The sequence below is a fragment of the Pleurodeles waltl genome, chromosome 3_1 (assembly GCF_031143425.1).
Source record: "Pleurodeles waltl isolate 20211129_DDA chromosome 3_1, aPleWal1.hap1.20221129, whole genome shotgun sequence".
Lineage (NCBI taxonomy): Eukaryota > Metazoa > Chordata > Amphibia > Caudata > Salamandridae > Pleurodeles > Pleurodeles waltl.
The window spans coordinates 985,274,708-985,418,886 of record NC_090440.1 but is presented as its reverse complement, the minus strand read 5'-3'; positions in this window follow the sequence as shown (position 1 = coordinate 985,418,886).

The following is a 144,179-nucleotide window of genomic DNA, read 5'->3' as shown; positions in this document are numbered from 1 at the left end:
GTCAGACAGTGCAGAGGGACAGGGTTTGCCAATGAGTTAGTGAGAGACAATCACAGGGCAGGTTGAAAAGATAAACAGTGGGTTGAAGAACAGTGCTTGAGTACAGTTGTTGCAAGACTGGCATGTTACAAAGCACAGGACCTTGGTAATAGGTGGCCATGTGGCAGGGCCTAGTGCTACCGGGTACTCTTACGGGTGAAGGTGATCTGTTCCACGTCTTCATCTTCTGATGTGTGTGTTGTCTCCTCTGCCCTTGGTGGTAGTGGTTGTGAAGGGGCAACACACACCTCAGTGTTTGAAGACGTGGAGTCAGACATCCCAGTAGCTGCCAACTGTGGGGCTCTTAAGGGCAGTACTGCAGCAAGGAGGAGCTGCTGGTTCTTAAGAATAGCAGCCACATCACGGTGGTAGGCAGCCAGGTCGGCCCTGAGGGGTGCAATATTGCATTTTTGCACGCGTGACAGGATTGTTGTTGTAGGTGTTGGGTCAACTCTATTACAGCTGTGCTGATTTCCTTCAACCTTTTTTCAAGTTCCTGCAAGATTGTTGTTCGCCCTTGCATAGCTGCTGCCTGTTTTTCAGTTGACATCATGCACGAACGCACCCCCTCTAGGCTGGCTGCCATAGTTTGCATCCCCACCCGCACCTCATTGGCCAGCTCCCGCTGTACTCCAACTACAGTTCTCTCAGAGCTGGTGCCAGGGTCATCAGAGACCTCAGCTGTTTTGGAGGTGGCAGGTCGTACAATTGGGGTAGTGGGTGGGTCCTCTGTGATGGCTGCTAGTTCTGTGCTCCTCCTTGTGACTGAAGGTGGGGTCTGGAGGGTTCCAAGGACATCTTGGAGGGTCTGCTGGCTGATGTTTGTCAGCTCGTCATCCATGTCATCAGAGTTGTCCTGGACAGGCATATCCGCAGGAGAGCCATCGTCCTCTGCAATGAGATATGGTACAATTATTGTGTCTGTGTTGTGGGCTTTGTAATGTGACATGCCTACCTTCCGATTATTTTCACATTGTGATCTTGGTTCCTGTTCATTGTTCACGTCTATAATTTAAGCATTCTCCCAGGCCTATGCCCCACCTGCATGTCACATGTATTGTGGTCAGTTTGTGGACTTGTCAGCATCACATCCTCTAGGTGTTGGTTCAGGCCAAATTGTGAATTGCCACCTTCTTGTCCTACTCAACCCTACGTCTACTTCCATTCTCATGGTGAGGCCTTTCACTGGCTGTGGATACTCTGATAGCACTAGCACCACACTTAACAATCTGGACCTGCACCAGTCTCTGATCTTTCACATCCACCTTTAGGTAGTTAAGATCTAGCATATACTATATATATCTTTGTTATGGCACAATATGGATGTCAGCATTGGTAATGTGTACTGCTGATGTTGGGGAATGTGTGGTACATTGGATTGCACTGATGGTCCTAGCAGTGTTCCATTTCATCCTCTGACTGTGCAGGTGTATTTCTGTTACCAGTTACATGTGTCCTCCACCTCAATGCTGTTGTCTGAGCAGTATGACATTTGGGGTGTTGCATGGTGTCATTGGAGCTATTGTGACCCAGGCACAGGGTGGACCCTGACATATGCAGCATGGCTATGGCATTAGTGCTGTGTACCTCCTAAAATTTATGACAATGGCTAATGTTTGTAGCAACTTTGGACAATCACATTTGACTGGATTGGAACATTTGTCTTGATTTCAGGGGATTGATAACGTTGTCATCTGAACCCTCTAATTTGGGTGTGTTTGATCCACGGGAACGTTACTGCCATTAGCTACATAACCTGCACACACAGCAGAGGTGATAGTGGCAACTGTTGTCAATGTTACATTCACTTTCAGGTATGGCCAGAGGTTGTTAATTGGGCCCTAGTTACTGTATGGAGAATACTGGCTGACGTGTGATGGGCTGCCAGTTTTACGTTGTACCCTGCCCTCCTGGCCTGGCTTTACCTTTGCAACATCCTTGGCATGGCAGCATACCCCCATGCAAAGGTTGTTGGTGTTGTGTAGTAGTGTGCCCCAGGTTTCCTCTGAACGGGCCATGCCCCGTGTCGTGCCCCTTTACCCATTCCACTCCCTGAATATCATGACTTACATGCATTGTGTAGTAGGTATGTCCACCCCCCTGCTTACAGTTAACTTTTATGCAATTTAATTCCCCATGCGACTTACCCTGCATGTGTGTTGTCTCCTGGTAGTCTGTGCAGTCCTGTCCTGTCCCTGAATCACTGTGACGATCTCCTCAGGGATGACGGCTGCGACCATCTCTTCCATGTGGTCCAGGGCCTACTGCGGTGCTGGACTCTCACCTCCAGTCTGCAGTGCTGCCTTCCTGTTCCTGGCCATCTTTTCCTTGGTCCTACACTTGCAGTCATGCCAGCGTTTCTTGCACTAGATGACTGTTCTCCGTACTTCTGCCACACTGTTGATCTTGTCAACGATTTGTTTCAAATTGCCTCTCTCCTACTGATTGACAACTTTGAGGTGACAGTTGGTGCTGGTGTTCCGTCACCTCTTTAACCAGAATTTCCTGCTCCTCTGCACTGAAGCGACACTGTCTTTTCTTCTTCTCCCTGTCCTGGGTCTTCTGTGGGTCCTCCTGGCTGGTTCCTGGTCTGTTGACATCTTCCTGGGGTCTGTGCAAGCATGTGGGATCCATTTTGGCTCTCCTATGCACATTTTGCAGTGTTTTTGCTGCTTTTTGACGCAATTGCGTCAAAAAAGGGCACGTATCCGGTTTGCGACGTCGTAAACCGCCTCACAGTCATTTTCGCTGCCTTAACGTTGTTTTCCTTTACGACGTGACGCATTGGTTCGAGTCAATAAAATAACTCACACCTGTGGTTTGCACCGCCGTGCGTCAAAGTATAAATTTGACAACCATACGGCGCAAAGAAATGGCGTTAGCCGGCAGTAATATTTTGGACGCGTCTGCGCAGTTTTGCATCAAAAAGTATAAATATGGCCCTAAGCACACTTTTTTCATGCACAGTTAAAGAGGGTTTCACCTCTACCCACTTAAGCTTAATTAGAACATTGGAATGTTGGTAGCTCCATTAAAAACAATGGAGTGCTCCAGGCTTTTACAGGCCGGTAAAAGCCCGCAGCGCCAACATTCCAATGTTCGCTTTGTTCACAGCAACAGCTGTGAACAAAGCCTCACGGAGCCGAGGGGATTTTAATCCCCTCGGGCTCCGTGAACATTTTTTTTTTTAATAGAACATTCTGCCCTGAGTGGCAGAATGTTCTAATAGCCTTAGAACCTGCCGTAGCGGGCTCTACCGGCTATTAAAGTCCCTCTCCCTTGTTAAATGCCCGAGCCGAAACGCGGGGAGCGGGCCTTTAATAGCCGGTAGAGCCCGCTACGGCGGGTTCTAAGGCTATAAAAATACTTACTCACCCTTACCCCTAATTACCCGTGCCCCATAAACTTTTTCACAAGCATCGACATTTTAAAAATGTTCTCCTTCCAGCACATATTATTTACAGGTAAATCGGAAGGAATCCTCCATGCTCCATTCATGTCACCTATCAAGACAACCTCGCATCCCCTTTCACAGTTTTTAGATTTGTGTCATAAAACCGACATGTTCAACCTGAACTCAAACTCAATCAAACGGGTTTTTATTTTTAGACCAATGAATTAGAGAAGCCACAAACAGTTAAGTCTGAGCTATAAACGTGATATTCTTGTGTGTACATGGTCTACAGTTCCAAGAGCCTAGGTTATATCGCAGATGCAGTTCTGTTGTGGTTGATGTCCTGCCTAATGGCGTTCGAACAGATTTTGATTAGCGTGAAATGCCTGTTGTGAGACTTTACATCTACTGATTGATTCCAATGGTTCTTGCATGGGCGCGAGCAAGGAAAAGGGTACCTATAAGAACAAGGAGCCCTGTAGGACGCTGCATCCCATGGTGCAGTGGCGCGAGTTGCAATTGTTTGTGCTGTGTTGCTCTGAATGTGTGTGTGTGTGTTTTTTTTAAATAAAAGAAGCAAACTCTGAGATGGTTATGCTGCAGAGGGATGTGGGCTCCTTAAGGGGCATCAGCGCCGTGGTCATCAGACACTGCAAACCGAACAATAATTAACACCATTTGTCTTGGGGAACATTCACTGTTATAAGGTTTTCTTGTCACATGCCAACCATCTTTTGTTCCAGAACATTAGGAAGAAAAGCTATTTTGGTCAGTGTTTAATTTGTAAATATAAACGTGCCTGTGTCCGAAGCTTTCTGCTTTCTATAATGTGACGCTTTTTCGTTTTTCTTTTCCTCTGTCTTTTCCATATGTGTCTTTTGCTCGCAATAAACGCCTGAGGCAAGAAAATAAGTGCCAGCCCTAAAAAAAATAAGTGCCGGCGCGACGCACCGGAAACTACCGGCTTTAATTGAGCACTGATTTAGGTCGTTAGCAGTTTGAGGTGGGTGGAGGCCAGACCCATACCCTGGTTCTCGGCCCAGATTTGAATAACGGTCTGCGCTAGAATACTTCGAGGTCTGCCATCTCGTAAACATCAGCTGCAGAAAAAAATATCTAATGGTGTCACAGAATGTTCTGGAGTGCTGCCACAAAACAATGAGAGTTGGACCAGGTTGGGACTTGCACTTCCGTGCCAAGCTCATTCAATATTCTGCAATAACTCCCTGTGAGATGTGAAAGTGTATTGGCCTGTCATTTATAAATCTACCAATGGACAAAAAGCCGAATTTAGAAACCAGTGGAGATGAGCAGCCACTACCTTCTGCTAAAAAGAACCGCCTACCACATTTAGGGCCAGATCTACAGGAAAAAGGCACATCAGCCCTGATGTCACCATGGTAGCGCTGTGTTTACAATACAGCGCACCATGACGCATGTTAGCACAATAGCATCAGAATTTATGACGCTATTGTGGTGCTTTGCTGGGTTTGCTGAGGTATGGCGCTAGTCCAGCAAAGCACTAGGGAGGCCCATAGGTTTTTATGGGCCAGTCACTGTAACACCTGCAATGTGCAGGCATTAAAAATTATGGAAAAAATGTTGCAGTGAAATCTGTTAGAAATGGGGTCTCTGCTTGGCAGTCAGTTTGCACTCGGTCCAAGCAGGGACCCTCACTCTAGTCAGGGTAAGGGAAATACACAGCTCATCACCTTGGTAGCTTGGCACAAGCAGTCAGGCTTATCTCAGAGGCAATGTGTAAAGTAGCTGTATAAAACACACACAGTGACACAGTGAAAACACTACAAAAGGACTGTACACCAGTTTAGAAAAATTAGCCAATATTTATCTAAATTAAACAAGACTGAAACGACAAAAAATTAACATACACAAACAAAGATATGAATTTTTAAAATAAAAAGAGTCTCAATCCATAGAAATCAATGGATGCATTGTTTTAGCACAAAGTACCTTGTATGTGTCAAAAATAAAGCTGCAAAGGCGACGGTACGTCAGAAAAGCAAGCAATGCATTGATTCCTTACTCACAAGTGAGGCCGTGCGTCGATTCTTTACTTGCACTGGAGGCTGTGCGTTGATTCTTTTCTTGCAAAGGAGGCCTTGCGTCGATTCCAGGTGCACAGCCTTGGGTCCGTGCGGAGATGTTTAAGATTTTGACTCCCAAGATCCATGCGTGGAAATTTCCAACACTCTGTGCGAAGTCCGCAGTGAGATTAGGCGCTGCGTCATTTCTCCAGCAGCGAGGTAGGCTTTCCGTCAAATTTTCAGCCCCGGGGAGGGCCGTGCATCAATTTTTCTGATGCTCACACAGCTGTGCATGGATTTTCCCCCGCAGTTTAGCAGCTTCCACTTCTAAGGGCCCAGGGACCGGATTTGGCACAACTTAGCAAGTCAGGACTTCCAGCAGAAGAGCCAGGCACTGGCAGATGAAGTCTTTGATGTCCCTGAGACTTCAGAACAGGGGGCAAGCTCAGTCCAAGGCCTTGGAGAAACTTCACAAGCAGGATTTCAGAAAGCAAAGTCCAGTTCTTTCCCTCTTCTGGAAGAAGCAGCAGCAGCTGGCCAGCACAGCAAAGCAACTGTCAGAGTGGCAGGTCCTCCTCAAGCATCAAGCTCTTCTCCTTAGCAGAGGTTACTCTTGATCCAAAAGGAATCTCAAAATCTGGGGTTTTGGGTCCACTACTTATATTCATTTCTGCCTTTGAAGTAGGCAAACTTCAAAGGAAAGTCTCTGTTGTGCACAAGATCCTGCCTTGTCCATGCCTGGCCCCAGGCACACTCCAGTGGGTTGCAGTCTGCATTGTGTGAAGACGGGCACAGCCCTTTCAGGTGTAAGTGTCAGCTCCTCCCTCCCCACTCTAATCCAGGAGACTCATCAGGACATGCAGGACACTCCTCAGGTCCCTTTGTTTCACTGTCTAGTGAGAATTCACAAACAGCCCAACTGTCAGTTTGACCCAGACGTACATTCCACAGGCAGGCAGAGGCACAGAATGGATACGCAAGAAAATGCCCACTTTTTAAAAGTGCCATTTTCAAACAGGCAATATAAAAAACAACTCTACCAAAAGATGTATTTTTAAATTGTGAGTTCAGAGACCCCAAACTCCAAATCTCTATCTGCTCCCAATGGGAAACTGCACTTAAAAGATTTTAAATTAAAGGCAGTCCCCATGTTAACCTATGATAGAGATAGGCCTTGCAATAGCGAAAACCAAATTTGACAGTATTTCACTATCAGGACATGTAGAACACATCAGTACACTTCCTACCTTTTAAATACACTGCACCCTGCCCATGGGGCTACAGAGAGCCTACCTTAGGAGTGATTTACATGTAGTAAATGGAAGGTTTGGGCCTGGAAAGTGGGTGCACTTACCAAGTCAAATTGGCAGTTTAAAACTGCACACAAAGACACTGCATTGGCAGGTCTGAGACATGTTTACAGGGCTACTCATGTGGGTGGCACAATCAATGCTGCAGGCCCACTGGTAGCATTTGACTCACAGGCCCTGGGCACCTCTAGTGCACTTTAATAGGGACTTACTAGTAAATCAAATATGCCAATTATGGATAACCAATCACCAATACCATTTAGACAGGGAGCACTTGCACATTATTACTGGTTAGCAGTGGTAAAGTGCCCAGAGTATCAAAACAAGTTAAAACCAGTCCTTGTTTGTGCTTCTGGTTTCCGGTGTGGGGCACCAGCACTTACTTTTGAGGGATAGCCCTTATTTTTCTGCCTCAAGCATTTACTGTGAGAAAAAGACAGATATGGAAAAGGCACAGGAAGAGAAAAACGATAAAGTGTCACAAAGGGAGAAAATGGAAAGGTGCAAGAGCAAGCTGAAGGGGCAGGGAGTGGCTATAAATGGATTGAAGAGGCCCCAGATGGCTTCAGGATTTCCCTGCCTCAGTATTCTGTGTTCACACATTTAATTGCAGCAGCTGCCAGTTTAAGAGGGGGGCTTTGGGCACCGGAACATTTTTATTTACAAATTAAGCACTGGCTAAAACAAATTACAGCACAGGATCCAAAAACTGGAGGTCAGAAGCAAAAAGTACAGGGAAGCCATGCTAAGAGCTGCCCGGTTTAACAATTACACTGCACCATTTTTTGCAGCCTCCCTGCATGAGAAAGCCCCCCTTGCATACATTATCTGGCACAGGTATAATGTGGCGCAAGGGGTTACAAAGTGGCGTAATACTAGCATTGCTCCACTTTGTAACTATGGCGCGGAAAAATGGCCTCCACATTAGTGTAAAAGAATTACGCTACTGTGGCAGAAGGGGGCACAAGGGCCTTGTAAATCTGGCCCTTAGAAAGTGCTGCCTGACTGACGGGGTCCTCACTGTGGAAAATGCGTGTGCTGGTGCAGTATATGCACTTTACGTAAAGCAGAATGAAAGCTGCAACGTTGCTTTGGGAAGCTTGCCACTATTTTTTGATTTTCAGAGACAACCCCTCAAACTAAGGGTTGTTTCATATAAGCAAAAAAGTGTTCCTGTTTGATCTTTAGGAGCCGTGCCTAGTTCTTCCTTCCTAGAAAACAGGAATCTGATGCTGACACCAAGAACAAATCCTGGTTGGACATACACATGTACAAGTTATAACAACACTTCCCAGGTATAAAAAGGTCACCATAGCCCAAAAAAAATTGCTTTTTACAGTGTTAAAATTCTCTGCTGAGAAAAAATAATTCTGATGCTTTATTGCTTCAAAAGGTACGCTATTTATGAATGCACGTAAGAGACCCCTTCCCAATGCTCCCACTATGTGTCTGTCCAAACTGCACAAGGTTGACACTGAATAAAGTCCAAGCCCTGCAACAAATTCATAATCCTGCTTTTCCTAATCCTCATTTCCCCCAGAGAGAGGAAAATGAGGAGGATGCTGAGAATGAATTAATTAATTAAAGCCCCTGTAATGGCACCCAAGACTGGGTCGACTTTCAGCATGCTTTCCTGGAGTTTGTCCTGTCTAAAAGAAGTGAGGCACCTCTTAAATAATGACTAGGATGAGGACAAGTAAGACTAAGAGTAATGAAGATTATCATTAAGCATTCAGGACATTCACTTTATCTGAAGGTCGAACAAAGAACACATAGGCCCAATTTATACTTTTTGACGCAAAACTGTGTTTGCAAAGTTTTGCGTCAAAAAGTATGGCGCCAGCTTGCTGCATTCCAGAGCGCCAGCCAGGCACGAAATCTTTGGAATCCTCACAAGCCGGCGCAAAGGGTGGGTTAGCATCTAGGGAAATGACGTTAGCCATGTGGGGTGGCAGTACGGGGGAAGGGTTTTGATCGAAAAAAAATGATGTTAGGCTGGTTAGAGGCAAAAAAAAGCCTTTAACCAGGCTAGCATCATTTTCTGATGCAAAACCATCCATACCAAATGACTCCTGTCTTCTAAAAGACCGCCCCAATGGCCAGCACAGTGGACAAGGATCCCCTGGGCATGGTCATCGCCTCAGTGCCATGTTGGGCGGCCCATTCCAGGACCCCAAATGTCACTTAAAAAAAAATATTTAAAATACTTACCTTACTTACCCGGGATGGGGTCCCCCATCCTGTGGTGTCCCTCTGCTGTTGGTGGGGGTGCTCCTGGGGCTTGGGGGTCACCTATGGGCCATTATTTAAGGTGCTAGGGGCTTTGAGTAATTTTTTAAATGGGATACCCTACCTTGCATCTCATTGACACAAGGTGGTTTCATGCATCCAAAAAATGACTTTAATTCCGATATTTTGACGCTAGATGGGTTTAATATCAAAATATAAATATGGAGTTAAGTTTGTGCTGAATTAGCATGAAAAATGACACTAATTTAGCGCAAAGAAAGTATAAATATGCCCCTTAGACTGCCATTGACATAGTTATGAAAATGGCTGGTAACAGTGTCAAGACACTGGCTTTGCCTACAACCAGCTGAGTGTATCAAATAACAAAACCGTGTCTCAAAGAAAAGAGGATCTTGGTGATGTAAATCAGAAGGGCGTACAGTCCATACACCTGTAGGGTGAATACAAAATGAGGAGGCTATGAAACTCATCACCAATCCCCCTTTTCAACCATTGACACATCCACTGCAGAGAGGTGTTTTATCTCTGTGGTTACCAAGCAAAGTTTCTTACTTTCATGTTTCAGAATCTTATAGTATTTTACATTTCCTATTTGAGACTGCAATCACCTGAATTTCTATCATTAAATGTAATCTTGACAGACATTGATAAAGCCAATAGTTGGTACTTGCCATTAAAATGTTGTGTGTGATCAAGCACAAAGACACTGGAGGATACGTGTCAGAGAGGGCAGCCAGATGCATGGTAGAGGGAGCATTTCAGAAAACCTACGGTGAATTTGTGTTAGATGATGATGATTGGGTCTACACATTATAGTTGTGGTTAATATAAGTGCGGTATCTGAATGGGTCAACATATGTGCTGCGTGGATATTTATGTAATCTGCTAGTTACTGGCCCATATCCTAGTGGGATAGAATAATGTCTTAGTATAGTCACTGCAGAGGTTTCTGTGTAACAAGCGGGGTCAAATGCTCTAGTCCCACTGAGACCAATCAGTGGCTTAAGATATTTACTAAAGACAGTTGTATGACACTATATAATGTAAAACAATATCGACAGACTTATATTTCACCCACAAAATATCAATAGCATAAATATTCCAACACCTAAACTTCAACACTAAACCTAAAAATATTGGTGACAAAAATATTGCAGAAAACAAATTGTAAAATACAACGATATTGTAAAAATATAAAGAAATAGCAAATATCATCTATATATTAAAAATAAGGAAATAAAAATCAAAATATGGAACAAACACAAAATCAAAATAATTCTAAATAAAAACACACAATATTACATCATATATATACAACCCTCTCTATGTCTGTCTCTCTCTCTCTCTATATATATATATGTATATATATATATATATATATGTATATATATATATATATATATATATATCAAATTAAACATGTAAACAGTTAGCAAATGAAACTCTTTTCCAATTAAAAACAGAATAAAAAGGCAACATAAATGCACATCATGGTGATTCCTAAAAAGGAATTACAACAGGACAGTGTCACTCTGCCAAATTGCAAACCTACAAAAGAAGATTGCAACACTTCAACAAGTCACTAAACTCAACAAATGCATTTAGTTTGACAATAAATGACCGCTAACACAATGAATAAGTAAATGCACATAATGGTGCTTCCTAAAAAAAGAATTACAGCAGGACAGTGTCACTCTGCCAAATTGCAAACCTACAAAAGAAGATTGCAACACTTCAACAAGTCACTAAACTCAACAAAAGCATTTAGTTTGACAATAAATGACAACTAACACAATGAATAAATAACTAAAATTAGGTTACAATAAAAAAAAAATTAAACTATGCTACAAGTTTATTTCTCTAAATTACATTTGCATTTGGAAAGGAAAAGAAAATAAAGACATGAACACCAACTTACTCGAACTACAAGAAAAATCCATCTCAAAAGTAAGTATTGTATTCAAGGCACAAAACTAAAATTAAACTAAAAATAACTCTTTGACATTTAAAAAAATGAATTAAAACAAACAAACCCTTAACTAAATTTTGCATTAAAAAATAAACCAACACAGCTGACAAATGCTTACTCTCATTAGACAGCAAAGAAAGAAAACTGTTCAGGAAGCAACACCAAACAGACCTGCAAAGCAAAAATCTACAATTACAACAACTAAACATCCAAAATGTGCACCTGCAATGTAAAAAAGTTTAAATAAATATAACATCAAGTATTTTTTCAATAATTTATTTTTTCTATATTTTAGTTTTAAATACACAGATGAAGGGCCTGATTATGAGTTCGACGGACGGGATGACCTGTCCGCCGAACTTCTGACGGAGAGGTTGTCGTCATACTGGCTACTTCCCACTGGGCCCATTGCGAATTATCGGCTGGGCTGACAAGAAGAAACTAAGGTTTTGGCCCAGCGGGAAAGTGGCAGCAGCATTGTCGCTAGCCCATAATAGAGCCGGCGGCAATGCTTGCGTCTTCGGGGTGCACCAGCACCCTAGCAATGCTCACTGTCTGCACAGCAGACAGTGAGCATTACAAGGGTGTTGGACTAAGGGACCCCTGCACTGCCCATGTGCCCCCCTGCACCTGTTCTCTGCCAGCCTTTTCTGGGCAGTGAAACTGAGAATCAGGTCGTAATCAGCGCTGCCCTGGCTAATTCCATGTTCCCAGCGGAGACGGTGGTCGTTTGACGGTCTTACCGCCAAACTCTTAGTTTGGCGGTCGGACCGTCAAACTGGCCACAGCAAGGACCATCTCAAGACTGCCAGCCTCCTAACGAGGCCCAAAATGTCAAAATGTCAGTATAAAACATATTTTAGGAATGAAGATGCAATGTAAAATATTTTAAAGAAACCATCACTTTTCTACTGCCTATAAAAATATGCAAGCATATTAAAAAGTATATGTATACACAATAAATAAACAAACATATTATAAAAAATACTGCTCACTATTGACAATCACCAAAATACAAACCCAAACGTAAATTAATTAACAAAACTTCAAAACGAAACCAGGGAAAATTAGAACAGCCAAGCCCAGTATAATAATTCAATGAATCCATCCAATCCCAAAAAATACAAAACAATAAATAAATACCCCAGGAAAAACAACTCTTTTCCTTGAAAAAAACAATGAAATGCATCCAGGTTAGGAATAAAGCCCAAAATAAAAACATGTAAAAGGTAAAATCATATGACCCCACTCAAAGAACACTGTCTACTCTAGTATAAAACAAAGCAGAGTAAAAAAGCATTAAAATCAATGTTAGAAGCACTTTTATAAAATAAAAATAAATATTACGTCTTACAAGAAGGCCTACCACAATACTATAAACTGCAAATACTATACAAAGAGTACACTAAACAATACAGCCAGTGCCTTATGGTACAGTATACAGAACATTTATCTATCCTTACTGTATCCTTGTAGTACGGACTAAAGCATAAAACATATGAAACTTAGAAAAATGTGTAAAACTATTCTAGGTTGAATATAAATGTAATTTAATTGTATATATTTATTTTATAAGTGGAGCTAAACAAAAAATGCTACGTACCTATAACTAAATGTTGAATTAAAATTAAATTATTCAAAACATATGGAATTACATTTTAAATATGTTTATCAAGTTTAAATTAAAAAATAAATTCCTGCGTAAAGTTAAAATATATTTTCACTATGCCTTAATATTTAATAAATGTGATATGTAGAAATAATCACAAGTAGTTTAATTACATTTAATAAAATATTATTAAATTAGTTTCTAAATGCAAAACAGCTTTTTGAGATTGTTTATAAATAGTTTGAAAATATGTAATTGTTTTGTTTGCTTTTAACATTAAATAAAATGTATTTATATTTTTAACCATTTTAAATCATTAAATTTAATTTAACATTATTTCCTTTAGGGTCTTATTTAAAGTCCAGACCTCAATTATTTTCAATGGGAGGGCATTGTAGTATCAGTGGTTGGCTATGTGTGGTGCTCGACTTACTTAAGGTCTAAACTGGAGTAATTCACTATGGTTTGGGGCCCTTTTTTTTGGCTGTAGTAACTTAGGAAGTGAAGTGTCTGGCTAGCAATGGGCTTACTCTTTCATAGGTGGGGACATGTCCTTCCCTAAACCCTTTTCTGATCCTCTCCCTACTCCTCCATAAACCTCCCCCTTTAGTAGTAAGTCTTCCCCATGTTCCCACCTTTCCCTCTCAGATTTACATGTTCGCAGACTCTACATTCGACTTGGAGATCTCTGCAAAGAAAAAGATAGGAGCAGCAGAGACACAAACTCTACACATACATTTCTGTATAGCATTTTAAAGAACGTTTGAAGTACTGCTGTAGTTCTACAAAATGTACACAAAATTAAATTTGCGAATACACTCCATCTATGTGTAACATGGCTTGTTCGTAATGAAGGAGAAACCCAGCTCCAGCTTTTTGCAAAGGAGTCTTTTAAGGCGTGAGGGAGCATCCCACTCACAGAGATTATTTTTTCATTCATTGTTTTTCATAGGAAGTGATTCATATGCTAATTATGAGGTGCAACATAGTACTTTGTTTTCTCAAAATACTGGCAATGGCTTAGACTCAACCTAAGCTGTAATAAGAATGTTTTGGGGCTTGAAGTGTTTTATGCTCTACATGAACAATAGTTAGAATGTTTAGGAACATGCCGAGCCAACAAGTCTTTAATTTTCTAGGGTTGATCGAGTTTACATTTATAACATATCACTTTCGGCTACTATAAAACCCTTTCGACATCCCTGGACAAGCGTCACTGCTAATAACTAGTGTGGGACTTGCTTCTGGCCGCTTCGATGGTCTGGCAGAGTAGGAATCAGTTTCAAAGCCGTGGAGGCTGGTTTTGATACGGGGGACCTGCAGGCCACGTTCCTACTTGCAGTGTTCTAAATAAACAATACAAAAAGAAATGGTTTTAAAGCTTGTTTAAGGTAGAGTTTAAAGTAATTTCTTTTTTGCATTGTTTATTTAGAAGTGCTTCCAGTAGTTACGTGGCCGGCAGGGCCTCAGTAACAAAAACCTACACCTGTACAGGGAAATCGAACCCCACCCTTCCAGCCCACCCAAGCCACTGCGACCCCTGGATTTCCCTCTGCGACCCCTGGGACTATCCTTGTGACCTCTGGTTCTGAGAGGACACTGTGTAGCACAAAGGTCAGAAAGCAAACATTGCTTTCTGAAAGCAGTGTTTATATTCTGCAGCTCTCATGCCCAAGGTGTACTGGTCTCCAAATTGACACTGATTTTATCTGTTTGGAGAGTTGAGCTTTCTTTCAGAAAGAAATTGAACTATCCTGAAAGTAGATAAATGAAAACATGTTTTGCGGCCTCAAATGAGGATACAAAGATGTTTCTGCCTCATTGCAAAGTTAAACCTGATCTGTGAGAGTCGTGAATAAAGAGAAATAGCTGTATTCTGGTATGTGAGATTCCTTACTAACTGATATCAAAGGTTTAAAAAGCATCCCATACACTGGGGTCTAATTGCAGTACTATAACTCTTTCCTGACTCGGGAAACCATTGCCTAGTGACCTGGATCATACCTCATTATCTGCACCAGAGCTGTAGCTGAATCATCCCAAGAACTCATAGGAGCACTGCAGTACTAGACTACTAAACACTGGCAAGGAAAGTCAGAAGAACAGGAATTGAAGATGACACTTTTTCTACATTGTTCTGGAGCGCTCATGTTCCCTGCAAGTAGCTTGCCTAGTCTGAGTTTTAACTTTGTATCCTGGTACTTTTAGTCATTCAGTTAGTTTCGGGGAATCAGATCTACAAGCAACTGAATGCATAGATAAAACCGAAAGTGGATGAGCTTCTCCTGCCTGATGCAGTGTACACGTTTATGAGTTTCCTCATTATACACTGCATCTCTATCCCCACTAGTACTGTGCACTTCGATCCTCATACTAAGACTGTCTCTGAATTCTCACACTGCATCTGTATCCTCATTTGCACCATCTACTGTTTCTGTCCCAGTATTAATATCAGCACAGAGCCCTCACAATTGATCTCTAGCCTTTCTTCGTATTCAGAGTTCCCCAGAGTCCTCCCAGTGCATCTCTATCCTCATTTGCACCATGCACTGCTGATATTCCAGTACTAAGACTTCATTAGAGCTCTCATAGTGCATCTCTAGCCCAGCTTCCTCCACGCACTTCTATACCAGTACTAAGACTCCCTTAGAGCTCACACTGCATCTCGATCCTTACTTATTTGTGCATTGCTATGCCAGTACCATGACTCCAATAGCTAACTGAAAATGCACCTCTATCCTCACTTGCCCATGTATGTGAATAAAGTTTGACCATACCAGGGCCAAAGCACTGATTCTGGCTGGTTTCTTTGTCCCCAATACTTTCCATCAGAAGTTAAAGTTTCTAAAATGGGAAATAACAAATGCATCCGGGAATAGCAGATCCTTTCTTACACATGGAATTCTGATTCTGGGGACCTTACAGGTGACATTTTCCATACTCTATGAACAGATAGAAAATGTAAGCAGGCGTGCATTTGGTTTTACCAGGTGTGGAAATGCACCAGATAAAATTGAGCCATACACCTAGTAACTTAGGATGCAGGAACACCAGGTCACTGAGAATCCACCAGTGCAGAATCCCCCTGTGGATCCTGCTCCTGAAAAGTAAGAATGAGGACCTTAAGTTTCCACGAAGCTCTCTTGATACATCTATATTCTCATATGCACCAAGCACCACTATCCTAATACTAAGATATTCATGAAGCTCTCACAATGCATCTCTAGCCTGACTTACATTATGCACTACTCTATCAGCTTTGAGGTATCTTTATAGCCTTCACATTGCAAGTCTATAAGTATTAACAGTGTCTGATCTGTAATATGAATGATTATACTTTCTACTCAAACATCTGAATGGCATTCACATTGTACTATCCACGTTTAGGCATATCCTTTCCTTTTCACAAACTACACATCTTCTGACTTGTAGCACTCATTGGTATCTCGGTCTTGAGACAAGAACAACACTGCTAAAAATGAATTAGGTGCAATATCTTCCAATATGATAAGATAGCTTGGGGCAGCAGCTGTTAATTTCAATGTCAGGGGGAGATGCAAGCACACCCCATAATAATCTGTGCTCAACCCTCTGGTAGCTTGACAGAAAAGCAGTCAGGCAAAATTTAGAGGCAGACGGGGGGTGGGAGCACACTGCCTCACATCACAGCACAGTTTGCCCCTTTGCATTGTGGTAAATGCAGTACAAAGTTTGTGTTCACTTGAAAATTAGCTGTAGTGTTTCAGCAACGTTGGTGCAGCTAGTGCTGTATATCTCTAGAGATGTGCTTCTGGATTTTATCCTTCATCAGTAGAGATCAAAAATCGAATTTTATCAGGGGCTGCTGAGAATGCTGCCAGAGTCCTCTCAGGTCTCAGTACCACTCACTGGTGCACAGGTGCATCTCCAGAAGCTCGCCAGCTTGTTGGCTCAAGTGAGCCTTTTTAAAGAGAAGGCAAATGGGAGCACACTGCCTCACATCACAGCACACTTCTCCCCTTTGCTTTGTGATAAATGTAGTACAAGGTTTGCGCTTACTTGAATATTAGCTGTAGTTTTTCATCAGAGTTGGTGTAGATGGTGCTGTATATCTCTAGACACATTTGTTTCTGGATTTTATTTTGGCATTGTGAAAAGTATTTACGCAGCACTTCAAACAGTAATAAAATAAAAACACAACTCAGGAAATATCCCACACCAATTTGGAAAAACAGACGAAAATATATTAAATGTTTTGAGACCCAAAAAAGACAAACAATCCAATTAGTAAAACTAGAAACATGCAATTTCAACTATTTAAGGTAAGCATAGTGCCTAAAAGCACAAAAGGCCTGATTACAACCTTGGTGGATGGGATACTCTGCCACAAACATGATAGATATCCTGCCTGCCATTTTAAAAGTTCCATAGGATATAATGGAACTTGTAATACAGCGGACACGATATCTGTCACCTTTGTGATGGAGTATCCTATCCGCCAAGGTCGTAATCAGGCCCAAAGTGTTACTCACAGCTATCTGGTCGTCCAAGGCCCCATGAAAGTCACAAGTTATGGCTGACCATGATGGAGGATAGGACAGATACAGGGACCAGGTTAGTCTCGCTGAAAGAGTTAACTTAGAAAGCTTGGCATGAAGAGTTCGATTCATGGTGGAGGGGACCACGAGGAGCAGGAAGAGCATTGCGGATTGTCATTGCTGTAGCATGAAGAGAAGGCTGGGCATCACGAATGGTTTCCGCTGTAGCGTGAAGATCCTGACGGATGTCGCAGACGGTCGCTGCTGGAGATTTGCATTGATAGTCACTGCGGGCTGTCGATGCAGTAGTGCGAAGTGCAGATCTCTCATTGCCAGTCATCACTGGTAGTCATTGTGGTGTGAACAGTTAGTTTCACCTTACTATTACCCTCCAACCATGCCACTGAGCTTCATAGCCCCTCACTCACACAAATTTAATTTCATTCATAGCACTACACATACAAGTGTAGAGTGCTGGAGCACTTTACATCACACACACTTTATGCAGAGACAATTAATCATAAATGTGTAAATCAGTCTATAGAAAATGTTACATAATCAGTGAGCATTACAATGCATAGGAATCACATGTCACCCATACCAGTAGGCAGCATATTTTAGTAGTGTTTTGCCAGGAGAAGCACAACTCAGGATTTGAAACGTATTACAGTGGTTGAGAATGGCTTCACTACTAACAATGCATTTCTACACAAACAAAGCCTTTTTTATCAACATTAAAATAATGAAAGACTGGAGAAAAAAAACATAATGTTCTAACCTATACCATGATGTTTGCATGCAGCTCCTTGATGACAGTTCATTGGTCCTTGTCCTTTATTAGGATTGTAACTTATGAACTGCAAGTAAAAAAAGGATCTCTGTGACAAAAGCAGTAACCAACTGAGCTGTCCTAAAAAATACAGTTCTTTGATCTGCAAGGCACACATTCTTTCCAGCAGGCATATTAACACCCTGCACCATTTCATGATGAGTCAAAACTGCCATTAGACATAACTTTCATATTGCTCCAGCAGGAACATTAATCACAGGAGTTATCTTGACATTTTGATTGTTGCCTGAAAACTGCAGAACACCCAATGAACTCTGCAGCAGGTGCAATTAAACTCATAAGTTACTTCTAAACAAAGCGCCCCTGAGGTCAGCGCCAGGTGCACGTCACACTGCCTTGTTGGGCTGTGACCAGAAATTATTTTTGCTCATAATGTGGATATATGTCTCTGCTCATGGCCAGTGTTACAAAAATGCACTACACTCTTAGGCTGATATATTGAGACATGTTTATTATATATACAGGTCACAGATGATTCTGTAACCGCCCCCAAACGTTCTCCCACCCTCCCTTTATATCTCTCCTACCAGGGTGTGTATCTCAAGCTTTCACACTAAGCACTAGCATAGCACGAAAGCAATCTGTGCTTAAGGTGGAAGTTACCACAGACACAACCTCCATCCTGCCCCAGTAAAAATGTCTATCCTTGCATTGCAGTAAAAACACTGTAGTGGCACTCCTAGTGTTATCTCACCCAGAGGTGGTTGGTACTAGCTGTAGTCACTGATGCATGAGTGCTGACTTACCTGATCTTCTACATAACCACTGCTTGATCTTCTTATTAGAAGAGGAAAGAACCTGCCAAATGGGATTTAATGATTCTTCCTATACTTCCATTATCCAAGCTTACCTAGGCCATCGGTATAATAAGGGTTAAATGGGCATTATTATGCGTGAATATTTTAGTCGACCTGGGACGAGAGAAATAGAGAGAGAGAGGGAAATTGAAGAAGAGGGGTGTGATGGTAGGAGATAGCAAAAAAAGTGACAGGAGAGGGGAAAGATAAAAACAGGGAGATGAAAGACAGCAAACAACAACAGGAGGGATGTAAAAGTGGAAACAAGCCATGAAAGAAGAGCTAGAGAAGAGAGGAAGGAGGGAGAGAAACCACGTTGAATAGAAAAGAAAGAAATGGATCACTAAAAGATAAAGAGCCTGGCTAAAAGAGTGATGGGAAGCGAAAGTGGAGAGGGAGAAAATGGCAAAGGGAGAGAGAGTAGTGTGCATGATAATACGATTGATAGAGCGAGAATATTAGGAGTTTCCCAGTTTGTAGAAGGGAAGAACAGGTATGGATGGTTTAGCGTCAGAAAATGACAGTGGGCTGGTTAGAGGCATTTTTTGCCTCTAACCAGCCTAACATCATTTTTTGGTGCACAACCCCCTTCTTCCATACCGCCACTCCCACCCAGCTAATGTAATTTATTTTTTTCGCTAGCCCACCCTTTGCACCAGCTTGCACCATTCCATAAATATGGTGCCTGGCTGGCGCTCAGGAGTGGCGAAAGCCGGTGCTAAACTCTTTGAAACAAAACTGCGTTAGTGCAGTTTTGCATAAAAAGGTATACATATGCCCCTAAAGTTCTAGCCAATGGGTGGAATTTCCTTCACTATAGTGACATTAGGATGATGTAAATACCAACAGTAGTTTATTCTGCAACTATAGCACGCCCTCATTTTTTAATACAGGCCTTGGACACCACTGGTAGGAGCAATATAGGCCGTCTTAACTCCCTTGGTTCACCTGAGGAAGCCTGCTCACGGCACTCACAAGGAACCTAGAAAGGTAAATGGGGTGTTCAGCATCAACACAGAGGAAGTCACTCATGCTGCTGTGTGTGCCCAAATCCTTTCCCCAGCCTGGAAGCCATACACAATGGGAAGAACACTTAGGCCCTTCAGCTTCCAGGTAGTACTTGCTCTGTTCGAAAAAGCATATATAACTGACCTTTCCTATGCATTTCAGGAGCAAGGGCAGTAGTGTTAAGGCAGTTTTTTGGGTAAACCTTTTTAAGAAGGTATTTTCTGATCGTTCTATCATAACATCAGCTCGGCTGTTTTGTTGTACTCGCTATGGTGCCGCTCAAAGGGTCACATTTAATACATTGAAATGTCACGCACAAGCACGCTGAAAACATGAATGTCACACACAAGCAAACTGAAAAGTTGTACAAAAGTTGTAGGAGACGTGGACACACCAGTCATGCGTTATTCGGGCTCGTCACCAGTAAAGCTATGCAAGTGGCGCGCCACAAGGGCTCTGTTCTGCCCAGAAGACCTCCCGTCACGTCCTTCCGGCTTTTTTAACTGCCCACGTCATGGCACACACTAGGATCCTGGGGCCGATGCATAAAATTAAACCTGTTGACAGGCAAGCCTCAGTAGAGCAAATTTCGGAAAAGCACACGAAGTCAAATCTGCTCAGTCAGGAAGACTGAACACCTCCCTTTTAGCGGATACTTCGAGAACGACTTGTGTGCCTCCACAAATTTCACTGCTGCAATAAAAGTCTACATACGTGGTGTATACTTGTGATGTACATAAAAATGCCCTCTTTCCTCAGCTGGTGGTTTGACGGAGGACAGGTGGTAACATATTTGGTAACTGAGGGCGGACCGCCCACAATTCTACACCCTTGCTACAACAGTGCATTGCTCCATCACTCTAGCAGGGATCTTCCTCAACCAGGGGTTGCCAAGTGTAGCGCGATGATATTAGATATGTATACAGTGTTGATAGGAAGTGGGTGAAGGGCGACGGGAGAGAGGGGGAGCTGTCATTCCTCTAGGAAGCTCCACGTCCCATTCTGCCGGTAACTTAGCAACTGAGCACCTCTCTGTAGAAAATATAGAGTGCTACAGGACTCTCCTGGGAGGAGGAGGGACCAAGGGAAGGTAGTGGGCACCCTTAAAAGGGGGGCGGGGGGCGCGGGAGGGACAGCGGGGTATGGTGGGTGTTGCGTGCCCCTCACGAAGCCGACACTTTCCAGCAAAAGACACCCTCGTTATCTTCTTGACAGTCTCGGGCTGCATGTTGTTACCTGACTCGCCCATTCGATAAACCCTTCGCCTCCCTGGCACTGTTAGAGTTAAGCAGGATTCAAAGGATGCGGAGAGGCCGTAAACTATCCACAATTATTTCACTTAATTTGATTTTAGGTATTGTGCATCATTTTCCACCTAAATGCACTTTCAAGGCACTGAGAATAATACCGATGGACAAAAAGCAATATAAATATATAGAAGACACAACAAATCTGCTATATTAATATGCAATTGATGTTCTCTTAAGATGGGAAGGGATAATTAACCATACACTTCTGCTGACACAGTTTGTGATGTCCCACACATGGAACTGCAGGGAGCCCATGAAAGGTAATTGTGACCCTGCTTAACTTGTTGAAAATAAATGCAGGGGCCCAAGGTTTTTCATAGAAGTCCAAAGATATTGCTACCAAATCCTGCGGAATGCCAAGCCTGCCTAGACTTGGTTCCACACCATGCATCTTTCGCCCCTACATATACTTTCTCTTCATGTCGCTCTTGCATACATATTTTTATCCCTGCTTTCGCCACTTCTCACCATCTTCCTATCTTACTTTCCTCCTTCTTTCTTTCTCATGGTCAAAGTATGAAGATTGAAAACAAGTCCCAGTCCCCAAAAATTAGCACAGCCACTGGCACAAATTAATCACCGATGGGATATCAATGACTTACCACATATATATATAATAGAACACTTCCTCTAGTTTTCAGGAGAAAATGGTTTGTATGTTGATGATATTTAAAGAGAGACAATAGCTTGAATGGGTCTGATCAAGGAATGACATCCCACTTGGTCCTAATAACAATAATTCTGATCAGAATGGTACTGTGCATCTGATCATCACATACAACAGTGAGAGTCCCCAGGTGGGAAGGATCTTAAACAAAAATTGGAAATTGTTAATTTGTGATGCTGTGAGACATTTTGTTGCCTACAAGAAGAGTAAATCATTGAAAGCTACAATCATGCATAGTGATGTAACTACTGGCTGTTAAACCTATGGAGAAAATAACGGTGGAGTATCTCAAGGGATTCTTTAGGGCATATTTATACTTTTGTTGCGCCGCATTTGCGTCATTTTCTGATGCAAAAGCGGCGCAAACTCACAAAATATAACTATTTTGTGAGTTTGTGCCACTTTTGCGTCCAAAAAGGACGCAAATGCGGCGCAAAAAAATAAATAAATATGGGCCTTTGTCTGTGGGAATTGTAAAGACTGGTCCTATTCCTCGAAATGTAAAGAATTTACTACTGTTAACTCACAAAGAAAAAAAATACACAATTGTGCTTGTGCTGCCAATTATGTGGTTTACGTGCTAGAGTGTCTGCGTAGCCTCAAATACGTGCTGAGCACCATTCACCAAGTACGTAAGTGCATACTGGACAATATAAGAGCCATTAACAATGCAGATCAGCATTGGTGGCCAGATATTTTGCACAGATACATTTCTGTGGAAACTGTTGACATATTATGGAATAGAGAAAGTGTGAGCAACAGAGGAGAAGACAGGAATTACAACCGAGAATGAGAGAATCATGGTGTATTACTGAGCTAGGCATCAAGACGCAGAATAATTTGAATATTGATGAAGAGTTGTCCGTACACTTGGTTAAAGATTGAACAGCTGATTAGGTAACATTTACAATGCCCTTATTTTGTAACAAGTCATTGTTTATAATGTATTATTTTAAATGTATTTGTTCATGTATTTCTCCTCAGTGGGAGTGGAAGGAGCTCTCTGAACCTGGGGAAGAGAGGCTCTCCTGGCTGAGGCACCTTACCACCTTACCCAGCTCTTCTTCGGATCTTTAATGTACTAAGCGGTCTGTTTTCTATTGTTCCATTTTGGGCACAGTGATGTTATGGATTGAAGTTTGGTTTTGAGCAATGATTTGAGCACTTCGTTTAGAACTTTGTTTTAGCCTACTGGGGTGATACGCCAATATAATTTATAAAGGCTATACTTAAGTACCCATTGGGTACTACACCCTTGTCAACTTGGTGTGTCTGGAGAATTGAACTTGAAGTCGCTAGTTGGCCCGTGGGGAAATTTATTGTGAAAATTGATTGTGAAAACGTATTATGAAAATTAACTGCGAAAAGTCACTGGGAAAATGTATTGTTAAAATGTACTGCTATTTGGAATAGGAACATAATTTGCCCACTGGGGCATTATACACAGCAAGAGGGGAATTGGAGTTACTCTACGATATCCTACTTATATTCACCACCTTATTCCATTGCGATTACATTTGTATAGAAGTGTATGTTTCTTCATTTTAACCCCTTAGTGAGTGAATATGACAGTAATGAAAACGTGTGAAATTCCCTCTCTATTGATGTAAGGTATTTTAAATTATATTATACATTTATGTTGGTGTCCCGTCATATTGTGTTTTTTTACAATCCTCTCCTATGTGGCCAAAACAAATTGTGTTCCTGAGATTGCTTGTTTGATAGAAGTCTATTTTCTATCCTTACCACTTTATGTTTGTTTAAAAAATGGCTCAGTGATTGTGTGTACAGGCATGATCAATAGTGGTGAGCTGAACCAGGTTGCTTGTGTTGGTGCTGGGTACCTATTAAAGAACTTTGATGCAGAGCCCCGAGTGCATGTGTTTCCTTATCAAAAGAACATCAAGAACTCAAGAACTACATCAAGAACATCATCAAGATACATCAAGAACTTTGGATCTATCTATCTATCTATCTATCTATCTATCTATCTATCTATCTATCTATCTATCTATCTATCTATCTATCTTTATGTATATACACACATAAACATCCTAAAATTCCTTGTATTTACTTCCTACCTAAAATTCATAAGAACAAAATCCATCCTCCAGGTAGACCAATAGTTAGTATGAATCAATCACTACTTGAGAATACCTCACGATATTTGGACCTGTTTTTATGCACCTTTGTCACAGAATTACCTTCATATTTGCGTGACACCAATGATTTTCTGGCCAAGATACATGACATCCCATGGCATAAAGACTATTTATTGGTCACCATGGATGTAGCATCACTATACACATCCATTAAACATCAATATGGATTACAGACATGTAGGTATTTTTTACAAACACGATCCATTGAATTTTTGGAACATACCAATATGCTCCTATCGATGCTACAATTCTGTCTGACACATAACCTGTTCCTCTTTGATAATGAAAGTTTCTTACAAAAACAAGGGACAGCTATGGGAGCATCCTTTGCTCCCACCTATGCCAATCTATATATGGGCTGGTGGGAGAAGGAGGTGGCATGGTCAGAAAGCAATAACATCTATATGGATAGAGTGATATTGTGGGTGCGATATATCGACGATCTGTTCATTATCTGGGATGGCACAGAACAACTGCTGTTGGAATACATAAATGTATTAAATAATAATCAATTCAACATTTATTTAGATGCCATCTACAATAGAGATACCATCTCTTTTTTGGATGTCCTACTACAAGTAGAAAACAATCATTTAAAGACATCCATATATCGAAAGCCCACGGCTTGTAATTCTATATTACATGCCAATAGTGGACATCCCCACTCACTGAAATGGAGCATACCATATAGTCAGCTACTGCGGGCCCGCAGAATATGCTCTGATGAAAACCAATATGAGTTGGAATCTAAGGCTATGGTGAACAGGTTTTTAAGTAGAGGCTATCCTCCAAAAATCTTAAATGATGCTTTACACAGAGTACGGAATAAAAGCAGAGATGAGTTACTTTTTAATAACACAGTAACTAGTAATGATTTCCAACATTCAGCACCTAGAATATTTCTCCAGTACAATCAACAACATGAGTCACTCAGAACTATACTCCAAAAAAATTGGCATGTTTTACAGAACGATCCCATTATTAATGATCACATAGAAACCCATCCGTCCATAACATTTCGTAAAGCACGTTCTTTGGGAGACTATCTAACCAGAAGTTATTTTTCAGTAAAAACCAATACATCTTGGTTGAGCCAAAAAAGTTTGTGATTTTGGAAATGTGGCCATTGCAAGGCCTGCAAGTATGCTAAAAACACATATAAATACCAAACTTTTGATGGTCGACAATGCAAGATCAAAGATCGGATTACATGTGACACTGAATTTGTGATTTATGTCATCGAATGTGGATGCCAGAAAAAATACATTGGAAGTACCATTCATAAATTAAAAGTTAGGTTCTTACAGCATTTTAGAGCCATAAAAAATCAGGACAAAACCTATCCTCTGGCTAAACATTTTTGGGAAGTACACAAAGGGGAATGTGGCACTTTAGCTTTCTATGGCATCAAACACATTAAAAACAACTCCAGAGGTGGCAATAAAACACTCGAGCTCAGACAAATGGAATCCAAGATGATTTTATTATTGGGGTCTGAGTCCCCATTGGGGCACAATCTTGATGCTGAGCTCTATGTCCATCTTAGATGAAAATACACTGTTCATTGCTTTTTAGATGGAGACTCCCCCTGTGTTTCAATTCTTAAAAATAGTAGTGCTAATTTGGTAGTATGTTATCTATATTTCCTTTTTAGGTAGATGGGTGATAAGATCTTATTAACTTAAATGATCGTGCCATGATGTAATCTGTAAAATAGACATGACTTAATAACTTTCCCTAGTTTGAATTCATATCACAAACTGATGAAATATAGATGGAATAAGTTTGTATACAGATTTGTACTGTACCATTGATGATGATGTTTGATTCCATTTTATTCTTCTATAACTTGGCGACTGAAGAATATTAAATACCATATATAGAGGTATATATGCACATTTAGATTATAACATGGACCAAAAGATCAATAGATCTGATTGTTTTTAATTGGAGTTTTTGTAACACTTCTATGCACTTTATATGCTCTTTTGCACTTATTAGTAGTTTAGTTTTTCAGCACATTGCACTTTATGCCAAGGCCTCATTTTAATACAACATATTTATATGTATGTTTATGGAATTTCCTAGTATACAGATAAGGACAGTGAGGAACTAGATTTGATTATACGGGCATCCGATAAAAACCATGGTATTAAAACATAACTATTGTCACCACCTAAACATGATTTTAATACAAGATACTAACTAATTATTAATAATTATATGTATATATAACGAATGATAATTTAAACATTGTAAAATTGAAAAATTGATATTACCGTTTCTTCGTTTATATTTACACTATTATCGTTCTTGTTATTTAATTAATGTTTTTATATGATCAAATATTATGAATTATTGGAAGCAATTGTCCTTTTTTCTATTATATTTATTATTCAATATTTATTCCTTAGGACTGTCTAATCTTAACTTTGATGTTATCTATAAATATTGGCATCAATGTAGGTTTATTCCTCCATTAATTGTTGTATCTATAATAATTATAATTACACACTTCAAAATGGCCGCCGCGTTTGTAGTACATCACAGTGTTATAGAAATAAATGTAGGACGTAATAGCTATATGTAAATGATGCCGGCTGATTAGCCAAACTGTCCAGTAGAAGGCGTTTTGCCGAAACGCGTTGACAGACATCTCATTCGGGACTCTGAATTACCTATATAAGCTAAATAAATAAATTCATCAACTAAATACGAGCGCTTTGGACTCAATTGACTTCGACACTTGGGAGATACGTGATGGGATCGGTGCAGCCGTCAGATGGCTATCAGTCCATCTGTTGAAGAAATAATATATATATATATATATATATATATATATATATATATATATATATATATATATATATTACCTACTAGTTATACTTAGGACCTAGTTTCCATAGAAAAAGAGTTTTTTGACTCGGCTTTATCTTTGGTGCCGTTTCATGAATCTTCATGAAATTTTAGAAAAAAAAGTGTAAAGTTGGGTCTTGTTGTACATGGAAAGTTTCGGGATGATCTGTCAAGCGGGGGCTAAGAAAAAGAGGGGGGTCAAACAAAGTGTGTGTCTAATGTTAATTACAATAGAGATTTTAGACACGACTACAGCCCAAACCACTACCCAGAATTATACCAAATTTGGAGGAAAGGGAGGTCTTGGTCCAGAAGGTGACAGTTTTGTTGTTTGGTGTAAATCTGTTCAGTAGCTTTCGAGAGATTAAAAAGGAAAAGAAATATAGATATCTAGAGCCGCGAGTCCCAGAGATTTCGTTTTTAGATATGATTGGCCGACAACACTTCAACCAATAGGTGTTTGCAGCTATTTTGGGACTCAGCTTCAGGCAAGCAGCAGGCACACACAAAACAGTGCTGAGAGCACAGAGAAAGCAGTGAGAAGTAGGGATAGGCAAGCAGCAGCCAGGCACAAAATGGGGCTGAGAGCACAGAGAAAGCAGTGAGAAGTAGGGATAGGCAAGCAGCAGGCATGCACAAAATGGGTCTAAGAGCAAGGAGAAAGCAGTTAGAAGGAGAGAAAAGCAAGCAGCATTCACACACAAAACAGGGCTTGGAGCAAGGAGAAGGCAGTGAGAAGAAGGGAAAGGCAAGAGGCAGTCATGGACAAAAGAGGCCTGAGAGCAAGAAGAAAGCAGTGATTACAAGGGGAAGGCAAGCAGCAGGCACACACAAAATGGGTCTGAGAGCAAGGAGAAAGCACTGAGAATGAGGGAAAGGTGATCAGCAGATATGCACAAAATGGGGATTAGAACACAGAGAAAGCAGTGAGAATGTTGGAAAGGCTATGGACAGGCATACAGTAAAAGGTGATGAGAGCAAGGTGAGAGCAGTGAGAACGAGGGAAATGGAAGCAGCAGGCACACACAAAATGGGGCTGAGAGCAAGGAAGCAGTGAGAACCAGAGAAAGGCAAGCTACAGGCACACAAAAAAAGGGGATGAGAGCAAGGAGAAAACAGTGGGAAGGAGGGAAAGGCAAGCAGCAGGCATGCACAAATTGTGGCTGAGAGCAAGGAGAAAGCAGTGAAAAGGAGGGAAAAGCAAGCATCAAGCACACACAAAACAGGTCTGAGAGCAAGGAGAAAGCAGTGAGAACAACAGAAAGGCAAGCAGCAGTCATGGACAAAACAGGGCTGAGAGCAAGGAGAAAGCAGTGATTATGAGGGGAAGGCATCAGCAGGCACACAGAAAATGGGGCTGAGAGCAAGAAGATAGCAGTGAGAATGAGAAAAAGTCAAGCAGCAGGCATGTACAAAACAGGGATGAGGGTAAGGAGAAAGCAGTGAGGAGGGGAAGGCAATCAGCATGCATGCACAAAATTGGTCTTGGACCACGGAGAAAGTAGTGAGACTGATGTAAAGGTAAGGGGCAGGCACACAAAATGAGGCTGAGAGCAAGGTAAAAGCAGTGCGCATGAGGGAAAGGCAAGCAGCAGGCACGCACAAGACAGGGCTGAGAGGAAGGAGAAAGCAATGAGAATGAGAGAAAGGCAAGCAGCAGGCATGCACAAAAAGGGGCTGGGAGCAAGTAGAAAGCAGTGAGAATGAGAGAGAAGCAGGAATGCAGAAAATAGGGCTGAGAGCAAAGAGAAAGCAGTTAGAAGGAGAGAAAAGTAAGCAGCAAGCATGCACAAAACAGGGCTGAAAGCAAGGAGAAAGCAGTGAGAACAAGGGAAAGGCAAGCAGCAGGCGTGGACAAAACAGGACTGAGAGCAAGGAGAAAGAAGTGATTACGCGGGGAAAGCAAGCAGCAGACATGCACAAAATAGGGCTGATAGCAAGAAGAAAGCATATAGAAGGACGGAAAAGCAAGCAGCAGGCACACACAAAACAGGGATGAGAGCAGGGAGAAAGCAGTGATTATGAGGGGAAGGCAAGCAGCAGGCACACACTAAATGGGGCTGAGTGCAAGGAGAAAGCAGTGAGAACAGGGGAAAGGCAACCAGCAGGCATGCACAAAATGGGGCTTAGAACACAGAGAAAGCAGTGAGACTGATGGAAAGTAAGGGGCTGAAACACACAAAACGGGGAAAGCAGTGAGAACAAGGGAAAGGCAAGCAGCAGGCAATCACAAAATGTGGCTGAGAGCAAGGAGAAAGCATTGCGAACAGTGAAAGGCAAGCAGCAGGTATGCACAAAACAGGTCTGAGAGCAAGGAAAAAGCAGTGAGATTGAGGGAAAGGCAAGCAGTAGGCACACATAAAACAGGGCTGAGAGCAAGGAGAATGCAGCGAAAAGAGGGAAAGGCAAGCAGCAGGCACACACAATACAGGGCTGAAAGCAAGGAGAAAGCAGTGAGAACAAGGGCAAGGCAAGCAGCAGGCATGGACAAAATAGGGCTGAGAGCAAGGCAAAAGTAGAAATTATGAGTGGAAGGCAAGCAGCAGGCACACATAAAACAGGGCTGAGAGCAAGGAGAAAGCAGTGAGAAGAAGGGAAAGTCAAGGAGCAGGCATGCAAAAAACCATGGGAGAGGGACAGCAAGGAGAAAGAAGCGAGAAAAAGAGAAAGGCAAGCAGCAAGCAAACAGGCCATGAAACAGGACAGGGAGCAAGGGGAAAACAGTGAGAAGGAGGGAAAGGCAAGCAGCAGGCATGCAGAAAAAGGGGCTGAAGGCAAGGAGAAAGCAGTGAGAATGAGGGAAAGGCAAGGAGCAGGCATGCACAAAGCGGGGCTGAGAACAAAGGGAAAGTGGTGAGAGCGAGAGAAAGGCAAGCAGCAGGAATGCAGAAAATGGGACCGAGAGCAAGGAGAAAGCAGTGAGAGTGAGGGAAATGCAAGCAGCAGGCATGCACAAAACAGGGCTGAGAAGAAGGAGAAAGCTGTGAGAAGGAGGGAAAGGCAAGCAGCAGGCAGCACAAAACAGGGCTGAGAACAAGGAGAAAGCAGTGTTAAGAAGGGAAAGTCAAGGAGCAGGCACACAAAAAATGGGAGACGGGGCAGCAAGGAGAAAGGAGAAAGCAGTGAGAAAAAGATAAAGGCAAGCGTGCATGAAACAGGGCAGTGAGCAAGGAGAAAGAAGTGAGAAGGAGTAAAAGACAAAAGGCACGCAAAAAACGGGGTTGAAGGCAAGGAGAAAGCAGTGAAAATGAGGGAGCGACAAGGAGCAGGCATGCACAAAATGGGGTTGAGAGCGATGAGAAAGCAGTGAGAACGAGAGAAACACAAGCAGAAGGCACGCCCAACACCCTCGTTTTTGTCTTCTCCTTGGTTTTCCTTCGAAGCCATGCACGGCGTGTGATTGGATACACACACAGGGATCGGATGGAGGCAGGGGAGGGGGTTGGCCGCAGGCCCTGCAGTCAAAACCCTCTGTGCATTAATTTAAAAAAAATGGAAATTCACTTAAAAAAACAAAGGTTACAGGGACATTATAATTAGGAAATAGATTTTGTTTAAAACCTTACAAATTCACTAAAAAAACAAATGTTACAGGGACGTTATAGTTAGGTGCTGAATTTACTCGCACAAAACCATAGAAATTCAGCAGTTATAGTTACCAGACCTAACTATAACTTACGTCCCCACAATGCACTGCTTATGACCTCACATATTACATCACTCATGACATGGTCAATGACATCCCTAATTACATCACTGTCATCCCCAGGGCAAATACAATGTAAGGAGGTGGGCCGCACTTCTGGAGCTATTTATGGACGTGGGGACCACCATCACACCCGAAGGCCGGCTCCTGCTACCTCCCGAGGTGCCCACCATCGGACGGTAGTTGTTCGATTTTGCTTTGCAGGAGCTCACAGCTTCCAAGCAAAAACAAACACTCCACTTTCAGCAAGCGGGAGATGTCAAACTCTCCCACTTGCTAAAAGGGGGGTTTCCATCTCTTTACCTGCATGCTAACTTATCTGCCTGGAAAGAGAGGAAAACATTGCTCTTGCACACAGAGAGCTGCTATTTGCAGCAGCTCCCTGCATGCAGAAGCAATGCAGGCTCTCAAGAGAAGCGAGAAGCAGCTGGAACCGCAGGCCCTTGAGACTCCCCCTGCGATCCTGTCACTTTCCTCTGGAAGAGAGAGAGATTGTTATTGCAATGGTCTCTCCATGCAATTACTTCAAAGCATCACACTAGCAAGATGTTTGATTGGAATGTTATAGATACCTTTTGATGCACAGCAGAACAGAGCCTGGCCTACTGGTAAAGCTCTTGGACTCAATAGGTTGAAGGTTCAAATCCTGGTATCTCATGACAGTGTGTCTGGTTATTTACTCGTGTTTTGAATGTAAAACATTCCTAGTGATGGAACGTTTGCATCTTTTTCCCATCTCTATTTTTGGACTGAATGTCATAGAGATGTCTGGACTCTGCATAGTAAAGAGTCACCTGTCGCCTAATGCTTGAGCTCTTCGATCCTCACACAGAAGGTTGAGGGTTCCAGTCTAGGTGTATCAGTTGTAATTTCTAAACTTAAATTGTTTTCAACTTTAAATATTTAAGGTAAATACAGAAAAATGATCTCACTCGTACTTGTCAAATACCTGCCTCAGTAATTAAAATTGCTTTACATTAAAAAGCCCATAGAAATTCACTGAAAAAAACAAAGTTTACAGGGATATTATAGTTAGGAAATAGAATTAAAAAACATAGCAATTCACTTTAAAAAACAAAGGTTATAGGGACATTATAGTTAGGCTCACATTTTAAACGTACAAAACCATAGAAATTCACCTGTTAAAGTCAGAGTGTTTTCAAGTAACTATGACTCGTGCGCTAATATGCGCCCTCGCCATGCACTGCTAATTATCCCATGTATTACAGTACTCATAACATCTTTTATAACATGATTGATAATATCACTGCAACATTTGCTGTAAAAATGTCCATAAAAAACTGTGCATGGCGGGGGGACGAGTTATAGTTACTCGAAATAACTCTTAATATAACTGGTGAATTTCTATGGTTTTCTATGTCTAAAATGTGAGCCTAACTATAACATCCCTTTAACCTTTGGCTTTTTAAGTGAATACATACCTACATGGCCTTTTTTGAGAGGCAGTGGTGGCACACTAATTTTTTATGTGCAGTGCCACCACCCTTACATGCTAGCAGAAGGTGGCATGTCCGGGAGTGAGTGCTGCTTGTGGGATCAATAAGTTGCTGTGGGGAGGGTGCACGGTGTATGTGAAGGAAGACTGGAGTGAGGCGCACAGAGCAGCAGTTGATGCACTGCTGGGCTGAATTCCTGTACCGAGGGCCTGGCCTGCTGGACCTGCTGGGCGTCCAGGTAGCGGGCTTGGTGAGTAATTATTTATTTACTGTGTTCTACAATGCTAATATTTATTTTCAAATAGCATGTTACTCATGCTCAGAGGTGATTTAAGTTTACATAATGTTACAAATATTATATAATCCAATTTGAGTGAGTCAGGTGCTCAGCACTACCTAATTGTACTTGTAGGTGCTTGTTTGGGCAGGTTATTTAAGAAGCCATGCAGACTCCTCTGACCTGTCACTAGGACAGTGGTAGTAATAATATCATTGAGTTAGTGTTCTCTGTGTCTTTCTTTATGTAACTTGGATAGTCCCAAACAATCTCCCTATGATGTGTAGTCTTTATCTATGCATAGAAAAGGGAAAGTGAGTTGGCCCATCAAAGGGGGTTAAGAAGCAAAGATAATTTGTTGCAATGCATTAGTAGTTCCAAATGTAGTTTAGGAAATTTGGAATAGGCCTTAGGTTTAGTAAATTAGGAAGAGGTCTATTCGCCATTTCTATCACTATTAATACAGGCAATCTAATTTAGAAAAGTACAGTGTGTTACTGCATTTTCCTTTGCCTTTCAAAATATTTTCTGGGAGTTTATCTGTGCCACGAATCTTTTTTTGTTATCTTCTTTATTTCTTACATCAGCACCCAAGGGCAAGAAGAGGGCATCTGTAGAGGGTCAGGCTGAGGCCGCTGCTGCCACCATCAGTGCGGCAGTGGGTGGAAGTATCACTACTGCCACCAGTGCTGCAGTTGCAGCTGATGGCTCTGCTGGCCCCAGGAAGTCCTCCTGTTAACATTATTTCCCTAACTTTTACCTTTCCCCATTAAGAATAATATTTCCTTATTTTTTATACTGTGACTGTTTTTCTTTTCAAATCCTCTTTGCTCTAACTTATGTTTGTTCATTCTTGTTATCCCTGCATTATCCTTTTTTTCTATATTTCGTGTTTCTGTTGCTGACTATACTGTTTGTACTGGCCTCTCCCCTACCTTATATATCCTATGGACTGGTACTGTTAAGACTAAGAAAATAGATTTTAGGTACTCTACTGTGAAGATTGCACTCCCAAGCAAGCCATTCTATGCATGTTTGTTGAGAAGGCTTTGTTCTTCTTACTCATGCTCAAATAGTAAACCAAGAGAGTCACCATGGTCATGGTGACCCCCAGTGTTGTGTTGTATGTATTATTCAGTATACCAGCAGTTTCGAAGACAGTACAGCAAGGCAGGAATGTAGTAGAATGGTGTCATTGCATTTGCCAACCAAAACCATATGTCCTTCATTGACCAGTTTATTCTACTCCTTCAGTGTGCTTTAAATGACTCACACTCATCACATCTCTGTCCCATCATTGCAAAATGTTTTTGGTTGGCTTGACTACCTGGCTTATCTAACATTGTCAATGAATTAACAAAATGCCCAAAGTGATATTTTTGATAGTACAGAAGATACTGCTAACTGAATTGTGGTGATGTATTGCAGTTGCATTTTGTTAAAAAGATAGTAAGGGGAGGCGTATCTAACATATAAAATGTGTAATGTTTTTTCTTGCCACACAGACCACCAGTGCCAGGGCCAGCGCCAGTGTGCCTGAGGTAGAGGCAGTTGGAGGGGAAGTCTCACTTGTGGCAGGGACGGGCGGTGGTAAGTCTAATTTCTTGGTTATTGACAAATACTAGTATACTCACTGTATTTGTTAAGCGAGGCAGATCCCATCCATCATCTTTCATCACCTCCCTGCTTAGGGCCTTTCGTGACCCATGACCTAACTGCAGCATGGTTCAATTTGGCACTGCTGTGTTGGCTATGCAGTGTACGTCTGCTTCAGTAAATGCAGCATTTACAAAGCTTTCAATGCATTGCAAACCGAAACAAAAACAAGGTGTGTTTCCCTTTGCTCCCAGTACCCACTCAGTCACGTCCTACTACTTCACTCTTTTATTCTTTCCTACGTTCTGTTCAAGGCTACCAAAAAAATTGAAAAATCAATTCTAGGAATGTGTTGCATTTTTCTGGCCAAGCGGTTTATATATTTAATGGCTTCCATAATGGATTTACGCTTGTTCAAAATTTTCCCTTCTGACATCCATCAATTTCAGTGACTGACTAAGCCAAAGCTTAGGCACCTGATGATGATCAGTGATACGCCACTATTCTATAGCAAAACCTCTTTCTTCCCAGCCAAATCCTTCCAACTTACCCAGCAGTAGAGTAAGTTAAGTTTCCTTTCCTTACTGCCAAGCAAATGTGTTTGTTGGGAATAATTTATGTTGAAGGGAGATGCAAGGTAGTAAAGTGTGATTAAGTGAATGATTTTGTGTTTTGTGGATGGGATACTCTGTGACAAATCTGCTGGTCCACTGCCACCACTGACAGGGCAGGAGATAGCAGCACAGCTGTGGTGGCAGAGGTTGGAGGCCTCCCAGGCAGAGTATCAATGGCTGGAGGAAGAAGAGGGTGGGGCACATACCCCTGCCCCGGCCCCCATTTCCTCCAGTCAGCTGCATGTGCCTCCATCTTCTGAGCCACATCATCACCAGCACCACCAGCAGTCTTCTGCACCGGTACCACCATTGCTGCACCCCAGATAACCTGTTCCAACGTTGCATGTTGTGTGAGCTGGCGCACTTGGGCTGTCAGATGGCACAAGTTGAGACCCAGTAGCAAGAACTGTGGACCCTCATAGAAAATGCCCTCTTCTGAGCCCTTTTTTAAATTATTATTTTGGTGGGACGGTGAGAATAGGGAAGGGACTGGGACTTTTTTTAGAGTATTTTTGTTGGATGCTTTGGACTCTTTTTGGATATTGGCTGGGGACGGGGTGATTTGTTTGGGGAGAGGGTGGGCCTGTTGTGGGTGGATATGGTCTGTTTTTTTGTTGGGACTAGTTGAGCAAGGGGAAAAATATTTTTATCCTTTATGCCTGGAATAGTTTTTTTGTGTTTACTTTTACTTTCAGCTGCTGCCTTTTTATGTGTTTTAATCCGATTATCAAAGTGTTTACCAGTTAGTTATAGTTATACCTTGTCCGACTACCCCTTAAACTATATTGACCTTGGTGGGTTTGCTGCCACTGCCTATATTGCCTACAACAACCTAGGTAAACAAAACCTATTTATTTTATTTATTTGCAGTAGAAGTTAGTTACTTACTAACTAAACAAGTTCACTTCCCTCCATAGTTCTCTTACCTGAATAGATGAAGCGATGGCTGCTACCTCTATCTGCTACCGCTATCACTCTTCATTACTCTAGGGTTTACCAGAGTATCTTCTGAATGGTGGTGGTAGTGTGCTAAAACGATAGCATCACAAGCAAGGTCTGACTCCCACCTAGGTGAGCTCCAACTGTAGGACTAATCAAAAAGATTATCCATCATAGACAACTCAATTGAATGAAAAACAAAGAGTTAGCAGATATATACTTATATCATAGCTTTAGAACGACTGAGAGCAGACTACTACCACCATGACACAACACAGAATACTGGAAATTATAACAAAAACTAGCAATAGTACTAATTCTGAGCAATGGGAAGCATGGATTTTAATTAAAACTAGTTATGAAATCCTTGAGTCAGAAAAAGTGTTATGGTTAAGTGTTTACGCAACACAAGGCCTGAATGATGATGTTGACATTGATGAATGATGTTCTTCTGTATCTAAATTATGGGTTCCTTTTATGTGTGGGTGGGTAAGTGGGGCTGGTGTGGGATATTGGTCAGGTAATAGAACATCCTGCAGTGAGTTGGTTTACCATTCAACCACATCTGCCCCAGCAACTGTGTGATCCATTTATGGTATAAATTAGTCACACCTCAATAAATTACACAGCCCGGAGGAAGAGGTTTGGGGATTTGATGAATGGACAGGAAAGGGGATTTGGGGAAAGGTGTGACAAAGACAAATATTACACAACACAGCAACAATATTCATCAGCGGCGATGAGCAGCACATCATCATCAATTTTTTGTGGAAGTCAATGAAGCAATGAGTATGACACTATTCCATTAAATGTATTGCAAACAAACATTCAGCCCCAGAGACCCAAGTTATTATTAGATATCTAAATGTTCTGTCATCTAGGTTTGACAAATACACATTCTGGAGGAGTGAAGTGAACCCACCAAGTTCTAAAAATGATGATTGTTAAAAGAAAATGTATATTGTATTGCCAAATTTGACAGTACATCTGCATTCTTTTTGGAATGTCCATCACTCTTGGGTGCCTGGTTGAACCGGTCCCGTAGGTAAGCAGGAGTGTTGAGATTTCACCTTTCGTGCAGGAGAGGAGAAGACCTGCATATTTAAAAACAGAAATGGTATTGTAGAGTCAAGGTGAAGGACAGAACATAAGATTCATGAGGAGTGTACCAAATAGACTTAAAGGCAGAGCAAGAGCACAAGAATCAGCCAGCAGTGCAGCACATACACTCAGCAGCATTTCCCCAATAAATTCATATCTCTCCAGATCACAGAGCTGAGTACTAGTCCTCAGAGTCATCATCATCATCATCATGCTTTCACTTTGAAGTCAATAACTTCCTTCTTCTTGTTCTTGAGGTAGTTCTGACCTGAGTCCTTCCATCCTTCTCCTGACTCTGAGTAGCTACGTCCCAACCCCACCCCGAGCAAGCTGTAGTGCACTGCTTTTGAAGAACAAGTGGAGAAGCAGAATTGGAGTATTATTTTTTTGTAGATTTGTGTTTGTTAACTAAAGTGACTGGTTTGGTCTCTAAAGAACTAAAAAAAAGAAGTGGCTCCTGCAGGTAAATGTTGCTAAGTTTGAAAGGGCCAGTCACCGTCAGGGAAAAATGATCATCCACTAGGCCCCAAACATTGCAAACCATCAAAATCAAGTTTACAAATTAGTTGAGCATCCTCTCTCACTGTCTGCCACCACATAAATCATCAATCATCTCTCACAATCATTCAATAATAGTCAGGATGGGTGACGAATTCCACTCTGCCAGCAGAGTTCACAGAGATTTTTTTTAATCTGACCAATCCTCCTCCTCCTCCTCCTCCTGTGGTATTTCAGGAGCAGTGTAATTGTGTGGTACAAATTGTTGGTTAATTTTGAGCATGGTCAATCTCTCCATGTTTTGAGGCAAGAGACTAGTCCTTCTCACTGTGCCACCTACACTACACACACTCTCAGCAGACACACTGGCTACCGGACAAGCTAGATACTTTATTGCCAGCCTGCTGCGTTCTGGCCATTGGTGCATCTTCTTATGCCAATACGCAATGCGTTTTTATCCACATGGACCAATTTTGGCTCATCCAGATACTCCTGGAATATCCTCTGAATGGTCATTGGTGCTACTACTTGCTTAACCTTTTTTGCCTTTGCCTCTGCAGGGGACATAAGGCCTGCCACTTGAAACCAAGCCAATGCAGAGGTTGGGGCCAATTCTTCTGTTCCTGTTGTGGTTGTTGCTGGTGTTCTTGTTGCTGGTGTTGGCTGCCGTGATATAAGACTGACCTCTCTGGAAGTTGAAAACGGTACCCCAGAAATTCAGCCTGAGAATTTTCAGTCGTTCTTCTTCCAGGTCTCTGGCCTGTTCAGAAACATCCCCTTCAGAAAAAGGAATGAAACTGGTCAGAATTTGTTTGTACCATTGATCAAGTAGAATGTCAGATGTACTCTTTGGACAACATGATGTCTCTTTGCAGCCAGCCTTGTATTAACAGCCAAGCGGAGGATTAAACTCTCAAACAAGGCATGGACTTCTGCGTTTTTGTTCACAACTGCAAACCTTGCAGACACCTATTTTAATTGTTCCAGAAGCATTTGCAGCAGTGGGATAGTTTGACCCATCATACTGTCCCCCTAGCTGACTTATCGTGTGAAAACCTCAAAGGGAAGCAGCATCTGTGTCAGGCTTTTGACTAGGCTCCATTTGTGGATATCCATGGTCATGCTTTCCTCAACTGTATCCCCTTCTCTTTGAATGACATAGGCATTGATCTGTTCAAACTTCTGACCAGACGTTGCAACATGTAATAGACTGAGTTCCAATGTGTTGGCACCTCCTGTAAGAGGACTTCAACTGCTATTCTATCAACACGCAGAATGATCCTCAACTGCTTCCGGGCTTTAAAAGAATGGCTGAAATGAGTGCAGATTCTTCTGCAGATGGGCAGTATGTTGGTGACTATGTCATCTTTTTTTTTTAAAACTCCTGCACAACCAGGTTGATGGAATGCACCAAACACAGGCTCCTGAACTAGCCACTATATTCCATATCCTTGACTACATTACTGCCATTGTCTGTAGCAACAAATCCAATTCTGAGTTCTTTGGGTCACAGCCATTCACACACCGTACTGTTAAAGTCTTGCAAAATGTTTGCAGCTGTATGGGATTTCTCCATGCCAAACATAGCTACTGTTGAATGCTGCTGAAGGCCCTTAAAAGTATCTTTAGTTCTGATATCTGTTGATAGCTGTTGCCCAATCCCCACAAAGGAGATCCAGTGTGCAGTGATACACATGTAATCAGTTGGTTGGCAACTGGTCCACATGTCTGTCGTCAGGTGGAAAGTGTGAACTGCACTTTGCTGCAAAGCTTGCTCAACCTATTGTAGCACATCGTGATGGGGAGCTGGAACAGCAACTTTGGCAAAATAACTCTGAACTAAGAACATTCTATTTCAGGCAGGAGGCTGTCGCAAATTTTTAAAATCCCACTGATTCCACAAAAGAACAAGGGAGGTGGTCCAACGCTAACATTTTAAGCCAGCTTACAATTGTACAAACGTTCCGTTGGGTGGCTGTAGTTGTAGGGTCCCTCCTGCCTAAACATGTCTGTAATAGTAGCCTGATTTTTTTTTCTGGGGCCAGTGACTTAGGCGATTTCAGAGAAGTAGGAGGTGGAAGACTCAATGTGGGTCTTGGGGCAGTCACTGTCTGCTGTGATGTCTCCATCTGACTCTTGTGCCACTTCGAGATTGCTGAGAGGGCTGCTTTGCATAAAAATGTCACCCCCTTCTTCTTCATCACTTTCACCACCTGATTCCCTGCCCTCCTCACCTTCACCACCACCACCTGCAGCAATTTTTTAAGGTGCTCCTCCCACCAGATTGCATGATGTTTTTTTCATTTGGGCCATTTGCCTTCAGTACCATAGTGTGAGCAAGGCTTACCTCCACAAACACTCGTGTGGCAAATGGAGCATATTGCAATGTTATCCTCCTACTTGCTAATCGTAAAAGAATTTCAAACTGGGGAGGAGAACTTTCTTAGTGTGCCAGTGCCAATGCCTGAAGAAGAACTGGAGATAGGTGGGTGTGTCGTCAATTGTCTCTCTGCAGTACATACTTCTACTAAGGTTGGGTTGCTGCAGAATTCAATGGGGGCTTTACAAATATGCTGCTGGTAGTGGTAGCAGTGCCACACTCCTCGGAGAAGGTTGAATAGGAGGGGAAATGTTGGTTTCATCTGGGCCAGCTTCCATGACAATGACTGACTAGTCATCCTCCTCATCTCCTTCCATAATACTAAGGCTTTCAGAAACTTTTATTTTCCCTGCCTCTTCTGGCGTGTTTCAAACTCTGCCATGGTTCAATCCCTGTCAAGATGATCAGGAGGGGTGCTTGGAAAAAATGGTAGAGTACCCTTCCTTTTTCTTGCTAGAGATCTGTGAGTCAATGAATCAAAAAGAGGAGGTTCTTGCTCCGCAGGAAGCTTGACCTCCTGTTCTACCCTTACTTCAGGAACATCTACTATTGCTGGCTGCAGCTGCGGTCTACTTTGATCAGTTTCCTGCAACAATTGGGTATTACTTTGTGAAAGGGATGAATCCGATTCACCCTCACTGCTCATCAGTGTCACCATCATTGCAGTGCCTGCCTCACTGACAGACATGGGCCTAGGTTGCGGAGGTGCTGTTGATGGGGGAGTGTTTCTCCCAGCTTCCTTCTGGGAGGATGGTCCTGCAGGCACCACTTTCCACAAAAAGGTTGTTGTAAGGTGTGTTGGAAAGCTGCTTCTTCTCACTGGCCACTTTCTTGGCAGCACCTTTGTTTAAGGCCATCTTGAAGCTGTCAGTTGGAAGTGGTACTGAGCTGCACAAGCAGAAGAGATTGGAGGATTCACGTCATGTGTTTTGTGGTCATGTGTCTTTGTACATGCCTTTTGTTGGCAGTACTATGGATGATGCCTCTTTTCTTGTGCACCTAAAAGCAAGCAAGCAAGAAAAACATTGGCATTGTTGCAGTTTGAATTAATACAGACAAAAACAATATAATTTAGTGCGGTTGGTTTCTTAAGTTATTATCCTAAATAACAAACACCAATATATCCAACCATTTTAAAATCAAACCACACCACCATAACAAAAAATTACATTTCCAATCAGGATAACAACATAAAGATGTAACTCTTTGCTTTATGTGCATTTATTCTGAGAGATATACCTGTGGCAATAAGGGAGGTGCATAGGAAAATGAAATAATCATTTAAAAATGAAAGCTGGTGTGCGCCTATAGCAGGCAAAGGGTTCTAGGGGGAAGTAGTATAATCATTAAACAATGAATGATGCTAACATGTGTGCACACCTAATATGGCAGACAGGGGAACTATGGGAAAATGGAATAATACTTAAAAAAATGAATGCTGTTGTGCAGCTGTGCATCTATGGCAGTCAGGGGGTGGATGGATAGAGGCAGAACACACAAAAAAACAATTAAAAAAAATAATTAAAAAATGAAGATTAAAAAAAATCACATTAAATTATAAAATCAAAATTATAATATATATATTTTTTTTAAATCATACAAAATTAAAATTGATCGCTAATGTACTACAGGAGTATGAGAAATCCATTGGGAGGCAAGGAGGTGCAGGTGAAAAATGCAAATAAAGCATGTAATATAAAACACTGTTCATCATAATCTTATTCACAATATACAATGATCCTCAAGCATATTATTAAACAGATATCAGGGAAAAGTGAATAAATGAACAGAAACCAAAACCCATAGCCCTCTCCTATAAATCTCCCTAGAAAATGGCTTTAAAAACTGGAATAAAGGGTGGCTGCCTAAAATCGCCACCGACCGAATGGTCAACCAACAACTGCAAGCAAGGAGGCTTGGAGAACAAGGAACACATGCAAACATATGGCAAAGCACACTGGATGGTTACACAAAATGGTGGCCGGCCACATGGGCAAACAACAACACCAAGCAAGGAAACATGAAGAACAAAGAACACATGCAGGCCTATGGCAACGCACACTTTCTGGCTGTACAAAATGGCCACCGGCCACATCATCAAACAACAACAACAAGCAAGGAGGCATGGAGAACAAAGAACACATGCAAGACAATGGCTATCTATACAAAATGGCCATGGCCACATGGTCAAACAACAACAGCAAGCAAGGAGGTATGGCCACAACAAAGAATACATGCAGCCCTATTGGAGAAGCACACTGGTTGGCTATACAAAATGTCCATCAACCACATGGCCAACAAACAACACCAGCAAGCAAGGAGGCACGGCCACAACAAAGAACACATGCAAACCTTTGTCAAACCCACACAGGATGGCTATACAAAATGTCCACCAGTCACATGGTCAACAAACCACAGCAAGCAAAGTGCAAAAAAGGAGCTGTCATAGCCGAACGCCGCACTACCGGCTGCGAAATCTCACATGCACTCGCCAGTGGCCTAAAAGTATCATGGCCCCTGCCAGTATGTCCCAAACCAAGTCTTAGATATGGCAATGGAAAAAAAGTGTTGCCATGTGCCAGATAATGGAATGTATTGGAAACTGGATGTTACATGCGTAGCGCCAAGTTCCTGATTTCTGCCAACTCCACGTGCAGAGTGATTTCTTCCACCAACCCCTAATACAATGATCAAGAAGCCAATGAAAGAATACATGTAGATAAATTACAAATGCTGGAAGGAACAGAATTCATTAAAATAATTTCAGAGCTACTATTAGATAACTTTCAAAAGACAGTGCAGTTATTATACATCTATTCAAGGTCAGAAGAACCTCCTGCTACCCACCTCCGCAAGGGGCCCAAATCTGCCTCTCCTTTTCTGGTGTTCTTTCCCTTCCATTGGTATAAACTACTTTCCAAATTTCATATCGAGAGCAGCCGTGCTGGCCATTGGTGGAATGTAGGAGGAACCAGATTCAGCCATGCTGAGGCTTTACAGATATAGCCTATGCCATAGCAATAAAGAGAAAAAGCTGCCCCAGACTACCCTCTGGCTTATTATACACTTCCAGCAGTATCAGTTGGGAGGTTAAAGTCACATCCAGGTGGAGTCCCACCCTCAGAAAGCTAGTTATTTCATGATTAAGTAAATCCAGTGCTGGGCAAGTGCTGAACATGTGTTCCAGAGTTGCTTCCCATTTTTGACAATTTGGGCAGCAAATGGCTGCCCTTCTACCCCACTTAGCAATTTTTTTTGGAGTATGGTACAGAGTAAAAATTGTTTTATAATGTTGCTGCTACAGCCCTGCTGATGGGAGAAAGGTTCGCCCAGGCTCAAGTGATTCATAGAAGCTACAATCTGTAGTATCTAACCTTTTCTGCAAGTTCTCCATATGTTCCTCAAGGTCATTAGACATTAAGCCACTCACAAAGTCATAAACTTGACTTATCTCACACCTGGAGTTATTGCAATAAAGCTCCATCAATGTTTGCTTGGTGAAGCCAATTACTCTCCCGCATTTTTTTGAGAGAAAATCACAGACCTGAAGATATTTAAAGGATTCCCTCTTATCTATACCATAATCTGTTTGTAGTTCCCTGAATGAAAGTAGTTTATTTCCATTGAAGAATTCACTCAATTTTTCAAGCCCACTGGCCTCTCACCTGAGACAACAGGGATCATGGAATATCATGTGAAGGAGCGGGGATCACCAGATAGGGGTATATTGACTGTATCTTCCTATACTGATCTTCTTTCCGATTACCACCCAGATCTTAAAAGCTGGCTGTAGGGACTTGAATCGGATTTTTTTGTGGTAACTTGGGTCCACAAATTTTAAAGAGCCATTTTTAGCATCATCCCCTATTGGTACCTCATATATGGAAGAAGACCCTCCCCCAACTGGTGAACACCATGATTACCTCCAATAAGAGATTTAATATAATAGAAGGCAGCAGCCCACTGATAGAATCTGAAGTTAGGGACAGCCCACCCTCCTCTTGTCCTAGGCATCATCAAGAACCTAAGCGTTCTTCTGGCCTTAACATAAGACCAAATAAAGTTGCTGAACATATCCTCATTAGTTTAAATCATCTAGTCTTGAATTCCAGTGGAATTGCTCTAAAGAATGTTAGGCAGAAATAGCATCTAAATCACAGTACAATGTTTAATAATTGGAAGATGAAGACTGCCATCTTCCTAAAGTCCTTTCTTGCCTAATCGATTACTGGGGATAACTGTGATCCCACTAGCTGATCTGTATTGGGTGTAACATTTATTCTGTTATAAACTGCTTGATCCACTATGTGGACATCCTCTAATTGTATCTGATTATTGATAATGAGCTGGATCTTATTACGGTTTAAGGAATAGCCAGAGAATTTCCCAAATTTTAGAGCTTAATTTTCTACCTCCTTCATTGCCTCTTCTGGGTCCAGTGTCACAATTGCAATATCGTCCGCATATGCCAAGAGTTTGGTATTATAGCTAAGAGCCCTCTTTGGCCTAATTAATATATTAGATTTCAGTTTTCTAATCAAAGAACCTAGATTGAGAGAAAACAATAAGTAATTGATTTGGAACGCACGTTCAACACCGTGGACTTGACCTATAGGTTCGCAAAGCTCTTGCGGTTCGCTCTCACTATGCTTCATTCGGTTATTTTATACAAACCCCCTGGAGCAAGTTAAAATAGGGCAATTAATCTTGGCCCCAATAAAGATTAACCAAGGCACATGCCAGGGATGCCCACTGTCACCACTCCTTTTTGCATTGTCAGTGGAACCTCTCGCCCAATGACTGCGGGGAGGAGTGGGATATTCTCTTCGGGGATGAATTACATGCCATCTTCCTCTACACGGACAGTGTCCTTATCTACATATGTGATATCAGAGAGGGACTCGGAAGAATCGAGACAGCCCTCGATGAATTCCGAGTGGTTTCAGAAGTAGGTGTGAACTGGACGAAGACCTGAATGTTCCCATTGAGTCCAGATTGCCCACACACCACTAAATGGTGGGGCCCCACCTTGTGTGATGGGAGCCACGCACATTTTGTTACCTTGGTATTTGCATCTGCCATACTACCCTAGACTCAATAGATAGCAACCTCATGTGCGCCATTACCTACCTTGACCTCTGGGAATCAGAGGGGCTAGACATTGTGGGCACCCTGTTCCAGAACTCTACCCTCGTCCAGTTCGAGCAACTCTGCGCGGGTATTAATTTGCCTTTGGGCCATTTCCTAGCTTACCAAGCCTTGCTGGCCGAACTACATCACAATTGTGAAATCATAGACATGGAGACTGACATGCATGCTCTTGTACATGCGCTCCACATAATGGGTAGCATGCGTCGCCTTATCATGTGGTTCTCACGAGCACTGACAAATGCCCCTCAGGAATTACTACACCACATCAGACAATATTAGGAATGAGATATAGGCTGTGATCTCACACAGAAAAAGTGGTACAGTGTCCTCTAATACCTGCGTAAAATCTCTTGCAATGCGAAATTTCAATACATTCAACATAACATTTTACATAGAGCATGCCTCACACCTGCATGCTTGCATAGAATATTTGACACAGCACCAACCTTCCCTAGATGCGAATCCCACAACGCTGACATGGCTCACATGTTTTATACCTGCCCAGAGGCAGTGTTCCTGTGGAGGGAGGTCACAGATGTCCTTTCAAACATCATGGGAAGGGAAAACCTATGTGTTATGGAAGTGTGGTTAATGGGACTATATAGGCACAGAAAGGCAGAAAGCACCACTAACAGATTCATTGACCTGGCACTAATTCTGACAAAAAGAACCATTGCAATGATGTGGAAGGATGCCTACCACCCGGATTTGCCTTATTGATATGCGGTCAACCTGTAATGGGGCAAAACTGAATCAGTGGCGCTCTGCAGAGACGAAGTTAGAGACCTGCATAAGGTTCCCATTGCACTGGAGTGGGATACAGGGCCTTTCTGAGCTGCAGGTCCTTTCTGAGGGGCCCTGAGGTCCCGCATTGGGTAGAGGGCAGAGGAACCCAACGCACTCCCCTGCACCTTGAGAGACAGTAAGAAAACACGTGAGTCGTGGTGCTGACCCACCACGACTCACGTGTTTTCTTACTGTCTCTTGATTTGTAAAGGATATCGTCAACCAGACTATCATATTGTGGGATTTTGCTTCCCCTTAATATTCCACTTGTGTATGAGTATGAATTCTACAGAAGTCACAGAGCAGTGCCACACTGATCTTTAATATTATGTACAGTGATCGTAACCTTCTGTAATTGTTCTGACCTACTAGTTGCCCCCCAGACTACTTAATTCACTATGGGGCATATTTATACTCCGTTTGCGCCAAATTTGTGTCGTTTTTTTCGACGCAAATTCGATGCAAAACTAACTCCATATTTATACTTTGGCGTTAGACGCGTCTAGCGCCAAAGTTCATGGAGTTAGCGTCATTTTTTGGCGTGAACACCTTCCTTGCGTTAATGAGATGCAAGGTAGGCGTTCCCGTCTTAAAAAATGACTCCCAGGCATGTGCGTGGTATTTATACTCCCGGGCAAAAATGACGCCCGGGAGTGGGCGGGGCAAAAAACCCCGCATTTGCGCCTCTTTTTAACCTCTGGGTCAGGGCAGGCGTTAAGGGACCTGTGGGCTCAGAATGAGCCCAGAGGTTCCCTCCCCTGCCCCCAGGGACACCCCCGCCACCCTTGCCCACCCCAGGAGGACACCCAAGGATGGAGGGACCCATCCCAGGGAAGAAAAGGTAAGTTGTGGTAAGTATTTTTTTAATTTTTTTTTTGTGGCATAGAGGGGCCTGATTTGTGCCCCCCTACATGCCATTATGCCCAATGACCATGCCCAGGGGACATAAGTCACCTGGGCATGGCCATTGGGCAAGGGGGCATGACTCCTGTCTTTGCTAAGACAGGAGTCATGTTAATGGCGTCTGGGCGCCCAAAAAAAATGGCGCAAATCGGGTTAAGACGATTTTTTTGCCTCAGCCTGACTTGCCCCATTTTGGGACGCCCAAACGCCATTTTTCCCTACGCCGGCGCTGCCTGGTGTACGTCGTTTTTTTTCACGCACACCTGGCAGCGCCGGTCGGCTAACGCCGGCTAACGTCATTCAATAAATACGGCGCCCGCATGGCGCTTCAGAATGGCGTTAGCCGGTGCTAATTTTTTGGGCGCAAAACTGCGTTAGCGCAGTTTTGCGTCAAAAAGTATAAATATGGCCCTATATTTTTTACTTAAAAACTGAGATTGAGTCTTTTGGCAATTTAGACTGAAGCTGAGGGTTTCCCCCCATTTAACTGCCTTCAATGTGTTCCAAACAATACTAGCAGAGGTGCTACCTCTATTATTATCCACGAATTTGGGGATCTATTAGTTTACATGAGTGATTTGTTCTTCGTCAGTCAATAGTCCCCTTTCAAATGTCCAAGTCTGCACTGGCCTTTCCCCACTGATAAGTGGGATTTCAATAACCAGGGGATAGTGATCTAACATCACTCAGGGGTATTTCTCAGTTTGTATCCAATTAACCAGATTGGTTGATAGAAAAAATAGTTGAATCAAGTATGCTTTCTATGCGGGGCAGAAAAGAAAGTATAGCGTTGTTCTGGTGCCTTAATTTTCTGCCAAATGTCTGCCAGCCCATGATTATTTTTAAGGTGCTGCAAGGCATGGCAGACCTTAGGCTTCCTGCCTAGATAATGCTTTTCAACTGGCTTATCAGCCCTGCATACCAGACTTATATTTAAATCTCCACAAAATATCATTGGTGTTGGCTGTGAGCCTAGCTCAGTGTTCAAGGAATCAAGCAAATTAGATCCATAAACAGAAAAGACTGTGGCAGTTCCACTGGCAAACAGGCATTCTGCAGTCACCCATCTCTTATACATATCAGAGATGCTTCATTTGAAGCTACATATGTTCCTATGGGATAAAATTGCCACCCAATGGGTATTTGTTCCTACTGTAGTATACGCCTCTAGCGTGAAACCCAGAGACTCCAGCAGCTTTTTACTTGAACCCTCTATATGACTCTCTTGCATACACAGAATAGCAGCACGTAAAATTTTCAACACTTCTGCGACATTCCTTCTTTTCCTTTTGTCATTCAGGCCTCAGATATTAATAGTTGCAATAGATAATTTTGGTATGTGTGCCATCTACACAATCAATACTCTGATCCAACCGTATTCAACTTTACATCTCCCTCCATCCTAAAAATGTAAGTATACATTAGACAAAAAAGCCTACAAAACCCATTTAAGCTTCTCTGCTCCTCTTGTGTTATGAGCTCTCCACTCCACTCCCATCCTGTGACCTTACCTAGAAACCCTTCACTTCCATATCCTTACTGACAACCCACTCCCCCATACCAGTTTCCCCCTCCAATGACTAGAAGCAATCAGACCACCGCTGGCCTGAATGATGGCCCCCATGCTTGCCCTCTCCCCCAGTTTATGTATACACAATCAGTTGTCTTTGCCATTGCATGTGATAGTGAGTGTTAACTAACTACCCAGATTTGACTGACAAGGTCCTTGTTGCCTCATAACTGTACATGTGACTGTTCACTAATTAAGTTTGTCCAAAATATAGACCAAAAAAAAAAAACAGAAAAAGACAGCACTATTCATAGAGGCAAAACAAGAAAGCGAGAAAAAGAGGCCCTGCACTGAATGCCCCAAAAATGACAGAACAAAAAGAAAGTAGACTGAATCATGCCCCACTGCACCTCGACTATTCAGGTTGATCTTGCAACTCATCTAGGTACTCTTTGTTTTTCATTTCTGAAGTAAATACGCAAGTCTTATTTTTAAAGATAATCTTAATGCGGGCAGGATTAATTAGGTATACTTCAGCACCTTTCTCCTGGCAATGCTTAATTAGCTGTTTTAGTATCCACTTTCTTACTACAGTGACATGGAAGAAATCTGGTCTAGCATCAGGGCGTGCTTTCTGGAAGACAACTTGCCTGAGCAGAAAGTTACTGAAATTAACAATAATGACCTGGCAGTTTCTTCTCCTTGTGCTCCGCTTTGTCTTTTTAGCATAAGAAGGAAGCAATGGGCTCTCTGGACCTCTTCATCCCATTTCCAGGATGATAGTTCGGGAAAGGCCCCCTTGAGTAGATGACCCACAAACACCCTTATACCATTGCTTTCAGCTCCTTCTTCAAGGTCCAAGATCCACAAATTATTTTGTCTTTGCCTGTTCTCGAAATTCTCGAGTTTCCTTAGTATGTCTGAGATTTGAGACCCTTGAGATTCTGACTGATCTTTTAGCTCTGCAAGGTCTGCCTCCAAAACTAAGGTATAGTTTTCAAACAGAGTGATTCTCTCGCCAGTCTCATCAAATGCTTTAGAGATCTTTTGTATTGCTCCCTGTAGTATCTTTGTGGCCAGCCTGGCCTTACGACCATCAGATCAAGTTTCTTCTTGGTTTTGCTTGATGGTGCTTTATATTTACCTCAATGTAGGCTCCTATGCTTCAGCCACTGGAGCCTCATGTGGCTCCATATACAGCCGCTGAGTCACAGAATAGTCCCATTTCAGTGCAGGAGCCCATACATTATTAGTAATTTCTCCAGTTACCTTTTGATTTGGGGTTTGATTTTTAGCCCTCCGTTGGCACTTCACTCACTTTACCATGAAGCTCAGTGCATCTGAAAAGCTACTTGAGCTACCATCAGGGCAGATAAGCCAATTATCTCTTCAGGGTGCTCTATGCTGAAGACATCTGATCTATCGGCCAGTGAAAAAAATCTTTCCCCTGTGTTTAGGGATTCATTTGGCTCCTTACATACTCCAGTGTAGTCTACACGTGTCCTTATATCCTTAACACTGGCTTTAATCATTATAGGAGCACCTCTTCTCTCTCTAAATTTGGCAACTTCAGGGAGGTTGGCCATCAAGCCTCCACTTGAACCAAGTGACTGACCAATAGTGTTTACTGGCACCTTAACTGGATTTATAGAGCTCTGATTATTCTGACCCACATTAGCTTCAGCTTTAAGACCAGATACATTCATGTCATTGGAAGAGGTGAAAGGGGCCAGAGCTAATCTGACACCAGAGAGTTATCCTTTACCAAAGCTACCTCCTTGGATTGAGAAAAAAAGAGGAGCAGTAGGACGTTTGGTAACTGGCCCATCACCTCTGAGCCTTTCAACTGTGTTCCCCCTTCCAAAACACTGGCAAAAAATTCACTGACCTGGGGGCCTATCATTGCTATTGGGCTGCTAGGTTGCTGGGTCAGATACCCCTTTTGAATGACTTCTGCCCAGGCATGATGATAGCAGACAAAGTCCAGCCAGGAGGATCTGGCCTTGTTTCAACCATATTGTTGGTCCTTCGATGGCAGTCTGTTTCAGCACCGCTCCCCATGCTGATGAGCCTCCCCTTTGATACCTGTTCCTCTGGGGGCTGTTTTGTCCCTCCCACCGATGCAAAGAACTCCACAGTGGAGGGCTGCGATCCAGAACCATGGACCACATATCTCTGCAAGTGCTCTTTTTTTCTTCTTCTTTCCCCAGCTGTTGGGGCTCATTGCTTTTTGAGCCTGTTTTCATCATGCCACTGCCGCTGCCACTCCGATCTGTTTTTGAGCTATGTGGACTAAAAGTGTGTGAAGTGCATCTGACTGCTGTAAGGTATCTCCTAGCCGGTCATGAGTCAACCACAAACTCTTAGGCGGCTTACTTTTCGTCCAGGGACCTTGGTCCTTACGCCACCCGTGGAATTGCAGGCTATGTGAAAATGTCAGTTAAACCTTGTTGTTTTAAACACACAAAACCACTGGAATTTACCTCCAGAAACTATAACTCATGCTCCAAAATAACTATAACTCGAGGCCCCCACCATGCACATTGTTTTCTTCACTGATGTAATTTCGGACGTTGCAGTGATGATACCAGTGATGTCATAGATCGTCATGAGTGATTTAGTAGGTGGGGTTATTAGCAGTGCATGGCGAGCACGCAAGTTAGTTATTTTACGAGACAAGTTATAGTTCCTTGAGATAATCGTCAATATTTAGTTTCAGTCACTATTTTTAAACATTGCAATTTGTGAATTTATAAAATAAACATTATAGTTAGTGATGACTTTTGAAAAAACCAATAGGTTTGCTTTATATATGTTGATGTGCTAACCCCTTGATAAAGCCAATAGATCCCCTGCTTTTTATATTTTGGTGTTTTGAACCGTTGACAAAACCAGTGGATCTGCCTTACTTAAAATGACACTGTTTATATTGATTCAGGACAAAGCTGTGCGTGCTTGCAGGGGTTAGGTGCCCGTCGAGGGGGGTGTGGGCACAGGGCTTGGCAACGGGCTCGGCCTCGCACCCAACCCCATGCGACCCACAATAGACATGTTACTTTACGTTAGAAAAACATAAATATTCACTAAAAAAACAAAAGTTAAAGTTACAATATTGTTAGCAATTGTAATAACATTGTACTACTCATTTAAAAAGCACTGTGAAATTTACTGAAAAAAGAAAGGTTTAAAAGAACTGTATAACTACAACTATATAACTCTAAGGTGGAACCTAATAACTATAAATACAGAACTATAAAGCGCACCCTCACCATTTACTGGTAATTTACCTGCTACATTACATAATTTATGAAGTGTTCTATGACATCAATAATTACATGACTGCAACATCTGAAATGACATCATCGATGACAACACTGTGCATAGCAAGGGCATGAGTTACAGGTAACGTAGGGCATGAGTTCAAGTTACTTGAGATAAATATAACTGGGGAATTTCAGTGGTATTATCAGTTTCAAACTGTGTGTTTTAAAAGGCATTTTCACTTAATCATAAAAGTTTAAAGAGACATTGTAGTTAGGTGAAGATGTCAGTCAAAAAACGTTGCTTTGAATGTACAAAACCACAAAAATTCCTTGGCTGCAATTATCTCAAGTAACTATAACTCACGCATGGATGCACAGTTTTCTTATCAATAATTTTTTTTGTTTTGTTTGTGTAATCTTTATTGATGTAATTGTCATGGATAACTGGACCAATATCAAATACCATTTCCCTACAGGCGCAATAGTAGATACAAGCCGGTATAACTAAGCACACAAGGAAAAATAACAGTGCATTACATACCACAGAGGGACAAATAAATAGTGAAATTTGGACACAATATAGAACAATATCAACGTGGTCCAACCACTGAACAAGTATATCCCACAACAGCGTATGAAGTAGAAATAGAAAAGGAAAAACTTGTAACAAGTCTATTTACAGTTTGTAGAAGGACATGGTTAGGATGCAGTAAGCATATTTAGAAATCATCTAATAAATAATAACAAGAGGTAGTCACCCATGAGCAGTGTGGTCAGCTGCATTGGGCCCCCTAACTAGTGTACGCTTGCTAAGACGTCCCAAATGTCATTAAAGACTTGTGCCTAAACATGCAGCCTTTAGATCAAGGCCCAGATTCATCACGGTTGACACACAAGGGTGATGTAGGATGACAGAAAACCTAGAATGAGATATACCATGCAGTGCAGGGGCACCCTGGGTGGCCATTCATGGCTTACTAAATCTCGTTGAATGCAAGGCAGCGCAAGCCTCTGCACCAGGAAGATGTTACATTGGTGGAATGTGGGTGTACCCACTCATCCACCCATGCATTCTGATGCATTCCCAGATTTACCAACACTGGCAGGCCTGGGAATGTGTCAGAACTGTACACATCCAAAAGAGGTGCAACAAGGAGACATATCTTTATTTGACCTTGTTGTTTCCTCTAAGTGTTATGCATTCTGCACCAAATTTAGAAAGAGAAAATGCCTCTAAGGACTGATTTTGTGCAAGAAGGTGCACCTTCCTGCACAAAAACAATCCTGCCATAAAGCAGGCACCCTTGCACCACAGCAGAAGAGTGCCTGAATTGGTGCTAGGTTGTATTGAGTGCACCAGTGAAAGGAGAGGACAGGAATGAAACATATCTTGGCACATCTATGGTGCATTCCTGACCTCTCCCTGTCATGCAAAGCAGCATAGCAAGTTGCCTTGCTGCTTTGCGTTTCATGACATAAAGATAAATCTGGGTCCACGTTTTTGGCACTGATTTAGATCTCGGCAGATTGATAACTCCATCACAAACGTGACGGATATCCTGATCTCAATAGGATAGAATGGGATCGTAATATGGCGGATGGGATATCAGTCACATTTGTGGCAGAGTATACCCCTCCGCCAATATCTAAATCAGGCCCTTTATGTGCTGCAGTCGTTGGTATAGAGTCCATCCTCATCAATAATTTCATTGCAAATGTTGAAGTGATATTATCAATAATGTCACAGAAGATGTAATGAGTGATGTAATATATGGGGCAATTAGTAGTGAACTTCAGTGGTTTCGTATGTTTCAAGCAGCATTTTTAAAATGACATTTTCACCTAATTATGAAGTCACCTTAGCCTCTCTTATTTACAATGAATTTCTAGGGTTATTATAACGTAGAGTAATATTTTATTGCACATGACTGGCCTATAGTCAGCTGCTGCAGCCAAACTCAACTTCCTCTACTCCCTCCCTCCACCTTCCCTTACTCCATTTCTCTCCCCTTAACTGTCCCCATCCTCCCTCAGGCACCCAACCCTCTATATGTAAAGCAGATCTGTCATCCATCTCCAAATGTCACTAATAATTTTAACAAATATATACTTGAGCAATGCACACAATGCAATCTTAATTACTTCTGTGACTTTCTTTTACGTGTTTTTTTAGTTACATTTTGTGGATGAAAATGCAAAAGTTAATAGTAAGAAATATATTGTTCTTTTTAAAAAAAAGATATATATCTGAGTCTTTATTTTAACAATGCAATCATAAAAACAACCACAGGAGAGCCTTGAAGCATTTTTATACATCACATAAAAGACAGCCATAAACGCAACCCTTAATGGGTGTTGCACTCCCCACTGTCAAGAAAAATCTCCAGCTTGGGAAGTGCTTTAAAAAATATGGTAAGTTCTCCTGGGGTCATGTTTTTAAAGACCCAGGCGACTTACTGTTTTTTGTAATGTTGCTGCGGGGCTGCAGAACTCCCTTGTGGTGCCCCTGTCCCTTCTAGGGGCATCACCAAAAACAAACACCACTTAAATAGGCCTCACAGGACATTATAAAGCCCTTCATGTAGGAGAAGTGAATAACAAATGAGCGTCAGTGGCAGCTCACTTATTATTCATTCTTTGTGTGTTTTTTATATTTTATTGGGTGTCACAGTTCCACCTGGGACACCCACTAATTTCTTTGATAGGGAGACATGGAGGGAGCCCCAGGGCCCCCACTGCCCCACTGACTCACTAAAAGTGGCCCCATTTTTATAGCATTTTTTTAAATTTCATGGGTGTCCAGACCATTATTCTTGTTGTTTCCTGTCATGTGACGTTTGATGTTATTCTATTTGTTTACTATATGAGGGCTTCAATTTGGTTGAAGGGTGCATTGCACCAAAGCCTTGTTCCTTTGGTTGTTTCCTCGCTCACTCCACATGCTGATCCCAACTCCTCATTCCAGAGGAATTCCATGTCTATGTTCCCAATCCCTGGTTTCTTCAGTCCTTTGAAAACTTCATCCACCAAGAGGTTGTGTTATGCATTTGTCTTTTTCCTCCTGATATGGTGGCATACTTGCCCACCACATAATTTAGTTTGTGGTAACATTGTTGCTTCAAGAAACGGTCACCTTTACCTTGGGCAGCAAAATACCCTGATCTAGATTGCGAGTAAGAGTCCTGATTAAAACACTGATAAGTAGTTCATGGCAGGAGGGCAAGTTATAATTAGCTCAGCAAGTTGTAGCTCGTGACTTTTTTGGGTTTTAAGTACTAGTTTTTTATGCTATGTCAACACCTAACTATAATTTCACTTTAACCTTGATTTTTTCCAGTGAATATCTGGGATTTTTTTTATTGTATTCAGCAAAGATTGTATTCAGCAACCGCTGCTGCACATGGCCAGGTACAGCAGGGGTTTAGTCACAGGGCTTTTCCTCCAGCCAAGCCCTGCACCCAACCCTACTGTGAATGGACAACCCCCGGGTTTCCCCAAAACACATTTGGTTAATTGATTTATTTTTTTTAATTTTGAAGACAGCAGTACTCCTGAGGTAGGGATGCTCAAGCTTCTACCCCTGGTGAAGCTTGCTTGGTACTCCAGTAGCCTGGTGTGGAAGCTTTAGTGGGGGCTTCTGCAGGAGTACCACCGCACCTCACAGGAGTGCTGCATTGTGCCCTATCATTATGCTGCAATAACAAGCGCGCAAAAGAATGTTCTTTTTATTTTTGCCACTGTGGGGGTCCCTCCCACATATCCCTTGGGGTCATGGTACCCTATCCTGCGGTCTTATGATATTTTTTAATAAAAGTTCAGGGAAACAGGAACTTAGGGCCAGATGTAGCAAGCCGTTTGCATGTCGCAAACTGCGAAAAACGCAGTTTGCGCCATGCAAACGGCCTCCCGCAATGCTCATTCCCAAATTGCGAGTCGGTACCGTCTCGCAATTTGGGAATGCGACTCGCAAATAGGAAGGGGTGTTCCCTTCCTATTTGCGACTCGCATCGCAATTCAGACTTGCATTGTGACCGTGAATGCGGTCGCAAAGCAACTCGCAGTTACCACCAGTGTCACACTGGTGGTATCTCATTCGCAAAAGGGAAGGGGTCCCCATGGGACCCATTCCCCTTTGTGAATGTCGACAAAAATATTTTTACAGAATAGGCAGTGGTCCTATGGACCACTGCCTACTCTGAAAAAATTAAACCAAATGGTTTCGGTATTTTTTTCATTTTACAACTCATTTTCCTTTAAGGAAAACGGGCTGCAAAATTAAAAAAAACTGCTTTATTTAAAAAGCAGTCACAGACATGGAGGTCTGCTGACTTCAGCAGGCCAACATCCCTGTGAGTGCCGGGACTCGCTATGGGGTCATAAAAAGCGACCCACCTCATTAATATTAATGAGGTGGGTCTTTGCGACCCCATAGCGAGTCGCAGAAGGTGTCTGAGACACCGTTCTGCATATGCTTTTGCGAGTCTGAAATTGCGAGTCGCACCAACTCGCAATTTCAGACTCGCAAAAGCATATCTTGCTACATCTTACCCTAAGTCCCAAAGTCCTTTATACTGTAATGGCCTCCACAATATTTTCTACTAAGTTGCTACTGGACAATCAGATCATAGGGTACCCTTGACTACTATCAATCCTTCAGCACTGAAAGGTTTGACAGGAGAAAATCTCCCTCTGCCAATCAGAGGCCACTATTATTTTAATTTTCGGCACCAACAGACACTTGTGGGATTCCTGCAGGACCAATTTTCCAGATTGACCTACTTTGTAACTGCTTCATAGCCACCCCAAGCACATATTTAAATGCCAATTTCTCAAAAATGGCTGAACAGATTTACATCAATTCACAAAAAATATGCTTTTTGAGTAAAGCTCTGACTTTTGGGAAAATTTGGTTCAGCTTTTTTTTTTTGTATCTACGAGAGAAATTTTCTACAGGAATTAACTTGGGACATCAATGTTTTGGGAACCACACACTGAAATGCTACAGGAAAGAGCTGAGGTGGATCTAGTTTTGTTTGGGAAGTTTCGTACCGATTCCTCAAACTATGCAAAAGTTATTAGCAAAGCAAAATAAAAAATGCTCTTTCCAGCTATAACTACACAATATATATATTGCGTGTGTGTGTATATATATATATATTTTTTTTTTCACTGAAAAAAACAAAGGTTACAGGTATGTTATAGGTAGGTTCTGAATTTACTCACACAAATCCAGAGAAATTCACCAGTTATAGTTATTTCAAGTAACTATCATTCTTGCCCTAAGGTAACTATAATTCATGACCTTGCCTTGGTTTGAGAATGGGTGTGAGAGGGTCTACCTGGGTGTGAGAGTGTCTGATTGTGCTCCAATAGATGAAAGATGCATTCCCCTCACAATGGATTTCAGATCATTTTTCAATATGGAATCGCAGAGTAAACATACTTGCTTTGCCTTCTCCAAGCCCAGAAGTTTGGATCAGTGGGCCTTCAATTGGGACACCTGCTAGTTTATATTTGGCAGTGCTTCCTGTTGAGGTTTAGTTTCTGTGAAATGAGCATCATGGCCAGAATGGAAGCTCACCTGCTTGTTTGTCCAACAAGAGTCCACAGTTTGCACAAAGTGTTTATCCAACTGTAGCATATTCTAACAGTTAGTAAGTGCTACCTCATTGGGTTAATAGCCTATGTAGGGAAGAGGGCCTCTGAGGGCCCCTCCCCTGGCCGATTTTAGCCCCTGGGACCCCATCCCCCGGGGCCCACTACAGTTCCATCAGAGTCATGTCTCCCCCCTCTCTAGGCCGAGCTTGGCCCCAGGACTTCATCCCCCGGCACCTGGCCTTCAATAAACAGAAGAGGGGGCCACAAGCCCCCCTTCCCCAGGCTGATTTCGGACCCAGGAACCCAATCCCCTGAGGGTCCGGCCTTATAACTTTTTTATATCTTTGAGCAGGGTGGCCACGTGACCCACATCCCCAGGTCGATCTTGGCCCTGGGGACCTGTAGACGGGTCTCATCGCCCTCGTCTACGGCATCGTCGGAATGGCGCCTTTCGCGTACCTCGTCCGATTCCCTTACGCGTCTCCATGGAGACGCGTGGAGGCCGGACGAACGACCGACACCGGATTTCAGGGTCACCAAGGTCAAAGGGAGAGAGGAGAGAGCTGCGAGAGAGGAGAGAGTCGCGAGAGAGAAAGGAGCCGCGAGAGAGGAGAGAGCCGCGAGAGAGGAGAGAACCGCAAGAGAGGAGAGAGCTGCGAGAGAGGAAGGAGCCGCGAGAGAGGAGAGAGCCGCGAGAGAGGAGAGAGCCGCGAAAGAAGGAGACATGCCCCGCCACGACCCAGGAGGGTCGTGGCTTAACAAGGTACGGTCCCTGATGAAGGGACAGCTGTATACCGAGAGCAGCCACAAGGGGAACAAAAGGGAGGGGCTGGGTAGAATAGAGGCACCGGGGACGGAGCACGGAAACAGGACAGGCGGGGCAGAGCACCAGAAGCCGGGTGGCGCCACTCAACCCTAAAGCCCCTGTCACAGCTTCACAAGGGCATAGCTCTATACCTGCACCCCCTAACCCACTGGCCTCAGTATTTTTTCCATTCACCCTCCCTCACCCTTACTAACCTAACCCAAGCCCCACACACACTGCCACTTACCGGTTGTCCTGTTCATGTCTTCTTCTTTTTCCGGGATCCCCGCGAGAGAGAGAGAGAGAGAGAGAGAGACAGAGAGGAAAAGGCGTGACCAGGAGCCCACCACAACCTAGAAGAGAAGGAACAAGACAGAACATTAAATCAAGAAGACCCTACAGAAAGCAACTCCAACACTAAGGACAATTTGTACGGACAGTTCAAATATTCACACGGAACCAATTAAACAACCCCTTTTTCCACCCATAAAACGGGTTCGAGTCCTTTGTACCGCCGAGTCTTCCACAGGACCCTATCTCCTGGGGCAGGCCTCAACACAGTTTTTTTGGGGGGGACCTTGTGACCCCCCTCGCTGGGCTGATTTTGACACCAGGGAATTGGGTCCCCGGGGCCCACGACTATCAACTAGGGAAGGAGGCCACAAGGCCCTCCTCCCCGGGCCAACTTTGGCTCTGGGGACCCCATCCCCCATGGCCCCGGCATCTCTCCTGGGTGCCCTCCAGGACTCTCAGTGTGCAATTGAGCCTCAAGGCCCCTGTGGTCCCGGCCCGCTCCCCGCCTCCTGCGGGAGCTGGCAGTGCTGTCACCGAGAAAGAGTTGCTATAGATGCTGCTCCCTCTCTGAGAGCGCAATTGTTTTCTCTGTTTATCTGCCTTTATCTCTACAGACAGGAAAACAGAGAAAACCTCCACACGTAGCAAGTGAGAGCTGCTTGGCAGCTTTCACTTGCTGCGAGCGGTGTGCTTGCTCTGACTTGCCAGGAGCTGTCAAAGTTCCAACATTAGAATTTGCCCTGGAAGGTGGTGGTACATGAGGCCTGGGTCCGCAGCAGACCCTCTTCATTTCTGCATGGTAGCCCTCGGGCAGTGGCGGTCCCCAAGGATGTGGGGTAATCGTGCAACCCCGCATTTAATTTAACATTAGCCCCAGGTAGGTGGCGGTCCCCAGGACTCCAGGGGTGCCATTCTGCCCCCGCATTTCATTCAACATTTGCATCGAGGAGGTGATGGTACCCCCGGGCTGCGGGGGGCTGTGCGGCCCTCCTGCATTTAATTCAATGTTTGCCCTGGGAAGTTGGCGGTTCCCAGGGCTGCGGGGGGTGATCACCACATTTTTATCTCTGATCGCCCCAGAGAGGTGGTGGCCACCAGGGCTAATACAAGCCCATAGAAGAAGGGCCGTAGGGCCCCCCCTTTTTAAAACCTCCCACCTGGGAGCAAAAGAAAAGAAAAGGGCAGGAGACTCCCCTTTTTTTTTTTTAAATGTTAGGAAGATCCGTGGATCGAGATGTGCTGATTTTCCTGACATTTAAAAAAATATATTTCTAGCCCTTTCGGGGTCTATGAAAGACCTCTAGACCAAGGCTATGGGCTCAGGGTGACCCCTATCCCGGCCACCTTTCTTTTTTTCACTTTTTTCGTATAAATTCAGCAGTTATAGTTACCTCAGCTAGCTATAACTTGTGCCCCCATAATGCACTGCTTATGACCTCACATATTGCATCACTCATGACATGGTCAGTGACATCACTGATGACATCTGAAATTACATCACTGATGACTATATCCAGTTAGTGTTTCTTTTCACTGAATGTAGGTGCTTGTATGGATGTCTGAGTGTAAGTGGTTTTATCTAGAGAGTTTAAGTGGCTGTATGGATGTATCAGTTAGAGTATCAGTGCCTTCACAGCTCAGCCGGTGCATCTGTGAATATATCTGTGGGTGACAGAGTGTGATTGTGACTGTGTCGTAATGTAAGTGGGTGACTCAGTTACAGTCACAGGGTGCATGTGTGGTTGTATCAGTGGTTTTATACATACATTTATGGATGTACCACTAACTTTATGGAACATGAATGGAAGTGCGCGTAGCTGTTTCTACTAATGACTCGGTATGTTACTGTATTTATTCCTATATAAGTGGGTGTACAACTGGCTGCATAGGAGTGGGTGTATTAGTCCTTTCATTGTACAGATGAGTAAGTACAAAGGTTAGTGCCTTTATGATTCAGTGAGTGAGTTTATTAGAGAATTCTTAGATAAACAGAAGCTGTATAAGTGAAAGTATGCATTAGCAAAGGCAGTTGCAAGTAGCTTTTTCTGTAAGTGAATTGCTGTGTTAGTGCATGCAAGGGTGACTTTTTGGGTATGTCGCTGTATGTACAAATTAACAACTGGCTCTGGTAGTTGTTAGACAACAGAGGCATTTTTTGTGTTACTCCCAGTATCTCAGAGTAAGTAGTTGTATATTCGACTAGATAGTCTGTGTGTGAGAGTGTGGCAGTTTGTATTGGTGATTGAGTATGTATATTGGTGACTTTATGGGTATGTTATTTGTTTTTATCAATGGTTCAACAGGTGTATGATTTTATATCTGAGTGTATTTATTGGTATGTAAGTGGGTATCTGTGTAGCTACGTAACTTAATGAATAACTGTTAGTTATGTGTAGTGAGTAAATCATTATTTTAGATGTTGGTGTCATTGCATGAGGAAGTAAATGTTTGTCAGTAACGTTATGGGAGTATGATTGAGTATATTACTAATTGTGTGTGTGGATCACAATTGTTGGTTTAATGGTATCACTGGAGGAGTGAGGGTTTTATTTGGATGATGTCATCAGTGATATCATTACAGATGTCATCAGTGATGTCATCAGTATTGTCACTGACCATGTCATGAGTGATGTAATATGTGAGGTCATAAGCAGTGCCTTATGGAGCACAAGTTAGAGTTACCTGAGGTAACTAAAACCGCTGAATTTCTTTGGATTTCTACGTTTAAAATGTGAGCCTAACTATAATGTCCCTGTAACCTTTTGTTTTTTCACTAAATTTCTGTGTTTTTAAATAAAGATTTTTCCTAACTATGACGACCCTGTAACCTTTGATTTTTTCAGTGAATTTCTACATTTTTTTAAACATGAAGAAATGTTGCTGCTTTATATTAATCAAACCATTGTTGATACTAGACTGTGCACCGAAATAATATAATAAAAAGCATAGCACTCCATGCTGCTTCGTTCAGATATACACTTTAAAAAATATATATATTTGCTAACTATAATGTCGCTTGAATGATACATTTTTTTTAAATGTGTACATTTTTTAGATTTCTGTTTGAAACTAAACAACTGTATAACAAATTCTTTTGTAACTGAATTTCCTTAGTTTTTTCATTGTACTTGTAAACTGTAGTGTGCGTATAACCTTTTAATTTCTAACAACTTTTCAGATTTTTTTTTATCTGACTTTTCAATGTTATCTATTCGTTTTATTCATATAATGTAAAAAAAAAATATTCATTTTTAACTCTGAAAGATATTACATTTTTATCACAACCAAAAAAGACAAACATATCTATTAGGGGAATTTATTTTTTAATAATATTTTAGAGTTGTGTTCCCATCGCGGCTATCCACTTTGGATACATGAATCAATTGTATTTTAATCATTATTTAAATAGATGTATAACTATTGCCTGACTTCAAATTACAATCATGTAATTTTTTTTATCATGTCGAAACAGATATTTTCTTATAGTATATAGAGTTAGAGTATCATTTTAATTCTTTGTGGGGAATATCAGTACATACGCGATCCCTTCTGCGACTTATTTCTGGAGCCGCTGCAGGTACACGACTTTGCCCTTCTTTTAACATTTTGAAATTGTACATAAATGCAACCTCTGTATGTTATTTGAACACAGAGTTTTTCTTTTTACATTGTGAACGTTGTGGAAGACCACACAGATAAGTTTTAGAGTAACTTTTAATGTATTTTTTCGAAACCGTGACAGAGGTGCGGAGTGTAAGCAGTGACTTTGCAACGCCATTTTACTTACTCAAAAATGATTTGATCGGTTGACACCTTTCTATTACTTGCAGAACAGAACCTCACCCAATTTTTATTCATCCTTTGACTCAGTTAGCATAGGGCAAACCTGTGTTTTCTGCACCACTTTTCTTCTTTTCGTTTTTGTATTTAACAGAGAGAAGATCATGGCAACAGCTGCTCCTCCAAATCAAGATGATCCAAGTGACCACTCAGGAAAGGAACATCCTCCAAGAAAAAAGAAGGAGAGTATTTTATGGACCATTTTCTCAATACCAGAAGGGGAGAAGAAAGTAAATGCCAGAAAAGTCACATGCACCATCTGCGAAACAATTTTATCTTGGGGATCCAAGCGCAAATACTCATGTGGAACTTCGTTGACGTTGAAGCATCGGCAAACCATGCACAGTACACATCTTGCACGTGCCCAGCAACAAAGGGATGTAGCAGAAATAATATCTACAGATGCAGACTCACCAGCTGGACTATTCTCTCGAGTTGCGCTTCCAACTGCACCACCAGTGACTCTTCCTAAATATGCACAAGTTGGACACCACTGTACAAAATGTCAAGCCATATTACATTTTGAAAAGCAGTATATTGCTACCATTTGTCAACAGCATAAAAAACCATAAGTGTTAGTTGTTTTTTTCATTTTTGAGTTCTAGAAAGTTTAGTGCTTTTAGTCCTCAAGCAGTATGGTTTAAGTTTTCATTTTGCAAAAAATACAAAAACGCATAAAGTGTTTGAAAAATACAATTTAAAAAGAAATAGCTTTGAAAAACCCTGAAAAAGCAAATTGTTCTTTTTAGAACCACCCTATCTGGTTAAAAACAAATGTTAAATGTTTGTAGAAAATAGTGACTGGTTGCATCAGTGGTTTTATGTGTGAGTGACTGGCTGTGTCAATTGTTCCATAGGTGCATCAGTGTCTGTATAGGTAAGTGAATGGTTGTGTGAGTGACTGTATGGGTGAGTGTCTGAGTGCATGTGTGGCTGTATGGATGACTGACTGTGTGCATTATTGAGTGTATGGGTGAATGACTGGTTGTGGAAGTGGCTGTGAGGCTGAGTGACTGGATGGGTGAGTGGCTGAATGGGTGAGTGACTGGTTGCATGAGTGACGGGGTCTATAGGTGGGTGTGGGGGAGTGATTGTGTGTGTGAGTGTCTTTATGGGTGAGTGACTAGATGCACAAGTGGGTGTATGGGTGAGTGACTGGGTACGTCAATTGCTGTACGGGTGAGCTAGTGACTGTGTGAGTGGCTAAATGGATGTAATGCTATATGTATTTAACCACTGACTCCATATTGATAATTGACTTCATTTTGTGCCCAGCTTCAGTTGGCGTCACAGCGGCGCAGGGTTTTTTCACACAAAGCTTATTTTCCACACAGATTGTGTTTTTGCTTTTCTCACCAGAACAGGGTCATACAATGCTGGAACACATACAAGATAACAGTGCACATGGATGAGAATGTTTCATCAGAGGTATGTACATCTTTGTCTCAGGAAAGCACATTGGGGCCTGGAAAGTTATTTTCATGTTTTCAACATAAAACCAAGTACAGACAGCTTTTGATTTCATAACACTGGGGAGGGTGTTCTAGAATGCTCTCCTAGCTTGTTTAAGGTGTAAAAGACAGGGAGACTTGGCGCTAAGACAGGAACTCATCTGTGGAGTGGATGCGTTGCCCGGGACATTTGGATTGATCCCATCTGGAGGGTCTCCTACCTTGGCCATTTGAGGGTTCCCCAGTTGATTGATGCAGGCAAAGATGATAGACTTAACCCCCATGGAGATGCATTTAAACTTTTGATTATTTAGCATACATATATATATATATATATATATATATATATATATATATATACACATAAATATATATATTCACTGTTGATGCATTGCACACGTCTCTCTGTGATTGTTTAACTGCTATGATTATTCTTGTACATTCCTGTGTTTTACTTCTTTTGAATTAAATGCTTATTTTCATATATACATGTATTTGATATCTGGGAAGTGCCTTAATAAATTCATTACTCAGGCTAAGAGTGCTGCATTATTTGGCATTGTTTCCATTTAGTTTAAGCAAGAGCAATACAGTGGTTGAGTAACTGGGTGTGTACGTGGCTGTATGGGTGAGTGACTGGCTGCATGAGTGTCTGCACGGCTCAGTGACTGGGTGTGTGAGTTTGTATATGGGTGAGTGACTAGGTGCATGAGTGATTGTACGTTTGAGTGACTGGTTCCATGAATGGCTGCATGGGTGCGTTACTGGGTGTGCGAGAAGCTTTAAGGGTGGGTGAATGAATGGGTGTGTGAGTGGGTGTATAGGTGAGTGACTGGATGCATGAGTAGATGTATGGGTCAGTGACTGTGTGCATCAGTAGTTGAATAGTTCAGTAACTGGGTGTGTGAGTGGCTGAAGGGGTGAGTGACTGGGTACATGAGTGACTGAATGGCTGAGTGACTGGATGCATAAGTGGCTGTATGAGTGAGTGACTGGATGCATAACTGGATGTATGGCTGAGTAACCGGATGTGTGAGTGGCTGAATGGGAGAGTGACTGGCTGCATGAGTGGCTGTATGAGTGAGTGACTGGGTGTTTGAGTAAGTGCATGGGTGAGTGACTGGGTCTGTCAGTGGCTGTATGGGTAAGTGACTGGGTGCGTGTGTGGCTATATGTGTGAGTGACTGACTGCATGAATGGTTGTATCAATGAGTTACTTGGTGCATGATTGTCTGTAAAGGTGAGTGACACGGTGTGTGAGTGGCTGTCTAAGTGAGTGACTAGCTGAATGGTGAGTGACGGGTTGCATGACTGGCTGAATGGGTGAGTGACTGGGTATGTGAGTGGCTACAGAGGTGAGTGGGTGTGTAAGTAGCTGCATGTGTGAGTGACTGGATGCATCAGTGTCTGCATGGGTGAATGACTGGGAGCATGAGTGCCAGTATGGGTGAATGACTGCATGTGTGAGTGGCTGGGTATATGAGTGGCTGAATGTATGAGTGTCTGGGTGTATGAGTGGCTGTACAGATGAGTGAATGATAAGTATCTGTATGAGCAAGTGACTAACTGCATGACTGGCTGTATAGGTAACTGAATGGGTGAATAAGTGTCTTTATAAGTGACCAAGTGGGTGCATGACTGTCTTCATGGATAAGTGAGTGGGTGCATGAGTGGCGGTATTGGTGATTGAATGGGTGCATGAGTGATTTTATGGATGATTTACTGGGTGCATTTAAGTATTGATGAAACAACCAGTAATTACCTTCATTAGTTAAAAAAATGTACTTTCATCTGTATTAAAAAGAAGACAAATAATAGCTAATATTTGATATACTCATTATGGGGGTTATTACAACTTCGGAGGAGGTGTTAATCCGTCCCAAAAGTGACGGTAAAATGACGGTAAAGTGACGGATATACCACCAGCCGTATTACGAGTCCATTATATGGGACTCGTAATACGGCTGGTGGTATATCCGTCACTTTACCGTCACTTTTGGGACGGATTAACACCTCCTCCAAAGTTGTAATAACCCCCTATATGTCTTAAAACTTACTGACCTGCAATATAAAATATATCATTATTATCAAAACATAAGCATCTTTTGATTTTTAATATAGCAATTACATACATTATGTCGACATGCTATGATCCCTTATCCACTATTCTAAGGTGCTATACTTCTTTTGTACAAAAGAAGTATGTACAGCTGCTCATCACTGACCAGTGGTGGGAAACAACAGTCATATAGACTTGAAAAAACCATACACACATAGGGGGTCATTCTGACCCTGGCGGCCGGTGGCCGCCAGGGCCACCGACCACGGGAGCACCGCCAACAGGCTGGCGGTGCTCCCACGAGCATTCTGACCGCGGCGGTTCAGCCGCGGTCAGAAGCTGAAAGTCAGCGGTCTCCCGCCGACTTTCCGCTGCTCGGGGGAATCCTCCATGGCTGCGGAGCGCACTCCGCAGCCATGGGGATTCTGACACCCCCTACCACCATCCTGTTCCTGGCGGGTCTCCCGCCAGGAACAGGATGGCGGTAGGGGGTGCCACGGGGCCCCTGGGGGCCCCTGCAGTGCCCATGCCCAAGGCATGGGCACTGCAGGGGCCCCCATAAGAGGGCCCCGCAAAGTATTTCAGTGTCTGCCATGCAGACACTGAAATACGCGACGGGTGCAACAGCACCCGTCGCACCCCTGCAACTACGCCGGCTCAATTCTGAGCCGGCGTCCTCGTTGCAGGGGCATTTCCTCTGGGCCGGCGGGCGCTCTTTTGGAGAGCGCCCGCCGGCCCAGAGGAAATGTTAGAATGGCCGCCGCGGTCTTGTGACCGCGGTGCGGTCATTTGGCGGCGGAACCTTGGCGGACGGCCTCCGCCACCCGCCAAGGTTAGAATCAGGCCCCTAGTAGGTTACTTAAAATTAGCAATACTATGCCTAAGAAGTCTAACTTATCATTATGGGGGTCATTACAACATTGGCGGTAAAAGGCACTTACCGCCGTGCAGAAGACCGCCAATACACCGCCGCGACCACGGAATTCCGCCACAGCTATTATGACCCACATTTCGGAATCCGCCGAAATTCAGTCACCCACACAAGTCCGCCACACCAAAGGTCAGTGTTAAAATGGCGAAAACGAAACCTCCACCTCCACGCCAACAGAAACACGCCCATGCTATTACGACCCACAAATGCACGCGGCGGTCTTTCAACCGCGGTATTCCATTGGTGGTACACACCGCCGCGCTCAAAATACACACACATCGCCAAAACACCACCACATTGGACAATTCCAAACACACACACCTGATACACATACACACACCACTCCCACACACCCAATACAATATTAAACACACACCCACATCACCCACAAACCCCTACTACCAAAAATTCCGAAAGAAAGCCAGAGAGACAGCACTGATTAGACAATCCCACCACACAGAGGCACACAACACAACACCATCACCCACACAACATCCACGCAAAAAACACCACACACCACTACACATCACTGCACTCATCACCACATACACCACCTCACACACACCACCCCATGGCATGCCAAAGACACCCCCGCTTTTCCGAAGAGGAGCTCAGGGTCATGGTGGAGGAAATTGTACGGGTAGAGCCACAGCTATTTGGCTCACAGTTGCAGCACACATCCATAGCCAGGAAGATGGAGCTATGGCGCAGAATAGTCGACAGGGTCAACGCTGTGGGACAGCACCCAAGAAATAGGGAGGACATCAGGAAGAGGTGGAACGACCTACGGGGGAAGGTGCGTTCAGCGGTCTCTAGGCACAACATCGCGGTACAGCGGACTGACGGCGGACCCCCACCTCCTCACCCACAACTAACAACATGGGAGGAGCAAGTCTTGACCATCATGCATCCAGAGGGCCTTGGAGGAGTCGGTGGAGGAATGGAAACTGGTAAGTCAAATCTTAACTATCAGATCCCCACCCTACCTGCATGATATCACACACCCCCACCCTCACCCCCTCACCTGTCACCCCAAAACCCCACTAATGTACTAATAACACAAACCACTCATCCCAACACCAAGCCCTGCATGACACAACTAAGCATGGTCACCCCTCACCAAAGCATGCACACTGCACATACCCAGAACAACCCCCTAACCATCATCATACAAGCCCCCACACAGGAATGCTAGCACTGGGGTACACAAACACCCACCCATTGCACACCATCACACACACACACACATGCAATAATCATGCTCTTATGCCCCTGCAGGATCACGAAGGACCATCACCACACCGGAGGGTCCAGACATCTCCACTCCACCCACAGAAGAGGCCCACAGTGACGATAGCAGCTCTGCCCTACTGGAGCCTGATGACCAGCCCAGACCATCGTGCACAGGCACAGCCCAACACTGACCTTCCACCCTCTGGTAACACCAGCACAGCACCCACCCAGCGGGCCCAAACCTCTGTACCCAGGACAGGTCAATCAGCTGTGTGTCCACCACTACAGGGAACCCAGGATAACCCACCACCCCAACAACAGGGACTTGGGGGCAGTGGTAGTGGGCACACGGTCCAGGGGACGGAGGCACAGGAACACAGACTGGGAGGGCTGCTGTGTGACAGGGGGCGGACAGGCCAAGGGAACCCACTCTCCACGAGGCCCTCCCCTCCATCCTGGGAGCATACCACCACTCCCAGGAGTCGATGGCGACGGTCCTGGTTAAGTTTCAGGAGACCCAGCGCCTGCAGGAGGAACAGTATTTGGGATTCAGGGAGGAGCTCAGGACCATCAGCTCCGCCCTGGGCACCATCGTAGGGGTGCTGAAGGACATACAGCAGACCTTGAGGGACACAGTGGCACTCCAAGGGGCCCCTGACACTAGCATGGACGATGAACTGCCCACCACCTCTGCCGGCGCTAGTGGACAGGACGCCCCGCCACAGGACCACCACACCAGCACCCCACCCCCTGCAGACGGACAACCACCACGCAAGCGGTCCCTGAGATCCAGGAACAGGACAGAGCAAGATGGCAAGACCCCCGCCAGGAAATGAGACCACCCTGATTGTCCCCCCACCGTCCCACTTTGTTACCCTGTCCATACTTTAACTGCCCCTGCTCCACTTCCTATGCCCAGATGGGCAGTGCACCTGTGAGACTAATAGACTGGACTCTGTCATGGACATTCCTCCACCATCACCCATCACCATTTTACAACCCCCCTCCAATATTGAGCACTTAAATAAACACCCTTGAACCACAAAACATTCTGGAGTCAGTCTATGTTTTTGTAAAATGTATTATCAATGACAGTGTCAAAAAGCGTTTATAGTTGTTAAGGCAACATACCAATGTCACACATCACAAGTCCTTGAAGGATGCTTGCAGATGACACACGTTGGTAACCACACCTGTGAAACTGTAATGGAAAGGAACAACTCAGTTACCAAATAATCCCAGTAAATTACACACAGGATAGAGTAAGACGTGTGACAATGAATGTAATGTTAAAAATGAAAATGTTCTAACCTGTGTGTCACTGGAAATATTGCTGTATGACTGACTCCCTGTTGTCGTTGCCTTCTTCCTCAGCTTCCTCCTCATCACTGTCCACAGGCTCCACAGCTGCCACAACACCGTCATCTGGACCATCCTCCTGCAGAAAAGGCACCTGGCGTCGCAAAGCAAGATTGTAAAGCATCGAGCAGGCGATGATGATCTGGCACACCTTCTTCGGTGAGTAGAATAGGGATCCACCTGTCATATGGAGGCACCTGAACCTGACCTTCAGGAGGCCGAAGGTGCGTTCGATCACCCTCCTAGTCTGCCCATGGGCCTCATTGTAGTGTTCCTCTGCACTGGTCCTGGGATTCCTCACTGGGGTCAATAGCCAGGAAAGGGTGGGGTAACCAGAGTCCCCTAATAGCCACACACGGTGCCTCTGGAGTTCACCCATCATATCAGGGATGCTGCTATTCCGCAGGATGTAGGCGTCATGCACTGAGCCAGGGAACATAGCATTTACCTGCGAGATGTACTGGTCTGCCAAACATACCATCTGTACATTCATAGAATGATAACTCTTCCGGTTCCTGTACACCTGTTCACTCCTGTGGGGGGGACCAGAGCTACATGGGTCCCATCAATAGCACCTTTGACGTTGGGGATATGTCCAAGGGCATAGAAGTCACCTTTCACTGTAGCCAAATCTTCAACCTCAGGGAAAATGATGTATCTCCTTACGTGTTTCAGCAGGGCAGACGACACTCTGGACAGCACGTTGGAAAACATAGGCTGGGACATCTCTGATGCCATGGCCACTGTTGTCTGAAAAGACCCACTTGCAAGGAAATGGAGCACTGACAGCACCTGCACGTCAGGGGGGATTCCAGTGGGATGGCGGATTGGTGACATCAGGTCTGGCTCCAACTGGGTACATAGTTCCTGGATTGTGGCACGGTCAAACCTGTAGGTGACGATTAAATGTCGCTCTTCCATTGTCAACAGGTCCAGCAGCGGTCGGTACACCGGAGGATTCCGCCATCGTCTCAAATGTCCCAGCTGACGGCGCCTAGGAAGGACAACAGCGAGGATCGAGTCAACTTTTTTCCAGGTATGTACCCACAGTTACACAGAACACGACACCAGACACAAAACCCTTCCTGTATATGTGTTGAGTGTAGGCCTAGCTATGTGTGACGCAGAAGTAAATGGAGCCATGTGGGCCCCTGAAATGGCGGCTGCCTGACCTCTAAACTGGGACAATGGGATTGTGGGGTAACTGCGCTGGCGTTGCACACCGTCGCGGTAGGCGGTCGTAGACCGCGGCGCAATGCTGCATTGGTTAACATTGGACCCTAGGGGTCCCAGGAGCCAATGAGGAAGTGCGCCGGCGGTGATGATACGCACCGCCGCGGACGTCACAACCATTTTCTATCTGTTCAATCACTAGATACCTGATCTTCGACAGGAGAGGACCTACACTGCAAGTGCTGCTGTGACCTCGGTCTGGAAGCGACGATGGCTGCTGCGTCTGGGGAAAGGGCCCCTGCCTTCACTGCTCAGGAGTTGGAGAAACTGGTAGACGGGGTCCTCCCCCAGTACACGCTACTCTACGGTCCTCCAGACCAACAGGTTAGTACACAGGGAGCACGTTGTATGGGCTAGGCCTGGGTGGAGAGGGCTGGTTGGAAAAGGGAAGGGGGCAGAGTTCAGGCAACATTAATGCATGTTAATGTATGTGCCACATGGCTAGGGTAGGGAGGGGGGCCAGGCACATTGACGGTGCGGTTGTTAATGACTTCTCTTCTTCCCTTGTGCATGTCATGTAGGTAAGCGCCCACCAGAAGAAGGACATTTTGCGTGCCATCGCCAAGGACGTCCGGACCCTGGGGGTCCACCAGAGACGGGGCACCCACTGCCGTAAACGATGGGAGGACATTCGCCGCTGGAGCAAGAAGATGGCGGAGGCTCAGCTGGGGATGGCCTCCCAACGTGGGAGAGGTGCCCGTCGCCCCATGACCCCCTTGATGTTCAGGATCCTCGCAGTGGCCTACCCTGAGTTGGATGGGCGCTTGAGGGCATCGCAGCAGACACAAGAGGGTGAGTACACTCTCATTCAGCTGACTTTGCGCGCAGTGGAGGGGTCTGGGTGTGGGAGGAGGCCTGTGGGTGTACCTAGGCAAGGCAGAAATAGGTAGACTAGGCCCCTCCGTAATGCAGGCAATGTGGCACCCTACCCCACCGCAGTAAAGTGCCAAGTACAGGTATAGATGCCCCTGTGGCATCCATGTGTGCAGATGTCCACCATAGCCATGTAGGCCAGATCCCAGGAATTGCATCTGAGGAGGCCAGGAGCACGGCGTAGTGCAGGGGGCTGCTGTGTATGTATTGTCCGCCAACGGTCGCGGTATGCCATGCACTCAACCTATCTTTCTTCTGTCTTCCCCCCTCCTTCTTGTGCTCTCCCTGTTCTTTTGTTCATCAGCATCATCAGGCGGAGGTACAGTGGCACCAGAGCACGAGGGAGCTGCATCCCACATGGCCATGGAGGGCCACACCACGGACTCAGAATGCACCAGTGGGACGGCGGGCGAGGGGAGCTTCACGTCGGCCACCGGATCAGCAACCAGCGACACGGACTCATCCGACGATGGGAGCTCCCTTGTGGTGGCGGCACCATCTGTGTGCCCCACTTCTACAGGTACAGCTGCCACCTCCCCTACCAGCACCGCCCTCCCAGCAGTCCCTCAGCGTTCGCCCCGTGCCCGCTCACCCAGGAGGGTGGGCATCACCTTCGCTCCAGGCACCTCAGCCCCTGCCCCTGTCACCTCTGCTGCCCTCAGTGAGGAGGCCATTGACCTCCTCAGGTCCATCACTGTTGGGCAGTCTACCATTGTGAATGCCTTCCAGGGTGTAGAACGAGAGTTGCAACACGGTAATGCATTCCTGGAGGGCATTCATTCTGGTCGGGAAACATCCTTTTTTACGACTTTTTTATTACGAAAGTCGTGGTTAACGAAAGCGTAACAACGCTTTTTTTAACCACAACTTTGTAGTTTTGTGCCTTAACTACGTATGTTCTGAACAACGAACATGCGTGGTTAAGGTACAAAGAAGGGAGTTGGCGAAGGTAAGTGGTGGGTTTAGGTTTTGGGGTGGGGGTGGGGGTGGGGGGTCAGGGGGTTTTAGGTTTTGGGGTGGGGTTGGGGGGGTGGGGCGTTTTTGGTTTTGGGGAGGGGGTGGGGGTTAGGGGGTTTTAGGTTTTGGGGTGGGGTTGGGGGGGTGGGGTGTTTTTGGTTTTGGGGAGGGGGTGGGGGTTAGGGGGTTTTAGGTTTTGGGGTGGGGTTGGGGGAGTGGCGCGTTTTTGGTTTTGGGGAGGGGGTGGGGGTCAGGGGTTTTTAGGTTTTGGGGTGGGGTTGGGGGGTGGGGCGTTTTTGGTTTTGGGGAGTGGGTGGGGGGTCAGGGGGTTTTAGGTTTTGGGGTGGGGCGTTTTTGGTTTTGGGGAGTCGGTGGGGGGTCAGGGGGTTTTAGGTTTTAGGGTGGGGTTGGGGGGTGGGGCATTTTTGGTTTTGGGGAGTGGGTGGGTGGTCAGGGGGTTTTAGGTTTTAGGGTGGGGTTGGGGGGTGGGGCGTTTTTGGTTTTGGGGAGTGGGTGGGGGGTCAGCGGGTTTTAGGTTTTGGGGTGGGGTTGGGGGGGTGGGGTGAGGGATGTAGGGTGAATGGTGCCTATTGCTAATGATTTTATCAGGAATGCCTTTACAACGAAATATCGTTGTTAAGGCATTCGTGGTAAAATCATTAGTAGTAAGGACGAGGTCGGTGTTCCGACCTCGTTGTTAAGGTTGTTGTTTTTAATTCGGTGTTCCGTCATATAATCATTCTGGTCAGGCTGTCCTTCAGCGAACCCTGCAATCTCTGGCCTCAGCACTGATGGCAGCCATTGTCCCTGTGTCTAGCCTCCCCCTCCAACTTCCTCCACCCAGACCCAATCCCCTGTACCCCAGCCTATCCCAAGCTCACCTACAGACCAGCATGCACACACCTCAACACACAAAAGTAGCTCAGGCAAACAGAGGCACCACACAACCCACAGGCACACACGCAAGCATCACCCACATGCAGACACTGCAACATCCACAGCATCCACTGTGTCCTCCTCCTCGTCGTCTCCCTCCTCCCTCCCAGTGTCGTCTACACTTTCACCTGCATGCACTACATCTACAGGCACTAGGACTCACAGCAGTACACCCAGCACCACACCCCGCTCACCTGCACTCACCACCTCCACTCCCATTTACACGTCCCATGTGTCCTCTCCCAGTGTGTCTCTGACGCCCCCTCCCAAAGTACACAAATGCGGGCACCCACACACCCAACAGCCATCCACCTCACGACAGCCTCCAATACCTGCACCTGCACCCAAAACACCTAAAGTGACACCTCCTACAACCACCTCCTCTTCTTCCACTCCCAGACCCCCTCCAACTACCCACCCCAGTGTTCGTCAGAAACTGTCCCTGCGTAAAGTTGACCTTTTTGCCCCCCCCTCCAATTCATCAATCCTGTCGTAGCGCTTCAGCCAAAAAGCCTCCAAAACCAGTGGTGCCTGTTCAAGGTGTGTGGAGTGCACCGGCCACCAGGGCAGGCAGTGTGACCCGGAGCCAAGGCACTGGCAGCCCACCCCCTGTAAAGGCTCTGAAATTGGAAAGTGGCCAACGGGACCCTGTGAAGACTCCTGGAGGCAAAACAACTCACAGGGGTTCCAGGGGGATTGCAGAGTCAGCTGTGACTTCTCCAAAGGTGGGGAAGGGCCAGAGGAAGTCTGCACAGCCGACGGAGAAGGGCGCCATCCTTCCCGGCGGTCGGGACGCCACCGCCAGCACCGTTGTCACTGGTCAGAAGACCACCGCCAGAGTCAGTGCCCAGGAGGGCCCAAGTATCGTCACTGGTTAGGAGACCACCGCCAGAGTCAGTGCCCAGGAGAGCCCAAGTATCGTCACTGGTCAGGAGACCACTGCCGGAGTCATTGTCCCGGAGGGCCCAAGTATCGTCACTGGTCAGGAGACCACCGCCAGAGTCAGTGCCCAGGAAGGCCCAAGTATCGTCACTGGTCAGGAGACCAGCGCCGGAGTCATTGCCCAGGAGGGCCCAAGTATCATCACTGGTCAGGAGACCACCGCCAAAGTCAGTGCCCAGGAGGGCCCAAGTATCGTCACTGGTCAGGAGACCACCGCCGGAGTTAGTGCCCAGGAGGGCCCAAGTATCGTCACTGGTCAGGAGACCACCGCCACCGCCGGAGTCATTGCCCAGGAGGGCCCAAGTATCGTCACTGGTGAGGAGACCACCGCCGGAGTCAGTGCCCAGGAGGGCCCAAGTATCGTCCCTGGTCAGGAGACCACCGCCGGAGTCATTGCCCAGGAGGGCCCAAGTATCGTCACTGGTCAGGAGACCACCGCCGGAGTCAGTGCCCAGGAGGGCCCAAGTATCGTCACTGGTCAGGAGACCACCGCCGGAGTCAGTGCCCAGGAGGGCCCAAGTATCGTCACTGGTCAGGAGACCACCGCCAGAGTCAGTGCCCAGGAGGGCCCAAGTATCGTCACTGGTCAGGAGACCACCGCCACTGCCAGAGTCAGTGCCCAGGAGGGCCCAAGTATCGTCACTGGTCAGGAGACCACCGCCAGAGTCAGTGCCCAGGAGGGCCCAAGTATCGTCACTGGTCAGGAGACCACCGCCGGAGTCAGTGCCCAGCAGGGCCCCGGCTGCCACAGCCCCGCTGGGCAATGAGGGAACGTCATGCCACACACCAATGTCCAGTCCAGAGAACGTCATGCCACACACCAATGCCCAGTCCAGACACCGCCATGGCAAAGCACCGCTGAAGAGACCAGAGACCACCATAGCAAAGCACCGCTGAACAGGGCATGCACCGCCATGGCAAAGCACTGCTGAAGAGTCCTGAACCGCCAAGGCAAAGCACCGCTGAAGAGACCAGAGACCGCCATGGCAAAGCACCGCTGAAGAGTCCTGAACCGCCATGGCAAAGCACCGCTGAACAATGCATGCACCGCCATGGCAAAGCACCGCTGAAGAGACCAGAGACCGCCATGGCAAAGCACCGCTGAAGAGTCCTGAACCGCCATGGCAAAGCACCGCTGAACAATGCATGCACCACCATGGCAAAGCACCGCTGAAGAGTCCTGAACCGCCAAGGCAAAGCACCACTGAAGAGACCAGAGACCGCCATGGCAAAGCACCGCTGAACAGGGCATGCACCGCCATGGCAAAGCACCGCTGAACAGGGCATGCACAGGGTAAGAATGAAAAGGCCACCACATCAAGCATTGTTATCCCATGTGCAGGTGGGACAGTGACGGTACAGGAACTTCCACGGGGAGACTAATCCAGTCTGGGCACCAGCCCCCCTCCAGAACCAGTGGAGGCTGTTATCTACTTTGGAAACTGTGGCTTTGCACTCCCCAGGATGGTACAGTGGGCAACTCACCCACTGTAGAGACTTGAGAGACTGTGGCTTTGCACTCCCCAGGATGGTACAGTGGGCAACCCACCCACTGTAGAGACTTGAGAGACTGTGGCTTTGCACTCCCCAGGATGGAATAGTGGGCAACCCACCCACTATAGAGACTTGAGAGACTGTGGCTTTGCATCAATGGGCATGGAGCCCCATCGTGGATCTGGCTTTGCACTCCTCCGGCTGAGGTGCCCCCCCTTCCCTTCCCCCTGAGGTGCCTATAGTATTTCTATATGATGCCCCGGCAGTGTTCTCTCCGTGTGTGGACAGGTATCTATTGTGGGCCTCGCCCATGCATTTTTGGACTTGTGGTGCACGGACATTTATATGTGCATATCTGAACTACTTCTCGGAATGTATATACTTTTGTATGATTTTCTAATATATCTGTATATTTTTGAGACATGTATATTGATACATTACAATGTTTGGACTGATTTTGTTTTGTCTTTGCATTCTTCCGGGGGGTTGTGGGTTGGTACTGTGATTTTTGTGAATGCATTGGTGTGTGTGTTGTAATATGCGAGGGTGGGGCTGGGGGTGTTGCGTGTGTGTCCCCCTAACTTTTGTCTCCCCTATGTCATAGGTGCAGTACTCACCGTTGTCGTCGTCGGCACAGCCGTTGGTCTTCGTATATGAGTAGGAATACAAGGGCCGGTAGGATTTGGAGTTCCGGCTCCATGCTATCCTCCTTCCTCGTGGGATGTGTTCAGGTGAGCGTTTTCCCATTGCAGTAACTGTTTCCACCGTGTTTTTATCCACGGAGAATCCACCCCGGAAAAGGTGGCGGATTGGCGGGTTGTGATACTATGAGCGGTACATTGTCTCCCGCCTGTCTGTTGGCAGTGACCGCCGCACTGCTTGTCTGTACCGCTGTGGCGGTCGGAGTGTTAAAGTGGCTGTCTATGTTGGCGGTTTCTGCCATGGTCATAATTCCCTTTTTTTGTCCGCCGGCCTGTTTGCGGTATTACCGCACCTTTAACACCGTCCGCCAGGCTTGTAATGACCCCCTATATTTCTTCAAATAACTATTATTAGGCACATTATAATTTCTGAATAGAATTTACTTATCCTATAATTACTGCACTGAAATAAAGTACAGATTCTACAATGATGTTGGTAATTATTATGTCTGGTACAAATTTATTTTTTTCATAGAAGCAGTATCAATAACATCATCCATAGTTGATTTTTCCATAGCTCTTCTTAACATCACCTTTGATAGGCCGAATGTTATCTTTAGCAGTGATGATTGATGAACAGAGAAGGCTGTGAACACGTTTTTTTTCTGAAAAGTACTAGAATACATTCTAAGCAGAAGATACTTTATCACATTTTTTGGAAGACATCACCCTTGTTAGGCCAAATGATGTCCGAAGTAGTAATGATCCACATACAAAGAAGACTGTATACAATACTATCCCACTCTTCTGTCTCAGACCTTTGGGTGAAAAAACAATAAATAAGAATTAGGAAGTTTGAAAGGAAGTTTTTATTTAAATTGGAGACTGCTAGCATTGCATTGTATCCATCCACATTCAGTCTTCAAATTTGCAGGTTAAAGTCCAGAAGTAATATTTACTCCTTTATGGACAATTATAGCCAAAGTACAATATGTTCTTCCAGAATTTATATGTGCCTAGTTTAAAGTTTGAAACCTCAGTATCCAATGTTGTTCCATCTGCTCTGCATTGTTGAAACATTGCTATAATGTATTTACCACTCCTCTGTATAAGCAATGTACACAATATTTTTGACTTATACGTTGGACACGTCATATTTTGGTCACTCTTTTTAATACATTTTTCAAAAGACACACTTTTGGAATCTGGCAGAGTTAAGTGCAAAAATCGCTCTGATTGGATTTCAGTGGTAGACGAGAAAGAGCAATCTTCACACTCATGGTCCCATGTGTAACTGAGTCTATAAATATATAATCAATATTCACATTTTCTTCTTCTAAAATTCCAAGAAGCACCAGAATAAATAGCTGTGCATCTTGTTGAGCATTTAAAGTAAATACTATAGATCCACTATATTTATCAACTAGTTCTCAAATTCCTAAAGAAGATTGTATTACAGTTCTGTTTTGAGATAACCGCTTAAGGCAGTTAAAAAGTGCTGTACACATTGTGTTCTGTGAATTTCCTTGTATTGCATTTACAACATGTGGTAGATGGAAGAGAACATTGAGAATAACATTAGCATACCAGTTAACACCAGTAGTGTTATCCAACTGGTAACCAACAATATCTCCATCTTTTTCCACTTTTCATTTCTTTACACCTTCTTCTTTATGTGTGCGTTCTGTCTTTTGTGTAATCTTTCTTGACTGTTTTGTCCAATTCCACTTAGTACATAATACCTTTTTTCAATAAACAGGATACTGTCCTAAATGAGGAGCATAATTACTTCTTAGTCTTCTTACTCTCTCACTCAATTTGCATCTGCACTAAGTTCGTTCTCATCAAAATCAACCAGAAATAAGGCAGATAACTTTCAAACTTAAGACAATGTCACATATGACATTCCCTCTTTGAAAACTGTACTGCCGATATTTATAAAGGCAGCATCAACACTTATCCCTTGAGACTTGTAGATTGTTACAGCATATGCAAGACAAACTGGAAACTGTTTTCGTCGAACATACAAATCTTCCATGAGCAAAACACGTACAAAACTTTAGAGCTAAGAATTCAACCTGATCATGGTTAGGAAAATTAATGAAATCAACAACTTTACTCATGGCACCATTTACCAATCCTTCTTCTACATTTAAATTATATCTTAAAATTACTCCACAGATTTTACAAACATGTAAACGCTTCTCTAGTCCAGCAGTCCTGGACACAGACTTCTCCAAAGAGTCGAATTTATCTTGTAATTTTTCACTCACCAGTACAGTTACTCCTTAGTGTTCCAATTTGTCAATTGCTGTAATCTCCAAAATGTATTAATTCTCAAGTTTTAACAATTCATCATTAAATTCAGCACACTCTTGAATGGTAGGAGTCAAAGAAACTATCTGTTTCCCCTCCTTACAAAAGATATACACTAGCTCTGCTGCCATCTTCCTAGAGGAAAACAGTTTTGACTTTTCAACATATGTTTTACCTCCTCTGTCAGAACTCCTCCTATAATGACCTTTAGAATGTTTCCATACTCTATGTCAGAGGATTGAGGCATATTTTTCACAAGTTCTATGTATTGAAAATATTTCCAAATGTTGACATTACCAATACTTCCCCATGAGTTTCAAGTCTCTTCACGTGAAATAGTTTTGAAAACAGGCTGTCCTTTTACAGGAATAAGTTGTAATAGGTCTCCAAAAAAAACAAATACTTTCCTCAAACAAGGCGTTGTATTCAGTTTTTTAAATCTCTTGCATTCGAAGGTAGACAAAGGCAAGCAATAGATTTAAGACCAAGCCTACCTCATCAATATTCAAAAGCTTAATTTTCTTCAAAACCCTTGCTACCTCATGACAAGCTTCACCTGATACCTTCTGGTATTCCAATTTACTGTAATGTTCTACACGTAGCATAAGTAGTATATATAATGTTATTCCTTTGATATTGTGTGCAGTTAGTAAAGTAGGTGCTGTTACCACACACAATACGTTTGCATCTTCACCATCCTTCACCATCTGTAGATAAGTAGAGATAACTTTAATTAAAAACCTTTTTTCCAGTACCAGCTTGACCACTACTATAAAAATAGTATTGGCTTGAAAGATGAGCAATCGCATTCCCTTCTCACATGTTGTAATCCATGTTCTATTTTACCTTTTACTTCAATATAAAACTGATTCTGCTCATTGTTCAGTTGGCCAACTAACTGTTCCAGATCTACTGACTCTCGTCTAGCTTGTTCCATTGCAGTTTCCATTTCATTCATAGCTTTTGCAGCTTCATTTTCAATACTAGTTTTTCCAAGAGGATCCTGACTTGAAGGGACTGAGCCTTGGCTGCTTTGTGAGCTACCCTTAGCTACTTCGGAAACAATAATTTCTTCCTGTTGCATATCATCTTTTAACATGTGTAAGTAGTTATTAAACACAGGACACTGAATATTGTATTTCACAGCATTCAAAGAAAATTCGTAGCAATTGTAATCTCCAATTAATTCTAATTCAGTACGCTAAGGTTTGAACACCTGAAGAAGTGCTAAATAAAACAAATGATATTTTCTCAGGAGTTTGACAGGTCAGTCTTCGATGATTAATTAAATTTAGTTTTTCATCTTTCACTAAGCATCCATCACATCCAGAACTGCATATTTTCCTTCTATGTTTTCAGTTATATTACGTCCATATCTGTAATTTTGAAGAATTGTATAAAGACACGTGTCCTCTAGATGTGGACTTCTTCTTAGATAGTATGTATCCAACATATTTGATTTTACAATCTCTGTACTTTCTACTTTAACCTCAGCCGGGTATTGACTTTCAGGAAAATACTTCAATACTCTGGTGGTCATTACAACCCTGGCGGACGCTGTTAAAGCGGCGGTAAGACTGCCAACAAGCCAGCGGTAAAAAAATGGGAATTATGACCGTGGCGGAAACCGCCAACAAAGACAGCCACTTTAACACTCAGACCGCCACGGCGGTACAGAAAAACAGAGCGGCTGTCACCACCAACAGACAGGCGGGAGACAAAGTACCGCCCACAGTATCACAACCTACCAATCCGCCACCTTTTCCGGGGCGGATTCACCGCGGATAAAAACACAGCAGAAACAGGAATTTCAAAGGGAAAACGCTCACCTCTACACACTCCACGAGGAACGACGACACCATGGAGCCGGAACTCCATATTCTTCCTGCACTAGTCTTCCTGCTCCTATACGACGATCATCAACGCCGGCGGCGAAGACAATGGTGAGTACTGCACCTACAACATAGGGGAGGGGGAGGCAAAAGACAGGGACACACAAACGCAACAACCCACCCCCACCCCGACCCTCACCCACTACAACACACACACCAATGCATATCCAAACATTACAGTAACAACCCCCAACCCCCCCGGAAGAAGGCAAAGACAAAAGGAAATGAGTGGAACCATTGTAATATATCAAAATACAGTAAGCAAATACCTATATATATATATATATATATATATATATATATATATATATTCACATTAAACAAAATATACACCACGATTAGTAGTGCAGGTAATGCACCATTCATTGTCCGTGGACTACTGGGCCCAAAATGCATGGGTGAGGCCCATACAAGATACCTGATCAAAACGGAGAGAACACTGCTGGGGCATCAGATAGAAATACAACAGGCACCTCAGGGGGAAGGGAAGGGGGGGCACCTCAGCCAGATGAGTGCACAAAGCCAGATCCACGAGGGGGCTCAATGCCCATTGATGTATCCTGGGGAGTGCAAAGCCACAGTCTCTCAAGTCTCTACAGTGAGTGGGTTGCCCACTGTACCATCCTGCGGAGTGCAAGACACAGTCTCTCAAGTCTCTACAGTGGGTGGGTTGCCCACTGTACCATCCTGGGGAGTGCAAAGCCACAGTCTCTCAAGTCTCTACAGTGGGTGGGTTGCCCACTGTACCATCCTGGGGAGTGCCAAGCCACAGTCTCTCAAGTCTCTACAGTGGGTGGGTTGCCCACTGTATCATCCTGGGGAGTGCAAAGCCACAGTCTCTCAAGTGGATAACAGCCTCCACAGGTTCTGGAGGGGGACTGGTGCCCAGAGTGCTTCATCCTGTGAAGGACAGAGGTAGAGGATGCATGTCTCCACTGGTTCTGGAGGGGGACTGGTGCCCAGAGTGCATCACTCACCCCGTGAAGTCCCAGTTACGTCACTGCCCCTGCCACCCATGGGCTAGCGGGGCTTGAGTTGGCGGTCTTTGCCCTGTTCAGCGGTGCTTGAGTTTGCAGTTTCTGACCTGTTCAGCGGTGCTTGCCCTGTTCAGCGGTGCTTGCCATGGCAGTCTTTGCCCTGTTCAGAGGAGCTTGAGTTTGCAGTTTCTGACCTGTTCAGCAGTGTTTGCCCTGTTCAACGGTGCTTGCCATGGCGGTCTTTGCCCTGTTCAGCGGTGCTTGAGTTTGCAGTTTCTGACCTGTTCAGCAGTGCTTGCCCTGTTCAGCGGTGCTTGCCATGGCGCTCTTTGCCCTGTTCAGCGGTGCTTGCCCTGTTCAGCGGTGCTTCATTGGGCAGCTGGGCTGTGGCTACCGGGGCCCTCTTGGGCAGCTGGACTGTGGCTGGCGGTGGCCTCCTGGGCACTGACTCTGGCGGTGGCCTCCAGTGAGTCGACACTACCCCCGGGACCCTTGTGAGCGGCTTTGCTGGCTGGAGTGTCTCTATCCTCTCCTGCCGGGCACTGTCCAACTTTTGGTGCTTCACAGGGGGGGGACTGGCAGTGCTGTGGCTCCATGTCACATTGGCTGCCCTGGTGCCCGGTGCACTCCACATACCTGTAACAACAGGCACCACTGGTCCCGGAGATTTTTTGGCTGAGGTGTTAGTACGGGACCTATGAATTGGAGGGGGGGTGGTAAAGAGGTCAAGCTTGGTCAGGAAAAGTTTCTTAGGAACACTGGGACGGGTAGCTGGAGGGGGTTTGGGAGTGGAGGAAGGGGTAGTGGTTGTAGGAGATGTACGTTTGGTGACTTTGGGTGAAGGTGCATGCGCTGGAGGCTGTCGTGAGGTGGATGGCTGTTGGGTGGGTGTGTGCCTGCGTTTGAGTACTTTGGGAGGGGGTGTCACAGACACACTGAGAGACGACACAGGGGACGTGTAAATGGTAGTGGGGGTGGTGACTGCACGTAAGCGGGGTATGGTGGTGGGTGTGATGGTGCGGGACGTAGTGGCTGTAGTGGTAGTGCATGCAGGTGAGAGTGTAGACGAGACTGGGAGGGAGGAGGGAGACGACAAGGAGGGGGACACAGTGGAGGCAGTGGATGTATCTGTGTCTGTATGTGTGTTATGCTTGCGTGAGTGCCTGTGGGATGTGTGGTGCTTATGTTTGCCTGAGCTTCCCTTGTGTGGTGAGGTGTGTGCATGCGGGTCTGATGGTGTGCTTGGGATAAGCTGGGGTACAGGGTATTGGGTCTGGGTGGAGGAAGTTGGAGGGGGGAGGCTAGAGACAGGGACAATGGCTGCCATCAGTGCTGAGGCCAGAGTTTGCAGGGTTCGATGAAGGGCAGCCTGACCAGAATGAATGCCCTCCAGGAACTCATTTGTGTGTTGCAATTCCCTTTCTACACCCTGGATGGCATTCAAAATGGTAGACTGCCCAACAGTGAGTGACCTGAGGAGGTCAATGGCCTCCTCACTGAGGGCAGCAGAGGTGACAGGGGCAGGGGCTGAGGTGCCAGGGTGAAGGTGATGCCCACCCTCCTGGGTGAGCGGGCACGGGGTGAAGGCTGAGGGGCTGCTGGGAGGGCGGTGCTGGTAGGGGGGGTGGCGGCTGTACCTGTAGAAGTGGGGGGCACAGATTTTGCCGCCACCACAAGGGAGCTCCCATCGAAGGACGAGTCCGTGTCGCTGGTTGCAGATCCTGTGACCGCCGTGAAGCTCCCCTCGCCCTCCGTCCCACTGGTGTATTCCAAGTCCGTGGTGTGGCCCTCCATGGCCATGTGGGATGCAGCTCCCTCGTGCTCCGATGCCACTGTACCTCCGCCTGATGAAGGGGGGGGGGACGACAGAAGAAAGACAGGTTGAGTGCATGGCTTACCGCTACCGTTGGCGGACAATACAGACACAGCAGCCCCCTTCACTACGCCGCGCTGTTGGGCTCTACAGATGCAATTCCTGGGATATGGCCTACAAGGCTATGGTCGACATCTGCACAAATAGATGACACAGGGGCATAAATACCTGTACTTGGCACTCTACAGAGGTGTGATGGGGTGAGGTGGGGTTCCACATGGCCTTCATTACGGAGGGGCATAGCCTACGGAACTCGCCCTGGCCTAGGGAAACCCACAGCCCTCCTCCCCCACCCAGACACCTTCAGTGCGCGCAAAGTCCACAGAATGATGTTATACTCACCCCCTTGTGTCTGCTGTGATGCCCTCAAGCGCCTATCCAACTCAGGGAAGGCCACCACCAGGATCCGGAACATCAGGGGGGTCATGGTTCGACGCATCACCTACACGCATCACCTACACCACCCCATGGCACAGCAAAGACACCCCAGGTTCTCGGAGGAGGAGCTCAGGGTCATGGTGGAGGAAATCGTCCGGGTAGAGCCACAGCTATTCGGATCACAGGTGCAGAACTCCTCAATTGCAAGGAAGATGGAGCTATGGCGAAGAATAGTGGACAGGGTCAACGCAGTGGGACAGCACCCAAGAAATCGGGAAGACATCAGGAAGAGGTGGAACGACCTACGGGGGAAAGTGCGTTCCGTGGTCTCAAGACACCACCAGCGGACTGGCGGCGGTCCCCCACCTCCTCCCTCACAACTAAAAACATGGGAGGAGCAGGTCTTGGCGATTCTGCATCCTGAGGGCCTCGCAGGAGTAGGTGGAGGAATAGACTCTGGTAAGTCAAATCTTAACTATTACATCCCCCACCCTACCTGCATGCCAGCACATACCCCCGCCCTCACCCTCACCCCCATCACTCTAACTCCTCACAAATGTCCCAACATCACAAACCACACATCCTAACCCCAAGCCCTGCATGCAACAACAAAGCATGGACACACATCACTAAAGCATGCCCACTGCACATACCCATACACCCCCCCTAAACCATCATCACACAAAGGTCCCACACAGGAATGCAAGCACTGGGGTACACGGTCACCCACCCATTGCACACCATGGCACACACAGTTGTAATAAACATCCTTTTATACCCCTGCAGGACCCCTACCCAATGTCACCGGACAGGAGGGTCCACACATGTCCACACCACCAACCGAAGAGACCCACAGTGATGACAGCACCTCTGTCCAACTTCATCTAGATGACCAACCTCGGGACAGTCGGTTCCCCACAACCAATCACAGGCCACCACAGAGCTTCCCCCCTCTGGCAACACCAGCACAGCACCCACCCACCGGGCCAATACCTCCGTCCCCAGGACACGTCAATCAGCAGTGTGTCCACCACTACAGGGAACCCAGGCTAACCCACCACCCCAACAACAGGGACCTGGGGGCAGTGGTAGTGGGCACACGGTCCAGGGGACGGAGGCCCAGGAACACAGGGGAACTGGGAGGGCTGCTGTGCGACAGGGGGCAGACAGGCCCAGGGAACCCACTCTCCACGAGGCCCTCTCCTCCATCATGGGAGTCTACCACCACTCCCAGGAGACAATGGCAACAGTACTGGCCAAGTTTCAGGAGACCCAGTGCCTGCAGGAGGAACAGTATATGGGCTTCAGGGAGGAACTCAGAACCATCAATTTCACCCTGGGCACCATCGTAGGGGTTCTGAAGAAAGTACTCAACACCAGGAGGGACACTGTGGCACTACAAGGGGCCCCTGACACTAGCCTGGACGATGAACTGCCCACCACCTCCGCCGGCGCTAGTGGACAGGAGGCACTGCCACAGGACCACCACACCAGCACCCCACCCCCTGCAGAGGGAGAACCACCTCGCAAACGGTCCCTGAGATCCAGGACAAAGACAGAGAACAATGCCAAGACCCCCGCCAAGAAATGAGACCATCCTGATTGTCATCCTACTGTCCCACTTTGTCACCCTGTCCATCCTTAAACTGCCCCAGCTCCACTTCCTATGCCCATTTGGGCAATGCACCTGTGAGACTAATAGACTGGACTCTGCCATGGATATTCCTCCACCATCAACCCTCACCATTTTGCTATCCCCTCCAATTTTGAGCACTAAAATAAACACCCTTAAAGCACAAAACAATCTGGAGTCAGTCTGTGATTTCGGAATACTGTATTAGCAATTAATGTGGCAAAAAGCTCTTTCATTTGTATTGTCAACATACCTATGTCACACAGCTCTAGTCCATGAGGAATCAAAGCAGATGTCACACTGTGGGACCCAGGTCTGTAAAATCGTAAGGGAAAGTGACAACTCAGTGACCATACACTGGGTGAAAACGACAGACAGTAGAGAGGTAGTAGTGTTTAAGTACATGTAGTAGGCAGGTTTGTATTCTTACCTGTGTTTCACTGGAAATATTGATGGATCACTGAGTCCCTGTTGTCCATGTCTTCTTCTTCTGCTTCCTTGTCTTCACTGTCCACAAGCTCCACAGCTGCAACAACACCGCCATCTGGACCATCCTCCTGCAGAAAAGGCACCTGTCGTCGCAAAGCCAAGTTGTGAAGCATACAGCAGGCCACGATGATCTGGCACACCTTCTTTGGTGAGTAGAATAGGGATCCACCTGTCATAGGGAGGCACCTGAACCTGGCCTTCAGGAGGCCGAAGGTCCGCTCGATCACCCTCCTAGTTCGCCCATGGGCCACATTGTAGCGTTCCTCTGCCCTTGTCCTGAGATTCCTCACTGGGGTCAGTAGCCATGACAGGTTCGGGTAACCAGAGTCACCTGCAAATGGCGAGGGACAACTGTTAGACACACACTAACCTGGAGGGATATCCCCAGACCCAGACAACCATTCCCACTGTCTTGCTTCGAGGTGCTCACCTAATAGCCACACACGGTGCCTCTGGAGTTGACCCATCACATAAGGGATGCTGCTATTCCGCAGGATGTAGGCATCATGCACTGAGCCAGGGAACTTGGCATTCACATGGGAGATGTACTGGTCGGCCAAACACACCATCTGCACATTCATGGAACGATTACTCTTCTGGTTTCTGTACACCTGTTCACTCCTGTGGGGGGGACCAAAGCCACATGGGTCCCATCAATGGAAGCTATGATGTTGGGGATCTGTCCTAGGGCATAGAAATCACCTTTCACTGTAGGCAAATCCTCCACCTGAGGGAAAACGATGTAGCTCCGCATGTGTTTCAGCAGGGCAGACAACACTCTGGACAACACGTTGGAAAACATGGGCTGGAACATCCCTGATGCTATGGCCACTGTTGTTTGAAATTACCCACTTGCAAGGAAATGGAGCACTGACAGCACCTGCACTTGAGGGGGGATTCCTGTGGGATGGCGGATAGCTGACATCCGGTCTGGCTCCAACTGGGTACACAGTTCCTGGATTGTGGCACAGTCAAGCCTGTTTGTGATTATCACATGTCTTTCCTCCATTGTCGACAGGTCCACCAACGGTCGGTACACCGGAGGATGCCGCCATCTCCTCACATGTCCCAGCGGACGGTGCCTACGAAGGACAACAGCGAGCACAGAGTCAAACAACTCAGAGGTACGTACCCACAGCTTACACAGAACACCAATCATAATCAAAAAAGTGGCCTGTATGTGTGTTGAGTCTAGGCCTAGGTATGTGTGACGCAGTTGAAAATGAAGCCATGTGGGCCCCTGAAATGGCGGCTGCCTGACCTCTAAAGTGGGACAATGGGATGTGACGTAACTGCGCTGGCGTTGTACACCGTCGCGGTAGGCAGTCGAAGACTGCGGCGCAATGCTGCATTGGTTAACATTGGACCCTATGGGTCCCAGGAGCCAATGACGATGTACGCCGGCGGTGACGGTACGCACCGCCGCGGACGTGACTGCCATTTTCTATCACTTCAATCACTCAATACCTGATCTTTGATAGGAGAGGACCTACACTGCAAGTGCCGCTGTGACCTCGGTCTGGAAAAGACAATGGCTCGAGTGTCTGGGGAAAGGGCCCCTGCCTTCACATCAGAGGAGTTGGAGAAACTCGTGGATGAGGTCCTCCTCCAGTACACGCTACTCTACGGTCCTCCAGACCAACAGGTAAGTACACTGGGAGCATGCTGTATGAGTTATGCCTGTGTGGAGAGGGGTGGATGTAAGAAGGAAGAGGGGAGAGTGTGGCGTGCATGAAACGACGGTGAGTGCATGTGCCACATGGCAATGGTAGGGATTGGGGCCAATCACTTTGACGGTGCAGTTGGTAATAAGTTTCTCTTCCCCCTGTACAAATCATGTAGGTCAGCCCCCACCAGAAAATATATTTGGGGTGCCATCACCAAGGAGGTCCGGACCCGGGGGGTCTACCACAGATCGAGCACCCACTGCTGGAAAAGAGCAAGAAGACGGCAGAGGCCCAGGAGGCCACCGCCATCGTCCCCGCTGTCCAGGAGGCCACCGCCAGCACCAGCCTAGCTGCCCAGGAGGCTACCACCAGCACCAGCCCAGCTGCCCAGGAGGCCACCGCCAGCACCAGCCCAGCTGCCCAGGAGGCCACCGCCACCAGCCCAGCTGTCCAGGAGGCCACAGCCGTCATCCCCCCTGGGACAGAGAGTACCGCCAGCACAAGCCCCGCTGGGCCATGAAGGACCTCCAGCACAATCCCCGTTGGGCCATGAAGGACCACCAGCACAAGCCCCCCTGGGCCTTGAAGGACCGCCAGCATAAGCCCCGCTGGGCCATCAAGGACCGCCAGCACAAGCCCCGCTGGGACAGAGAGGACCGCCAGCACAAGCCCCGCTGGGACAGAGAGGACCACCAGCACAAGCCCCGCTGGGCCATGAAGGACCGCCAGCACAAGCCCCACTGAACCATGAAGGACCGCCAGCACAAGCCCCACTGGGACAGAGAGGACCGCCAGCACAAGCCCCGCTGGGCCATGAAGGACCGCCAGCAGCTGAGTCACTGCAAAGGAGCCAGCCGCTCCAAGCACCGCTGAACAGGGCACCGCCGTCTCAAGCACCGCTGAACAGGGCATCGCTGTCTCAAGCACCGCTGAACAGGGCACTGCCGTCTCAAGCACAGCTGAACAGGGCACTGCTGTCTCAAGCATGGCTGAACAGGGCACCGCCGTCTCAAGCACCGCTGGCCCATGAGCGCCAAGGGCACTGACGCTACTGAGTCCGTCACGGGCAGAATGAAACACTCTGGGCACCATGCCCCCTCCAGAACCAGTGGAGAGATCCATCCACTACCTCTGTCCTTAGCAGGATGAAGCACTCTGAGCACCATGCCCCCTCCAGAACCCGTGGAGAGATCCATCCACTACCTCTGTCCTTAGCAGGATGAAGCACTCTGGGCACCATGCCCCCTCCAGAACCAGTGGAGAGATCCATCCACTACCTCTGTCCTTAGCAGGATGAAGCACTCTGGGCACAATGCCCCCTCCAGAACCAGTGGAGACTGTTATGCACTTGAGAGACTGTGGCTTTGCACTCCCCAGGATATGGCAATGGACAACCCACCCACTGTAGAGACTTGAGAGACTGTGGCTTTTCAATCCCCAGGATATGGCAGTGGGCAACCCACCCACTGTAGAGACTTGAGAGACTATGGCTTTGCACTCCCCAGGATATGGCAGTAGGCAACCCACCCACTGTAGAAACTTGAGAGACTTTGGCTTTACTCTCCCCAGGATATATGGCAGTGGGCAACCCACCCACTGTAGAGACTTGAGAGACTGTGGCTTTGCACTCCCCAGGATTGAACAGTGGGCATGTGGCCCTCTCGTGGATTTGGCACTCAACCGGCTGAGGTGCCCCCCCCTTTCCCTCCCCCTGAGGTGCCTGTTTTCTTGCTCTCTGATGCCCTTGCAGTGTTCTCTCCGTCATGGTCGGGGATCTTGTGTGGGCCTCGCCCAAACCGTGTGGGCCCAGTGTTCCACAGACTTAATTGGAGCACTACCTGGACTACTATGCTTGGTGTATATTTTGTAAATGGTGTATATATATATATTTTTGCCTACTTGATTTTAATATATTACAATGCTTACACTCACTTTCTATTGTCATTGCATTCTTCCGGGGTGGGGGTGTTGGGGGGTGTAACTGTGATGTCTCAATATGTATTAGTGTGTGTGTTGTCGTGGGTAAGGGTGGGGGTGGGGGTGTTGCGTGTGTGTGTCCCTGTTATTTCCCTCCCCTGTGTTGTAGGTGCAGTACTCACCGCGGTCTTCGCCGCCGGCGTTCGTGCTCCTGGTAGAGGAGTAGCAAGACTATTGCAGGGAGAATTTGGAGTTCCGGGTCCATGGTGTCCTAGTTCCTCGTGAGGTGTGTAGAGGTGAGCGTTTTCCCTTCGGAATCCTGTTTCCGCCATGTTTTTATCTGCGGTGAATCCACCCCGGAAAAGGTGGCGGATTGGCCTGTTGTGATACTGTGGGTAGTACTTTGTCCTCCGCCTGTCTGTTGGCGGTGACCGCCGCGTTGTTTGTTTGTACCGCCGTGGCGGTCGGAGTGTTAAAGTGGCTGTCTTTGTTGGCGGTTTACGCCACGGTCGTAATTGCAAAAATTTTACCGCCATCCTGTTGGCGGTCTTACCGCCGCTTTAACACCGACCGCCAGGGTTGTAATAACCACCACAGTTTTTAGATTTGTTTTGATTGCTTACCAGCAACTCCTTTGTCTTTACTGACATTGTCCACATGTTGTTTTTGTTTTTTATAACGTGCAAGTAGATAATATAATTTCTGCACTTCCTTTTTATTGTGTTTTCTATGGCATTTTTCAAATGTCTTCCAATGCAGAAATAAATCAGTGCAAATATTAAAATATATCAGAATCGTTTCTCTCTAGGATTGGCTCATTTGCTCCACAAAAAATATTGATTTCTGCAACCCACCCAGCCATGCAACATAGTGGAAGTTTTTTTTCATTAGATCTACCCACAAATGTCTACATCGTCATAATGGTAAATAAGAGAAATTCATATTAATTTTATAAATACTCAATATTTCTCATGTTAAAATGGAGTTGGACAACACTACATATCACTACCTATACTCCTTTCAAGCATAGCCCTTATAAATGTGCACCTATATGTCTTTAATTTTAATCACATACCATTCTTCCAATCCCTAATGTACCTCCTATTTCAAATGTAACCTACATCAAGTAAAAATAAAAACTATTACTCTTCATAATTTATAAACTCAAGCATTGACCTAAAAAGTCAACTACCATATTATAACATGTTTAGAAAATAATCAATATCTGTCTGGCTACATCTTACTTAAAATAGATTTTTATGTCAGCTACACTTTTTTGACTTTTATTAGCCAATAGAGCTTGGTTTCAAATTAATGGTGGAATTTACATAAATGTAAACAGCTTTTGGTGAGAGAAAAAATACTTTCACAACTCATTTCTGTTCTTTCTATTTAGAAGAATAAAAACTCAGAATAAGAATGATAGCCGACTCTTACACCAAGGAACCAGTTATGGCAACCTATTCACTTTTGCTCTTACTGATGTTGTCTAGCTATCAAATCACAAACTCCGTTTCATCTTTTATTTATGTTAGCCTGCATCTCAATGGTTACTGTATGCCAACCCTATTTTGTGCTCTTAGTCAGAAGCCCAATTTGTTACTGTGTACTGCGGGAATTGCGACTCTGTCATGTCCCCCTGCGTGGAGCCCTGTGTCAATTTGCGATGTAGTCGCAACTCCAGTCGGGGATATAAAAAAAAAAAATCACATTTTTTTCTTGTACATTTTTAACTACATTATAAAAATAGAGATTATATTTATCTGGAAAAAAATGTTTAACTCCAATTACTACTCCACCATAATGTCTCATTTAGTAACAAATGTTTGTTTCTTTTAAGAACTGTTCTTCCCTCCGCATTAAATGTCCACAACACTCTTCCAGAACACTGTACTGCACCAGGAGTTCAAAAGTTCACTCTAGTTATTCTTAGCCGCAGTCTAGCTTTACTCTATGTTGTAGCAGGTATTGTTTACTACTGTCAAATGTAACCTTATTGAAAATGAGAATACTTGTTTTAAAAAAAGAACTAATCACAAATTGACTCACATATTTATTAATCACAACCTGCTTTTATCTATCACTCTTTTTGCAACATCCAATTAAATATGTGCTTTTTTTTAAAAATGTGGTGCACCCTCCATCTTAGCCAAATTGCATTTTCAAAACTCCTTCATTCAGCTGCAGCCATCTCCTGTGTACTACTGCTCCTTCCCTTCAAAATGTTCAGAATGTGGATTGTAGGTCACAGATATGTTTATTGGGCTGGTGAGTATGCTAGAAAGAGTGGCATTAACAGGAACCTGGGTTTGCCTAATTTGGATATTACTTGGGCTGGCCCGAGAGGATTAGATTGGCAGCAATTGCTTCAATTGGTTGGAAGCATTAGAGATAGCCAACCACCTACCCTCATAAATGTGCACTGTGGTGGTAACGAGATGAGCACAGTCACTTGGGTAGGATTGGAAATTCTAATGAAGAATACCTTTGTTCAACTAATGCACCTTTTTCCTCACACTGCCTTTGTGTTCAATAATATTTGCCAGATAAAGAAATGTAAGTGGTCAAATCAATTCTGTCCACAGATTGACAAAGCCAAGAAGCATGTTAATGAAACTGTTTCAGCATTCCTCAGAGACCATAACATGGGCTCTATCTAGAATAATAACCGATAGTTTCACATGGATGGGATATATAGAAGAGATGGTGTGCACTTCAGAGATAAAGGCAAGCAGTGTTTCTCATCAACTTGACACTCTGCATCCACTCTTTTGTGTACTGAACATATACACACAATAAACACAAAGGCTCTTTATAGAGTCACCTTACCTCCAAAACATTCTTTATAATTGAAAGAAAATCTGAGCATTTTTTAAATAAAAAAATAGATTTGTGGCTCCATCTTTGATTCGCAAAGCAAAAGCACACATTCAATGCACAACACCTGCACATTTTTTACATGTCTTTCTTTCACTCTCCACGTTGCAATACATTTATGAATACCTCAATGGAAGTCTAATTGGGTCTGTGAGTGGATGTGAAGTGTTTGAGTGAGTCTAAGAATGGTGAGTGAAATTCCTAGTGTGTCTGTGGGTGGATGATAAGGAGTCTGACTGGGTCTGTGAGTGGATAATTGAGTGTCTGACTGTGTCTGTGAGTGGGTATGTAAATGTCTGTCTGGGTCTGTGGATGGGTGTGCAAGGAAGGGGGGGGTCCCAAATGCGTTTTCCCCATGCATTTTCCCATACAGATTTTGGACACGACTACAGCCCGAACCGCTGGATGAAATTACATCAAATTTGGCAAAAAGCTAGCTTTTGGTGCACAAAGCATGCTTTTTGAGATTTGGTGTAAATCCATTCAATAATTTCAGAGATATTAAAGGAAAAACAAACATATATATCTAGGGATGCGGAGGCTCCACGTACCCAGAGATCTCGTACTGAAATCTGATTAGTCCCAAAAGAAAATATAAAAAAAGAAAAGTGGGAGGGTATGAATATGCTAACCCCATAACCTTGGTGCTGGGTTCCCACCACTGGGACCCTGCCAGGGCAAAAAAGCTTTTAAAAATATTTTTTGACAAAATTCACGGAGGATCCGTGAATCCGCTGGATCTTTAAAAAAAGCATAGCTTATTCTTAATTTCACCCTCAGGTGTGACAGGTCCCAGGGGTATGCTAATTAAAAGAAAAGGAGGGGCCACCTGGTTCCTCAATTCTAGGGCTCTTAAGAGCCTCAGGGACCACTGCTCCCCTGGGGCTTCATTATTATTTTGGGGTAAGGAAGCATGCCCCCCCTTAATGGGCTCAAATGAGACCCAGGAACCACCACCAACTCTCTGGGGCTTAATATATTCAATGGAGGGGGGGCTGCATAGATCCCCCACCTTGTGCTGTTTGAAGCCCCGGGGGCCACCACCTCTCTGGCGCTATGTAAAAAGTAATGTGGTGGACGCACAGACCCCCACGCCCTAGGGACCATCACTTCCCAAAGGCCAGTTACAATTTTTAAAGAATGAGGGGAGCCATGCGTCCCTTTTCCTGGGTCATATAAGGCCCCATGGACCACTACCTCCCTTGGGCCAGCCCATGCCAGTTAAAGGAGGGGGCCAAGCAGCTCCCCTCATAGAGCCATTAATGCTATCTTCTGAGGTGCCCACACTCGGGAGAGCACTTTTTGCTTTTGCATGTAGAGAGCTTTGACAGCAAAAGCAAACACTAACTCTGCTCTCAGCAAGCGGGAAAATAAAAATTGTGCATGGCTGCATTATCATCAGTATCTCATACATGTAGGGAAGAATTCCACAAACTATTTGCCCACAGTCTTGAAGTTCCCCATGCTAACTCCTATATCATGTACGCCAGTGTCTCTTCCCAACTTTTATTTCTCTGCATGAACTGTTTTATGCCTCTGATTGCTAGGGCTTTGTTGTTTAGAAATACTGAACTTATGTCCCCAAAACTCACAGTAACCGGAAATACATCTGTACAGTGTTATTACAAGGTCAAATAATCTGCATAATGTAAATTCACCAAAAGTTACACAGGTATCAATGTGTGTCCACAAATACTGTAATGTTGTACCATAATGTCTGTGAAGTGAAAGCTTGTTTCCTTTATCAGACCACCTTACATTGGTAATACTTACGTCAAGTAACTAAAGTATATTTTATTTCTACCACACATCATGGGGAATCTGTACTGAACTAGATTACCAATGTATCATGCACTATGTACTTACCTATGCTGTTGAAGATATTTACTAAAATTGTTTTGTGGTCAACTGACAAATTGCTTTGACAGCGTGAGAAAATACATGTGCCTTGATACATTACTAACCCACCTTTGTACAGAGCAAAGACATATTCACATTTCCAAAAGAGTCATGTTTTGGGCCTGATATTGACTTTAGAAGATCCAAAATCTATGTGATGCAACCTTTCATCTGCAAATGTCCCTTTAAGTATCACATTTCTTACCATAATTGAGTTCACCTCTGGACATAACTAAGGACACTAAAATGTTGTTAGGGGTATGTGTAACCCTGTCATCAATATGGACATATTCCTGTCTGTTTCAATCAATAATTTGGCTTAAATATTCATGTTGGTTGACACAGACTGGCTTACATGCACATTTGTGAAGGGCTAAGGCTTCATGCCAGTCTCCTACTGTCTACATAAACAGATTTAAATCTTGCTGAGAAAACATATTTCTAACTTGTTTCTGATAAGGGATGATGCCATTGTTCACATGTTTGCAGTCCTTTTGGACCAGATGCTCATTATTATTTGTTCATTGTAGCAGCTCGTCCATCTGAGGTCTGAAACATCAACTGCATCATAAGTGATTAGTATGCAATGTCACCAGTAATAGGGCCTACACCTAAAAACATGTGTGATGGAGCATCACAACTGTCCCAATCCTCAAATGGGGAATGTTTGGTACAACTGTCCTTCACAAGAGAGAAAAAATGCAGGTACCTCTTTTTTCACATGTAGCCATGTGTCTGCTGAAAACAGTATTTGCCTTGTGATGAGGAATCTAGTGGCAAACTTTAGCACAAATACACCAAACACAGCACCAGACACCGCCTGATAAATTTACATCTCCAGAAATCCGTATGTGCGTGGAATGTGTGTCAGCCGTCATGTTGATGCCATACAATATTGCTTTAAATAAAAGAGATTAAACAACAGGAATAGCAGCAAACAATAACTCACCCCCTTGATGCTGCTGTTGTGCTCTCAACTGCCCATCAAGCTCCGGGTAGGCCACCACAATGATGTGGGCCATTAGGTGCGGTCATGTACTTGCCTATTTGGGAGGACAGGCCGAGTTGGACTTCTGCTGACTTTCTGGTCCAACATTAAAGGTCCTCCCACCTCCTCCTGCAATGAAGGTTTCGCCACTTATGGACCCCAGTGTCAGCATCTTTTAGGTGATGGCCTTCCAGATGTCTCGCTTTTGATGGGCATTGACCTATATGGATGAGAAAAAATAGCAACAAAAGAGGTTTTGAGTGATTTTGTTTGTCTGGAGTGGTGTGACACAATTTTGTTGCATCACTCACATACATTCTCAAATCAGTCAGTACAGATTATTTGCAAAAAGGTAAACTTTCCTAGGAAATATTAATTTGCAGTGATCTGTTGAGTACCCTCAATAATTTCTATCTCCTCATTTTACCGATCGAGGCCACAAACATCACTTAGGCCAGGGCTAGGAAATGATTCCTGTTGTGAGGGCCATTCCTAATTAGTCCAAATCATTGTGAGCTACTAAAGGCCAAACAACCTGTACATTATCTGCACATAACCCATGCACAGCTAAATGGGCTTCATGCTTAATCCTCTAAGAGCCAGGTGCTATGGTTTGCACTATATACAGTGACTAAGGGCAGTATGGAAGGGCTGCCATGTGTCAATGAGAGCATGGTTGTGAGTGATGTATGAACAAGTGTGTGTAGTAATGGGACAAACATATATAGATGATTTTGAGCCTGTGTTATTTAGACTTGCAACACAGGAAATACCTAACCTCATATGTGGCACCATGACATGGTTGAAACATACATATACACTTATTTCTAAATATGGGAGGTAATTTCACTTGACAGACCAGCATCAGATAACTCCACAACTTTGAAGATTCTTCTTGTACTTTGCATTTACTCATTTCTACATGGGCTGCATGTGTCACAGTCTGTATGTCTCTCACCACTGTAGGCTGTACTACTTGGACCGACACCTGTTTTTTACTGGTTCTGGATTGGCCAAGGTAAGGGCGACCCCTTCCAGTAGCCACTGTGCCACTGTCTAGAAAAACGCCAAGGCAGACCACCGTACCCTCCAGAAGGAGTCTCAGAGGAAAAATCCAAGTTATGAGAAAAAAACTCTATCACAGGAGCTCCTGAAAAGGAGGATAAACAATGGAGAAAAGGCAAAAATAGAAGTCAAATCTGCAGGGAAAAAATAGGAAGAAGCAAGTAGGGAAAACTGGAAACAGGAGTTGGATCACCACAAAGATGGTAGTGTTTGCTACGCATGGAAAGAGGGAACTTCAGTGCTTATATACCATCAGCAAGTGACAAATAGGAAGAATGCACAACACAATCTTGGATTGGGAAAAGCCACATAGAAATGAATGGGAAGAAAAACCAACTAGAAAAGGAAAGAAACAATGCATGCTGAGAAGGACAACCACAGACACAAGAAAACAATATGGCCACCCAAGAAAAAAGAAGACATGAAGAAAGAAGAAAAAAGAAGAAAAGAAAAGGTAAGTGGGAAAAGTGAAGGTAAGTGGGAAAGGGAAATCAGGGAGGCTGGCAGGGGCCTAGGCACAACCCAGAGCCCAAAATGAGACTCCAGGGCCACACCACGGTAGAATTTGCCAGGCAAGGTCCAAAAAATGGGCTGCGACAGGACTGGCATCCCGAAATGCGGACTGCCGGCCCGACCGCTGCCTGCAACAGGGACCCCGCGTGGTCAGCGGAATCACAGGCCCCGGGCTTGACCGGGAAATGAAAGAAAAAACTCCCAATCAGGTGGGGTGCATGGACTGAAGATGCATCCTCCCAAGAACAGTCACGGATGGGATAACATTTCCAGTGGATCAAGAATTGTAGATGGTTCCGGAATATGCGGGAATCACAGATCTCCTGAACCTCATATTCAGGATGGCCATCCACGGAAAGAGGGGGAGGACATTGAAATTGCCTGGGATAAGGATCAGGGACAAAAGGCTTGAGTTGCAAGACATGAAAAACTGGATGGACCTTCCAAGTCTGAGGTAAACAAAGTTGAACAGCAACTGGATTTAATAAGTGGAGTATCCGAAAAGGTCCATAATAGTGGGGTTTAAATTTGTTCTGCAATAGACGAAAAGGCAGAAATTTGGAAGATAGCCATTCTTTGTCTCCTGGCTGGTAAGATGGTGCAGCTCAACGTTGACCATCAGCTATTCTTTTCATGTATTGTTTTGAGGCTAAAAGAGTGGTACGAATCATGTCCTGAATATGGTAGAGTCACCAAGCAAATGAGGTGACCACAGGAACTGTAGATAGTTCACGAGGTATTGTAGGAAAGGTCTTGGGATGGAAACCTTAGGTACAAAAATAAGGTGTTGATCCTGTTGCACTATAAACTGTGTTGTTATAAAAAAAACTGAGCTAAAGAAAGAAAGTCGGACCAGTTACTTTGTTTGGCATTACAGTAATAGCGCAAATACTGTTGGAGTCCCCAATTTAGGCGTTCAGTCTGACCGTTAGCCTGGGGATGAAATCCCGATGAAAAGGCGACATCTATGTGTAATGAGGTACAAAAAGTCTTGCAAAAACGTGACACATATTGGGGTTCCCGATCTGAAATGATTACTTGTGGAAGGTCCAGTAGATGGAATATATCTTGCATGAAAATATGGTTCATTTCTTTAGCAGTAGGCAATTTCTTTAAAGCTGTGAAATGTGCCATCTTGGTAAAGGAGTCAACTGTTACCATAATGACATGATTCTCTGATGAAGATGGTAAAGAATGTTAGAAATCTGTAGACGGAGTGTGCCATGGAGCCGATGGAACAGGCAAAGGTATCAATAATCCTGCTGGCTTGGTCAGGGGTGTCTTGGTTTGAGCACATATAGGGCATGATATTACATAGGATTCAGCATCAGTTTTAAGTGTAGGGCACCAGAAGGAACGTAGGAGCAATTCTTGCATCTTCTTGATTCCGCAATGTCCAGCACAGGGGAATCATGACACATCTGTAATGCCTCTGTCTGAACTTTCTTGGTTGCTAGAAATAAAGAGTTTTGATGATAAAAGTATTCCTGATTCTTTTGTAATTTAGGACTCAAGGTATTCCATCCTTCAAGTGGAAGATATTGGTATTCTGCTTTTACATGATCAAGAAAAGACTGGGCAACTCCGATCATTCGACTTGGTTCTATTATTTTTAGAGTGGAAATGCTAGTACTTTCTGTATAGCGATGAGCTAAGGCATCAGTCACTAAGGGCCTGATGTAGGAAAGAAGCAAATAGCGACCTGCAATTTGCGAGTCCGTGCGACTCGCAAATTGCAAGTCGCAATTTGCTATGCAGAAAGGTGTCTCAGACACCTTCTGCAACTCGCAATGGGGTCGCAAAGACCCACCTCATTAATATTAATGAGGTGGGTTGCAGTTTGTGACCCCATTGCGAGTATGGGCACTCATGGGGATGGTGGCTTGCTGGAGACAGCAGACCACCATGTCCGTGACTGCTTTTTAATAAAGCAGTTTTTTTTTCCCATCTGCAGCCCGTTTTCCTTAAAGGAAAACGAGCTGCACTAGGAAAAAAATACAGAAACCTTTAGTTTTGTTTGTTTTCAGAGCAGGCAGTGGTCCATTGGACCACTGCCTGCTCTGAAAAAATATTTTTGTTTCCATTCACAAAGGGGAAGGGGTCCCATGGGGACCCCTTCCCGTTTGCGACTGGGTTACCATCCACTTCAAGTGGATGGTAACTGCGATTTCATTTGCGACCGATTTTGCGGTCGCAAATGAAATTGCATAGCATTGCAAGTCACAAATAGGAAGGGAACACCCCTTCCCATTTGCGAGTCGGAAATGCATTTTGAGAGTCGGATCCGACTCGCAAAATGCATTTCTGCATCGCGGAGAGGCTTTTGCGCCTCGCAAACGGCGTTTTTCGCCGTTTGCGAGGCACAAATCCTTTCCTACATCTGGCCCTAGGTTCTGGGATCCAGGGATATAGGTCACCACAAAGTCATATTGGCTGAAGAAGAAAGCCCAGCTTGCCTGCCGGCTATTTTGACATTGGAAATTTCTGATACATTGTAAATTTCGATGATCTGTTCTTGCTTCAAACGGTTCCTTTGTACCCATTAGGAAATGCCTCCATTTCAGGGTTGAGAGCAAGTAATTCCCATTCTAGCACAGAATAATTGTGTTTGGCCTCTGTCAGCATGTGGCATCAATAAAAGACAGGATGTTCCAAGCCATGGTCTTCTTGTTTCTGAAGTAATACTGCTCCTATAGCTCTTCCGGATGCGTCTGTAACCACTATGAATTTCTTGGTTGTATTTGGATGTCGTAAGACAGGAGCTTGGGTAAAGGCACGGTTCAGATTTTGGAAGGCTGTCTCCGCGCTTTCGGTCCAAACAAATCTCTTCTTTAGGTTTTCTCCTTTGATGGTCTGGGTGATGAAACTTTGTTGAGGGCAAAGTCTTGTATGAATTGCTGATGGAAGTTGAAGAGACCTAGGAAGCATTGGGTTTCCTTAATAGAAGAGGGAGAGGGCCAATCCAAAATGGCTTGTACCTTATCTGAATCCATGGCTATTTTGGTCTGATTGATGCAGAAACCAAGATACTGTACTTCTGTTTCACAGTTCTCAGGTTTACAGTATAGCTGGTTCTGTCTGAATCTTTTCAAAACCTGAAGGACACGCTCAGTATGTTGTTCAGGAATGCAAGAGTATACTAAAATGTCATCCAGATATATTACAACACTTTGAATCAATAAATCAGAGAACACGGCGTCCATGAATGGTTGAAATATGGAGGGAGCATTTGTTAAACCTAAAGGCATAACTTGGTGTTCATAATGGCCATATGGAGTACGAAAAGCTGTTTTCCATTTGTCCCCTTCCTTGACACGTAAGAAATTATAGGCACCCATCGGATCCAATTTTGCAAATCTCAGCACCTAGGACTGCTTCAAGTATATCCCTAATAAGGGGTAAGGGATATCGATCCTTGATTGTTATCTTGTTCAGTCCACAAAAGTGGAGCCCCAGCAGGAGATGAAGAGGAGGCGATCAAACCATTCTGAAGATTACCATTTAGGTATTCTCTAAGTACCGTCTTTTCTTGCTCAGACAATGAATACATCTGTCCAAATGGAACCACTTCTCCTGGAATCAAGGGAATGGCACAATCATAAGCCCGATGTGGAGGTAAAATGGGCTTTCTAGGCTTCTGAAATACGTCAAAGTATTCTTGATAACAACTTGGTACTCCCTGGATCATGTTAATTATGCAACTCATTTCTTTGGGAGAAAGGTTTAGACCCTTCGGGGACCAATAAGGGTTCGTAGAGTAACAGTTCTGTTGACACAACTAGAATGATAAAGATTATGTTCTTGTTTCCCAATTGATATATGGGTTGTTCCGAGTCACAGGGCCCTTGGTACCACTGGTACCTTTTACAAGTGACTTATCTGTGTGCCAGGGGTGTGCCAATTGTGGAAACAATGGTACATTTTAGGTGAAAGAACACTGGTGCTGGGGCCTGGTTAGCAGGGTCCCAGCACACTTCTCAGTCAAGTCAGCATCAGTATCAGGCAAAAAGTGGGGTGGTAACTGCAACAGGGAGCCATTTCCTTACAGTTACTATGTGATTTTTTGCACAAATACTTTACACATTGCCTTCTAAGTTAAGCCTAATTGCTCAGTGCCACGCTACCAGAGGGTGGGCACAGGATCATTTGGATTGTGTGTGACTTACCCTGACTAGAGCTGTGGTCCCTATTTAGACAAAGGTGAATACCTCTTCCAACTAGAGATCCCATTTGTAACACAGCCCATGATTCCTTCATAACGAAGAACATCACCATACCCCAACTGATGTCATAACTGCACCCAGGAAGGGCCTGGCTGGTTAATTAGTCATGTCGGTCTTGATTGTGTACTATGGTGCTACAATCATGAAGTGACTCATTCTTGCACCTATGTCCCATTCCTTGACAGCAGACTCAGCATATACAAACCATCCTTGGTTGTTGACGCCACTGAGAAATCCAACTACACCAGGGGAAGTCCACTTCAATGAGGGACATGGAAGAGCACGCCAGCCCCTGGAGAAGGCTTTTGCGCTCCTGAAGGCCAGATTCCGCTGTCTAGATCAGACTGGTTGAGCCCTCCTCTACTCACTCGGGATAGTGTGTTAGATCACTGTGACATGCTGCATGCTCTGCTACATTGCCCTGTGGAGGAATATCCCATATATCCCAGAGGAGGGTGAGCCTGCAGTGCCACTAGGTGAGACTCCTGAAATGCCGAATGAGGATGACAGTGGTGAACAGGAAGCAGCTGACTTGCAGGAAAATCTCATCAACAGCCACTTTTCTGGACTGTGAGTAAATCATGTGATGTAATGACTCTGATTGTATGATGAACTGTAGTTGTGAGAATGTGTGGAGTTCAGTGTTTTAGAAACAGCTTGGGAGCTGATACTCTGCAAAACACAGCCAAAGGCTGCTTGATAAGATAGCCTTTGACACATCCCTAAATTTATGAGGTTGCGTTGTTTGTGTCAATTTCCTTGCAATGTACTTTATCTTCCATTTGCTTGCTATGTGACTTATGTCATGGGTATAGTTTCAAGCCTATACTTCTTGTTTTGTTCTTTGTACAGATACCTTCACCATGGCATCTTCATGTGGGCATTTCAGAGTTGTGACATTGGCAGGTATCTGATGCTGTTCTGATATACAAAGTGGGCATGGACTGTTCCAGGTAATATAGGTTGCAGGGTTTGTATGTATGAGACATGTACCAAGACATTTTGGCACAGTGTTTGAGTGAAGATACAGAAGTGGTCATTGCAATTGTTTTGTGTCTTGTGGTGGGCCTGATGCACATTTGTGTCATCCTGTGGTCTGAAAATATGTCTCCTAGCTTTTGATCAAGTAATTTTCTTCACATTGGCTAAACACTCTTTTTGTATGACCTGTATCTAGCTGTAGATGTTTTTCATCAATGCAGGCCACAGTGCCTATGCACAACCCTACCCTGTCATATGTTGGTGTCATACCGCCAGGTGCATGACAGTTGGATTATTATGGGCCTGTGATCAGAGAATGCTGTACTGCCATCTGTCTGTTTCTTGGATTAAGTGATGTTGGATTACTTTGGTGTGGTATGTGGTAACGGTCAAGCTGATAACATTAAGCACTTTAATGTTTGCCTTTTCTACAGGACAATGTCTGACAATGTCCTTCCGACCATGGTCTGGCAGTCTGTACCTTGAAATAGTTACTTTGACTCAGTATGAGTCAGACATTCCTATTCCTAAGAGTCCAGACATATTGACAGCCTATATGCTGTACACTGGAATTACATGTTTAGTGTGAGCAGACACTTGTACTAATGTGTTGGTGTGTAATGTGTATAATCCTGAGCTGGGCACTGTGTACCTGTAACATACCCCTGCTTGCACAAGTAGCTTGTGTCTTCATTGTATGATTCAGATGGTATGACATCTCTACATAGTAAAATGTGAAAACTAAGCAAGCAGACAATGAGTTTGTGATGGGTAAATTTATTACAATGTAAATTCAGGAAAAGAAATTGGTATAGAAAGAAACAAAAGATGTAAACTGAAGAGGTCAATCATGGTGAATAAAATCAGTGGAGTAGTTGTCACACCATTAGGATTCCAAAGTCCAGAGTTCTCCTCTCATTGGATCTGCTATGTGGTTGAGGATCAGTCAATCCTTTGCTAGATGTCCCCGCTTGCGTGGAGGGGAGGGAACATGCTACTACAGAGGCAGGGGTGTCTGGTTCTTCCTCTGGAAGGTCCTCCTTTCCAGTGGCTGGCACCTATGTTGATGTGTCTGGTGTTGATGAGCCAAAGGAAGGGGTAGATGGATGATGAAAAGCCCTACTCAGGGTGGCGTGTATGTCCCTCAGCCCCCCTGTCAGGGAGGCCATGTTGGTATTGTGGGCTTGAATTTCTTCCAGCATGTCTCTGTGCATGTCCCTCTGTAGCTGCTGTTTTTTCCCCGAATTTCAGTCAAGATCCAGCCCATCACGCCTTGGGACTCCTGATAGACCCACAAGACGTGGGTGATGATGTCCTGGCCAAGATCAGTCCCAGTGCCCTCCCCCCACTGGCCCACAGCATTCCTCCCATGCACCCTATGCCCCAGGCTTGTGTCCTTGTCACAGGGTTCCCTCTCCAACTTTTTCCTGGACCCTCATTGGTGGAAGTGTTCTTCAACTAAGGATCCAGGACTGGGGGGCACAAGATGGTAGACACTGCGCTCGAGACACAGGTTGGGGGGTGAGGAAATGGCTGCCTGTGATGTTGAGGCAACTGAGCTGGGAGGTGATGTAGTGGCCCCAGTGTTGCCGTCTGACCAGGTTGCCCAGATGGCCCAGAACCATCCTCCACGTCCAGACATCCAGGAGTGTCATCGTCACTGAGGGCTTCATCCTGTGGGGTATTGGCAGTCTGTTCTTTGGCCTCTGTGTGCCCAGTGGCAGCTCTACCTGTTGATGTAAAATTTACAGTATTACAGGATGTACTGTGACATCTACCTCCAACTATTTAGTGTTACAGCAAGCAGAGACCTACAAAGTTAAGTTGCAGTTAATCCTATTGTGGCAAGTCACCATAATATTGTGTGTATTGACATGCCATGTGTGAAGCAAGCCACTTAATAATGACAAGCTGCTTCTGAAATGTGCAGATCATTAGCACTAAGGAGGATGGCCTGAAGGTGCCATCTTGCCACCAGTGCAGGCAAAACAGTGACTAGGCAAGATGTGGCTTTGCCCATTAGGAGACACTTTTTTTGCGCCGCATTTGCATCACTTTTTCGATGCAAAAGCAGCACAAAATATAATTGTGTTTTGTATGTTTGCACCGCTTTTGCGTCAAAAAGTGATGCAAATGCAGTGCATAAAAGGTATAAACATGGGCCCTAGTTGGTTGTGATGCAGGCAGACCCAGGACTTTGTTGTATATGTGACTGAAGTCATCATGTGCCTAGTGCTGTGTGAGTGTGTCTTCTGCCAATACCGATCTGGTGATGCATCTTGAGGCCTTATGAATATTTATCATACACAGTACTTGGGGTGTCATTCCAATCCTCCAATATTTCACCTTGGGTTACCAAGTCATGTTGGAGCTATGTTGACAGTAATGTCTGTGATTTGGTCATGATCTGTGCTCGATCAGCCCAGGGGGAATATACTTCATTTGAGAGTTGACAAACAAGGGTATTTGTACACGCGGCAACTGTGCTGGTGTTTAGGGTTAGAGTTACAGGGCCTATTGCGCTTTATAGTTATGTCACGTCCTCTGCTTCCCAACACTTCGCAAATGGTATTCTCCCAGGTAAGTATCCTTAATTTTTGACTTGCCAAACAGGGGTATGTGAACAAGTGAACACTGGTCTGGTGTTTGGAGTCAGAGAGCCAATGCTACTTGGGAGTTGCAGTCAGGTTTTTACCTCTACTTCACATACTTGACAAATACTATCCTCCTAAGTGAGTACACTTCACTTCATTTGCGGGTGTGCCCACTGTGACAGTGTGTGTCAGCTGTCTTGTTTTCAAATTCATCCAATGTGAATTGATTTATTACTTTGCTGGCAGCACACTGCTGTGGTTTGGACTGCCATTGCCTGACAGTCATGAGGGTCTGCCACAGCAACGATGTGCTTGTAATCTGCTCGGTGGTTGGTTGTGGTGCTGACGGTGCTGGAGGTCGGACCACCTATTTTTGAGGCCGCCATGCCGCTGGTGGTCTAGCATTTTTGTTTGGCGGTCAGCAGTCCTGCCTGCGTAACTCGTAATAGGGTGGTCTGAAAGTATGGTGGTCTTTTCAGGACCGCCAACGTGGCGATGTGGCGGTCCGACCGCCAAACTCGAAATCGGGCCCTAAGTCCCTGAGTCCTGCAATGGCTGCTAGCAAATCAGAGTGGTTGCTCTCACAGGAGTCACAAGTGAGATGGCCCAAGGTAAAAATATCTTCCTCAGCCAATAAGAAAACACTCTTTTTTTAAACTGGGTTTCAGGGACTCTGGCAAGAGTCCCTCGAAACCAACCGTCCAGATGAACAAATATTTTCTTATCCTAACTCCTTATAACCTCCTGAACAGATTTGCACTGGATTACAAAATACACAATCTGCTTACCAAGACCTAGCTTCGTGCCAAATTTGATGTAATTTCGTTCAGAGGTTTTTGTGTTAGTGCTTCTTGAAGAAGTCTTTGGAAAATGCATGAGGATTTTGTGCTTTGGACCCCCCTTTTTTTCAGCCCCCACTTAATGGATCTCCCCAAATCTTTCCATGCACAAACAGCACTTTATTTGGAAAGTTCCTTGTAGATTCGTCAAACGGTGCCAACGTTATTAGCAACACAAAAAAATGAATTACCTATGGAAATGCTGACCTTACTATTACTACCCAGTGGCGACTGGCACTGCGTAACAAACACAAATATATAGGCAAACAACTCATCAGTTATTTTTGGGCCACACATTTTGACTCCCTCCAAGCCTGCAAGTAATGTTGTGATACTCATACCATCACATTCGATGGCCTAATCCCAAATTCTAGTCTTTGCACTTTTATGGGGATAGAAAATTACATATCCCAAAAGCATTTTTCCAAAGTAGGGGATGGATGTACTATTATACTGGTCACAAAAAGCAGTTGAAATTTCTGACTAGCCTTTTCCAAAATTGCATTTTGTGAATCACCCTATCTACTTATAGGTTAGTTTGTATTGTGAATCGGAGTAGTTGAACCTTATTAACATTTATGAGGTTGGTCACAAATTGCGACTCACTCTGATTGATCAAATCACAGGGATGGTGACTGCTAGGATTAGTTGACGATCATGTGATTCAATGTAATGTAATATAAATGTATATATATATATTTATAGTGTAAGATAATAAACATATTTTGTACATTACATGTATATGTTTTAAATGTGTTCATAGAAGTATTTATATATATATGTATATATATATATATATATATAATAGTATAACTAATACACATACTTATTTTACAGTTTTGAATATTTTAAATGGATTAATTTGCACATATACATGTGTATACATATATATATATTTATATATATTTGTAGCAATTGTGGCTACCTCCCTGCTGGGCCCATTATGAGTTTCCCGCTAGGTCCGTGGGCGGAAACCTAGTGTGAAACACCTTACAGCATTGTCTCAAGCTCGTAATTGAGCCAGCTGCAATGCAGTGGAATGCTGGGTGCACCAGCACCCTCGCAATGTTCACTTTGTGCAAAGCAGACAGTGAACAATGTGAAGGTGCTGGCCAGTGGGGCCCCTGTACTGCCCATGCCAATTGCACAGGCAATGTAGGGGGCACCCTGGGGTCCCCTGCACCCATTCTCTGCCAGCCTTTTCATGGCAGTGTTACTGCCATGAAGTCGCTGGCAAAGAACAAAGTTGTAATCCACAAGGCAGTGCTGCAAGCAGCACTGTCCTGGCAGATTAGGACCGCCAAAACCATCACACTACCAGGACAACTAATCCTGGTGGTGCTGGTGGTCCGATCGCAGCACGACCACTGTGGTCGTAATACTGTATGGCACGACTGCCATCCGCGAACCTGGAAGTCATGAGACCACCAGGTTCATAATGAAGCCCTTAATGTAGGAAATAAATAAAATATTAAAAATGGAAAACATCCAAAAAACACATTCACAAAAGAACTCTAAAAATTTTAATACATTTTAAAATAAAAACAAATAATATAACGTACAAAAATAAACAAATAGTGCTATAAAATCTATTGAACCAACATTATGAACACTCTTGAAGTACAGGAATATTAAAAATACTATTCCCACTTTAGTTTATGCAACAGGTGGGAAAGTGTTGGACTTTGTATGGGGTAGACTTACTATTCCTACTCCAATCACCACCATAATAGCGAAAGTGATGGACTTCGGAGGAGTAAGATTTACTATTCCTTCTCCAGACAGTGCAATAGTAGGGAAAGCATTGGACTTAGAATGGGGAATATTCTTTTCCCGCTCAATTCTAAACAACAGTAGGGAAAGTGTTGGTTTCAGAGGGATGAAATTATTGTTCCTACTCCAGTCTACACAACTGGAGGGAAAGTGTGGGACTTTGAAGTGGTTAAACGTACTATTCCCACTAAACTTTGTGCAACAGTAGGGAAAGCATTGGATATTGAAAGGGAAAATTTACAATTCCAACTCCAAACAGCAAAATAATAGGGAAGGTTTTGGACTTTTGGACTTTGGAGGGGTAATACTTACTGTTCCCACTCCAATATGTGCAATAGTAGAGAAAAGTATTGGATTTTGGAGGGGTGAAATTTACTATTTCCACTCCAGTCAGAGCAACAGTAGGGAAAGTGTTAGACTTTGGAGGGGTAAAATGTATGATTCCCACTCCAGTCTATGCAACAGTAGGGAAAGTGTTGGATTTCAGAGGGATGAACTTTACTATTACTACTCCAAACAGTGCAACAGTAGGGAAAGTGTTTAACTTTGAAGATGTTTATTTTACCTTTTCTACCGCAGTCTAAGAAAGAGTAGAAAAAATACTTCAGTTAAAACACTTTATATTTAGGAGTAACCCCACTAATGTAAAAAAATAAACTCTTAATAAAAAATATTAATTATTAATATAAATATATATATATATATATATATATATATATATATATATAAACCTTTAAAAAACTCAAAACAGTTACCCAATTCACATAATTACTATTCCAAAAAGTATTGCCAATAAATAAATAATTGTTATTCAGTTATTAATTTGCTTTCCACCCTGTACCCTTACATAACTAACAGTCTACATCAATAATATAATAAAAAAATAACTGTTCCATTACTTAATTAGTGCCCACCCTAGGCCCCCATAAAGTCAGCATCCCGCAACTAAAAGGTAAATCATATAAATAAATATAGTGCAATTTACATAATTGATAATTATTTAAATAATTAATTTACCAATCAATGAATTATTACTTAATTATTGCTTACTTAACATCCCACACTATACCCCTACTAAGCCAGTATCCTGCAACTAAACTGTAACGAAAATAAGTATATCACAGAATAATAATTGATGATCAATTAAATAGTAATAAAAAATAAGAATTATTTGTTAATTAATTATTACTTAATTAACTTCCTACCCTGTACTCCAGCAAACCCAGCAGCCAGCACCTAAAACATAACAAAAATGAATAGTTTTGTTACATAATTGATAATCAATTAAATAATTATTAGTAAAATAATAATTAATTGGTTATTACTACCTAATTAACTTCCCATCCTATACCCCTCTAAACCTAGCAACTCGCACCTAAATATAACTAAAATAAATCCCATAATTTACATAACTAATACCAATCACATACATAATTAAAAATACTAATTAATTAATAAATAGTTTTTGCTTAGTTAACTTCCCACTCTCTACCCCTACAAACCCAACAACTCACTACAACACTATAAATTACTAATCAATTCTAAGTCGCTTAAATTTACAACCTACATTTTTAAACATTGACAATTTTACAAACAATGGTAACACATAAAATTATACATGAAACAAAACACATTTAAATTATTAAGAAACTATGGGCCGGATGTAGGTAGGTCCGAGATTGCGACTCGGAAATTGCAAGTCTGTCCTGGTCGCAATCTCAGATGCAGAACGGTGTCCCAGACACCGTCTGCGACTCGCTATGGGGTCCCAAAGACCCACCTCATCAATATTCATGAGGTGGGTCGCATTTTGCGACCCCATAGCGAGTCCCTGCACTCACAGGGATGGTGGCCTGCTGAAGTCAGCAGACCTCCATGTCTATGACTGCTTTTTAAATAAAGCAGTTTTGTTTTTTTTCATTTTGCAGCCCGTTTTCCTTAAAGGAAAACGAGTTGCAAAATGAAAAAATACCGAAACCATTTGGTTTCGTTTTTCCAGGGTAGGCAGTGGTCCATAGGACCACTGCCTGCTCTGAAAAATTATTTTTTTCGACATTCACAAAGGGGAAGGGGTCCCATGGGCACCCCTTCCCTTTTGCGAATGAGTTACCACCAGTGTGACACTGGTGGTAACTGCGAGTTGCTTTGCGACCGCATTCGTTGTCACATAGCAATTCTGAATTGCGATGCGTGTCGCAAATAGGAAGGGAACACCCCTTCCTATTTGCGAGTCGCATTCCCAAATTGCGAGTCGGTACCAACTCACAATTTGGGAATGAGCATTGCGTTAGGCCGTTTGCATGGCGCAAACTGCGATTTTTTCAGTTTGCGACATGCCTTGCTACATCTGGCCCTATATTTTTACACCTATAATATTGAACACAATATTAAAAACAACAACATTTTAAAGACAATAATACTTAGCTAAAAAATCAATATTATTGACAACAATATGTTTGCAACACAATATTTTTGTGTGACAACATTTTTTTCTTATATTTAGGTCACCGGATACTTACAACTCAATGGTTTGGCCAAATCCAAACACCTGATTTTTTAGAGCAGCCGTTTGTCCTTGCAGAAAATGGGGCTGCTTCAAAAAACATCTTTTTCTTTTTGAAGTTTTATTCATTGTTGGTAAGGGTGTATTGGACCCTCGCCTACTTCCCCAGAAATTTTTCCAAACATTAACAAAAGCAAAGGGGTTGAAAGTCTACTCCTTGCCCTTTGTGAATCATTTATTACCCCATCTTTGGACTCTTTAAGTTCTCAATGGTTTTCAAGAAGAATTACAGCTGCATACCTTTGATACAGTTGATACCGATTCGGTACTTAAAAGGTACACCTGCAACAGGCCCCTTTTCATATAACCAAATCAGTATGTGGTTGTAATCTCATTTTAGGAGTCAATAAAGCTTTACCCAGTCCTAAAATTATATAGGTATATGAGAAAAAAACGTTCTTGCAATTTCAAACTCCCATTTGGAGCGTCTGCAACTGTTAGATATTTGTATATATAGACCTAAACCACCAACCTTATCTTATCAAAATTGAAAGACTGTTACTTTCACCAAATTAATGTGACCTACTAAACTCAAAATTCATGTTTTTTTAAAAAGTCAGCTCATATTGTTGAAGTAACAAAGCCCACTAAATTGCATTTGGCCTTGGCTGAAACTTTAGCTCTCAACTCGACAACGGGTCCGTGTACTTAAGCCCGTTTCAGGGGTCGGATTGATCTATACAGCAATCAGGCAGTGCTTGAAATGTCAGTATGTGGACCTTTTTTTGGCTGTTTGTGTTCTTGTTTATATTCTGTTGGGCTGGTTTTTAGTGTTGAAAACATTTGTACGTGTGTCTTTATAAGTTCAAAACTGCACCAGTTTGCGAACATTGGCAACATTTTGGGCCAGATGTACAACGCGTTTTGCATGGTGCAAACTGCGAAATTCGCAGTTTGCGCCATGCAAAACGCTCATCGCACTGCACATTCCCCATTTTGCGAGTCGGTACCGACTTGTAAAATGGGAATGCAACTCGCAAATAGGAAGGGGTGTTCCCCTTCTTATTGGCGATTCGCACCGCTATGCAGAATTGCGTTGAGACCGCGAACGCGGTCACAAAGCAATTCACAGTTAGCACCAATATGAAGTGGGTGCAAACTCATTCGCAAAAGGGAAGGGGTCCCCATGGGACCCCTTCCCTTTTGTGAATGTCGCCAAAAATATTTTTTCAGAGCAGGCAGTGTTCCAATGGACCACTGATTACTCTGAAAAAATGAAACCAAATGGTTTCATTTTCCTGAGTGTATTGCAACTCGTTTTCCTTTAAGGAAAACGGGCTGCAATACAAAAAAAAAACTGCTTTATTAAAAAAGCAGTCACAGACATGGTGGTCTGCTGTCTCCAGCAGGCCACCATCCCTGTGAGTGCAGGGAATCGCAACGGGGTCGCAAATTGCGACCCACCTCATTAATATTAATGAGGTGGGTCTTTGCGACCCCCTTGCTATTTGCAGATGGTGGCAGGGACACCATTCTGCATATGGTTTTGAGACTCGCAAATTGCGAATCGCAAAACCATTGCTACCTACATCTGACCCTAAATTCTAATTCACTAATTAGAGCCATTTTTATTTTCGTGCTGGACCTATTTTCTCTCCAGTCCGACTCTGCTGTTGTCAAACTAGAGACCTAAATATCTGCATTAAGAAATATTTTTAGGTTTAGAATTATTAGGATGGATGGAAGGTACTACCTCATTGTTCTACATTCTGCCAAATACAGACTGAATAACAAAGACGCAAGACTGTACCCCGAAGCTACCTTATATTTTGAAAATATTGTTAGTTATTACTTACAAACATTCACCCACTTTGACATCCAGCTGTTTGCACACAGCCAAAAGAGTGGGGCCAATGTTATATTTTCCATGAATAGCTCATAATGTCTGCCCATTGACTAAATCGAAGTTGATTAAAAACAGCACCATAGAGGCCATCATTGCTTCATTAATTCTTTTTTCATAAGGGAGGCAGCATAATGGAATTATTGGAGATCGAATGTTTTTTTGTGATAGTTTATTTAGCAGCGTACTCGAGCAAGCAGCAATAAAGGGCGTTTGCCAATATCCCAGTGTTATAATGATGAATGAGCATTGATGTTGTTAATTAAATGTATCATTCCTACATAACTTGAAATTCTCAGACCGGTAGGCAGGGAACAAGTTCTAAAAACGAACTGGAAAAACTAACGAAGTTAGGTAGTATGCAAGCGAAGTCAACTGTGCATGACATCACTGTGCATGACATCATATGTGGCATCATAGAAAGTGGCATCACAGTAAGTGACATCACAGTATCAAAGAAGTGACCACAGGAAGTAACATCGCAGGAAGTGACCTCAAACCTCATGACCTCACAGGAAGTGATGTCACAGGAAGTGACATATAACATAAAGAACTTGCAATGTGTTAAGCAGGTCATGAGTATTATGATCGGGGCATAGCTCAGTCAGCGAAATTCAGGGGGTGTGAATCTCAAATTTCCCAACTAAAAAAGTGGGAACAACCAACAGATATGTAGCGGAGCTGACTCTGGGCCCCCAGACCCAACTACCAAGCAAAGAATGCATTTATTTGAGGGAGTTTCACACGCAAAACACCCCCTGATACTGTTCCCCTGTTTATGATATTTAGCAAATGAAATCTGATCAGTACTTAAGCCTGTGACTTCAGTTTCCTTTCTGAAGGAATTAGCAGCCCAAATGTGGATGAACTTTGGTGCCTGACTAACTACAGTAGACAAACCACTAAATTCTCCAAGCTAGGCATAATAAACTTGGCACCATGAAAAAAAGCACAGTTCATGCATTGAGTAATAATGCTAGTAGCTGTGAATATCAAAACTATAACATGTATTAACCTGTCAAACATGCCACCATTAATACGACAATTTGAGCACATTTTGTCAATTATAACAAAAATGCATGTAGTATTTTGAGCATGACAACATTGCAAAAAATATTTTCAATGAAGGTAAATGGATATTCTTCATGTATATTAATTCACCAATTATGAGCTATACTATACTGTCACAAGAATAAGAAATGAGTAATTAGGATGATCTTTAACATCATTGAAACCCTAATGTGTGGGTAACAAAGTCACTTTACAAAAATCCTATGCGTTTGGTATCTTTTGTTGTGATAGGCAGTAGGATCTACTTCCTGTACTGAGTAGTATCAGCATACAATGATCAGTCAACCATCTGCTAACATGCTGCAATTGATTCCAAAGAAGAGCAGGGCTCATGACATCTATGAATATTAGTGAAGAAAGATGCACAATACCTAAACAGTTTTGTATGGATGACATTATCAAGTTCATTGTCCTGAAAAGGGGCCTGCGATGTGAAGTCCAGCATCGAAGATGCATTACGCACCAGCGGTTTCCAAGGAAGGATTAGGATGTCATCAACAAGGGCTTGCAAGGCGAATGTCTACATTTGAAGATGTGTCGTGCGATGGCAATTCCAAGGAGACTGTGGGCTGCATTGCCCGGTCCGGCTTTGTGGAAGTGTTGTGTTGCGGCAGTTCTGATACAGCTGCATATAGATGTGTTGCACTGCATCGGTTCTGCGTACAGGACCACAGCTGGACTGACAGAGCATGTTCAAGCCCACTTCCAAGGGTCCAGGACATGGCACCACTTGGGTAGGCAAGACTCACCGCAGACTGAGTATAGGTGCTGGGTTCAAAGTGGTTGGAGCCTTTCCTATACCTGAGGTTCTGATCAGGAGGCTAGCCAACCAGCCCTTGGAGTCAATCTGGTGGTCCTGGGATCAAGATGCATCTCCAGTACTTGTAATCAGGCAGCAGGGTAGTAAGTAGCAGTCCTTCTTGCAGAGCAGCACAGCAGTCCTTCTGAGTCTTCCACAGGTTCAGAGATATAATGAAGAGTTGGGTCTGAGGGTCCACTATTTATAACTGGTGCTCACTTTGAAGTAAGAGAAGGACAAGGAGGTTTCCACTCCAGAGGTGTTTGGAATTTCCTGCCTCACTGCTCTGGCTCCAGCTTGTCAGGCTTCACAAAAAACTAGTATCCAAACCCTTTGTGAGTGTGCTGGGCATTGCCTTTGTGATGTGCAATTGTTGTAGATGACAGTTCCTTCTACTCATCAGGTTATAGATCGTCCATCCTGTCAGATACTATTCCTCTCTGCCTCATTGTCTCGGAGTAATACACAAAGACCAACTATCAGCTACACTTAGTCATGTGTTCCAGAAATAGGCTGCAGGCACCAAATGGTTAGGAAAAGAAAATGCTGACTTTCTAAAAGTGGCATTTTCAGATTTGTGACTTAAAATCTGATTCTCCCATTAAAGAGTCCTTTAAATTACAATTCTTTAGACAACAAACATTACATCTCTACCTGTCCCAAACAAAAGTTATCACTTATTCAATGTAATACGGTAACCCAATCTTGGCCCATGGCAGAGGTAGGCCATGCAGTAGGTAGTAAAAAAATAATTTTGGTGTTTTTCACTAACAGAACATGTAAAAGTTAAAAGTACATGTTCAACCATTTAAACACACTGCACCCTGCCCTCTGGGCTTTTTAAGGCCTACCCCAACGGTACCTTATATGTACTAAAAAAGAATGTTTGGGCCTGGCAAAAGCTTTATCTTGCTAGGTTGAAATGGTCGTTTTAACTGCACACACATACTGCAATGGCAGGCCTGAGACATGTTTAAAAGGGCTACTTAAGTGGGTGGCACAATCAGTGCTGCAGGCCCAGTAGGTGCATTTAATTTATTGGCCCTAGGTACATGTAGTACAACTTTACGAGGGACTTACAAATAAATTAAATGTGTCAAATGGGTGTAAGCCAATTTCACAATGTTTAAGGGAGCAAGCACTTTAGCACTGGTTATGAGTGGTAAATTGTGCAGAGCCCTAAAAGCCAACCATAATGGATTCAGACAACAAGAGGATGTAGGCAAAAAGTTTGGGGTGACCCAGCAGAAAGGGCCAAGTTCAATAAGATTTATGCATTTGAAAAGCAATAAATCTAAAATGTGAAGTATTGAATAGAGTGGTGGACTGATCATTTAGCTGTTTGTGTTAAAAGTCACCTACGGCACTGACCTATGTGCAGAATGCAGATACCTTTGAATCATAGCAATGCCACCTTAGCCTTTAACCATTGTGGAAAACTGATGTAAGTAGAACCACATAGTTGAATTGGGAACATCTAAAGTTATGAGGTAGGTACATTGACTTGAATGAGACTCTAGTAACTGCAGAAAACAGTGCTGAAACTTTTCAAACAGATTAGTGAGTCCCCCCCACCCTCTCATTGGTTAATCCACCCCATCCTCCCAGCTGCCACTCCCTCCCACCTCCCCTCTTATGCCGGCCGCAGCGCAGAGAAGGTAGCGACCTTTGACCCTGCTCCTGCAGGCAGGTCACTTCCCTCCTCTCCGCTACTAAACCCGGCTGCCAGATTTACCTTCTGGTTTTTTGCTCATCCACTCCTTCTTCCCCGGCTCTCCCTCCCGCTGCCTCCCCACGGCCCCACTCAGCTCCCTCCACCTCGACTCTCCAGCCTGCTCCTTTTCCTGTATCCTGCCTTGAGCCCCACTCCCCCGCCCTCTCATTGGTTAATCCACCCCATCCTCCCAGCTGCCACTTCCTCCCACCTCCCCTCTTATGCCCGCCACAGCGCAGAGAAGGTAGCGACCTTTGACCCTGCTCCTGCAGGCAGGTCGCTTCCCTCCTCTCCGCTGCTAAACCCGGCTGCCAGATTTACCTGCTGTTTTTTTGCTCATCCACTCCTTCTTCCCCGGCTCTCCCTCGCCGCTGCCTTCCCACGGCCCCGCCCCGCTCCCTCCACCTTGACTCTCCGGTCCGCTTCTTTTCCTGTTTCCCGCCTAGAGCCCCGCTCCCCCACCCCGCCCTCTCATTGGTTAATCCACCCCATCCTCCCAGCTGCAACTCCCTCCAACCTTCCCTCTTATGCCAGCTGCAGCGCAGAGAAGGTAGCGACCTTTGACCCTGCTCCTGCAGGCAGGTCGCTTCCCTCTTCTCCGCCGCTAAACCCGGCTGCCAGATTTACCTGCTGTTTTTTTGCTCATCCACTCCTTCTTCCCCGGCTCTCCATCGCCGATGCCTCCCCGCGGCCCCTCCCCCCTCACGCCATCTCGACTCTCCGGTCCGCTCCTTTTCCTGTTTCCCACCTTGAGCCCCGCTCCCCCGCCCCCCCCGCCCTCTCATTGGTTAATCCACCCCATCCTCCCAGCTGCAACTCCCTCCCACCTTCCCTCTTATGCCGGCCGCAGCGCAGAGAAGGTATCGACCTTTGACCCTGCTCCTGCAGGCAGGTCGCTTCCCTCCTCTCCGCCGCTAAACCCGGCTGCCAGATTTACCTGCTGTTTATTTGCTCATCCACTCCTTCTTCCCCGGCTCTCCCTCGCCGATGCCTCCCCGCGGCCCCACCCCCCTCCCTCCATCTCGACTCTCCGGTCCGCTCCTTTTCCTCTTTCCCACCTTGAGCTCCGCTCCCTCGCCCACCCGCCCTCTCATTGGTTAATCCACCCCATCCTCCCAGCTGCCACTCCCTCCCACCTCCCCTCTTATGTCGGCAGCAGCGCAGAGAAGGTAGCGACCGTTGACCCTGCTCCTGCAGGCAGGCCGCTTCCCTCCTCTCCACCACTAAACCTGGCTGCCAGATTTACCTGCTCATCCACTCCTTCTTCCCGGGCTCTCCCTCGCCGCTGCCTCCCCGCGGCCCCGCCCCCCTCCCGCCACCTCGACTCTCCGGTCGGCTCCTTTTCCTGTTTTCCCGCCTTGAGCCCCACTCTCCCGCATCCCCTGCCCTCTCATTGGTTAATCCACCTCATGCTCCCAGCTGCCACTCCCTCCCACCTCCCCCCTTATGCCAGCCGCAGCACGGACACGCGCAGCAGGTGCGCCACTGGTGCGCCAAAGGCAAGCCTGTCTGCGCCCATCCGCGCCAGACCCCCTGGCCCCCCAGACAACTCTACTCCACACTCACTCAACCCAGGCCCTTGCCCCACCTGCACCCTTTCCAGCCCCACACACACTCATGGCCCCTTCACCTGCTACACCTCTCAGTTCTCCTGCTCCACATCCCTCACACCACACATCAACCACAGCGATCCCCCAACAACAAACACAACACCCCCAATGCAATACACACCTGCTCTGCCCCCACCCCCACCAACCAGCCCTGCCACACACCACCCCACAACCAGAACACACCCCGCAACAACACCTTCTTGCACCACACCAACACCACCCCCCACAACCACCTCAACTGCCTGCTCCTCAATACCTGCTCCCTTCACAAACATGCCATAGAACTCTGGGATCTCATCACATCACACCTGACATCGTTTTCCTCATAGAAACCTGGACCAACCCCTCCTCAGAACCCGAAACAGCCATCGCTACCCCCAAGGGATACAAACTCCAACGCAAAGACCCCCTTAACAAGCCAGGTGGTGGCATCGCCATCCTACACAAAGACACCATTAAAGTCACCACCAACTCCCAAGACACTATCTACAGCACAGAACACATGCACTTCCTAATCCACATTAACAACTCCACCCTCAGAGGTACACTAATATACAGACCACCAGGACCATTCCCCGCCTTCTGCGACACCATCGCCGACACCATCAGCTCGCACGCCCCCACCTCCACAGACTACATCCTTCTCTGTGATTTCAACTTTCACTTGGAGAACCTTCAAGACCACAAGTCCACCTCCCTCATAGACAACCTCACCAACCTCTGACTCAAACAACTGGTCACTGCACCCACCCACTCAGCAGCAGCAATTTTCACCTCAAGCCAAAACATTACCTACACCGACACCACAGAATGCCACTGGACTGACCACCACTGTGTCCACTTCTCCTTCACCAAACCCCCCACCCACCACCATCAACACACCACGCCCTACCGCATGTGGGACAAGATCCCCACAGAACACCTGAACTCCCAACTGGCTCACAACCTCCCCCCCCCACCAACGATCCCAACACAGGAGCACACAACCTCTCTAAATGGATCACTACCTGGGCAGACACACTAGCCCCCCTCAGAAAACACATCGCCACCCACAACATCAAGAACGCCCCATGGTTCACCCCCGAACTCCAAGACTCCAAGCGCAAATGACGCCACACGGAGAAAATATGGCGACAAGAACCCTCTACAACCAACTTCTCCACCCTCAAAACTTCCATTCACACCCATCACCAACTCATACGCACCACCAAAAGAGATTACTACAAGACACACATTGACAACAACTCCCAAAACAGCAAAGAACTCTTTACCATCATTAAAGAGCTAGCCAAACCCAAAGCCAGCAACATAGACCCCCCCCACACACAGCCCCTATGTGACGCCCTCTCCAACCACTTCCACCACAAAATCCTGGACATCCACAACAGCTTCATACCATACACACACACAACCCTCACTAACCCAATTCAACCCCCACTCATGACCCCCCATCCACACTTACCACCTGGGCCCCTACCACACACGAAGAAACCGAAAAAAACATGAATTCCATCCACTCCGGATCCCCCTCTGACCCCTGTCCTCATCGCATCTACAACAAAGCCAGCCCAACCATCGCCTCCATACTCCGCAACATAATCAACTCCTCTTTCAACTCCGCCATCTACCCAGACCTCTGGAAGCACGCAGAAATCACCGCTTTCCTAAAAAAAAACAAAGCCGACCCGGAGGTCCTCTCCAACTATCGCCCCATCTCCCTCCTCCCTTTCCCCACCAAGGTTACCGAGAAACTAGTCAACGCCCGCCTATCCCACTTTCTCGAGGAAAACAACACTCTTGACCCCTCACAATCCGGGTTCTGCAAGAACCACAGCACGGAAACCGCCCTCATCGCATAGTACTGACGACATCAGGACCAGAGTCGACAAAGGCGAGACCGTCTCACTCATCCTCCTAGACCTCTAAGCAGCTTTTGACACTGTCTGTCACCACACACTCCGCACACGCCTCCACAACACAGGAATTCGCCACAAAGCCTTAGACTGGCTCACCTCCTTCCTCACCGACCGGACCCAAAGAGTCCGCCTTCCACCTTTCAACTCCACCGCTACCAAAATCTTCTTCGGAGTCCCCCAAGGGTCCTCCCTCAGCCCCACAGTCTTCAAGATTTACATGATCCCCCTAGCCAACATCCTCCGACCACACAAAATCACTATCCTCTCCTAGGCAGATGACACCCAACTCATCCTCTCCCTCACCCGCAACCCCACCACCGCCAAAACCAACCTATACGCTGCTCTCCTCGACACCGCCAACTGGATGACAACTAACCACCTCAAGCTTAACTCCACCAAAACCGAAATCATCATCTTCGGCCCCAACAAAACTATATGGGACGATTCCTGGTGGCCCACCGCCCGAGGCCCCGCACCCATCCCCGCAAACCACGCACGCAACCTCGGCATCATCCTGGACCCCTCCCTCTCCATGACACAGCAAATCAATGCACTAACCTCCTCCTGCTTCCACACACTCCGCACACTGAAAAACCCCTTCAAATGGATTCCCCCAGAGACCAGGAAGACAGTCACCCATGCGCTCATCAGCCGCAGACTAGACTACGGTAACGCCCTCTAAGCCGGCACCACACTCAAACTCAAACGCAAACTCCAGGCAATCCAGAACACAGCCGCACACCTCGTCCTTGGCCTCCCCCGCCACGAAAGAATCTCACTGCACCTCAAATCCCTTCACTGGCTCCCCATAGACAAGAGAATCACTTTCAAGATCCTCATCCACGCACACAAATCCCTCCACAACACCGGCCCAACGAACCTCAACGAAAGAGTGAACTTCCACACTCCCACCCGCAACCTCCGATCAGCACTAGCTACTGTCCCCCGCATCCAATGAACCACCACAGGAGGCAGGGCCTTCTCGTACCTCGCCCCATAACCTGGAACGCCCTCCCCACCAACCTCTGCAAAACCAAAGACCTCCTGCTCTTCAGAAAAAACCTCAAGACATGGCTTTTCGAACAGTAACCCCCCCCTCACCCCCTCCACACAAGCGCATTGAGACCCTCACGGGTGAATAGCGCGCTCTATACATTTTTTTGATTGATTGATTGATTGAGTGAGCAAAGTTTGAGACAGAAAGTGCGCACAATCCGTGCCATGTTGGAAACCATCCAGCATGCTTGCAAGGATTGTGAAGTGGATTATGATGGCAAAGGACAAGATGTTTACATGCCAATACTCCTGATTTAGGCAGAAGATGACTCCCATTTTTGTAAACTACATATAAAATAATATTGCCTTTTGAGTAGAACTCCCTTTAGCCAAGGATTAAGCAAACTAACTCTGCCACCGGCCCACTCTACTAGGGGTACTGCTCAGTATGCAGCATATTTCCATGTAAAGGTGATTACTTTAGCTGTCAGCTCTCTCCAGAGGTGAGCCCGTCCTCCTATGTGAACAAAACTTACCAAGCTGTAAACCACCACTTAATTTATTTGTGCTATGGCACTGGGCCTGGGCGGAATGTGTGGAGTGTCACTCCCTGGAATTCCAGGTAGTTATCTAAAAACTATGTGAGATTCTACATAGTTCTGGGAGCGGGAGGAGTTCGGGCATGTCGCACTACTCCCTCTGAGTTTTAGCCCCTGAAGCTTGTTCTGTGCTGTAAAATGAGTGCGAACAGCACCTTGTGACATGCCAGAGGGCGCTGCTTCTTTTTGCCATGCAAGTAGATTTTCTACTTGACCAGCAGCTTCCTCAATGCGAACGGTCAAGACCTGCCGTGACCACCCATGTTGAGTTATCTCACCGGGAGGCATTCTAGTGCCCGAAACTGGCACAAGGGAATGCAAATTCTCTCTTACCAAAATAATGTTAACCAGTCACATGCAAGAAAAAGCTCTGCCATGCCGTGGTTGGCAAAATTTTGCTGGTACTCTGCGCTCAAAGCGGAAGGCAAAGTGGGTAACACTCCGCAAACTCAGACAGTGGAATGTAATTTTCTCCCAAATTTAATGGGCACATGCACCCATTTTAGGAGATTGAGAATCCTTTTTTACAAAGAGACCATACACACAGCAAGTGAGAAAGGCAGAAAGGAAAGAATAAAGGGAAAAGAGGTAAGAAAATGATGAAGGGAGATAAATGGATGGAAAATGAGTAAGATAAAGTCAAAGAAAGCGTAGTGGAAGAAAAAAGTAATGACAATCCAGGCATTCGGCAATGGGAACCTAGAAAAACATTTAAGGCTCTGTAGTAATGTTTTTTTTTTACAAATTACACACTGCCCCACAAAAGGCTGTCACCGCCACACTTCGCGACAGATATCTCTATTATTGCTGTTGACATAACTCTGCCTAAACCACATTCACGTTTACCAGTGCAACTGGACTGCTCACTGTGGAATCAGTACCACCATATTACCCACACAAATATTGCACCATACATTTCACAGTAAAAGGTATCACCTCCATGTCAAAATAACTGTAAGCTACCCAGTGTCCAGTGGCACTTGCAATTCCAGTCTCAACTAGAATTTTTAAGAAAATATTGACCTTTGCAAGGAAATATTACTAGTTTGCATAGCAAAAACTTCAAAAGTGTGGAGATGTAGAAACAGTGAAAGACACCACAAACTATGGCCAGTAATAAGAATCGATACTGGACTACACTCACTAATGAGAACATTGAACATCCTAGACATCTTACAGTGTCACATGGTCCACTAGAGAAGGCTACTTGTTTCAGTAACACTGACCTGTGGGTTTTCCTATTAACTGTAAACTTCATCCTGAAGGACCTAGCCCTAAGTAAGCAGACATGATTTGATACATAGCATAACTCTGAATTACATCCGTCTGCCAGACCTAAGAGCATGGTAAAAGTACAGCTATCCTGTGTGCTTTTTTCATGATAACATACATCACAAACTCTGCAGCATCACTGCAGTAGGTACAGGTAAGAAGGGCAAAGAGCAAAACTAGCCATGCCAGCCAGGGTAACAACTTGGCGAACTTTAATACAGCCATATCAAATGCTCTCAAATTTTGTGAGCTATGAAAAAATAACTTATCTTCCTTTTAATAAAAACAGCTCTTCAACATTTAGGTGGTCATTACAACCCTGGCGATCGGTGTTAAAGCGGCGGTAAAACCGCCAACAGGCCGGAGGTAAAAAAAATGGAATTATGACCGTGGCGGAAACCGCCAACATAGACAGCCACTTTAACACTCCGACCGCCACGGCGGTACAAACAAACACCGCGGCGGTAACCGCCAACAGACAGGCGGAACACAATGTACCGCCCACAGTATCATGAGAGGCCAATCCGGCACCTTGCGGAAACAGGACTTCGAAGGGAAAACGCTAACATCTACACACCCCACGAGGAACCATGACGCCATGGAGCCGGAACTTCAGATACTCCCAGCCTTTATCTTCCTGCTCCTCTACCAGGAGCACGAACGCCGGTGGCGAAGACCACGGTGAGTACTGCACCTACGACACAGGGAAGGGGGGGAGGGAAAAAACAGTGACACCCACATGCAATACTCAATACCCCCACCCCCACCCTCACCCACGACAACACACACACCAATACATATTGATACATCACAGTTACACCCCCCAACCCCACCCTGGAAGAATGCAAGGGCAAAAGGAAATGAGTCGATGATTGTAATATATTAAAATACAGTCATCAAAAATATTTACATATATACAGTTACACTATGAACAATTATATACACCAAGAATTATATACACCAAGAACACAAGTCCAAGGGATTCCACCATCATAGTCCATGGACCACTAGGCCCAAAAGGCATGGGCGAGGCCCACACTCAATACCCGAACAAGACAGAGAGAACACTGCTGGGGCATCAGATAGAAATAAAACAGGCACCTCAGGGGGAAGGGAAGGGGGGGCACCTCAGCCTGAAGAGTGCACAACGCCAAATCCATGAGGGGGCTCCATGCCCATTGATGTATCCTAGGGAGTGCAAAGCCACAGTCTCTCAAGTCTCTACAGTGGGTGGGTTGCCCACTGTGCAATCCTGGGGAGTGCAAAGCCACAGTCTCTCAAGTCTCTAAAGTGGGTGGGTTGCCCACTGTGCAATCCTGGGGAGTGCAAAGCCACAGTCTCTCACGTCTCTACAGTGGGTGGGTTGCCCACTGTTCCATCCTGGGGAGTGCAAAGCCACAGTCTCTCAAGTCTCTACAGTGGGTGGGTTGCCCACTGTTCAATCCTGGGGAGTGCAAAGCCACAGTCTCTCAAGTCAATAACAGTGGGTGGGTTGCCCACTGTTCAATCCTGGGGAGTGCAAAGCCACAGTCTCTCAAGTGGATAACAGTCTCCACTGTTCCTGGAGGGGGCTTTGTGCCCAGAGTGCTTCATCCTGCCAAGGACTGAGGTAGTGGATGCTTTTCTCCACTGGTTCTGGAGGGTGCTTGGTGCCCAGAGTGCTTCATCCTGCCAAGGACTGAGGTAGTGGATGTCTTTCTCCACTGATACTGGAGGGGGCTTGGTGCCCAGAGTGCTTCATCCTGCCAAGGACTGAGGTAGTGGATGCTTTTCTCCACTGGTTCTGGAGGGGGCTTGGTGCCCATAGTGCTTTATCCTGCACGTGGCGGCCTCAGTAGCGTAGTAATCATTGGCGCTCACTGTCCTGCGGTGGTGCTGGCGGTCTTGTCCTGGGCAGCGGGGCTGCTGCTGGCGGTCCTCTCTTGGGCAGCGGGGCTGCTGCTGGCGGTCCTGTCTTAGGCAGCGGGGCTGCTGCTGGCGGTCCTGTCTTGGCTAGCGGGGCTGCTGCTGGCGGTCCTCTCTTGGGCAGCGGGGTGGCTGGCGGTCCTGTCTTGGGCAGCGGGGCTGTTGCTGGCGTTCCTCTCTTGGGCAGAGGGGCTGCTGCTGGTGGTCCTGTCTTGGGCAGCGGGGCTGCTGCTGGCGGTCCTCTCTTGTCACAGCTGTCTCCACACTCCCAACTGTACCCCTGGGAGCGGCTTTGGTGGCTGATTTCTTTCCCCTCTCCCGCCGGGCTCTGGCCAACTTTTTATGCTTGACAGATGGGGTACTGTCCGTATTCTGGCTCCTTTCTACACTGGCTGCCCTGCTGCCTGGTGCACTCCATAATCCGGTGACTACTGGCACCACTGGTCCCGCCGATGTTGTGGCTGAGGTGCTAGGTTGGGACCTGGAGAGTCGGGCCCTAGGAGACTGAAGGGGTGGGGGAGGTGAGTGAAAGAGGTCAAGGTTGGCCAGGAAAAGTTTCTTCAGAACACTGGGACGGGTAGCTGGAGGGGGTTTGCGAGTGGAGGGAGAGGTAGTGGTTGTAGGAGGTGTACGCTTGCTGACTTTGGGTGAAGGTGCATGGGCTGGAGAATGTCGTGAGGTGGATGGCTGTTGGGTGGGTGTGTGGCTGCGTTTGTGTACCTTGGGAGGTGGCCTCACAGACACACTGGGAGAGGACACAGGGGACGTGTGAATGGTAGTGGGGCTGGTGACTGCACGTGAGCGGGGTGTGGTGGTGGGTGTGCTGGTGATGGACGTAGTGGCTGAGGATGTAGTGCATGCAGGTTTGAGTGGAGATGAGACATGGAGGGAGGAGGGAGACGAGGAGGAGCGGGGCACAGTGGAGGCAGTGGATGTTGGTGTGTCTGCATGAGTCTGATGCTTGCGTGAGTGCCTGTGGGATGTGTGGTGCTTATGTTTGCCTGAGCTTCCCTTGTGTGTTGAGGTGTGTGCATGCTGGTCTGATGGTGTGATTGGGATAGGCTGAGGTACAGAGGTGTGGGTCTGGGTGGAGGAAGTTGGAGTGGGGAGGCTAGAGACTGGGACAATGGCTGCCATCAGTGCTGAGGCCAGAGTCTAAAATGCTCGCTGAAGGGCTGCCTGACCTGAGTGAATGCCCTCCAGGTATGAATTGGTTTGTTGCAACTGCCTCTCTACACCCTGGATGGCATTCAAAATGGTAGACTGCCCAACAGTGAGGGTCCTGAGGTGGTCAATGGCCTCCTCACTGAGGGCAGCAGGGGTGACTGGGGCAGGGGCTGAGGTGCCTGGGGCGAAGGTGATGCCCACCCTCCTGGGTGAGCGGGCACGGGGCAAAAGCTGAGGTGCTGCTGGGAGGGCGGTGCTTGTAGGGGGGGTGTCGGCTGTACCTGTAGATGCGTGGGGCACAGATGGGCCCACCACTGCAAGGGATCTCCCATCAGAGGAGGAGTCCGTATCGCTGGTGTCAGCTCCTGTCCCCGCTGTGCAGCTCCCCTCGCCCTCCGTCCCACTGGTGAATTCAGACTCCATAGTTTTGCCCTCCAGGGCCATGTGGGATGCAGCTCCTTCCTGTTCCGGTGCCACTGCTTCTCCGCCTGATGATGCTAATGCACACAAGAACAGGGAGACCACAAAAAGGGGGGGGAAGACAGAAGAAAGACATGTTGAGTGCATGCAATACCGCTACCGCTGGCGGACACAACAGACACAGAAGCCCCCTGCACTATGCCGCACACTTGGAGTCCACTATTCAATCCCAGGGACATGGGTTACAAGGCTATGGGCGATATCTGCACATATGGATGTCACAGGAGGCTGACTAGGTGTAGTTGGCACTGTACACAGGTGGGGTGGAGTGCTCAGGGCCTGCCTTAAGTAGGGTCCTTGCCTACTAAACTTGCCCTGGCCTGGGGAAACCCACAGCCCACCTCCCCCACCCAGACACCTCCAATGCGCGCTGAATCAGCAGAATGAGAGTGTACGCACCCCCTTGTTGCTGCTGTGATGCCTTCAAGCGCCCATCCAACTCCGGGTACGCCACCGCCAGGATCCTGAACATCAGGGGGGGTCATAGTGCAACGGGCACCCCTCCCACATTGTGAGGCCATCCCCAGCTGGGCCTCCGCCGTCTTCTTGCTCCAGCGGCGAATGTCCTCCCATCTTTTACGGCAGTGGGTGCTCTTTCTGTGGTAGACCCCCAGGGTCCGGACTTCCTTGGCGATGGCACGCCAAATGTCCTTCTTCTGGTGGGCACTGACCTACAGGAATAGTACAGGGGAAAAGGAGAAGATATTACCGTCCGCACCGTCATTGGCCCGCATCCCTACCCTTGCCATGACGTACATGCACTCACCGTCTTTTCATGCACGCCTCATTCTCACCCTCCCTATCTTTCATCCGCCCCACTCCACACAGGCATTGCCCATACAGCATGCTCACAGTGTACTTACCTGTTTGTCTGGAGGACCGTAGAGGTGCGTGTACTGGGGGAGGACACCATCCACGAGTTTCTCCAACTCCTCCGTGCTGAAGGCAGGGGCCCTTTCCCCAGACACACAAGCCATTGTCTCTTCCAGACTGAGGTCACAGCAGCACTTGCAGTGTAGGTCCTCTCCTGTCGAAGATCAGGTATCAAGTGATTAAACAGAGAGAAAATGGTGGTCACGTCCGCGGCGGTGCGTACCGTCACCACCGGCGTACATCGTCATTGGCTCCTGGGACCCATAGGGTCCAATGTTAACCAATGCAGGATTGCGCCGCGGTCTTCGACCGCCTACCGCGACGGTGTACAACACCAGCGCAGTTACCTGATATCCCCTTGTCCCACTTTACAGGTCAGGCATCCACCATTTCATGGGCCCACATGGCATTATTTTTGACTGCGTCACACATATGTAGGCCTTGCCTAAACACTCATACAGGCTAATTTCGAATTGCTAATATTTTCAGAGTAAGCTGTGTCTACGTACCTCAGAGTTGGTTGACTCTCTGCTCGCTGTTCTCCTCCATAGGCACCGTCCGCTGGGGAATGTGAGGAGATGGCGGCATCCTCCAGGGTACAGACCGCTGGTGCACCTGTCGACAATGGAGGAGCGACATGTGATCATCACTTACAGGCTTGATCGAGCCACAATCCAGGAACTGTGTGCCCAGTTGGAGCCAGACCTGATGTCAGCTATCCGCCATGCCACAGGAATCCCCCCTCAAGTGCAGGTGCTGTCAGTACTCCATTTCCTAGCAAGTGGGTCTTTTCAAACTACAGTGGCCATAGCATCAGGGATGTCCCAGCCTATGTTTTCCAACGTGTTATCCAGAGTGTTGTCTGCCCTGCTGAAACACATGCGCAGCTACATCGTTTTCCCAGGTGGAGGATTTGCCTACAGTGAAAGGTGATTTCTATGCCCTGGGACATATCCCCAACATCATAGGTGCCATTGATGGGACACATGTGGCCTTGGTATCCCCCGCAGGAGTGAACAGGTTTACAGAATCCGGAAGAGTTACCATTCCATGAATGTGCAGATGGTGTGTTTGGCAGACCAGTACATCTTCCATGTTAATGCCAAATTCCCTGGCTCAGTGCATGACACTTACATCCTGCGGAATAGCAGCATCCCATCCTTTATGTGATGGGGCAACTCCAGAGGCACCGGATGTGGCTATTAGGTGAGCATATGGACCCAATACAGTGGGAATAGTTGTCTGGGTCTGTGGATGTCCCAATGAGTTTCCCTATTCTACTCACCAAAGAAGGTATGCCAGATCATCGTGTCCTGCTGTATGCTTCACAACTTGGCTTTGCGACGACAGGTGTCTTTTCTGCAGGAGGATGATCTGGATGGAGGTCTTGTGGAAGCTGTGGAGCCCGTGGACAGTGAAGACGAGGAGGCAGAAGAAGAGGACATTGACAACAGGAACATGGTGATCCTGCAATACTTCCAGTGAGACACAGGTAATAAGACAACACTGCCTGCTACATCTGATTTAAATGTACTAACTCTCTACTGTCTGTCATTTTCACCCAGTGTATGGTCACTGAGTTGTCACTTTCCCTTACGATTTCACAGATGTGGGTCCCACTGTGTGACATCTGCTTTGTTTCCTCATGGACTATAGCTGTGTGACATAGGTATGTTGACATTGCATTTGAATGAGCATTTTGCCACTGTAATTGCTAATACACAATTTCGAAATCACAGACAGACTCCTGAGTGTTTTGTGCTTTAAGGGTGTTTATTTAAGTGCTCAATATTGGAGGGGGTTGTTAAATGCTGACGGGTGATGGTGGAGGAATGTCCATGGCAGAGTCCAGTCTATTAGTCTCACAGGTGCATTGTCCAAAGGGGCATAGGAAGTGGAGCTGGGGCAGTTTAAGAATGGACAGGGTGACGTAGTGGACAAAAGGATGACAAACAGGGTGGTCTCATTTCTTGGAGGGGGTCTTGGCATCGTTCTCTGTCTTTGTGCTGGATCTCAGGGACCGTTTGTGGGGTGGTTCTCCCTCTGCAGGGGGTGGGGTGCTGGTGTGGTGGTCCTGTGGCAGTGCCTCCTGTCCACTAGCGCCGGCGGAGGAGGTGGGCAGTTCATCGTCCATGCTAGTGTCAGGGGCCCCTTGTTGTGCCACAGTGTCCCTCCTGGTGTTGACGAGTTCCTTCAGCACCCCTACAATGGTGCCCAGGGTGGAATTGATGGATTTGAGTTCCTCCCTGAACCCCAAATACTGTTCCTCCTGCAGCCACTGGGTCTCCTGAAACTTGGTCAGTACCGTTGCCATCGTCTCCTGGGAATGGTGGTAGGCTCCCATGATGTTGGAGAGGGCCTCGTGGAGAGTGGGTTCCCTGGGCCTGTCCTCCCCCTGTCGCACAGCAGCCCCCCAGTTCCCCTGTGTTCCTGGGCCTCTGTTCCCTGAACCGTGTGCCCACTGCCACTGCCCCCAGGTCCCTGGTGTTGTTGGGGTGGTGGGTTGGCCTGGGTTCCCTGTAGTGGTGGACACTCTGCTGCTTGACGTGTCCTGGGGACAGAGGTATGGGCCCGCTGGGTGGGTGCTGTGCTGGTGTTTCCAGAGGGGGGAAGGTCTGTAGTGGCTTGTGCCAGTGTGAGGGGAACTGACTGTCCCGAGGTCCCAGATGGGCCGGACTGGTCATCTAGACCCAGTTGGACAGAGCTGCTGTCATCACTGTGGGCCTCTTCTGTGGGTGGAGTGGACATATCTGGACCCTCCTGTCCGGTGACGTTGGGTAGGGCTCCTGCAGGGGTGTAAGAGCATGATTATTGCATCTGTGTGTGCCATGGTGTGCAATGGGTGGATGACCGTGTACCCCAGTGCTTGCATTCCTGTGAAGGACCTTGTGTGATAATGGTTTAGGGGGCTGTATGGGTATGTGCAGTGGCCATGCTTTGATGATGGGAGTCCTTGCTTTGGTGTTGCATGCAGGGCTTGGGTTTGGGATGTGTGGTTTGTGATATTGGGACATGTGTGAGGAGTTGGAGTGATGGGGGTGAGGGTGAGGCTGGGGGTATGTGATGGCATGCAGGTAGGGTGGGGGATAAGGTAGTAAAGATTTGTCTTACAAGAGTCCATTCCTCCAGCTACTCCTGCGAGGCCCTCAGGATGCAGTATAGCCAAGACCTGCTCCTCCCATGTTGTTAGTTGTGGGGGAGGAGGTGGGGGTCCGCCGCCAGTCCTCTGTACCGCGATGTGGTGTCTTGAGACCACGGAACGCATCTTCGCCCTTAGGTCGTTCCACCTCTTCCTGATGTCATCCCTAGTTCTTGGGTGCTGTCCCATTGCGTTGACTCTGTCCACGATTCTTCACCATAGCTCCATCTTCCTAGCTATGGAGGTGTGCTGCACCGTTGATCCGAATAGCTCTGGCTCTACCCGGATGATTTCCTCCACCATGACCCTGAGCTCCTCCTCAGAGAACCTGGGGTGTCTTTGCGGTGCCATGGGGTGGTGTGGGTAATGTGTGGGGTGGTGTGTGTTTTGATCTGTGGGGTGATCTTTAGAGGTGTGTTGTGTGAGGTGCGTGGATGTTATGTGAGTGATGGTATTGTGTGTCTGTGCATGCTCGTTTGTAGATGGTGGTGTCTCTCTCTGTGCTTCTTTCTCAATTGTTGTCGTAGGGGTTTGTGGGTGATGTGGGTGTGTGTTTTATATTGTATTGGATGTGTGGGAGTGCTGTGTGTGTATGTGTATCAGGTGTGTGTATTTCGAATTGTCCAATGTGGCTGTGTTTTGTAAATGTGTGTGTATTTTGAGCGCGATTCGTGGGTCGTGATAGTGTGGGTGTATTCCTGTTGACGTGACGGTGGAGGTTTTGTTATCGCCAGTTTATCACTGACCTTTGGTGTGGCGGACTTGTTTGGGTGTCTAGATTTTGTCGGATTCCGGGCTTTGGGTCATAATGACCGTGGCAGAATTCCACGGCCGCTGCGTTGTGTTGCCGGCCTTCTGCACGGCGGTAAGCGGCTTTTACCGCCAATGTTGTAATGACCCCCTTAGTGATTGGAATAGGTAAATAAACCACATCATTTCAAATTTTTGGAAATCATTGTTCCATTTTGACAGATTTAGATACTTCTCCACCAAATGGAACATTCTAGCTAATGCAGGAGCAAGCAGAATATTAGAGACAGTCCTTATTTGGAGGGGGAAATGTACAGTTGCAGCATGGATGAGAGGAGAAACAAGTACACAATGTCTACAAGTTGACAAATAAGTGTGCATCAGTCTGTGGTATTGATCAAACGTAAACTGATGGGTTCAAGTTGACAAGTGTAACATACATAAATCGGTCTGTGCACTTTCACAAACAGACAGGAATAAGTAGAAGCTGAACTTGGGCTTAGCTCTGAGAGGCAGGAAGATACATTTTTGGAGTGATTTGATTGACTATTATGTTGCTCCATGCCTAATAAAAATCCAAGCCATATATAGTGTGTACATGACAAATGACTTGTAGCTTTCACACTTGTCCAAATTGTGTGATGCTGGGCAAATCTCTTTCTTATATTTAACTTAGTGAACTGGGATGGTGCTCCATGTATAATAAGAATTGAGGCCACATAAAAGCTGCACTTGGTAAATAACTTGCATGTGGCTTCTGCTTGCCACTCACACTCTAACCTCGTGTACAATAAGTTAAGGGCAAAGTATTAACTTTTGATGTAAAACAGGAAAAATAAAGTGATGCCCATCTAGTGGCGGAATTTCATAATATGAAAGCAGAAAACCTGGAATCATTCCAGTTTGACCAAATTGTGTGATCTTTCTCTCATGTTTCATTTAATAGATGATAATTGTGCTCCATCTACAATAGAAATCTAGGGCAGATATTGGGTGCTCATTAAAATTGACTTGCCTTCTAGTTCATTAGTAGCATTGTTGTCAGGGCACGGGTAGGCATGAATTCTAAGCTCACAATAAATGCAAACTATCTCTTTTAATGCCTGACAATGCAGTGACATAATCTGAAAGACTGTGGTGTAACATTTCTTCATTTTAACAAAATGCACTTTTTTGAATATGGAGCAACTTTGCATATTTTGTTGCAAGAATTACTTGCCTATTTCATGGCTCAGCTCATCTATAGGCTCTCCTTGTTAATTTTTTAGCCCACCCAATTCCAAAGAAGCTAGTGCTTGGAAGCAAGGCTGGGGCCTTAGTGATTGTAATGGTACCCTTGGGCCCAGTCTTTGGAGTTGGGAACATTTCCGTGGAATCTGGTTACAGGGCAAGCAGAAACCACACCTCAGAGGCAGCATTTTGTCCAAAGATATGATGCAATATTTATTTTGCATTATGATTGAGGTGAATTCTGGCTGGGGTAGTATTACCGGGAGCTGGAATGAAGGCCTGGATACAGCTGTCTCCTCTCCCCTAGCAATTTCCGTCTGTCTTCTTTTTTGCTCTTTCTGTCCTTGTGCACTGTGTTCATCAGCCCCAGTGAAAGGCAAAGTGCAATGGGGCTATGGCAGGTGTAGGGGCTCAAGAATAAAATGACTCTGCCTGGGCAAAATTTGAAGTACGCTGGAATAATAGGAGTTATTTAAGAAATTACTCAATACTCTTGTGATGTGAAATTACCAAAGTTACACAATTATGCCAGCTTGAGTAATTAAGATTAATTTGGGGAGAAATTCCTACCACAAGAGCAGAGGAACAATGATCTAAGAGAGTGAGAGAGGCTGCTGGCTACTACTGTTTCTGTCCTGTAGCATTTAGTGCTACTTTCTTAGCACAAAATGCATCCCCAGGCCCTTTTTTCTACAATGGTTAATTTTACACTGAGAAAATAGAGCTAAATTCTGGATTATGCTTTTCACATAATTGTACATAGTTACACGTAATTTTGCTGTAGTTATGGGTAATTATGCTAGAGAGAACGACCCCAGTTATACCCACCCCTAAAAATGACCAACATTTGGCTGCTCAGTTTTTTAAATAGTTTGGAACAAATGCTGATCTTCTGGCTTCCTGGCACAGTGCAGGAGAATCGCAGGTTGGGTATTTTTCTAACTGCCGATTTTTTCCTGGCTTCTGGTTCTGAGCATGTTGGAAAAAAATCACAGGATGAACACAAGGGAGGCTTGAAACGGATTTCCAGCCTTGCCACTGCCCTGCGTGTGATCCTTGCAGCAGCGCTGGAATTGGAAAAACCTTATACCAGTAAACCATAAATTGGGGTTAAAGGGAAAGCAACAGAAAGGGGTTGGAGTCCCGGGAGGGCAGAGTCATAGAGGGCTCACTCAATCAAACTTTGCCACTTAGTAATTGGCAACATGACACATTGTGAAATAGCTTATGTGGTTAAGTCAGCTCCTGCAGTGACCTTTGTGCGCCTAGTAAATCTCAGGGAATGATAATGTTAAAATAACTATGGTAGTTAATGGATTTTCTGGAGAGATCTGTGTTTGCTGGAGTCACGGTTTGCCCTGCAAGTAGCATAGTGGGTTATGTGTCTCCTGAAAAGCACTTTGTCTAGTTTGCAGATCACAGATTACTATTTCATATGGATTGTTAGGTGGGTTACTGCTTTTAACACACAGATCATTTTGTTACTTGCAGTTCATAAATTCAAAAATTGCAATTCTTATTATCTAGCATTCTGAACTAGAACGGTCAATGTGTGACTTCTACACCTTTTAACCCTCACTGTCTTATTCAAGATATCCTGTGCATTAATTTACACACTTGTACGATTTATTGTCAAGATATAGGGCATACGTGTGCTGTTAAGCACTCTGAGCCCCACATTGGGCAGAGTAGGGCTACAAAAACACCAAAACGTGGTATTTAAATTATTATTCATGTAAACACTGTACAGACAGATACATCTGATGTTCTTACATTGCATGCATATCCCTTTTCTGTAGGAATTGAACAAAATAAAAAGTTTGCTTTCAGCTTGTAGTTTCTCTCAAGTACTTGTGAAGTGATAACAATCTGTATGCCTTTGTTTCCACTTCATTGCTCTGGCATCTACTATAAAGCTCCAATTAGCTACCAGCCCTGATGCTACTTTTACAAAAGAGGGCTAGTGGCCCTTTAAATCAGGCCTCTGTCTTCAGCCTCTCCACTGACGTTCCTATCCATATGGTGAGGCTCTAAAATAGGTGCTTACAGAATCCATCTATGCTAGGAGGTAGGGCTCTGCAGCTCCAATGATACAGTACCTTAAGCTTGTGAGCTAAGCCTATGCTGCAACAGCTGTTAGCCTGTGGCAAACACATTTCACTGGGGTCGATCAAGCAGCTTCATCCATCTGTAAGGTTGCCTGCATTGTAAGCAGGATTTATTTTATGCAGGAACAGACACCTTCCTGCATAAAACAATTCCCTGAGGCATATTCATCTTTCTATGTGGACTGCAGAGTGCAGTACACAGTGAAAGAGGAAGTAACAAGGAGAAATAAACATATTTCTCCTTGTTACGCCTCATCTAGGGAGGTGTAGGTTTTTGATGCATTCCCAGGCCTACCAGTCATGGTAAACCTTGGAATACGCCAAAGTCAATAGGTGGATGCATGGGAACACCCACGCTCCACCCAGGTAACGCCTTCCCAGGGCAGAGTAACACAGCGATTTCCACTATGTTGTGTTACTCTACACTTCAAGCTAGGTGAGGTCATTCAAGGTGGCCTTGCCTGGCTTGATAAATCTGCCTTGAGTGTTGCGTCACTCTTGCACCACATTGCGTGGTGCAAGAGTGACGCAAACCTTTGATAAATATGGCCCTGGGTGTTTTCTTTCTAAGGACCTCCTCTGGAGATTTATTACACTATATCCATATAATAGATGCAGCCAGAATTTCCATGATTTAGGTATAGAGAGGCTGTCATAAGGTTGGAGAGGAGGACGTTGATTCACACTGTCAAGTTGAACACTGGTGGCTCAGGGATTGGCCAAGCAGTGGTGAGTCCTGCCAGTTAAATATTCATGAGCCTTTGATTGTTGCATCTAAACCCCTGCTAGGCAAATAAGCAGGTGATCTCTGGTCTTCTTCCAACTTGCGAAATGGGCTTCTATTGACTGAGCAAAGCAACAAGAGAATATTTCTGCCAGCACAGTCACTCGCAGATTGTATGCATATAAATCCCACTCACATGTGCGCTTATGCAATCTCACGTTCATTCTCTAGTTCACCCCTCTTACCCAAAACCTACCTTGCTGCCAACATATGCAGGCTCTCATTAGGCACATTCAACTTTCAGAAGGTTCTAAAGGCTATACTGTTTAGTCGCCAATCTCAACATCGTAAAGCTGCTCACATGACAGAGCAAAAGCCAGCAGGACACCGGGAAACGTCTCCTGCCACAGTCCTCAATGCAAGGCTCCTACTCCATGCAGTTGACATGCGAACAGACTATTCCAGAATGAGCGAAGGAGTTTTCACACAGCCTCACAACACTGTAGAATGTATTGACTACATGAAAGGCCTTATAGAAAGCATTATTGACTGACTCTTAAATTGCAGAGAAGGCTAATATCCTCATAATGAGATGGATTATGCAGTAAAATAATTAGCAGCCCCCCTTCCCCGTACTCAGTCAGGCCATGTACTGTGCTGAGAGGGCCCCCTGGAGCCCCCCCCCCCGCACCGCGAGGGCAGCGCGGGCCTTTGTTACGCCACTGCAGGGGCAGACAGTCTAGTGGACTCACAGCAGCCCTTCCGCAATGACATAACAGAATGACTACCAGTTGCGTATGCAAGATGAGCCCTGATCCAAACAGAATGGCAGTGCTCCCAAATGGATTAGGAGCAAATCGGTACAGTTTTGCGTTTTTAACTGATATTTATATGGGTACAGATTGAAGGCATAATTTAACCATAAATCTCCTATTCCTTCACTTCAGAGATCGGGTTTGAAACCTCCGGGAAGGATAGAACAATGGATCCTTCAGCTAGTAGGATGATCCTCCTCTCTCATGTACCAGCCCACATCCTCAGATCTAACAAATTCCTTCTCAAGACTCCAGGCTACTCACAATAATGGCTTTTGCATGCTCAATATGTTCTATTAATGTGTTTATGTTCTTGTTAAGACAATTACTAATGTTATGTTTCTTCCATCTGGCACCTGAATTCACTCGGTCACTGCTACTGAATGCCTACATGGAGCCCCTTCAAGGTTTGTGATTTTTGCATCTCATAAACGAGTCTCTGTGGTTCTTGTGTAGAATGCTTTTGTCTGCCTTTTCATTGCATTTTGCAGGGAATAAACCTAATGTCGGACTTGCTAGTGTTTTAGCATCATTCACTTCAAGTGCATTGTGGTTGTGTAAATATAATGAAATTGTAAAACGAACAACTGATCTAGGCCATTGCCAAGTAGATACCCCATACCCTTCCCTGTGCTTGAGTGGTGTCTCAACCGGCATTTAGCCACATTGATTTGTTGTTCCACTGTCACGGGCTTCCTCCCTCTCTCCTCCATTGACCAGGGTGCATGCATGAGACAGGGTCAGCGGCAACCTCGTGACGAAGTACCCTGTCTCAAGGAGGATAGCACTTATCAGCATTGCAACCAGAGGTATGCTGAGAGCAGAAGGTAAGTTTTTTACATCTTCTAAAGAGTGAGCCTTTCACAGCATAGCAACGGATGAGCCCTCTGAAGATCAGTAATGATCAGTAAATAAGACATGAAATATAATACTGAATTTAAAATTGATAAAACATTTGAAGAACTATGATGTAAATGGTTGCAAGAACCAGAATTCAGTGAGGACCAACACTTAACTAATGTTAACGTGAAGCTGCCTGTGTTTCACCATACCAATCAACACTACAGGCTGGACTTGTGACCAGCTCTTCTCGGCCCAACCGACCTTGTAGCGGCACAGTCACAACTTAATATTGGCACTGTGCATGCACTGCCAACCTTTCAGAGGTGGACACAGCTCTTGAGAGATTTTAAATAGACAGTCCCACTTTTTGAGGGGTGTTACCATAACCCAAATGGACTTTCTTTAGCAAGGCCTGACTTGTGACCGAGGAACCCAATGACCTGTGATTCAAGGGCAACTTTCTTCCCTGGGAAAGACTCTTCTAAACCCATACTGATCTTTCAATCGAACATGACGACTGATTCTGTTACAATCCTGCTGTCCGAGGCATGAACTAGTCCGTCAGTGAAGGTCCAGGGTGGCAGACGAGTGCCAATTTAAACCTAAACATATGAATGTCCCTCAATTTTTGGGGAGATTCAGTAAGGAGCCGGGCCTATGGCTCTGAAAGGCTGGGGAAGACCCAACGTTGAAGATCTGACCTGTACTGACTGCATTCAAACTACCATTCTTAAAGAGGTATGTACATAACTAAAGCCACCCCAGACTTTCCATGACGAGGCTAGCCTTAGGCTGCCAGGCATTTACAGGAAGAGGGTTTCCTGGGTCTGTTGAATGTCTGTTGGTCTCGCAAAAACAGCAGCACTTCCTTTAAAGTCCAGGCCAGTTCACTTCTAAAGCTTTGAGTGTGAAGGACACTTTTTTATTGATTATGAGAAGAGCAACGACTCGAGCCTTGTAGCCGCCTTCCCGCCCTTAGAGGGATGCACACCAGTTTGGAGACCATCCAGACATGCATGGCAGAAATCAGCCTAGAAATTGAGGAGGTTCTCTCTCAAACTCTAGAGTTCTTTAAATGCTTTTTTTCAAACCAAACACATACGGCCTCATTACGAATCTAGCAGTCACTAGATTGCCAGACTCTCAGTGGTGCTGATGTGGCAGTCCAACAGCCACATTGAAACCCTAGCGGTCCGACCGCCAGGGTTCCTGCAGTTTCCATCAGGAATCGTGATCCCGACGGGGCCATGGCAGTTTGCAATCAGCCAGAGCCATGCTGCACGCAGTGCCACACTGCTGATTGCAACCTGGTTCTCCGCCAGCCTTTTCATGGCGGTATCACACCCATGAAAAGGATGGCAAAGAGCAGGTGCTTCGGGCTACAAGGGGACCCCTGCACTGCCCATTCCTATGGCATGGGCAGTGCAGGCGCCCTCCTGCTCAGCACCCTCGTAATGCGCACTGTCTGCTGTTACGAGGTGCTGGTGCCCCCTGTAGGCAGCAGCATTGCAGCCGGCTCGATTACGAGCCATCGACAGTGCAGCCGCTACTTTCCCGCTGCAGTCATAATGGGTCCGGTGGGAAGGTCACCACTACAGTGCTGTCCACCCTGTAGAGAGTCTGACGGACCCTCGTAATGAGAGCCATAGTTCTGTAGGGAAACTACCTATGAAGCAAATACATAAAACAGTAAATTCATGTTTTAATACCAAGTAAACAAACAGTGATGATATTTCGATCACAAAGAAAAATAATAATTTTAAATAAAGATTTAAAACACATTAAGCGCGTAAAAGGAAGCAATTATTTTGATTTGACATTCAGCAGTACTTTGTCATTGACAATTCAGCCAGCAGCTAAAAAGAAAACAGTAGCAGTCAAATGTTCCAGTTTTAATCTCAGGCATTGAAGACTACAGGGAGTGCAGAATTATTAGGCAAGTTGTATTTTTGAGGATTAATTTTATTATTGAACAACAACCATGTTCTCAATGAACCCAAAAAACTCATTAATATCAAAGCTGAATATTTTTGGAAGTAGTTTTTAGTTTGTTTTTAGTTTTAGCTATGTTAGGGGGATATCTGTGTGTGCAGGTGACTATTACTGTGCATAATTATTAGGCAACATAACAAAAAAAAATATATACCCATTTCAATTATTTATTATTACCAGTGAAACCAATATAACATCTCAACATTCACAAATATAAATTTCTGACATTCAAAAACAAAACAAAAACAAATCAGTGACCAATATAGCCACCTTTCTTTGCAAGGACACTCAAAAGCCTGCCATCCATGGATTCTGTCAGTGTTTTGATCTGTTCACCATCAACATTGCGTGCAGCAGCAACCACAGCCTCCCAGACACTGTTCAGAGAGGTGTACTGTTTTCCCTCCTTGTAAATCTCACATTTGATGATGGACCACAGGTTCTCAATGGGGTTCAGATCAGGTGAACAAGGAGGCCATGTCATTAGATTTCCTTCTTTTATACCCTTTCTTGCCAGCCACGCTGTGGAGTACTTGGACGCGTGTGATGGAGCATTGTCCTGCATGAAAATCATGTTTTTCTTGAAGGATGCAGACTTCTTCCTGTACCACTGCTTGAAGAAGGTGTCTTCCAGGAACTGGCAGTAGGACTGGGAGTTGAGCTTGACTCCATCCTCAACCCGAAAAGGCCCCACAAGCTCATCTTTGATGATACCAGCCCAAACCAGTACTCCACCTCCACCTTGCTGGCGTCTGAGTCGGACTGGAGCTCTCTGCCCTTTACCAATCCAGCCACGGGCCCATCCATCTGGCCCATCAAGACTCACTCTCATTTCATCAGTCCATAAAACCTTATAAAAATCAGTCTTGAGATATTTATTGGCCCAGTCTTGACGTTTCAGCTTGTGTGTCTTGTTCAGTGGTGGTCGTCTTTCAGCCTTTCTTACCTTGGCCATGTCTCTGAGTATTGCACACCTTGTGCTTTTAGGCACTCCAGTGATGTTGCAGCTCTGAAATATGGCCAAACTGGTGGCAAGTGGCATCGTGGCAGCTGCACGCTTGACTTTTCTCAGTTCATGGGCAGTTATTTTGCGCCTTGGTTTTTCCACACGCTTCTTGCGACCCTGTTGACTATTTTGAATGAAACACTTGATTGTTCGATGATCACGCTTCAGAAGCTTTGCAATTTTAAGAGTGCTGCATCCCTCTGCAAGATATCTCACTATTTTTGACTTTTCTGAGCCTGTCAAGTCCTTCTTTTGACCCATTTTGCCAAAGGAAAGGAAGTTGCCTAATAATTATGCACACCTGATATAGGGTGTTGATGTCATTAGACCACACCCCTTCTCATTACAGAGATGCACATCACCTAATATGCTTAATTGGTAGTAGGCTTTCGAGCCTATACAGCTTGGAGTAAGACAACATGCATAAAGAGGATGATGTGGTCAAAATACTCATTTGCCTAATAATTCTGCACTCCCTGTATTCCACTGTCTTATCAAAAAATGCCACCTCACCTGATGCCGAATATAAAGATAATACCAAAGTACACACATCATTGCTGTTTTCATCTCTAATAACATGTGTTCCGTCCTTGTTAAACCGAATGTTTAACTGCGCCAAACCTGCCTAAAGAAGCAGCCATCTTGGTCTGCTTTGAAGCTACACCTATTAGCCTACTCTTGGCTTATCTATTATATCATAGTAAATGGTCTGACGCTGCTTTGAGGTTGATGAACCTTTTGACTCGTTTAAATTATACTGATTAAGATATTGATTATTGACACATCAAATAACATTAAACAATAATAATAATCACCAAGGAATCAATTTACGACACACCATGACCATTTAGCCACGGATAACCACACCTTTTAGTATCAATCAAAATATTTATTTCCCCATATTAACAATGCTAAGGTCACAAAAAATTATTCTTAACACCAAGTGGTACAAATAAAGAAGCATCACAGACTGACAAATTGGACTGAAGAATCTTAGTTTAAACAAACACATAGAACAATAAACTCAATAGTTAGAACACAAAACAGTAATATGAATTTCTGTGTAAGAGAGATAAGATACATTTGATTCAGAAATAAAACGATGACAAATCATAGGCACAGAGAAAAGCACCTCACTAATCTTGAATTAACATTAGCATGTTGGGCTTCATGCAAAAGTTTTAGTAACATTAATTTAGAAAACATCTAGCTATGACACTATCAAAAATAGCAGCAGTATTAAAACAGTAGCAGTTGGTACCTGTAAAACAAAAGACAAATCACATTACACAAATCAGTTATATTACCTATCCTAAGGAAATCAGCAACAACTTCTACTTCATCAGAAGGATATCAGCATCAAAATCAGAACAGGAACAGGGTAGGGGGACGGTTTAGAAATTTGGACTATTAGTTTACTAAACCATCAGAGCATAGGTCAGTATTGAACAGACATAGCAAACTCAGAAAACAATAACATGTAGGTAGACTAACTGGCAAAGCATGAAGTGTCAAAGTGACAGATCACACTGAAAGCAAGATCAAACAGAATGAGCCCAAAGAAAAACTGAACTGAACTATCTGATTCTCTAACATTAAATTAAACTTACTAAACTCTTGTGATTGTCTAAAACATAAGGTGAGAAAAATATACCCAATTAGAAAGTCAACGGATATCAAAATTATATAAAATGTTAGCTCCAAAAAATCTCATTCGCTGTTGCTCCTCTTGCGTAGTTCAGGTTTATACTAAATTCATCTTGCACACTTCCTTCTACGACTGCATCTGTACACTCTTTTGTTTGGCATCTTCCGGATTTCTTTCTACTAGAAAGTGGTTACAAATATATGGATCTTTTTTTTTATTGATACCGTTTTCCTCAAGTGGAACACATTTCATTAATACAATGCACAAAACAAGTTTGTAAATCAAACAAAAGAAGTTTGTTGTAGATCGTACATGAGCACATACAAATGTATCAGAAAGAAGAACATCAAGAAATTAGATAACTTTCGCTGTGGCCTTGTCTGTTTGAGGCTCCGCAGAAAACCAAGAAATACTCATATTATTTCAGCATTTTTGTTTTACAGAGAACATTTTAACCCTTACACTACAGTAACACATTTTCCAGTTAGTTTTTCATGTAGGCCTCACACTCAATGGTAACTAGTAGAACTAACACATGGCATATGCAGACCTTGTCTATCCTATGGCGGCCACTAAGTAAGGCACATTGTTTGATTCATTTAAAACATTTCACACATTAGTACATCAGTATGATTACATATGAGAGAAAAATATTAATTCATTTTTCCAGCTCTCACACACCCACATTCTAGAAGTATGTGAGCAAACATTAACTGTGGTGGGTCTCTTGCATGTGCAGTCCTATTACCTCATATTTTTATGAAAACATGAAGTTAGGTAGCAGGGTGTTTGGTTCTCTGCTGGGATCTGGCTAATAGCTGGGGCAGTAGGCTTTTAAATTGAATCCGAAGAGATCCAGAGTGTGTGTGTGTCTGGTGAAGATAGAGACCTCTGCTTTATTGAAGAGAAGCATGAAAACCTTTTGAATTAGTCTTAACAATGCCACCTTTGTTGGAAAAAAATACCAGCTATCTTGACAGCACAAACTGCAGCACCTGCCTACACTATGGAAGCTGTGTGGAAAGGGTGCCATTTCCAGGCTGCAAGTTAGCAGGAGGTGTACACATCACTCAAGCCATTCCGACAGCTTTGGAGCAGTAAAATAGTCTAAGTTGGCAAACCTGTAGGAGTGTGATGGTTAATAGTTGTGTCGTTACTGGTATTGGCTGCACTACCGAGAGCAATGGGTGGTGCAATTTTCAATGGGTTCCTGACTAGGGCCCTAGCACTTATGTTTTTTACAAATTAAGCACTGTATGCACCAATACAACTCCTCATCACCTGAGCAAAGGCACCATCAGAAATGACAATGCCGGGAAGAGCTACAAAGTTTATGATGAGGTTGAAGCAAAAGAGGGACTGGTGAGTGGAAACTGTTACGTACAGAGAGGCTGTGATGGTGAGTGAGAACACACATTTCAAGTACATCATGTAGCACTAGAAGCAGACCCTCTTGATACAACACATGTACAAACTGGCCCCTTTTAATTTGAATGAGTGGGTGACTTAGTAGTGCTTTTATGGATCCAGATCGGTCTTTCCCTGTGTTGGAAATTGGGTTACTGACTGAGGGGAGAAACTCTACTTGGAGCAACCACAATTACTGTCAAGGTGAAGTCACAGGCAACCCCAAATTAACCTCTGCTTAACGGTCTGGTAGCTTCGCACAAAGCAGTCAGGTTTAACTTAGAGACAATGTGTAAAGTATTTATGCAGCACTTCAAACAGTAATAAAGTGAAAACGTAACAATAGAAAAATCCCATATCAATTTAGAAAAATAGAGTAAAATTTAAGATTTTGTTTTAGACCAAAACAATAAGAATCCAAACAGTAAAACCGGAGATATGCAATTTTAAAATGTCAGTGAACACAGTGCATAGAAGCATAAAGCGTTAACTGTGGTTATCTAGTTGCACTGGATCATGGCAGAGCCACAAGTTCAGACGAAAACAATGGAATGCGGGCTGGATAGAGGAGCCAAGGAAGGCCCGCTGAACAAAATACCTTAAATCCGGGTTGCAGAGCTTTGCAAGATCCCCATTGAGGATGCGTCACACAGGGGTGGTTTTGGGGATCTGTGGTGCTGCAATGAGTAGTTCTGCATTGTTGTTGGGGATGTTGTAGCTGAGGGGCTTGTGATACAAAGTCCTATGATGAGGATGCATCACGCAGTGGCAGTTTTGAAGTGGAGCTGCGAGAAGATGCAGCATGCTGCGTCGGTTCTACCCAAAAGACCACAGCTGGGTTGATAGAGCACCTTCAGGCCCACTTGCAAGGGCCCAGGGCTGGAGTGGCACCACTTAGGGGCAGGACTCACAGCAGACACAGTCTGGAGGCTGGGCTCAAGGTGGTTGGAACCTTTTCTGTCCCAGAAGTTCTGATCTGGAGGCCAAACAACTAGGCCTTGGAGACACTTCTGTGGCTCTGGGTTTATGATGCAGGTCCAGTTCTTCTTACTTAGACAGCAGAACAGCAGGGCAGTGGTGCAGCAGAGTAGAAGTCCTTCTTACAGAGCAGCACAGCAGTCCTTCTGAGTCTTCCACAGTCCAGAGGTGTGCTGCAGAGTTGGGTCTGAGGGTACAATATTTATAACTGTTGCCCAGTTTGAAGTAGAAGAGGTTTCCACCTTAGAGGTGTCTGCAATTTCCTGCCTCCCTGCCATGCCCCAGCTTGTCTAGGGACACAAAAGACTAGTGTCAAACCTTTTGTGAGTGTGCTCAGGCAGAGCCTCTGTGATGGGCAAGCGGGGTAGGTGACGGTTCCTCCCCTTCACCAAGTCAGAGATGGCCCATCCTGCCAACACCTATTCCTCCTTTATCTCATTGTCTGGGAGCAATACACAAAGACCAACTGGCAGCTACACCTAGTCATGTGACCCAAGAGACAGGCTGCAGGCACCAAATGGTTAGGACAAGAAAGACCAACCTTTTAAAAATGGTAGTTTCAGAGTTGACTCCAAATTCAACTTTGTCATTAACAAGGGATTTAAATTACAATTCTTTAGACACCAGACTCAACATTCCCACTTGCTCCTAATTGAAAGTTATTACTTATTAAATGTTATCCTAAGGGAGCGGCAGGCCTTGCAGTAGTGAAAAACAAATTTAAGAGTGTTTCAACATCAAGAAGTGTAAAACTTAAAGGTAAATGTCCAACGTTTTAAATATAATGCACCCTTTCGTCTGGACTGTGCACGGCCTAACTAGGGGTGATTTATATGTATTAAAAGGGAGGTTTGGGCCCGACAAGAGGTTTATCTTGCCAGGTCAAAATGGCAGTTTAAAACTGCACACACAAGCTACAGTGGCAGGTCTGAGACAGTTTTAAGTTTAAAAAGGCTACTTAACTAGGTGATACAATAAGTCCTGCACGCCCATTAGAAGAATTCAATTTACAGGCCTTGGGTACATGTAGTACCACTGTACTGGGTACAAGCAAATTAAACATGCCAATTAGGTGTATGCCAATTTTACCATGTTTAAATGAGAAATCACAAGCACTTTAGCACCTGTTTTGGCAGTCCTAAAATGCAATAAAAAACATGAGGAGAAGGCAAAACTTTGGGAATGTCCCTGCAGAAAAGTGGCAAGTCCAATACAATGTATTGCAAGTTAGCTCAATAACAGTATGAACCGAAAAACACTATTAGGAAATCGAAATTAAGAAATCCCATGCCATTTGTGTAAATGGGCAAGTTTTGCATTTCCAAAATAGCAATTTACAATTAGGAAATCACTATTTGGAAAATGCAAGCCAAGGATGGCTATGGGCAAAAGGCCCCCTGTAACGCACCCCAGAAGGTTGGACATGTAGAGCACACACATGCCCTGGGGCATGAGTGCGCTCTATTACACTTTAAAAAAAAACTTTTTGGATGCTTTCTTTAAATTGGAGAGGGTTACCATCGACTTGAACTCAGTGGTAATTGTATTCCCTAAATGCCCAATTCACATTTAGAAAATGCTTTGTACATTTGAATAGGAATCACGAATTGGGCATATTTGCAATTTCCTATTCAGAGGATCTACTGGGTAGAAATCACAATTTACAATTCCAAAAAGGGCTTTGTACATCTGAAAAGCCACTTTACCATTTCTTAACAACCCAAATTTGCAATTCAGATCATTAAGAAATGCTATATGGCTTTGTACATCTGGCCCTTATTGCTATTTCTTAGCACAAAATGCATTCTCGCATCCATTTTGGATGGAAACTGGTATTTGTGCTACGACAATACTGTAGAGTCACATGTCAGGAGTAAGTTGGGGGACAATCTTACCCAAAGGGCACATTTAGGCAGCCCAAGCAGCTGCTTGCACATGCCATGCATTATTTCTTACTGCAAAATGCATTGATGCCACCATTTTAAGCAAAATTACTCTTTGCACATAATTATGAGTAACCTACTGGAACTCTTGGGTATTTCCATGTGATTATGCTACACTGAATAATGCGAGTTACACCCCCCTTTCCCTCCCTCCAGGTGAACAACACCTGGCAGCTCTCGTCATGTTGGGCAGTAACGTTTTTATCAAGCTACAGTGTTTAAGATGAGTATGAATTGAATGTTTGCCCATTACAACTGGGATTCTAACATCTGCATATAATGTG